This window comes from Schistocerca cancellata, chromosome 9, assembly GCF_023864275.1.
Source record: "Schistocerca cancellata isolate TAMUIC-IGC-003103 chromosome 9, iqSchCanc2.1, whole genome shotgun sequence".
NCBI classification, from domain to species: domain Eukaryota; kingdom Metazoa; phylum Arthropoda; class Insecta; order Orthoptera; family Acrididae; genus Schistocerca; species Schistocerca cancellata.
Genome location: NC_064634.1, coordinates 273,806,413 through 273,950,591, shown reverse-complemented (window position 1 = coordinate 273,950,591; position 144,179 = coordinate 273,806,413).

Genomic DNA, 144,179 nt, shown 5'->3' with positions numbered 1-144,179 from the left:
TAGCACAGCTTTTTAACAGCACTTGCAACAACATTTAAATAAAGTTATTGGCAAAATAGTAAACTGCTAGTTAGATAACTACACAAGTATGTCAAGATATGGGCTATTTACGCTGCATCACGTGCTGTGTAATTGTTGAAAATACAGGCAGTTGCATAATAAAAAAGATTTCTAAGACGTCATAAGTCAATAAATTAAATAGATACAGAGGAGTGCCTTTCATTGATGACAGCGGTCATGCAATGCTATCATCTGAAATGTCGTTTATTGAAATCGCACGAAGCGATTAAAAGTTGTTAATTCAGATGTTTATTGTGAAAATGTTCATTCACTGTGAAATGTTAGCTTCCGTGGTTTTCAAGATACTGGAAATCTGAGATCGCAAATTTAGTCATGTTTTCTTTAATAGTTGACTGTAGATTATTAGAGATTCTCAAAGAGATACAAGAAGCCATCTTTCAGCTTGTCTGACACTTTTCATTTTTCGTGCTTCTCCTGCACAAAGGCCATGCGAGCAACAGCCGTGGAAATTCTCAGCTCTAGGATTTATCCATTTCTGGCGACGCTGCTCGGTTTTGTACCTGGACTGTCACATATTTACATAACTGCACGCAGAATGGAAAATCAACTACGGTCGCTTAGTAGTGGGCAAATATCAGTACCCTGTGAGATACTTGTAGGATTTAACAAAGATTGTACGAAAGAACGTCGTTCCCTTCTAGTAGCAATTTATCACAGTTCGCTGGAGCAACGAAGGGCATCTAGCAACTAGAAATAAGCTCAGTTTGTTCCTGTTTTCAAGAAGTGTATTAGTACAGATGCACATAATTATAGTCCTGTTGCGCTGACGACAAGCTGTCGGGTCTGTCTTAAAATTATTGACTATGTTTTATGCTAAATAATTATGCCTTTTTTCGAGAAGGAAAAGCTCCTCAATAAAAATCATCATTAATTCCGCAAACAGAGATCTTGCGAGACTCAGTTCCCTCTGATCTTTCTTGATGTCAATAACTGTCTGGTGTTCTCTCTCTCCCTCTCTCTCTTTCGCTGTCTTCTTTGTCATACCGTGGTACGAAGTTATATAGCCGTAACGAACAAGGGACTGAATCAGATGTACAATAAGTCTTACAACCACAATATACACAGAGGTGGTATACTATAAAAACCTATTTGTAACACAACAAGAAATGATAAATCGCTGTTGGTACACATTAGGGATGTTCCTAATAAAACCTTTATTAATGACTATGTGTATAAACTAACAACAAAATGTTCTGTAGCGTGTCTGGTAAGATTTGCTTCAGAAGCTGCGGATAGACAACTGAATATTTTTGCACGTCTGTATGTACCATCTAGACAGAACATGACAACGACACACAAGAACCAGATTTGGGTACTATAGCCATATGCATAGATACACCAGTATTCAGACACATACATAGAGGAGGTACATAGCGACATAAATTTAGAGGCTGAGCGTTCCATATCCTGCTGAGTAGCATCTAGAAACATGGTCAGTTAACTGAGCGTCGGTCGTCCCCTAGCATTCCAGTTACCAAGAGCATTAGATTACCAGCGCAAGGAGCTATATCTTGATGTTAGCACTGTTGATGAACTGGATACAGTAGTTTATTTGTCGCTATATCGCTGGATGTTAAAAAGGTTTGAAGGTTGCTTGGGAATTAATGACGAAGAGCCAGAAGATTTGCAAGGATGTTCATAAGACACATATTCCGAGAACATTCTAGGAATTTATTGTTTTTTATCTTTTTCCTCTCCGCGAACGAATTGAGGACGATGCTAACGTTGATCTGATAGAGGTGTTTGTTGAACACCCAATAATTAAATTTTAGCAATGCTATAACTTTCGTGAAGCTCCTCGCTGTTCGCGCCTTATTATACCATGGTACTCTTGGAATCGTGGAATGAATTAGTGCATAGTGACTGCCTATAATTTTAGATGTCCTGGGCGGTTCTTCATGCCAGTTGGATAACAACCACTTTCTGATCGTGGGTATCATCTCTGTGAGAGAGGATTTACCATTTTTAAGAGCACCATTTGAGATGTTTGCTTTGCTGGGACATCTACTTGTTATTTCCAGCTATCTCACAGTGGTCTTTCATCCACACCAACACGTCGCCCTTAACGGAACAAAGTCGACAGATGTAAACGTAATTTCCGGAGCACCGAGAGGAAGTGCAATAGAACCGTTACTCCTTACTCTAAGTGTCGTCAGGCGTATATTATCTTGTGTTTCGCCAAATATTTGCAGTTTCGTTTTTGCAGTGTGTATCTAGAGTCAGCCCACCAATTACTGTCCGTCACGCCTTTCGTGCGAGACCCAGTGTCGACGTAAAGCTTCGGTTTGTTTTTCATAACAGACAACATTATTTTTAAAGCGGAACTTTACACCCCCATTCGATAGAGTGGTCCAAAACTGGTCCATCGTGATATCCGTTTTATCGATATGCATTAACAGGGAAACTAAAGAAAAATTTTCAGTAAGAATTGAGGCTCAGGGAGAAGAAACAAAGCAAAGGATTGGGAAGGGTGATTGAACGGAATGGACAGTCTTGAAAGGAGGTTATAAGATAAAAATCAACAAAAGCAGAACAAGTATAATGGAATGTAGTCGAAATGAATCACGTGACTCAGAGGGAATTAGATTATTTTATTACTTTTATTTACATGTCAAGTTCAGCAGGACTAAATTAAGGAGAAAATGTCCAAGGTCGTGGAACGTGTCAGTACGTGAAATTACAACATAAAAGTAGTAACAGATAAAAATAAAATGTTATGAATTCAAAAAAGTCAAGCCATAAATTTCAGTAAACGCAGTAAACAATATAGTACAAAAATCAGCTTCATTTTTCAAGGAACTCCTCAACAGAATATAAGGAATGACCCATGAGGAAACTCTTCAGTTTCGATATGAAAGCGCGTGGATCACTGCTAAGCTTTTTGAATTCTTGTGATAGCTTATTGAAAATGGATGCAGTAGTATACTGCACACCTTTCTGTACAAGAGTTAAGGAAGTCCGATCCAAATGCAGGTTGGATTTCTGCCGACTATTAACTGAGTTAAAGCTGCTTATTCTTGGGAATAAGCTGATATAGGTAACAAGAAACGACAGTAAAGAATGTATACAGGGTTTCACAAAAAGGTACTGCCAAACTTTCAGGAAACATTCCTCACACACAAAGAAAAAAAATATGTTATGTGGACATGTGTCCGGAAACGCTTACTTTCCATGTTAGAGCCCATTTTATTACTTCTCTTCAAATCATATTAATCATGGAATGGATACACACAGCAACAGAACGTACCAGCGTGGCTTCAAACACTTTGTTACAGGAAATGTTGAAAATGTCCTCCGTTAGCGAGGATACATGCATCCACCCTCCGTCGCATGGAATCCCTGATGCGCTGATGCAGCCCTGGAGAATGGCGTATTGTATCACAGTCGTCCACAATACGAGCACGAAGAGTCTCTACATTTGGTACCGGGGTTGCGTAGACAAGAGCTTTCAAATGCCCCCATAAATGAAAGTCAAGAGGGTTGAGGCCAGGAGAGCGTGGACTCCATGGAATTGGTCCGCCTCTACCAATCCATCGGTCACCGAATCTGTTGCTGAGAAGCGTACGAACATTTCGACTGAAATTTGCAGGAGCTCCATCGTGCATGAACCACATGTTGTGTCGTACTTGTAAAGGCACATGTTCTAGCAGCACAGGTAGAGTATCCCGTATGAAATCACGATAACGTGCCCCATTGAGCGTAGGTGGAAGAATATGGGGCCCAATCAAGACATCACCAACAATGCCTGCCCAAACGTTCACAGAAAATCTGTGTTGATGACGTGATTGCACAATTTCGCGCGGATTCTCGTCAGCCCACACATGTTGATTGTGAAAATTTAGAATTTGATCACGTTGGAATGAAGCCTCATCCGTAAAGAGAACATTTGCACTGAAATGAGGATTGACACATTGTTGGATGAACCATTCGCAGAAGTGCACCCGTGGAGGCCAATTAGCTGCTGATAGTGTCTGCACACGTTGTACGCGGTACGGAAACAACTGGTTCTCCTGTAGCACCCTCCATACAGTGACGTGGTCAACGTTATCTTGTATAGCAGCAACTTCCCTGACGCTGACATTAGGGTTATCGCCAACAGCACGAAGAATTGCCTCGTCCATTGCAGGTGTCCTCGTCGTTCTAGGTCTTCCCCAGTCGCGAGTCATAGGCTGGAATGTTCCGTGCTCCCTAAGACGCCTATCAATTGCTTCGAACGTCTTCCTGTGGGGACACCTTCGTTCTGGAAATCTCTCTCGATATAAACGTACCGCACCACGGCTATTGCCCCGTGCTAATCCATACATCAAATGGGCATCTGCCAATTCCGTATTTGTAAACATTGCACTGACTGCAAAACCACGTTCGTGATGAACAGTAACCTGTTGATACTACGTACTGATGTGCTTGATGCTAGTACTGTAGAGCAATGAGTCGCATGTCAACACAAGCACCTAAGTCAACATTACCTTCCTTCAATTGGGCCAACTGGCGGTGAATCGAGGAAGTTCAGTACATACTGACGAAACTAAAATGAGCTCTAACATGGAAATTAAGCGTTTCCGGACACATGTCCACATAACATCTTTTCTTTATTTGTGTGTGACGAATGTTTCCTGAAAGTTTGGCCGTACCTTTCTGTAACACCCTGTATATTGGGAGGCCAATGTCAAAATACCAGACTAGTGAACAGGGGTAGACAAGAGGTTCACTAACTTACACCACTTATTGCCCAAATCGCCCGTTTCTGAGCAAAAAGTATCCTTTTAGAATGGGAAGAGTTACCCCAAAGTATAATACCATACGACATGAGCCAATTAAAATCAGAAAAGTAGACTAATTTTCGTGTCGAACGACCACTTACCGTTCGAAAAAGTAGAAATGGCAGAATTAAGTCTTTGAAAAAGATCCCGAGTGTGGGCTTTCAACGACGGTTTACTATGTATCTAAACACCTGGAATTAGAACTGTTCAGTTTCACTAATCATATACACATTCTGTGAAATTGAAATGTCGAGTTTTGTTGAATTACGTCTTAGAAACAGTAAAAAACTGGGTCTTACTGTGATTTAGCGATAGTTCATTTTCTACAAGCCATTAACTTATGTCATGAACTGCACTGTTTAAAACCGAGCGGATGTTGCACACAATATCCTTTACTACCAAGCTAGTGTCACCAGAGTTACATGTAATACTAGAGGGAATATCGTTTATACAAATAAGGAGCAGTAGTGGCCCCAACACTGATCCCTGGGGTACCCCTCTATTTGACCATACCCCACTCAGACCCAGATCACAGACATTCTCAACACTGTGAATAATGACCTTTTGCTGTCTGTTGTTAAAGTAAGAGGTGAACCAATTGTGAGCTACTCACCGTACTCCGTAATGGTCCAACTTCTGGAGCAATATTTTATGATTAACACAATCAAACGCCTTAGTTAAATCAAAAAATATGCCTAGCGTTAGAAACCTTTTGTTTAACCCATCCAGTACCTCAGAGAGAAAAGAGAATGTAGCATTTTCATTTGTTAAAAGACTTCTAAAGCCGAACTGTACGTTTGATAGCAAATCATGTCATATACAATGATCAATTATCCTTAAATACACAGCTTTTTCAATAACTTTAGCGAACACTGGTGGCATAGAAATAGGTCTAAAATTGCCTAAATTATCCCTTTTTCACTTTTTATAAAGCTGCTTTACTACTGAGTACTTTAATCGTTCAGGAAACTGTTCATTCATAAAGGAAAAATCACAATTATGGATAAGTACACGGCTAACATGTGCAGCACAGTACTTTATTATTCTGCTAGGCAATTCAATATATCCATGAGAGTCCTTAGTCTTCATTGATCTAATTATTGACGGTATCTCCTCCTTGTCAGTATCACAAAGGCGTATTTCAGACATTAGTCTCCCTGAAAGGCATTTTCTAAGAGAGCTGTGTGATTCCCTGAAGAAACTAAATTTTTATTTAATTCGCTAGCAAAGCTCAGAAAATGATTATTAAACACTGCAAATATATCTAATTTATGAGTAACAGAAATATTTTTACTACGAACTGAATTTATATTGTCGACCCTTTGGTACCGACCAGACACTTCCCTCAAAAATGACGATATGGTTTTAATTTTATCCTATGAATTAAGTATTCTATTTGCACACCACATACTCTTTGCCTTCTTAATAACATTTTTAATCACCTTACAATACTCTTTGTAATAGGCAGCTGTAGCTTGATTGTGACTACTTCTAACATTTTGATATAATTCCCGCTTTGTTCTACATGATATCCTTATCCCACTAGTCAGCCAATCAGGCTGCCTTTTACTGCTTGTACCCCATTTACAACGTTCTAATGGAAGTGAACTCGCAAAGAGCATGAGAAATGTGTTAAGGAAAGCATTGTATTTATCATCTATGTCATCGGCACTAATAACTTCCTGCCACTCTTGCTGCTTGACAAATTTAAAAAAAAACTCTCAGTTGCCATTGGATTAACTGTCCTACATAGTTAGTAATTATATGTGACATTTGTTTGAGTACAAAAGCCTTTTAATGTTAAAATTTGTGCAACATGGTCTGATAGACCATTCACCCTTCTACTAACGGAATGCCTATCTAGTAATGAAGTATGTCTATGGCTGTGCTACTGTTCCACTGCACCCTACTTGGAATAAACACAGTCTGAATCAGATCATATGAATTTAGGAGAGCTACTAACATCCTTTTTCTTGCACAATCATATACAAAATTAATATTGAAGTCACCACATATAACTAATTTCTGTTACTTCCTATAAAGTGAATCAAGAACCCACTGTAGCTTGGGCAGAGATGCTCTGACGTCAGAGTTAGGGAATCTATGAACAACAACAATTAGAAGTTTAGTTTCATTAAATTCAGCTGCCACTGCACAACATTCAAATATGGGTTCAGTGCAGTGCAGTGATACGTCAATGGACTCAAACGGAATACTGTTTTCTAGGTACATGGCCACTCCCCCACTCTACAAGGAACTCCTTGAAAAACAAAAAATGTGTCTGAGCACCACGGGACTTAACATCTATGGTCATGAGTCCCCTAGAACTTAGAACTAATTAAACCTAACTAACCTAAGGACAGCACACAACACCCAGTCATCACGAGGCAGAGAAAATCCCTTGCAAAACAGCCAGATAATCTATATCCTGGGAAAGGAAGTCTCTAAATTGTCAAATTAATTAAGCATTGCTCTACCAATAATTTCAGAGTCAACATCTATAAGCAGTTCACTAACTTTATCTCTAATACCTCTTATAATTCGATAATATATGCTAATTCCTTCTCTACTTGGAAACATGACGTCCTCTGAAGGTGATTCCTTAGTTAGACTTCATTTAAGCAGATATATCTATCAGCTGACTTCAGACTAAGAAAGGTGCAGCTCTAACACCAACTAGTACAGGAATTTTTCCAAGAGTGATCCCACCACCCCGCACTACACTGTCACCTATAAACTTTGCCAGCCTCCCCACCCCATACCTACTGAGGTGCAGGCCACGCCTAGTGAAACCCGATCTAGTGATAGGCTCAACTGGCTCGTTAAGAAAGGAGACAAAGTAGTAGATGAGTTTTGTTATTTTGGCACCAAAATAACTGACGGTGGCCGAAGTAGAGGTGATATAAAATATAGACCAATGGCAAGAAAAGCATTTCTGAAGAGGAGAATTTTGTTAACGTTGAATAGAGTTTTAAGCGTTAGGAAGACTTTTCTGAAACTTTTTGTATTTCGTGTAGCTATGTATGGAAATGAAACATGGAAGATTAGCAAGAAGAGACGAGAAGCTTTTGAAATTCGGTGCTGTAGAAGAGCGCTCGAGATTGGATGGGTAAGGTACCTAACTAACGAGGAGGTACTGAATAGAATTTGGGAGAAAATAAATTTTTCGTGCAACCTGACTAAAAGAAGGCATCAGTTGATAGTAAATATTCTGAGATATCAAGAGATCACCAGTTTAGTATTGGAGAGAAGTTTGGCGGTGAACCATCGTAGGGGGAGACCAAGAGATGAATATAGAAACAAGATTCAGGTGGATGTAGGTTCAGTAGCTATTCAGAGATGAATCACTACTGAAAACCGTAACAACGACATTAACATGCCAAGTAAAACACGAAGAATAACCAGTACTCCAACAGTGACAGCACCTTCTTGGCCCCCATTGACTGCTACCGCCATCCAACGCTGCTGGACAGTCGTTCATGGAGTACTGGATATTCCTCCTGTTTTACACTAGCGCCCAAGAAACTGGTATAGGCGTACGTATATGTAATACAGAGATGTGTGAACAGGCAGAATGCGACGCCGCCGTCGGCAACGCCTATATGAGATTTCAATGCTGAGCCATCAACAAGTGTCAGCATGCGAACTATTCAGCGAAATATCACCGATATGGACTTTGAGAAGGCCCATTCGTATACTCTTGATGATTGAACGACACAAAGCTTTACGCCTCGCCTGGGTCCGTCAACACCAAGATTGGACTGTTGATGACTGGAAAGGTGCTTACTGGTCGGACGAGTCTCGTTCCAAACTGTATAGAGTGAATGAACGTGTACAGGTATGGAGACAACCTCATGAATCCAAGGACTCTGCATGTCAGCAGGGGACTGTTCAAGCTCATCGAGAGTGTGCAGTTGGAGTGATATGGGACCCCTGATGCGTCCAGATACGACTATGACAGGTGATACGTACGTAAGATTCTTGTCTGATTACCTGCATCCCTTCATGTCCACTATGCATTCTGACGGACTTGGGCAATTCCAGCTGGACAATGAGAAACCCAACATGTCCAGAAATGTTACAGAGTGGCTCCAGGAACATTCTTCTGAGTTTGAACATTTTCGCCGGCAACCAAACAGCCCAGACATGAACATTATGAAGCATATCTGGGATGCCTTGCAACGTGCTGTTCAGAAGAGATCTCCACCCCTCGTACTCTTACGGATTTATGGACAGCCCAACAGGATTCATGGTGTCTGTTCCCTCCAGCACTACTTCCGACATTGAGTCCATGCCACCTCGTGTTTCGGCACTTTTGCGTATCGCGGGGGCTGTACAAGATATTAGGCAGGTGTACTACTTTCTTCGGCTCTTCAGTGTATTATACCTATTGATAAATATCGATAAAATAAATGTAATATTAGACTAAGCTGGAAAAACTCTGTCGAATGGGTGCGTAAAATTTCGTTTTCAAAATAATTTAGTTTGTAAATTGAAACAAACTGACGCTTTACGTTGACACTGGACGCCTTATATAAGACGTGATGGTCTGTATTCGTTTAGACACTGAAACACGTATGTAACATAGCAGCGATGGCGAGGCATTGTAGCATCTGTGACCAGAGAGTATGCGCTTGACCGCGCGAGTGTTGCGAGCGGTTCTCAGTCTGTCAGTTAGTCGTTGCGAGTCTGTAGCTCTGTCTAGTTGAGGGCAGTACTCTGTGAGTAGTCGTTGAGAGCAGTTCAGTGGTAGTCGTCGTGGAGTACGCTAGTAGTCGTCATGCAGAGCAGTCTGTGGGCAACACTGGTCAAGATGCTGAATGAGGTATATTGTTAATTAAGGTAATCATCAGATAATGTAAATTTTATTTATTGTAATTAATTTCCAACAAGTGCCCCAATAATAATTTGATTTCAAACTAAGCATTTTTATTAAATAACTTTTTTTGCAATAATATTTCCCTTGCATTTCCTTAAAGAAAAGTTTTTACTTAAAGTCAAAGAATTTTTACGAAGCATTTCCTCCAAGCAATGGCCAACAATAAGAGCAGAACTTTGACATGCAGTTTCGAATGAGGTAAGAAATTAATTATGATCTTTTTTACACAGGGCCAAAGACCGATGTTTCGGTTTAATTGAAATTTCATTATCACTGAGATTTTATTATCACTGAATTGACTTTCATTTTGTTTTGTGAGGAATTTATACTTGGGTCAGATTGCTAATTTCAACATTTTGTGGGAAAGTTTTACTTGGCTCCATTTATATTAAATAATTGTCTTTAAAAAATTTTGTGGGAAGGTTACACTTGGCGACACCCAGTCCAGGATCGTATTTCGTTGAGAGTCTTTTGAACAACAGTCAGATATCTGCTCTTATTTGCTTAGACATAATTAGGATTTGGCGCTACGCTTTTACTAATCTTGTGACTTTCTTTCTACAGGTCAACGGCAATTCGTTGCTCTGTTGTATTTGTGTGTTGTTTTTGCATTGTGCTTATTTGTCTTGTGAATATTTGTGACTATTGTAAAAATGCCGCGAAAGACTGTGAATAGTGTATCGCGAGGTATTACGAACGAAATTACCGGCTCAAACGACTTTACCGATAGGACATGTGACACGCAGTGTAATGATGACAATCCTGCGTTCACTAACAATCAATGCATTACAACCACTAATGATGACTTTTATTTTAATGAGGAACAAACGAACTCAATTGTCTCGTCTGTTAATTTGACGACAATTGATGATGCGGAGCGGTCTATAGTAATGAGCGCTGCCCAGCTTAACACACCCGATTTGGAAAATTCAAGTAATGTACCGAGAAATTTTTCTAATGGAAATGGACAGTGTACTGAAAGTACGACTGATCTATTTAACTCCGAAATAGTGTCTGATAGTGTACATTCGACTGATAAACCTTTTTGTAAATCACAGAATCACCAAATGGTCACACAAAGCGAAACAATGCCAGTTCCACCATTAATTAGCACAGAGAATAGAGCTGGTAATATTGGCTTGGAGCAAATGATGGCACTATTGCTACAACAAAGTAAAGAAAATTTCAAAGAACTTAGTGAACAGGTCAGACAACAGAGCGAAGATAACAAACAATTTAAAGAGAAAATAGACAACAATTTCAAACAACAGAATGAAAAACAAAGTGAAGATTTCAGACAACTTAGAGAACAGAACAGACAGGATAATGAAAATCTCAAACAACACTTAAATGAAAAATTAGACGACAATTCCAGACAGCTTAGTGAACAAATTAGAGCCGTTGCCGCGCAGTGCCATGACACTAAGGAACAGTTGCGCGTGGAAATTGAGGCTTGTTCAAAAAAAAGTAGCGAAGAAATTAAGTCTGTTGCTCAGGAATTAAGGGAATTGCAAACAGCCGCAACAGAGACACTTAGAGCGGAAATTAGTACAGTCGCTGAACAATGCTCTGAAAAAGCTACACAATTACGGGACGAGTTTAAAGCAATGACGGTAGAACTTTCGCGCACAATGGATTCAAAGATAGACGCGAAATTCGAACAACAGAATACTCAGATTGACGAACGCTTTAATCACCACATAGAAAACGGTAATACACGTTTCCGCAAATTTATTCAAGATCAAAATAAAGTCAAACGTCAAGTCATGGAAACAATCACTGCACAAAGACAAGAAGACAAACGTAAAATGTTCGCGAAAGCAAAGACGTATGTAGACAATAATATTGCCTCAGTGTCCGACGAAATTAATTCCATCAAACAGTCGAACACAGAATTACGTGACGAAATTTCCAATCTTAAATCAAAAACAGATACACACACAGTAAATATTCAAACAGTGACAGACAGATTCGAACAATTAGAACTAACACAGGATTGCGATGTCATCAAAGCTGATGTTAAAAAACTGAGCGAAACTACGCGTAAGTTGCAAAAACAGATTAATGCGTCCGATTCTAAAACCGATGATCAGGCAAAAATACTGACTGAAAAATATGATGAATTAGCCAGTCGTATTGATGCTATTGAAAGTAGTAATGACAATAAATCAGACGATACTTCACCGGTTTCATTTAATCAAACACCTGAATTTCAAAATTTACAGCAGACAATTAATGAGATCGATTCGTCTAATAACACGTTGCGTAGGAAGTTGTCGAGTTTACAACAAGAAGTAACTGAAATGAAAAGTATTTCAGTTAATAACACATCACAGCAGACGCCACTTCGCGAACATCTGTCAGACTCGAGCAACGCGTATAATTTGAGTAATCTACAGAGAGTACGGGACTTAGATTCCGAACAACCACAGTTCAATAGATACTCTTATGATCCTGAACCTGTTGCATCATACAGAGATGACAATTTCGATTATAAACATTTTCTGTCAGTGAGAAAGTTTAAAGTTTTTAAAAACGATAGAACGCAGATTCACCCACTAGATTGGATTCAACAATTTAGCTTTGCTCTTCCACCGACTTGGCCTGTAACGCACAAACTTGAATTTATTTGTAGTTTTTTGGAAGGCGAGCCGGCAACTCGTATGAGACCGATCGCGAGGCAATGTTACTCGGTAGAAGAATTCCAGAATGCTTTTCTGTCAGCGTACTGGTCGAAGACGACACAGCGCGGAATTAAAGATCAGTTAATTAGTTTGCCGAATTACGAGAACTCAAATTTTCCCAGTGTGACGCAATTTTTTGAACACATGGTACAACAAAACCAATACCTGAGTGAACCGTACAGTGAATCCGCACTTATACAATTATGCATTTCCAAATTACCACGGTCATTACGAGTGTCGCTGCTAACGGGCCAGCAAAAAGAAAACATTTCAGCATTCAGGGATCTTTTGCAGCTTTTAGAAGTACAGCAATCTGATTATTCATTTGTGAATAAAAACTTTTCGTATAATAACCAAGGTCAACAAACTTACAGTAATTATGATCAGGGACGTAATTTCAATAGGAAAAATAACAGACGCTTTAGGAACGACAACTACCAGAACTTAAATCACAGACAAAATTCAGATTGTCAATATCGTCAAAATTTTCAGCAACAGGAACCACACTTTAGTAACAATAGAGGTATTTCACAACAACAACATCAAAACCAGCCGGTTAGCATACCTAACCAACAATGGAATGCACAAGGTCAACCAGACTTTAATGTTCCGCCGCGAGCACGTATAGTCCCTGATACAACAAATAGTAACGCACGACAGCAAGGAAACAACTACGTACAAAGAAGACAATATTTCAATTCCTATCGCAATGCACCGTATAGGAATGACTATCACGACAGACGTAAAGACGATGAGCACAATTATCAGCGTACATATAATAACAGTCGGTCTTACCAGCAACAAAGTAATCAACAAGAACATATTCTCATGAATGAACCCGACAGTAGGTACCATCCAGAGCGTAATACGTCTGGAAGAAGTAATAGGACAGTTCAAATCGTAGAAATGCCACAGAATCCTCCTAATAATAATAACACGTCAGACAGAATCTGACTAGATAATGTACAGATCGCATCTTCCAATAACACAAGCACTACGTTTGACACGCAAAATGTTGTTCACGAAAATGTAATTACTTTTGACGATATCAGAGACACTCTCTTGCAGGAAAGACCATTTGTTCAGAAAACTATTTCACATCCTGTCATCGAAATTAAAATTGGTTCATCAAAATTCTCAGCAGTAATCGATTCCGGATCACCTATATCAGTAATAAATGAGGAGACTTTTAACGAGTGCAACAAAGAGAATACTTATCCGACATTACCTTTAGGCAAAACAAAAGTGAAAGGAGCAGTATCGAGTAAAGGAGTAGACGTTAAATTACAGACGCATTTATCATTTTGTATTGGAGGTCATACTTTCCACTCTAATTTTTGGATTGTTCCTTTATTGACAACAGACGTAATTTTAGGTACGAATTTTCTGGTACAACACGACGCAGTTATTGATTTTCAAAATTCTTATTTAATGCTAAAGGATGAAGATGTACAATTGGCTTTAGAATTTCAGCACTCATTATCTGCGGAAGAACAAACAATTAACCGCACAGAGGTCATTTCCGTGTCACGTAGCATAGACAGTAATCCCACATTGTTCACGGATACGTACGTACACAACTATAATACTCCAGACGAAGTTGACTACGACGTAATGCAAATGATTTCCGATAAAGTTAGACAAAGCAGTGCAACTACAGACGACGAACGAACGCAACTACGCAAAATTCTTTTACAGCAAGCTCCAGTTTTTGACAATATTCCTGGTACTATGTCCGGTTTTATGTATGAATTTCAAGTGAAACAGCACGACACATTTAAAGCAAAGCATTATCCCATTCCATATATTCACAGAGAACAAGTTAAAAAAGAATTGCAGGATATGCTTGATCAAGGAATTATAGAACCAGCAGTTAGTCCGTACATAAACCCGCTACATATTGTTAAGAAAAAAGATGGCTCACTTCGCCTCGTACTTGATTCACGTCACATTAATGACATTATTATTAATGAAACAGATCGACCACAGACACTAGAGGAACTTTTACAGAAATTTCATGGTACAGCTATTTATTCTACATTAGATTTGAAATCGGGATTTTGGCAAATTCAACTTCATCCAAATTGCAGAAAATATACAGCTTTTCTCTGTTTCGGCGACTGTTATCAATTTTGTAAATTACCATTCGGCTTAACTATTTCTTCTGCAGCTTTTATTCGCGGTTTGAACACAATACTTCCGACAGAACTTAAGGACAGAATTACGACGTATGTAGACGACATTCTTATTGCAGAAGCTAACTGGTCTGATCACAATCTGATTCTTGAACAACTGTTACAAACTTTTCATGCACAAGGACTCACAGTTAATCTTAGTAAATCGCACTTTGGCAAAACTTCTATAAAATTTCTTGGACACGTAATTTCAGCGGAAGGCATTGCACCTGATCCGGAAAAACTTCAAGCTCTACGTGACATTACTGTTCCTACGACAAAAAAGCAACTACGCAGTTTTTTGGGCTTAATTAACTTTTTTCGAAAATTTATTCATCACTCTGCTTTAGACACACCTAGATTATGTCAACTGACAGGTAAAAACAGTATTTGGTCTTGGGATAAGCAAGCACACTCTGAATTTATGAACCTGAAACATGCTTTGTTGAATGCTCCACTTTTATCGCACCCAGATCTTACCAGAAATTTTTCCATTGCCACCGACAGTTCTAACACCGCTTTAGGCGTACACATTTTCCAGGAAATTGAAGAAAATGGTTCTACAATAATTAAAAACATTGCATTTGCAAGTCGCATTCTGTCACCTGCTGAACGAAATTACTCCGTTACAGAATTGGAAACATTATGTGTTGTATGGGCTTTTACGAGATTTAGACATTTTCTTTATGGCAGACATACCACCGTTTACACAGACCACAGAGCGATACAATTTTTACTTTCAGCCAAATTCACGCACGACAGATTAAGTAGATGGAAACTATATTTACAGGAATTTAATTTTACAATAGTTCACATTCCCGGTACGCAAAATGTTATAGCAGACGCACTATCGCGTTCTCTCGGCAACAATCAGCAAGACGTAGCAACCAACTTCTGCAAAACAAATTTCAGTGTCATGTACATTCAGCAAGTAGCATTTGAAAATTTTATTTCATCGTCATTACAGGACATAGCACAAGAACAAAATAAAGACAATGTGTGGAAAGAAATTAAACACCTTTGGCAAGATAGGAATAATGTTACGATTAGAAACCACTACACTGTACGCAATGACATTTTGTTTCGCCGCTCTCACCCTGACAGCAACAATTGGTTATTATGCATTCCTGACGAACTGGTTAACAAATTAATCTGGTACACTCATTTAAGTTACGCACATTACGGAGCACGAAAATGTTTTCTTATACTGAGACAGAACTGTTATTTTAACAACATGGAGAAACGTATACGACGAGTTTTAGCGTCTTGTAAAATTTGCCAGAAAGCTAAATCAGACACCACTTCACATATTCCTCCTTTATATCCCATTGTACCTTTTAAATTAAGACACATGGCCGCAGTAGATATTTTTGGTCCGATTCCGAGAACTAACAGAGGTTTTTGCTACATCTTTGTCGCTGTTGAACTAACTTCAAAATTTGTTACTTTCACTCCGTTACGCAAAGCTACTGCTAAAACTGTTTCAAAAGCATTTGTAAAGCATTTTCTATTTCATGTAGGGCATGTGATGAAAGTAATTTCTGACAATGGATCTCAATTTCGTAGTAGCGTATGGACACGCATGTTACGAGCCAGAAACATTTCTCCGATCTATATATCCAAGTACCACGCTTCTTCGAACCCCTGTGAACGGTTAATGAAAGAAATTGGTAAGCTGTGCCGAATATACTGCCACAAAAGACATATTGATTGGGATACACACATACTCTCATTCCAAGATGTAATTAATTCCATTCCAAATGAATCCACTATGCTATCTCCGTCTGTTATACTGAAAAATGTTGAACCACCAAACAAAATTAAAGAATTTGTAAATTTTCCCACATCTCGTCGCTTACGACACCACGAAATAATTGACATTGCGCTGAACAACATCAAACGTGCCGCAGAGCGCCGGAGAAGACAGCAAAAACAGGTTTGTACACGTCGAGACTTTCACGTTGGACAGAAGATATTAGTACGTACACACCATTTATCCAGCAGAATAAAAGGTAAGTGCAGTAAATTCGAACTTCTATACGCAGGTCCATATCGGATTCGCAGCATCCCTCACCCCAATGTTGTACACGTCGAAACTTTGAGAACCAGAAAATCGAAAGGCAACCACTATATCTCAAACATTAAACCGTTTATTGAATGAAATCACTTTATGATTTAACAAGCTATAATGCCATTTGCTAATTTTATGATCACGTATGCAATTATACTCTCATGAATACTTACTGATGATTATCGTATTTTTTCTTGGCAAGTGCCCGGCAAGGTAAGGTTAGCAGGTCGCTTTTCTTGTCGTTACACATCAGACCATGCACATTTTCCATTTTTTTATGTACGATTGTATTCCGGTCTTGTCTATATGCACTGTGAAATAGTTAAGGTATAACACACCCGTTGACTTTGACATTTTTTGCCCTATGATGTCTCAACATCGTGACTATTTTACGTTTTTCTTTTTTTGCTGCTGCATTGTGATATTCCGTGTACATTTTTTTTTTTGCCTTTGAACACTGTCTATGCTTTTGACATATTACGTTTTCTGTCATGTTAGGCTGTATGCTTAATTATATTACCGTTAATCAGTAATTACTTAGAGGGTATGTGATGTAAATGCAAGACATTAATCTTTGTTCATCATTTTCAGAAAGAAATAACGTGTAAAGGAAATAAATTAAACAGAAATGGGAATTTCAACTACGGAATAGACGAAAGAGGATACAAAAACCTTATGAGGAAGAGTAAATGGATCAGGATTAACAAGCATTAACAAGAATATACTATACTCATCGTAGAATAGCAGTCTTAACTAATTTTTTCTTTCAGAATACAAGGTGATTGATGCAGGCTGTCAGACAGAACTACACATCTTAGTTTTAGTGATGAAATATGCTAGAGATAAGGAATAATTGTGTAATGAATAACGAAGTGATTTTTGCAGATGATAATGAGTGATGATGAATAATGATGAAGAGTGTGCTACTATGGATAATGAAGTTTTTCTTTACAGGTGATGATAATGATGGAGTTATGAATAATGAAGTGATGAATAATGAAGTTTTTTCTTTGCAGATGAGGATAATGTTGAAGTTATGTATTTATGCTATGTAGTTATTTAAGTATTTGTTGCAGTTTGTTTTGACAGCAGGTGTTATATTGCATAGTAGGATGACGGAAAGTTTTGGAAAGGACAGCTATGGAAAACATGTTTATACACAGTTCACTACTTGTTAATTCGAAGTTCACTACTTTTCAGCATAGTGTGCGTTTCTTCTTTCAGGTCAATAATCCATTTTGTATTTTTTTCCAGCAGAAGCTTTTCAAGATACTTACAAAACCTGTTACTTATTATACCTGTACTAGCATTTATATTTTTTACCCATTTGTGTTTATCATTTATAAATGTGATCACATATACTGCCTTGTTACATAACCTTGCTACAGCTGACTCATGACGAATGACGTTACACATTTTTGATTTACAGGAACAACCCACTACCAATTTTTTTTCTTTTTTCTCTTCTTGCTTTCTCTTATAATTACCAAACGCAATGCATTGCTAACAAAAAAATGTATTACCAGTCCCAAATAGTGATACCAGTTTGAGAAAGTTCTGAATAATACTGATAAACTCTGAATAGTATGTCACTTCAGTAATGACTTCGTAATGATACAAAAAAAAATATATATATATATATATATAAAATAATGCCTTGTAACTGGCTAATAACTGCCACTGTTTATTGTAATGAGACTACTTATAATGCCCATGATTATTAATGCTATGACTGTAATTAGCTGATTTTTAATAATGACTTCATAATGATCTGAATGTGACTCAATGGATTGTTATTACTTCTTAATGATCTGAATAATACTGAATGATGAACAATGTTTTATTCTATTCAATACTTGATGGCCACTGAGTGCCAATAATTAATGACAATCAATGAATTAGGTTATTAATTATGCCATTAATTAGCTGTTTTCAATGTTGATACTTTGTAACTGGAAAAGAATATGATTGTTTCATAATGTTTTGTAATTAGGAAAAGGCTAATTATTCTTACTATATTGAAATGACAAATGATTAATTAACTATGCCATACTTTGTAACTGGAAAAGAATATGATTCTTACTATATTGAAATGACAAATGATTAACTATGCTTTATAATTGGGAAAGAATGTGATTGTTTAATAATGCTTTGTAATTAGGAAAAGGCTAATGATTATTACTATATTGGAATAACAAATAATTAATTAACGATGCCATACTTTGTAACTGGAAAAGAATGCGATTATTTAATAATGCTTTGTAACTAGAAAAAGAAGGATACTGATTCTATGTAAAACAATTAATGAACATTTTTCTGTAATACTACATACTTGGTACAGAAATGTTCAATCACTAGGCTATGAATGCCGCAAATGAAAACTGTAATTGTCAATATTATGTGACTTAATGTCCTTCACCTCATGAGCTAACTACCCTGAATTACTGCAATGTCCATTTGTCCTGTCTATCCTAGTGATCATGGAGCACTACCTTTGGGTTTGCACTACTTCTACGTTGGTGTGCCTTGTAAAAGCGTGGTGTTGACACGACATGCTGTCCACCACCATGAGCGATGAAGACGTTATTATGGTCCCACTGTTTGGTGTACCTAATGTACTGCCAAAATGAGAACATGAAATATTACTACGAGAGTTCAGTGTCTTGGCTACACTGATGAATTCTGATGGGAAAAGAACTGCAAATTGTGTCACTTGGTGTTGTACTTCTGTGGAAAGATATGGACTTTCAGAACAGCTGTGTGCAATCTAAAGTGCTACAACCATGATGCAATCCTTCCCTTTCCTATCCTAATTCTTGTCACATAGTGAAAATCATTTTTTTGCTAACATTATTTATGTTCATGAGTTATACATTTTCTTTTTGATTCGCTGAACTCCAGTGCGAGTACAGTTATGTCACTTGTCGATATGATTTTTGCCATTATGTTTATTTATTGCAAAAATACCTAAGACATTTTTTCGATTTGTTCTCAAGTACAGTGTGTGCACTCTTGTCTTTTATATTGTATATACATTTTTTTTAGTATTTTATTTTAATGATATGTTCTGAACTACAGTGCATGTGCACTTATGTTGTGTGTTAATATGTTTTCTACTGAACTCCAGTGCCTGTGCACTTTTCTCATTTTTCAATATGATTTGTACTATTCTGTATATTCAATACTTCAATGCGTATGCACTTATGTCATTTGTTACTAATTGTATATACATTTCATCATTTACTGACATGTTCTCAACTGCAGTGCATGTGCACTCACGTCACTTGTCAACATAATATTTTTTCCCAGTCTGTTTATTTGTTCTGAATATGCTAAAGAATTTTTTCAGTGCCTGTGCACTTTGTTATCTGTCAAATAATTTGTATATACATTTTTCTGATTGCTACTATGTTTTGTACTCACATTTTGTCTTTGTCTGATATATTTTGTACTTAGTGCGTGTGCACAACATTTAATTCATGTACTACATCTAAATATTCTGTAAGTTGTAGAAGTTTGTTAATTAAAGAAAAATTTTGCCGCGCTTGGCAAGTCCAAATGACTCACCATCGCTGCCAAATTTTTGCCCCCCCAGTGGAGGGTTATGAAACACGTATGTAACATAGCAGCGATGGCGAGGCATTGTAGCATCTGTGACCAGAGAGTATGCGCTTGACCGCGCGAGTGTTGCGAGCGGTTCTCAGTCTGTCAGTCAGTCGTTGCGAGTCTGTAGCTCTGTCTAGTTGAGGGCAGTACTCAGTCAGTAGTCGTTGAGAGCAGTTCAGTGGTAGTCGTCGTGGAGTACGCTAGTAGTCGTCATGCAGAGCAGTCTGTGGGCAACACTGGTCAAGATGCTGAATGAGGTATATTGTTAATTAAGGTAATCATCAGATAATGTAAATTTTATTTATTGTAATTAATTTCCAACAAGTGCCCCAATAATAATTTGATTTCAAACTAAGCATTTTTATTAAATAACTTTTTTTGCAATAATATTTCCCTTGCATTTCCTTAAAGAAAAGTTTTTACTTAAAGTCAAAGAATTTTTACGAAGCATTTCCTCCAAGCAATGGCCAACAATAAGAGCAGAACTTTGACATGCAGTTTCGAATGAGGTAAGAAATTAATTATGATCTTTTTTACACAGGGCCAAAGACCGATGTTTCGGTTTAATTGAAATTTCATTATCACTGAGATTTTATTATCACTGAATTGACTTTCATTTTGTTTTGTGAGGAATTTATACTTGGGTCAGATTGCTAATTTCAACATTTTGTGGGAAAGTTTTACTTGGCTCCATTTATATTAAATAATTGTCTTTAAAAAATTTTGTGGGAAGGTTACAACACTCCAAAGACATATTGCAAAAGCGAACTTGCATCTGCGGAAACGCTAGAGAAAATGTCCCTGACGGCTCTTACGGAAGACTTCCGGTATATTCATTTAGTAGTAAATAGCGTTGTAAGCCGTTTAACACTCATAACAGATGATCAGGTTGTCTACAACAAAGTAGCAACTCTAGAATACAGCATCGATTTGCAGAACGACCTTCACAGGATTGATGAATGGTGCAGGATCTGGCAGTTCACCTCGAACGTTAATAAATCCGTATGCATAGGAAAAGAAATGCACCATCCTACAATCAGACAGTTGATGATAAGTTTGCTAGATACAGTATATCTAGGAGTAACTACCCACAGCGACCTCAAGTGGCATGAGCACTTACCACAAATCGTAGGAAAAGCGGACGCTTCATGCGAAGAATCTTAAGGAAGTGTAACTCATCTATCAAGGAAGTGGCTTACAAGGCGCTTTTACGACCGATTACTGATTACTGTTCGCCACTGTGGGACTTTACCAGGCAGGACCGATACAAGAGTTGGGGAAGATCCAACGAAAAGCGACGCGTTTCGTCAAGGGATCTTTTCGTCAGCCCGAAAGCGGTACAGATATGCTCAACAAACGCCAGTGGCAGACGTTAAAAGAGAGGCGTTGTGCATCTCGTAGAGTTTTACTACTCAAATTTCGGGTCAGCACTTTCCGGGAAGAGTCGGACAAAATATTACTTCCCCCCACATACATTTCACGAAATGACCATGACGAGAAAATTCGAGAAATTGGTGTTAATTCAAGGACTTACCGACAATCTTTCTTCACGTGGACCATTTGCGAGTGGAACAGGGAAAGGATATCAGTTAGTAGTGTCTGAAATATGCTTCACCATACACCATTAGACGGTTTGCGGAGTATGTTGTAGATTTAGACTACCACTCAATAGTGAAACGTCATCTCGACCTGACGAGATACCTGTGAGATTCAACAGAGATTATGCGATACAACTTGCTCGCCTACTATCAGTATTCTATTTCAGGGCGCTGAAGCAACGAAAGGTATCTAGCAAGTACCAGAGAATGCTGGTCGTTTTCATTTTCCGGTGAGATCGCAAAAAAGATGCACATAATTGTAAGCCTATATCACTGACGTCAATATGTTGCAAATGGCTCTGAGCACTATAGGACTTTACAGCTATGGTCATCAGTCCCCTAGAACTTAGAACTACTTAAACCTAACTAACCTAAGGACATCACACAACACCCAGTCATCACGTCAATACGTTACAGAATTGTGGAATGTTTCTGGAGGACGGACATCTCCTCTTAAAAAATGATATTCGATTCCGCAGACAGAGACTTTGGGAAACATAGTTCGCTCTTTCGTCCATGAGAAGCAGAGCGCAATAGATATCGGGTTGTCACCACTTTCGTTGACTTTAGAAAGGCATTTGGCACATTTCCGTAGTGCTTTTTATTGATGAAATAGGTGCTTGTCGAGTATTAGACCACGTTCGTAACAGGATTCAGTTCTTCCTCGCAGACAGAACTCACCACATCGCTCTTAACTGAACCAAATCGACCTATGTAAAAGCTAATTTCTAGAGTACCCCAAGGGAAAGTGATAGGACCGTTACTGTGTACAATATTTATAAATGTTGTGGTAGAAAGCTCTGGAAGCACATATTAATTTTTATTTTTTTGTAAGAACTTTATTTGTTAATCTACAGCAATTTTATCCTCTTCAAAATATTCCCCATTATGTACTATACACCTATGCCAGTGCTTTTTCCTATTCCCGAAACACTTTAGAAACTGTTTCTTCGGGATAGTTTATAGGTCTCTTAACTATGCATTTTTAATCTCATCCATGCTTGTAAAACCGCTGTCCTTTAAGGCCTGCTTTGAAATGTTTATACCACTTGTATGCCCTTGGTTTACTCATAACATGCTCACCAAAAGCAATATTTAACAATTCTAAACCTTTCATTCACTTTATTTCATTTTTATAACAAAATTTAATACAGATTCTCTGATCTATATTTGTAAAAAACAAATAACCGTTGATGCTACCAGTCACATGTGTAGCCTTTCTGGCAGCTGACAACAGAGTAAATACCGGTACGCAATATGCATAACATTGTACACATAGTTTTGAGACATGTTTATGAAGACAGTGACAAAAAAGTAGTGCAAATCGGACTAATACAACACTCTAAATCATAAATTTCTGCTTACTTTTTAAACACTCTTAGTGTTGCAAGAATTGTTAAGTTTCAGTGCAGTCCTTCAAAGAAAAGTCTACCTTTTAGTAGAAACACAAAGTAAGAACAAGCCTTAAATTCTACAGATTGATTGCATTACATGGCGTTCGTTTTACGAATAGCAATAGAGGAACATACATTCACATGAACGGGCATTCGGTTCCATGTTTGTAGTAGAATCCTGACTTCCGTTCTTATGTTAATATTATCTACTCTACAATGTTGTGTTTCGGAAGAAGCTATCGTGTTTTGTATTCCTTATGGTCTTAATGCATTTGTCTAAAAATGAATGTAGCCAAGACATATCTGCATACGGCGTCGTCACAGACTTAAAGCGCGCGCCGCGGCAACGCCGGTACTACGTTGTGAAACAGCCTGTAGAAATGCCTTGTGACGTAGCGGGGTTGGCAGAGTGGGGACTTGCTCGCTCGCTCGCTCTGAATAGGTGATGTTTGTTCTTTCGAACATGTCCGAAATAACAGACACAATGCATTCATATAACTGATTCGCCTAGAAAGGCAATGGATCCTCTTTCTTCAGTGCGGGTGCACTAGTAAGTCCCATCTCTCGCGGGAATCTCAGAGTAGCGAGCGTCTAGGAAATGGACAGGGATTGAGGATAGGTGGCGCTCAATGGGAGTGTGGGTTGGCCGTAAGACGTACTGGGGATAGTCTGCGCATTGCGGTGACACTGTGTCTCGGATGGCGCAGTGGTTAACACACATGCCTAGTAAGCAGATCCTGGGTTCGAATCCGAGTGCAGCATACATTTTCACTCGTCGCCGCTGATTCGGCATAATGTCCCGATGAAGCTGACATTTGTCATTACCTTCGTTCCATCCCCCCCTCCCCTTATTTTTTAATTTTGTGTGCGATATATAACTAGAAATAAAAAGAATGCATTTTTTATTAGATACGTTTAATCAGCAAATATTTATAGAATTTTGGATTTAAATAATGTAGACATTCGGACTGAATAGGAGAAACGGAAAGAAGTAAGGACGGAAACGGAGCACGAATGAACGATTGTCAGTTTCGAGCGCTACTGACCTTTTCATGTACACGTATTTTGTGCTCCTCAGAAATTCAACGACCATGCATCTCTGCTCAAAAATTTGCATTAGCCAGGAAAAGACCACAGCATCCCCACAGTGCCAACAAGCATTCTACCACATAGCTGCACACGCTTGTGTGAATAATCGAACTTACTTAGGGTCATTAAAGACGGTCGGAGAAGTTCAATGTCGATTTTCACGAAAGTTTTGGAGAGTTGCATCTAACAGCTTTGGCAAAATGACATTTCCGTTCTGAATTTCACGTAACATAAATATAAAAAATACTGATTTTGTTCATTGTATTTATAATTAAACAAATGATCTAGCCATCGGATCATGTATATCAAGTATATATATCACTTGGAACATAAGTTATTGTCGCCCGCGGTGGCCGAGCTGTTCTAGGCGCTTCAGTCTTGAACCGCGTGACTGTTACAGACGCAGGTTCAAATCCTGCCTCGGGCATGGATGTGTGTGATGTCCTTAGGTTAGTTAGGTTTAAGTAGTTCTAAGTTATAGGGGATTCTAGGGGACTGATGATGTCAGATGTTAAGTCCCATAGTGCTCAGAGCCAAAAGTTATTTAGCAGCCATGAACCATACCTAAACGAAACTGAATTTTATAGGGGTTACGTAGATGACACACTTCTGTCAGTAAAAGAGAATTCCAAAAACATAACAGACATTCTAAATTGCTTCAGTAACCTACATGAGAAAATTACATTTGCAGTGGAACATAAACAAAATAAAATCATCAGTTACCTGGACCCAAATACTGCAACAAACAACAACACACGCCCATTCAAAATTTATGGAAAAAAAAATATAGTGACCAACACCACAATCACTGCAACCTCAACCGAGCGAGGTGGCGCAGTGGTTAAACACTGGACTCGCATTCGGGACGACGACGGTTCAATCCCGCGTCCAGCCATCCTGATTTAGGTTTTCCGTGATTTCCCTAAATCGCTCCAGGCAAATGCCGGGATGGTTCCTTTCAAAGGGCACGGCCGACTTCCTTCCCCGTCCTTCCCTAATCCGATGAGACTGATGACCTCGCTGTCTGGTCTCCTTCCCCAAAACAACCAACAACCAACTGCAACCTCATGTCACCCGGACGTACACAAACAGGCAGCACACAGATCAGTACCACATAGGCCAACTAAAATACCTTTGAACCAAGAAAACACAACAAGAAATAAATAAGGTAAAACAGATAGCAGTTGCTAATGATTATACTGCTTCCATGGTTGACACGGTCCTAGACAAAGTGAAAAAGACCCAAAGATAAAGACAAAAACAAACGTGTAGCTAGCAGTATATCACAGAAGACTGAAAATATTTTCAAAAATCACAAAGTAAAAGTTGGGTTTTCTACATAAACTAGACTCATACGTAATATAAAGTGTAATCACGACCCATACTCAGACTCCGGAATTAACAAAGTAACATCCCAGAAATGCTCCATGACCGAGCGAGGTGGCGCAGTGGCTAGACACTGAACTCGCATTCGGGAGGACGACGGCTCAATCCCGCGTCCGGCCATCCTGATTTAGGTTTTCCGTGATTTCCCTAAATCGCTCCAGGCAAATGCCGGGATGGTTCCTTTCAAAGGGCACGTCCGACTTCCTTCCCCGTCCTTCCCTAACCCGATGAGACTGATGATCTCGCCGTCTGGTCTCCCCCCCCCCTCCCCCCCATATTCTACCTGGGACACATAGGCCGAAATTTCAGCACCAGGTACACAGAGGACATTAAAGCCTACGCACGCAACAAACACACATCAGCAATAGCTACGGGCAAAATGTCAAAGTACTTCACGTACTAAAGAAAAGGCATAATACGGATTTTTGGAGAACTGGAGATATATTCATATTGCAGAAAATATAAAGACAAAATCTTAAACGATAAACTTGAAAGGGAAGCGGTGGATTCCTTCAGATGCTTCGACAATATTCTTTAATAAAAATGCTAACACATAGAAATAAGCTTTATTGTAAAATAGATGTAAGCAGCGAATTGTGATCCATATCGTTAACATAGACCAAAGTAACGTCTGTAGAAAAGCATATCATACTGTGTGGAAGGCCTGTAACATTATCTTTTCAATTATATCTTTATGTAAGTTATTCCCGATGTATGTTGTGCACTGAAAGTTATGTGTGATGTGCAACATATGTGAGACTCTGCGCAAATATACCATAACAAAAATATAAGTACAAGTTCGTCAAAATTTCGTCACTAACACCATATAAAAATCGAAAAATAACTGTATATTGCGCGTTTTTGTGTATATTGCAGTAAAACAAGGCAGAACATCATACAGCGAAAGTATTGCATATTGTATTGTATTGTATGTTAACCGGGGACCTAGAAACGACGGAGAGGCTCCGTCCCCGCCGCAGCCGCAATGGTCCACAACCCCACGACGACTACCGCAGTCCACTTCACCCCTCCGCCGCCCCACACCAAAACCAGGGTTATTGCGCGGTTCGGCCCCCGGTGGACCCCCCAGGGAACGTCTCACACCAGACGAGTGTAACCCCTATGTTTGCGTGGTAGAGTAATGGTGGTGTACGCGTACGTGGAGAACTTGTTTGCGCAGCAATCGCCGACATAGTGTAACTGAGACGGAATAAGGGGAACCAGCCCGCATTCGCCGAGGCAGATTGAAAAGCGCCTAAAAACCATTCGCAGACTGGCCGGTTCACCGGACCTCGACACAAATCCACCGTTCGGATTCGTGCCGGGGACTAGGCGCTCCTTTCCGCCCGGAAAGCCGTGCGTTAGACAGCACGGCCAACAGGGCGGGCTAAGTATTGCGTAACAATGGCATAGTACAAAGAGAAAACACATTTGAAAATTGGAATCACTTCCCGAAATGCTTCACCTAAAATGTGAATTTAAAAAAATCGTGACTGGCAGCAAAAAGTTTTTTTATAAACAAACCCATAAAAATTACATAGATCCAGTTGCCGTGTAGCCTCCTTGTAAGTGAATGCAGTTCTGAGGACGTGGAAGTTGTCAAAATTTGCAATTAATGTAGTTCTTAAGCAACTTGACCCGACATATGTATTTCTCAATTTTTCAAATGCTGTATTCCTCTGAATTGTAATGGCTTGGAAGATGTGCTAAAGCGATGTAATAACCACTAACGTAAATAACTTATTTTTATCTGAGTAGATCTTTTACTACATTATATCCTATTAACTAGATATTATATTTTATTATTTTTATATGCCATCTTTGTCATATTCTGCTCGGACCAGTGACTGTAGGAAGTGATCTGTGGGGTTCGTGTTTTATTTTACCCTAAGTTTCCTTTTATTATCAGCAGCCACTATTTCATGAACACTTCCTGTCTTCCATGAAATTCTTTCTCTTCGTGTGCGTGGGCTAAAACGAATTAATGGCCCTCTCCGAGTTTAGAGATGGAGGGCCGAACCATTGGCATGCACCGGACAACAGCATACAGTAGGATCGAAGAAGAAGAAGGGAAATTGGCACTATATTCCAGCCATCTCCCTCTTTGAGTGCTTAGGTGGAATGATCTTTCCATTCAAATACGTGGATGAGTGTTGCCACTGGTTGCTGGAAGTTCGCACTAGAAGCTTCGAAATACTGCTAGAAAACCTTCCAGTTAAAACCGGCAAACAAAGGATATATAGAGTGCGCTTTTGACGCGAGCACACTAACAAACTGTGAGGCGCTCGCAGCCCCTAACAGATCTGTGAATTCGCACCTTGTCTTTACGAAACTCTGAGTGGTTATTGTAACGTTTCCTTGCTATGTGGATGGCTATACCATTGATTTACAGTGTTGATCTATTCGAAGTCTAAGCAGACGTGAGCTACACGCAGTTCCTTGGGAGGATCGTCCGGCTGACAACTTCAAGAACTAACACTCAAATCGTGCTCGTAGGTGCCTGTAAGCGATTGTCGTCAACAAGAGATCTGTAGCAATTTGAGAGACGGCGACACAGTTCTAAACACAGTATTTACACGGAGTCTGCGCCGCGAATATACTCACTAGACGTAACAGCAGTAGCGCCATGGCACAGGCTGTGTATCGGTGACGATCTGTTGCCGCACAGGCCGTAATGTGCAAAACGAAATGCCTCGGCAGCGTCGCGCTGACAACGCGTGGACTGCCCAGGTGGTGGGCGGCGGACAGCCGTCGCGACGTCGACTTACGGCGCCAGAGTCAGCGGCGGCGGCGGCGGCGACAAGGGCGACGGGCGAGAGCAAAGTGGGGGCCGGCGATGGCGGACCAGATAGCGCCACATGTGGCCGAGGCCCGCCCACGCGCCGTTCGCCTCATTGTTATTATTGCCGTTAGAGGGCCGCGTGTGTATCGACGCCTCGGACGCTTGTTAACGGCGTGGGCGCGATGCCGCCGCGGATAGCGCCGCTGTGCAAAGTGGCGCGGCGGACCACTGGGCAGGGAGGCGTGGGCGGCGAGCCGAGGGCCCCGGCTGGAGTCTGAGGACTGGCCTACAGCTATTCAGTGTGCCCTTTACGGAACGTGTTATCACGCCGTACAGCGTCCTCTAGGGCTCGATGCACACGAGTGATTTACGAGGGCTATCCACAAAGTACACTACGTTTTGGAATTAAAAATAAATAAAGTACTGGAAATTTTTTTTATTATATACAGATGAAAGCCACACTTAAATACTACTTTTCTACATAGTTGCCATTTAAATTAAGGCGCTTATCGTAGCGATGGACGAGCTTGGAAATTCCTTCGTCGTAAAATTCGGCCGCCTGCGCCTTCAACCACGTGGTTACCTCTTTTGGGACAGAAAAGGTGTGATTTTTGTGGATTTCCTGGAAAGAGTCACTACAATAAACTCTCAAAGATATTGCCAAAGTCTGCACAACCTCAGAAGAGCAATACAAAACAAGCGCAGGGGAAAGTTGGGCTCAAAGATCTTGCTGATTCACGACAACGACCGGGCCCACACGGCAAATGCCACTCGTGAAGTTCTCGAATTTTTTAAGTGGGAGTTGTTTCCTCATCCGCCGTACAGTCCCGACCTGGGACCGAGCGCCTTCCACTTATTCCCAGCAATGAAGAAGTGGTTGGCTATGCAACGTTTTGATGACGACACACGGCTTCAAGAAGAGGTAACCAATTGGTTGAAGGCGCAGGCGGCCGAATTTTACGACGAAGGAATTTCCAAGGTCGTCCATCGCTACGATAAGTGCCTTAATTTAAATGGCAACTATGTAGAAAAGTAGTATTTAAGTGTGGCTTTCATCTATATATAATAAAAAAATTCCAATACTTTATTTATTTTTAATTCCAAAACGTAATGTATTTTGTGGATAGCCTTCGTACAATCGCGAGCCTCGCAGCATCAATTCCTCGTACCTTTCAGCAGTACATGAGAAATTAAGGCCCCACCAAGACGGACGGAGTAAACATTGTACAGGAGCAAATACTTTTCTGCACTTGACGTAAGAGGTTTTATATATTTTTTAATTTTATTTTTTAAGGGAGACTGAAGTCTTACCGCCATTAGAAGTCTCTGCATGTGGGGTGCAAAGTAAAAAGAAATCTTTTCCTTATTACAGAACTCTAAGGGGAGGCTCGGCACTCAAGGTTTCCTTTGAAACTTTGGATAAGTAAATGTGAATTAACCAAACACTGCTAAGTCCGCCACTCGTGGTCTCGCGGTAGCGTTCTCGCTTCCCGAGCACGGGGTCCCGGGTTCGATTCCCGGCGGGGTCAGGGATTTTCACCTGCCTCGAGATGACTGGGTGTTTGTGTTGTCCTCATCATTTCATCATCATCCAGGAAAGTGGCGAAATTGGACTGAGCAAAGATTGGGTAATTGTACGGGCGCTGATAACCACGCAGTTGAGCGCCCCACAAACCAAACATCATCATCAACCAAACGCTGACATTCCAAGAGATACATCATTACAGAAAAATAAGGTGAGCGGTGCCCCGGCCAAACGGCCCAGTTACGGCTGAGCAAACACCTGGAGAAGTAACGAGGTTCAGCACACTCTGAAGTTTTGCTGCGCAGCAGGTTTCCAACATCAGCAAGAGTAGACGTAATACTTCCCATAAAATTGGTAAAAGCGTCGGCAGACTGAGACCATTGCTGAAGTCCAGGGATCACTGCTTTTGCCTACGGCTGTCATCGACTCTGAAAGGTAATCTGTGGTAGCTACTGGTGTTCATGAGGTGTTGCTGGTTGTTTCGGAGGCTGTTCAGTTGAATGGAGTGGCTGAACGGACATCGGATATGTCTTGAGACGCCGGCTTGATGACATCTGAGCGCCGACGAGGCCGTGACCTGGCGACAACGCCGGCCGATGTGGCTGAGCGGTTCTAGGCGCTTCAGTCTGGAGCCGCGCGACCGCTACGGTCGCAGGTTCGAATACTGCCTCGGGCATGGATGTCTGTGATGTCCTTAGGTTAGTTAGGTTTAAGTAGTTCTAAGTTCTAGGGAACTGATGACCTCAGCTGTCAAGTCCCATAGTGTTCAGAGCAATTTGAACCATTTGAACCTGGCAATAACACTTAGTTGGTAGGCCTGAAAGAAGGAACACACTGGAAGTGTGGGGAAGGCTGACCAAAGAGTGTATTTTATTGGCAGGACACTTAGGAAATGCAACAGATCTACCGCCTATACTACGTTTGTCCGTCCTCTTGTAGAATACTGCTGTGCGCTGTGGGATCCTTACCAGATAGGACTGACGGAGTACATCGAAAAAATTCAAAGAACGGCAGCACGTTTTATATTATCGCGAGATAGGGGAGAGAGTGCCACTGAAATGATACAGGATTTGGAATGGACATCATTAAAACAAAGGCGTTTTTCGTTGCGAAGGAATGTTCTCACGATATTCCAATAACCAACTTTCTCCTCCGAATGCGAAAATAATTTGTTGACGCCAACCTACATAGGGAGAAACGATCACCATGATAAAATAAGGGAAATCAGATCTCGTACGGGAAGTTAGAGATGTTGGTTTTTCCGCGCGCTAAACGATATTGGAATAATAGAGAATTGTGAAGGTGGTTCGACGAACCGTCTGCCAGCCACTTCAAAGTGATTTACAGAGTATCAGTGTAGCTGTAGATGTAGAAGTTTTGATAGGTTTGACACCCTTTGTGTAAAGTGGGGTAGTCCTGTTTCACAGTTACGGCATTTCACCTTCTCCATTCTTGGCAGACTGCAGACCCTGAGAGTGATGGTAACCGACACACCTCACATATCGTGGGGAAGATGGGAGTAATTCGCTGTCAACGTTTACACTCAGGCGCCCCCGGCCCCCCCCCCCCCCCTTTGATGTATTATCTTGGAGCCCTAGTATTAAGTATATATTGTCGATTGCAGAATCGGTCATTGGTCTTCTCTGGCGCTAAGATAGTAACGTAAATACGGACATGTCGTAGGTCTTTAGACGGTCATCCTGTTTTTTTTTATATATATATTGGTACACAGTAGAGATAAACATTTCGCGTCCATTTTGGTGTTTTGAAGGCTGTGTGATTTAGTGAGTATAGTCTTCTTCCCTTACGAGAAGAACTCGAAAAGTGTCATCTGATCGATTTCTCAGAAACTTCGCTCAGCGGAAGAAGGTTTAAAATAAGGGAGCACGTGTCTCGACTTAACTGTAGATACTGGGCTAAATGGCTCTGAGCACTATGGGACTTAACAGCTGTGGTCATCAGTCCCCTAGAACTTAGAACTACTTAAACCTAACTAACCTAAGGACATCACACACATCCATGCCCGAGGCAGGATTCGAACCTGCGACCGTTGCAGTCGCACGGTTCCGGACTGCGTGCGTAGAACCGCGAGACCACCGCGGCCGGCTGTAGATACTCAACCGTTTCTAAAAAAACGACGTTCACAGTTCTCCAGGTATTTTCCAGCTACGTTACATTTGCCGCATGATATCCGCAGACGGAATGGTAACGCAGTGGTTAATTACTTTTGCGCCTCGTATTGGAAACACGATTACCATTTTTACTTCTTTTTTTAATTATATGCCCATGTCTGTAGGATATTACTATACGAATGTTTTCCGGTGTATATTGATACAGTCGTACTTATGCTTCTACTAATTTTATGTCATTTAAATGAATTTTTTTAAAAAGGAGAACATTTCTTGAAATTGTTTTCGGTAAAGTTCCTGTAGATTATCTTGATTTATAATCACTTGCAAGCGCCAGTTTTCAGAAAAGCGATCCACTGCGCTTGCTGTGCTCCTAAATTATTGCCAATGAGCGAAATATTCAACAATGTTAAAAGAGTTTCTTTCCCGAGTGAGATTCATATGAAGAAATATAACTGTGGCGAATGGTCATGGAGTTCAGAATACCAGTGTTTCGGGTGTTTCTACGATTGCTCTGATCAGAGAGAATGCACCAACTGCTCGTCAAGAATAAACATGTGAATGAAGTATATGAATTTATTTAAGAATCGATATTAAAAATGAAATATCAGAATACAGGAATTTACAAATATTGTAACCCCACAACGTACTATACACGTACATTTTATGTAACAGATGTATAACACTTACACACTTACTTGTAATTTTACAATTAATATAAAACCAATGTATTCCCTGATTTGATAAGAGACATTCGTGCAGTTACCTTCTACGGACATGAGTACTTAAAAGTAAACAGTAAAAATAAAATGAAATGGAAAAGATAAAAACCAATAATCGGGCTTTGAACACAAGCCGCCAAACTAAGAAGCGGCTATGCTAACCACTTTTTTTTCCGAGCCGTCTTTTTCTCCAGCGGGACCTTTCTGGTGCCGAAAGATAGGGGTGGGGGCAAAATGGGCAAGGATCACAACCCGAGGTCTGGCCACCATGCCCCGTTGCTTCCCCCCCAGGAACCAAGGAAAGCGTAGGGAACGTGTAGTATACGTACAAAGCACATCAATGCGACAGGTTTTCCCCGTGAGTATCTTATCTCAGCGAGCGTAGCAGGAAACCGACGTCGCGAGGAAAAGGGAGAAATTCGTCACACTTGGCCGGACTATCGACGCATAATTTTTCCTAGGAGAACATTCCTATGATCAGATCACTGAGCTATAACTTCGTCTGCGGTTACTGCGCGATAGAAGACACATACACTAGCCTCCATAAGTTTGGAAACACCTATTAGTTATAGGCAATAGAAAGGACATACGTATAAAATGCGTTTTGTTGTTTTCTAAATGTTTATTAAGCTCAAATAATACACAGAAAGATGCAACAATTAAATGTTCGGTTCCTCAAAATAGCCACCCTTTGCTTTCATCACTGCCTTACACACTCTCGGCATGTGCTGCGTCAGTTTTGCCAAGGTTTCAGTTGGAATTAATCTCCATTCTTGCTGCAGGATCTCCCACAATTGTGACCCACTTATGATTTCCCGTTTTCGGATCTTCCTGTCCAGTTCATTCCATAGCAGCACGATTCGGTTACAATCAGGGGATTTGGGCGGCCATTCCATGTTTTTCAATATTTTATGAACCTCTAGAGACTTCACATAGTTCTGAAACAAGCGAGACGTATGTTTCGGGTCGTAGTCTTGCTCCAAGACAAACCCTTTCTTAATCAGACACAAACCAGCATGTCGCTGGAGAATGGCATGATAATCCTTTTGGTTCATTTTTCCATCTATTTTCACCAAATCTCCGACTTTATTCCTTCCAAAGGATCCCCACACCATCACAGAACCCTCTCCATGCTTTACAGTTGGAATTACGCACTGAGGATTCAAGCGTTCATGGGGTAAACGGCGTACAAATTGACGGCGTTTACTTCCAAATATTTCGAACTTGGATTCATCATTGAATAAGACTCTTTGGTTGGTTGATTGGTTTGTGGGATTGAAGGGACCAGCCTACTAGGGCCATCGGTCCCAGTAAGACTCTTTCCCAACCCCCACTGTCTAATGTTGGTGTGTCTTACCCCACTGAAGCCTTTTCTTCTTGTTATCAGGGCGCAACAGTGGTTTCCTTGTTGCTACATAACCTCGGGGGTTGTTGTCCGCCAGGCGTTGTCTCACTGTTGACTCACTCACCGGCGTATCCCTCATTTCATTTAGTTCAGCAGTCAATGCACGGACAATTTTTAATCTGTTACTAATACTGGTCACTACCTAATACTTTTCCTGGCGTTCTGATATTTTCCTGGGTGCTCCTGAGCGAGGACAATCTCCATAGGAGCATGTTTCTCGATGCCAGTGTATGGTTTTGACAACTCCGCTGATGGAAATCATCAGTTTCTTTTCAATTTGTTGGTCACTGTTGCCTTCTTGGTGCAAAGTGATTATCATTGTCCGTGATTTATAAGGTATCTGGCACTTTGGGGCCATTTTCAATTACTTTCGCTGCGTGTTATACCTTTATGCAAACACAAATACAAGTTAACTGGTTCAAATGGCTCTGGGCACTATGGGACTTAACATCTATGGTCATCAGTCCCCTAGAACTTAGAACTACTTAAACCTAACTAACCTAAGGGCAGCACACAACACCCAGTCATCACGAGCAAATACAAGTGAACAGAAATGTAAACAACGTACCTCTACATACTGCTTGGACAGGTAACATCGGTTAACATAAAACGGAGCAATACTAGTATGTTCCAATATGTACATATATATACAATAATTAAGTGTTCAATGCTGGATTTGTCATTATTAACCGTTATTTGAGCTTGGTATTCCGTATTCTAACCAATAACTCACATAGATCACTTCCATCTTGCTCCGTTTTAATATGCAGCTTGATGTTTCCAAACTTATGGGGGGCAATGTATAGTATTTCTAAAAGACCTCTAAAACTTTAAACGTCTTTTTTTTTTTGAAAACGTCGAGCACTTACTAATAAGCCGAAACTCACGTTCCTTATTTTGATTCCTCTTCCAGTGAGCGAAGTTCCTGGAAAATCGGGTGATGTTTCTGAAGTGATAGTCAATATTCAGGGGTATGACAGGAATGACCATTTGCGACAAAAAAGTCAAGTAGACATTAGCAATTCTTGATCTTTGATACTGTGAAACAAATCTCTTCCACTGCAAGCTCTTTGCTTTCCATATTTTGGGAAATGTCAGTATGAACCAAAACAAGAAAAAATATCCAGTAAACATGTGCTCTAAATGCATACCTTAAAAGTTATGAGCATTTGTTCATTAGAAGAGTTATGTTTCAAAGTAGCGAAGACGAAAAAGTGCTCATACCACTTAACGTATGCATTTTAGAGAACATGTTTACTGGACATTTTTTCTTGTTTTGGTCCATACTGCCACTTTCCAAAATATGGAAAGCAAAGAGCTTGCAGGGGAAGAGACTGGTTTGACAGTATCAAAGGTCAAGTATTGCTAATAGCTCTTAAGGTATGTGTTTTAGAACCCATGTTTACTTGCCTTTATTGTTTCAAATGGTCATTTCTTCATGTCCCTGAATATTAATCATCGCTTTACACACCCTGCATTTATTGAAAAAGAAATCTTCAAAACATGAACCTATCTTGGTGATAGGCTTTTTTACGTTTCGTATACTAGTGCATAGAGATGATAATCGTATAGACTGAAGCCAGTAGTAAAGGAAAATTCGGGTAAGTGCAAGTAGCATTAACACACCGAGGGTTCCGTACAAACTTAGTGATGTATGTAGATAGTTCATCCATTCAGGAGGAGGGAGGAGGTTAGTGTTTAACGTCGAGTCAACAAAGTGCTTAGACTGTTAAATTAAAATTTTTAAACATGAAAAGGTGGTGAATAGGCATAAGCAATGCTTATTCCTCATAATGCATATGCTTTTTCACCACGATCTGATAATGGCTGCAGATAGCAACCGAAACTAGCTATAAAACCTTAATTGTGATATGAAAATTGCGGTCTACGTTTGAACCCCCCCCCCCCCTGACCATGTTAGGCTCCACTGAGTTAATTATAGACGGTGCACACGTTCGGATTGTGGGAGGGTGGAGAAAGTACGTGGTAGTGTCCTTTCAAAGGACCCATCCCGGTATTTGATTTTAGCGATATAGGGAAATAACGGAAAATCTAAATCAGGATGGCCGGACGCGTGTTTGAACCATCGATCTCCCGAATGCGAGTCCAGTGTCATCCATCCCAGGAATCGTGAACTTCGACGATTTTTGCCTGTTACCGATATCGATACTGGTAAGGCATCAAAATATGTGACATTAATGGCTTTATATTCTGACTGCATCGACGAAGAAGTTTGAATTTTTTTCCTATGCAGAGGGACAGTGGACCTTAGTACGGATAATTCGAGTGAGATGATTACAAATTAACAATTTCGGACATTTTCCCTTAGTTGTACCGTAAAACCTTACTTCTTGCCAAATTTCGTGATTCCAGGTCAATGGGAAAAACCCTACAGATTTTGATGTGTAAGTAGGCGCGTGTCAGAATGTATCACATCAATGGCCGAATCTTTTGTTTGCAAGGACTTAGAAGCTTTAATTTCTTACATCGCTAAGAATCCGTCTACCCATTCCTGAGGAAAAGGCTTTCTTAACAGTCGAACTGACAGAGTAACAACAGAATGATCATATAAGGGATCCGTTTTTGCCGATTACAGTACGAAACACTGAAAAACAAAAACATAAAAGATGGAAATCAACAAGTTTTAAACATGGGGTCACTAAGTTCTTCACTGTGATTACGTCGCAATCATCACCCTTATATACGGTAAACAGTTCCTATCACACTATTTGTCAAAATTGTAACAGATTTTAATACATAACCTAAAAGTGCAGATTAAGAATGAGATGAGCGTAATAAAAGACGAAATATTGATGGCCACTGAAAATGGACGAAATGCGTATGAAAAAAACACGATTCCATTTATTAGTTGCATACTGACGTGACCTCAGAATCAAAAGTGCAGTATTAACAGAATTAGCTTTAACAAAAATCAAATTAATGTTGTATCTAAGACAGTAGGTAAATATGCATAATTACAGGGATGTAGTGGGTAAAAGTGGCACTCTTTACTCGAAGAATGTCTTTTTGCGATTTTATTTCAAGCTTATGTGCCAACTTCGTAGAATCTGTGAAAGACCTAATGCACAAAACTTACGTATTGAAATATACTGAAAGCCTAAATCCATCACTCAGATCTGCGGCGGTCGTCAAAGCTATGCAAAAGCACAAAAAATAGAAACCTTGACTTCCTTGTTTTTGTTATCCCTGTCTTTCGTTATCAGGGTTATACGTGAAGTTACTATCATTTTAATATATTGAGGTAGGTCGCCAATAGCCTCCAACAATCTGTAAAATACGTGCGTAATTATTGATAGCATATTGTGCATTAAACTGAACGCTATGTATAAAGTAATATATGTCCACTAGTAACGATTGCTGTCGATTTCATAACTTTAACCGAGTTCATCCCCTACAAAACCCGCACGAAATGAGATAGGGTCCGAAAATAAACGAATACGAGAAAAATGGCGTTATGTTTCGTACGACATATTTTTACGGAAGAGTAGTGTGAAGTGACCAGTAAGTCACGAAAACCAAAATTACATGATGAGATGATGATACGAATAGTGCTGTTACCAAATATGTCAGATTGCCCACTAGCTCTAAAGACACACATCACTCGCAGCTGAATGTTTGTACGGTAACCCATAAATTGAAACGAGGCGTTTGCTCTCGTTGCGCAAAAACCCACGGTACGGGACTACAAGTAACCTATCACCTCGGACAAAAAAAAAAAAATGCTCTCGTTGATGAGAAGGAAGATGGTTGATTCACAGACAGCAGAAAATGCTGTTAGTGTGAGATGGTCGCATGAACGTCTGCCGCAGGGTGACATGAATCAAGGTGAAATGTAATAAGCATTTCCAATGGTGTACTTCGAAAAGGCGGGAATCATGGGATAGCGTTATGTAAGTGCATAGATGGCAGCGCGCGACGGGAATTAACTGGCTTTCAACGCGCAATAGCAGATCCATGGGACATTTCATTTCGGATATCGGTTGGGAATTCCATATTCCGAAATCCACAGTGCCAAGAGTGTGCCGAGAACACCATATTTCAGGCAGTACCTCTCACCACGAATAACGCAGAATCGAACGCCCTTCACTTAATGACGGAGAGCAGCGGCGTTTGTCTAAAGTTTTCAGCGCTAACATTCAAGCAACACTGAGTGAAATAACCTCAGGAATCAATGTGAGACGTACGAACATATTCGTTTGGACAGTGCTGCGAAATACGGCGTTAAAGGGCTATCGCAGCAGACGACCCACGCGAGTGCTTTTGCTGTCAGCGCGAGACAGATTGCAGTGCCTCTCCTGGGCTCGTGACCAATCGGTTGGACTCTAGACGACAGAAAAACTGTGTCCTGGTCAAATGAGTCCAGATTTATGTTGGTAGGAGCTGGTGGTAGGGATCTAATGTGGCACAGACCTCGCGAAGCCATGAAGCTAAATTATCAACACGGCACTGTGCAAGCTGTTGGCGAACTCATAATGGTGTGGGCTCTGTTCGCTTTGACTGGACTGGATCCTCTGGTCCGATTGAAGCGATCATTAACTGAAAATAGTTATGTTCGGCTATTTGGAGACCACTTGCAGCTATTCATGGACCTCATGTTCCCAATCATTAATGGAATTTTTATCGATGACAATACGCCATGTAACCTAGCTACAAGTGTTCGCGATTGGTTTGAAGAACATTCTGGAGAGTCCGAGAGTAGGTTTGGCCACCCAGATCTTTCTACATCAGTCCTCTCGAACATTTATGGGACCTAATCGGGAAGTCAAAGCCAGTTCGTGGACAAAATCCTACACCAGCAAAACTTCCGCAATTATGTACGTCTATTAAGGCAGCATGGCTCAATATATCTGCATGGGACTTCCAAACAGTCGATGCCGCGTCGAAAGGCTGCACTTGGCAAAAGGAGGTCCGACCAATACAAGGACGTATTCCACGACTTCGTCTCAATGATTAGTGGAAATAATGGCAGCGTCGAATTTATTAATGACGTGCCATTGGTGAGAGATTGAACCAGTAAATGTTTTTTTTCTTTTTTATTTACGATATATCTTTACAAAAGTACAATATTTTCGGTATTGGAAGAAGGGTTCATTGTTATTTGCCACACTGAACAGTGATTTAGTAACAGTGAAACAAAAAATCCTGACTTCTGAGTTAAGTAAGCCATAAAAAAAGAAAGAAGTGACAATAAGAGGAGCTCTCCAGGTACTGTCCGCCTCCGCAAGTGAGCGTCAGTCGAGCTGACTACTATGCTGGGAACCCTGGCTAGATACCCCGTACTACCAAGTATTTTTGGTTGATAGGAGGACTAGAACGGAATGCATTCGGCCACGTGACGATAACTGAGTAGCTACTTGACCGAAGAGTATTGGTTACAAGGCAAATGAAATGATCGTACACCATTGATGCTCACCGCGAGAAGTTCGGCCGCCGACTTGCAAGTCTTTTCAGTTGACGCCACAATGGGCCACTTGTGTCTCGATGATGACGAGGACAACACATCGTCCAGTCCCGAAGACAAAAAATCTCTGACACAGCCGAGAATTGAAGCTGTGTCTGTGGCAAGGCACTCAGCCGAGCTCAGCTAAGAGGGCGGACGATTGCAAAGCGAAGGCACCCAGGAGGTGCACTGACCACTTGGTCTTCCACACTGTATACAGTGAGGCCATAGGCACAGGATGACAATCTGTCGGTCGTGCCCGATTTGTCCTATCTAGGGCCAGATTTGGGAACTCTAACTTAAACTCATCGCTGATCACGTGATTTCTTGATGAAACCTAGTGGTCTTCCTCATGTTTCTGGAGAAAATCGTCGCCAGAGTAGCAATGTAGTACGAGGTGCAACAATAAAGTAACGAGACTGATTTTCTTTGCAAGATGTGGCAACACTGCAGGCTTGTGTAAGCACAATATCTCTGACCCTGGTCTACAAGCTGCTTCTAGTCCAAGCGGCACATCGATGCAACTTCTCAGTCGTTAGTTGTGCTGTAATAAGTTAACGCGTTATTGTGTCTCTCATCATTGAAATGTAACCCCATAATATTGCGCCTTGGTATGCCCTTTCTTTTTGCGCTAAATTTGGTGAAAATGCAACGACATCTTACGGTAAGTTTCAGAAGGCTTTTGGAGAGGAGGTAATGTCAAGAGCTCAAGTTTTTCGTTGGCATAAAATATTTAGTGAAGGCAGAACGAATGTTGAAGATGAAGACCGCAGTGGACGACCGTCAACCTCACGGACAGATGTCAACTTCGCCAGGGTGTGTGATCTCATATGATCTGAATGAAGATTATATGTGAGAATGATTGCATAAGAAATGAACATCAATCGAGGAACGGTTCGCTTAATGATAACTGAAAAACTTGATATGAGAAAGATTTGTGCAAAAATGGTGCCTAAAAATCTCACACCACAACAGCGAGATACGCGGAAAAATGTGGCAGCCGATCTGTTAGAGCAAACGGCAATCATTTCAGAATTGTTGAGCCGTGTTTTCTTTGGTGATGTAAGTTTGTTTTTTCAGTACCGTCCAGAGACAAAACTTCGAAGTTCGCAATGGTGCTCAAAGGGATCACCCAGACCAAAAAAAGCTCGCATGTCAAAGTCAAAAGGGAAATGCATGCTTCTGTGCTTCTTTGATTCCAAGGGAACTGTTTGTAAAGAGTGGGTGCCTCCTGGACAAACAGTTAACCAATTACTACAAAAAATTTTAGAAAGACTTCGTGAAAGAGTTCTTCGTGTCCGTGCCAACATTGCTGATAATTGGAGTCTGCATCACGATAAAGTGCCATTCCATACTGCTCTGACAGGACAGCAATTTTTAACCTCAAAACCGATTTCAGTACTAGCACAGCCACCTTACTCACCAAATATCGCTCCGTGCGACTTTTTTCTGTTTCCAAGAGACAAAATGGCTGTCAAGAGATACCATTTTCAAACAACACAAGGTGTCCAAAAAGCTGTGGCGAGGCTCTTGGAGGATATTATAGAAGATGAGTTCCAGAAATGTCACCATCAATGGCAGAAGCGCTGGAAAATGTGTGTGCAATCAGAAGCAATTACTTTGAAGGAGAAAACACTATACTTGACTAAAACGGTAAGCAACATTTTTTTTTCACATCAGTCTCATTACTTTATTTTCGCACCTCGTATTCGTGATAATTTGAGTCCCTGGGTGTTCAGTGTTATCGGGCGTGAGTGTAACGTGCAGAAACGTCATGATCTATTTGTCTCAACATTATCGACGAGAAACTGGACAATCTCATTCAGGTAAGCACGCTACATTGAGATCGAAAAAGAATGTAAGCATCACTCCACAAAATGTGTGGGTAGCTTTCATAAGAAGTCAGAGTACATGAAATACCGTACTACACGAAGGCTGAAGTTGAATGTCTGTAGAATCTCTTCAGTGTTTCACTTTCATCTATAAACTATACAGTAGAATATTTTTTCTGATAATCCCCCATTAAAGTTTTAACAGACTCGTAGAGTTACTAAACCGCAGTGTTCAACACTGGAGTGTGCACTGGCTCCTGCGTTACCGAGGAGTAATAATATGGTCTGATGATGGTCATAAAGAAGACCGAAACTGGTCATCAAACGAAATGTATACAAAATACTTGCGACCAAAACTGTTTTATTGAAATAATTTCAATACTTAACAATGAGAGTTGATAGATACCCAAATAATGAAGACCCGTTTTGTACGGTTCGCTTTGTAAGCATCAAAAAGTTATGAAGACACTAATAAGAGTTCAATGACAGACGGTACAAGAGATAGGTTACGTTTCACGGATGGAGTAACTAATATAATTCGGAGATAGGGCGTCCCAAGACCAACCAGGCCGCGTATTACCACTTCCCATATACATCACGCCAAATGACAATGGCGGAAAAATCTGGGAAACTTAAATTCAAATAAATATATATTGACATTCGTTCATCTTACTCACCATCGCATATGAAAAAGGAAAATGTTAGTCCTACAAGAAGTACCCTCCGCCAGACTCTAAAAATAGTGTAACTGTAGATCCACATATAGCTTTTTCTTTCAAACATCGAATGAGTGGACAGAGTTTAACGACAAATAGTAAGTTGACTGAATCTCAACTTAGATGGGAGTATACCGGGCACGTAACAAGAAGTAGGCATTTATTTACATTCCCAGCCACAGAGTAGTTTGAAATTAACGAAAGTCACCAAAACCCAGATTTCACGACGAGATGGAGACCTGGATAGTGCTGCTGTCATATATGTCTCATCGCCCATTTGCCACTCGCAGTTGAATGTCTGTTTAGTAAACAACAAATAGAGAGGACAGAAGTGCAGCATGTGAATGATGATGTACTTAGTACTCGAACATAGCGCTCTTGTTATAATTGCCATTCAATGTCGTTTGTGGTGGTATAAATAAGTCGTAGTCTTCTATTCGAACCAAGCTTAAACTGGAATGACATGTACGCCCTGAGTCCAAAGCTTTAACGCGGCGTGTGGTTGCAAGGATAATTCTCAGTATTCAATTCGAACATGATGTGTATACCCTAACCACAGTCTCAACGTGACATGAGGTAGTAAGGATAATGTATTATCTACTCTAATAACTCGAGGTGAGCAGAAGCATCCATAGTACTGAATGCATAATAACATCTTAGCAATGATCTGAGACTGAAACCGGTCGTGGAAAAATGATGCATCTACAGAAGGCTTGTTTTTCATGAATATTGTAATACAGGTATCACATTCGATCGTCTTTTGTTTCATAATTCCTCTCCCCAACAATCTAGACTGGAAATAGTTGAAAATTACCGACTCTCCGGTCTCAAACGGCTCGCGCTGCCTCTTTTTTCTTCTATATTTGCTGTAAATTCACTGAATCTGTGTGGAAGCAACAGTTGGTTTTCAAGACGTTTGAAGAATTCAATCTGTTTGCGGAATTCATTCTCGACGGGGAAGTGTAAAAGTATCATGGAGAAACGTCGTACGGGAATCATTATACAAAGGTTGCAGTACCGCTTGGTTTGTGCCTCTCTTATGTGCGGTGCGCTGAAACTGAATACAGATTTACACTTACTGGCAGGAATACCGGTCATTTCTACCAATGTTCAGAGAAAACGTATACTCGTGAGATTTAATAGCGACACATGTGGTCCTCGCATTTCGGGGTCTCATCGGTGTCATCTGCGAATATCAGTATATGGAAGGCAGCGGTTTCTTGAAGAAAGCACCACACAAGGTCCACACGAGCCGTAAAATCGGTTGGTCATTGGGCTATCGCTTTTGAAATCATCGACGTTAACCCTTATATATTTAGTATAATACACCACAGCACGCGTATTTGTTGAAAGTCCGTTACGAAAATCCTCTTTGTCACCGCACTAATGAAAGCTAATGCTACAAAATAAGGCGTTACATTCGTTGCGGATGATTTTGTGTGTCATGCAGTGGGACAACTAGTGTTACAAAGTAGATGCACGTTGACACCACAAGACTGTTACATTTTTTTCTTCCCACAGTGACCCATTACATTTGATAAGCTGAAGTAGTTTGTAGTCCATTCTGGATTCTCATGCAACCTGCAACTGATAACATGGACTGCAGTATTAGAAGTAGAACATCAGTTATCGAGTCGACTAGCATGCATTGTGTGTCACGGTAATGTGCCTGACTTATGTGTCTAGCTCAAAGGTTAACACTAATATTTAAAACATAGAGAAATTACTGAATGATTTGTGAAAATTGGTCGGTGTGGTCACTAAACACCGTGAAGACTTGATGCAACAATAAGAGAACAGAGTGAAACGTCCCCACTGGAAAATTAAGAATGACTGAGCTGGTAAACCTCTTACGTTATTTGATTTTCAAACAGCTGAGCAAAACTGAACGTATTAAGACTTTACTTATTCTGATCATCACTAAACTGACAGACAATATTATTAGCACAACGCAATGTGACTTTAAATAATCCCCACAAAAGAATGGCCCTGACTAAAAATAATCTATACCTTTCATGAATCAGTTACCTCACAAAAATCTTCGTTACTTGAACTAGTGCAATACAGTGAGCGCCAATACTGCCAGCTAAATAAAAAATTCTAACATAAGTACTGAAGGCACTAACTACAGAAAGGCGTAGTTAGCAAATGAAAGATTTTGGTAGAGAACAAACAATGTATTTACCTTAATAGTGTTCACCAGTCATTATTTATATATTCCTCTAGAGACTCTTACCCGAGTTCCTGAAGCATTTCCGTCACACTTGCATGATGATCAAACCTACCAGTAACAAATCTAGCAGCCCGCCTCTGAATTGCTTCTATGTCCTCCCTCAATCGGACCTGATAGGGATCCCAAACTCTCGAGCAATACTCAAGAATAGATTGTATTTGTGTTTTATAAGCGGTCCCCTTTACAGATGAACCACATCTTCCCAAAATTTTACCAATGAACCGAAGACGACTATCCGTCTTCCCCACAACTGCCATTACATGCTTGTCCAACTTCATATCACTCTGCAATGTTACGCCCAAATATTTAATCGACGTGACTGTGTCAAGCGCTACACTACTAATGGAGTATTCAAACTTTGCAGGATTCTTTTTCCAATTCATCGGCATTAATTTACATTTATCTATATTTAGAGTTAGCTGCCATTCTTTACACCAATCACAAATCCTGTCCAAGTCATCTTGTATCCTCATACAGTCACTCAACGACGACACCATCCCGTACACCACAGCATCATCAGCAAACAGCCGCACATTGCTATCCACCCTATCCAAAAGATCATTTACGTAGATAGAAAACAACAGCGGACCTACCACACTTCCCTGGGGCACTCTAGATGATACCCTCAACTCCAACGAACACTCACCATCGAGGACAACATACTGGGTTCTATTACTTAAGAAGTCTTCGAGCCACTCACATACTTGGGAACCAATCCCATATGCTCGTACCTTAGTTAGGAGTCTGCAGTGGGGCACCGAGTCAAACGCTTTTCGGAAGTCAAGGAATATGGCATCCGCCTGATACCCTTCATCCATGGTTCGCAAGATATCATGTGAAAAAAGGGCGAGTTGCGTTTCGCAGGAGCGATGCTTTCTAAAGCCGTTCTGATGCATGTATAGCAACTTCTCTGTCTCAAGGAAATTCATTATATTCCAACTGAGAATATGTTCGAGAATCCTGCAACAAACCGATATTAAGGATATTGGTCTGTAATTTTGAGGATCCGTCCTTCTACCATTCTTATATACAGTCGTCACCTGCGCTTTTTTCCAGTCGCTCGGGACTTTATGCTGGGCAAGAGATTCACGATAAATGCAAGCTAAGTAATGAGACAATGCAGTAGAGTACTCTCTGTAAAACCGAATTGGAATCCCATCAGGACCTGGCGACTGATTTATTTTCAACCCATTCAGCTGCTTCACAATCCCAGGGATGCCTGTCACTATGTCCTCCATGTGGGAATCTACTTTTGGTGAATTGTGGTATCGTGTTGAAGCTGCATGGGCAGCTGTAACTGTACACGTCATCCAAGCTCTGTTTGACTCAATGTCAAGGTGTATCAAGGACATTATTACGGCCAGAGGTGGTTGTTCTGGGTACTTATTAATCTATGCACGCAAATTGAGTAAATATGTAGTCACATAACAGTTCCAGTATAATATATTTGTCAAATGAATACCGGTTTATCATCTGCATTTCTTCTTAGTGTAGCAATTTTAATGGCCAGTAGTGTACTAAGTCATCTGTAATCTCTCAGAAAGTACTTTAAATCCAGAATGTATTTTCAAGTAAACCAAAATGTTGCATCAACATCTCATTAGCAGTACTGGTATATGTTCTAAGTATGTAGTCCTTATAGTCATTACGTAATCGTGCAATTAACAAGCAAGAATGTACACACATAATAACAATGTGTTGTCTGTTCACTATAACCATGCATTCGTAATTACTGTCTAAATATGTTCCCTAGCTTCTAGACTGGATAGTTAACTTTAAAACATTGTTGCATGTTAACAGTTTCTAAGTGTGATGTTGCATCAACATCTCATTAGCAGTACTGGTATATGTTCTAAGTATGTAGTCCTTATAGTCATTACGTAATCGTGCAATTAACAAGCAAGAATGTACACACATAATAACAATGTGTTGTCTGTTCACTATAACAATGCATTCGTAATTGCTGTCTAAATATGTTCCCTAGCTTCTAGACTGGATAGTTAACTTTAAAACATTGTTGCATGTTAACAGTTTCTAAGTGTGACAAAACGTACTAGTAATGTGAAGTTAAAAATTATATAACAAAGACTAAGCAGATTGTCTCTCTATAAACGGTTTACATGTGAAACGTGGTGCAATCCTTTACTCATCCTAGTATGCAGAGTTTCAACTTCAACGCAATTATCATGTGGTATACGTCGGATTCTCTAAGGCCCATTGTAAATCAGAAAGGATTTGTGACTCAAGTGTTTCATCTTATATGACAATGAATGAGCTTTAATGAGAACTTTCTGACCAATATATAGTTTCTTTGCATTAGCTTTACCGTGTAGTTTTCTCCTTTTCTCTGCTGCAGAATTTATATTTTTAATAGCCAAATCAATTATGTCTTTGTGTCGAAGTTTACGTGTAGTAATGAACAGCTTATAGTGAAAGTCATCATGTTGGCGAGTCGCATATCGGTCATTGTTACGTCGTGTCGGCGGTTCCATCTCAAAATTCGGTGCACCTTGCTAATTTCTTTCATAATTTCCGAAATTCCCTGTGTTATTATTTTGAGGCTTTTCCGAATTTCTAAGTCCCTCTTCACGTCTTGGAGCGCGACTGTCCTCTGAAATATGTAATTCTTGTATTACTTGTGCCAACTGATCTTTCTCTTTTGTGTTGCGTATTAATTTGATTTTGATTTTGTTTAAATTTCTTAGTTTGTTCATGCTCTTCTGTTTCAGTAAAGGCAACGGGTCTTGTGTCATTCGGATCATCATCTGCCTTCGTAGATAAGTTAGTGAACTGATCCGAAAGTTCGGCTACTTTCTCCGATAATGAACTAATTTCCTCAGGGTGTTTTGCTGAACCAAGTGTCAGAGCATTTACTGTGTCCTTTAAATTTTCCTGAGTTTTTGCAAGTTGCGTAACCGAATCTGTAGATGCAACTGCGTGAGTTTAAGCTTGCAAGGTTTCGCGAGTTTCATGAACAACAATTTGCAGTTCTTTTATGTCTGCTTCGTGATTCAGTAATGCATTTTCTAGACGCGAAAAAATAGGTTGGAAATGCTCACAAATTTGTGTTTTTACGTCATTTCAGACTTTTTGATATTTCGATTCGATTTTAAGTAACTCAGCAGTTAAACTTCACATGTTTGTTCAAGCGTTGTGTCTGAAGCTGTTGCTGTGTTTGTCTCTGGTGTTGTTCCATTGTGTCTAACTTTTGAAGCTGTTGCTGTATTTGTCTCTGATTCTGTTTGATTTATTGCATTAATTTCAATAATAATGTATTAGTGTATGGAATCCGTTCCTCTATGTTTTTCGGCAGTGAATTTTTACTGGCAACATTCGCATTTGGAAAAGCAGAAGGTGTTTCTTGACTTAATTGAGAAAAAGGTGAGGACACAAAACCTGAATCTACAGTATTTGCAAAAATTTGCACTGTCATTTCAGAATCCTGAGGCGAGCTGTTGCCGACTGACCGAACGATAATGCTTCCCTGTTCACTAATTGTCTCACTATCTACACCGTTATTTGCCGCCCGCTCCATTTCCCTATGCACAATTACCAAATTACTAATTTGAATGTCTGTTAATTCAGTACACGGTGGTGCTGATAAGCTACGCTCGTCGTCACTGTCATTTCTCAATTTACTTTGAAGCTTAGTGTTACGTTTCTCACACTCCATAATTATCACGTATTTCACAAGATAACAAGAAAATCACAATTTGAAGAGCAAAAACAAGAAAACACATTAACATAGCACTGAAAATAATATGTAGTTAATTGCAAGAGCAATTGGATGGGAATATTTTAATAAACCAATCTCAGAAATAACCTTAGAATGTGATCTTTAATTACCAGTATTCACTTTTCCACATAATCACCAGCCAGTTCGATACATTTCTGCTTATGATGAACAGGTTTCTGAAGCCGTCACTGAAGAAGTCGACACTCTGTTCCCGCAGTCACAGTCTCACAGTTCTCTCAACGTCTTCATCAGAGGCATAATGCTGATTGTGCTAGTAATTTCTCTCTGCGTGATACGACGATTGTCCTGAATCAGTCTGTCAACATTTTGTTGCCAAACTCGGTGGTAGTTGACGTAGGACGTCTAACTCTCTGTCTGTCACTCAGGTCAGATGTTACCACCTCAACATCTTTAAAATTACTTGCCCAACGACACACAGTACTCACATCAACACAGTCACCATAAACTGCTATCATTCTGTGATGAATCTCCTTCGAGGTGACACCTTCTGCTGTCGAAAATTCAATGACTGCACACTGCTTTAATCGTATTAACTGACCATCTGCATAGGTTTCCATACTTTACACTGTAGCAACACAACCGTTCAGTGCTAACGCATCCCACCAACTGGAACTGTACTGAAGAGGCTACAGAACAAGCCAGTATCTGCCGCATACCAATGCTGCCAACTGTTGAAGAGGTACGAAGGTGGAAGCATTACTTTTCAGTCAAACCCTCGTATAATAGTGTTTTCGCTTGACAAGATCGAAGCTACACAGTCATCGGTAAGGTTCTACCCGAAATAACAATCTCATGACCTTCTGAGGACTGCCAAAGGAATCGTAAAGCAGTGTACAGGGCTGGACCGAAATATGGAAACACCCAAATCACAGAAGATTACCATGTCAAATACGTTAGAGGAAACGAGTTGGCATATCCAGTAGCTTTCAATCGTCTCGGAATGCATTAATACAGGTCCACTATGGTACTCAAGGGAACGTTATACCTTTCTTCCTACAAAATAGTGGTACGTTCAGATAACGATGATGGAGGCGAATAGCGGTCGCTCACGATTCTCTCTCAAGTGGACCTCAAATGCACAATAATACTGTCATCTACTGACTGTGGTTGAGCAAGGGAGATGTGACAATCCGCCCGACAGAACCATCCTGGTCGATGCGAACTGTGTCAACGAAGGTTGTCATCTTGGAACACAGTGTAACTACTGGGAAACAAATATCATGGTTTGGACCTGATCAACCAAAACGGTCAAAGTAATGCGACCTTGAAGACTAATCATTGGGTCCATGGAATACTACGATATGGCCGTCGAAATCATGACTGAACATTCGTCGTGTTTCACTCTCGAGACATAAACTAGACCAGGAGTTGGAAACAGTGTGAAACAGTGTGAAACAAGACTTATCCAACAGCAATGGAAAGAAGGTTCCATACATGTAAGAAATCTGTCGACAATGTTTGGCTTCAGACAATGGCAAGATAGAGATTTCGGAACCAGATTTTAAACGGCAACACGTTTCATGGAACAGGCGGGTGTCTACTGTATCCCGTGCAATAGTGTCATGTCCAATATCGGGCAAATTATCAGGACTGATATCAATCGGCGTATTTATCATAAGCGTCACACACGCATACAACAGCCGAGAAGGTTTGAGACTGAAGGACATTGCTTTGGTTCCTATCATCCGATGACATGAACAACACAGAGATTCTGCGTGAACTCCCAGCTACTGGGGTAGCGTTATTAAGCGAGTATTTGAGATTAAATTATCATGTGACATCACAAATGAAGACGGAGGGTTTTGCTTCAGTTCTGTCTGGAACCCAGCTGTGTTCCCTAGTAAATAGAAAGACAGAGTGAGAACTACTTTCTCACCCGTTGTTAACACTTCTCAATTTATAACGTCTGAGATTGCTAACCTTTGGTTGTGTGGTGTGCTATTTGTATAGGGTGCCTGCTTTCTTTCTGCATTATCCGTATTTTGGTTTGTGATTGAATTAGCCTCTCCCGCCGAAGTTTTACGTTGCCGTGCACAGCGATCTCTGGTTTCATTTGTAGTTCGAAAATATTACTGGTTACCGACAACGTTACCCTGCTGAAATTCCGTACGTTATGTTTATATCAGCATTGTTCCCTTAATTGTCCATAGCTAGCGCTGGATCCTATTTATGTCCCAGTTCCAGATTTATGTCTCCTTCTCTGCAATGGTAGGCAACAGTTTGTTTGGTCGTGAGTATCTTTGTTTACCTAGCTGCAGCTCAAATTGTCTATCGTGCATGCACCGTGGACATGTAATAATGGAAAGAAACCAAAACACTGGAAATGAAGAGTCACAAATATGTTTTCTGGCAGCAAGTAATTAATGGGCACCGCAATGTTGCCGCACATGTCACTGAGTACAGTGGGAGAGAATTATTACTTTACTTTTAAAGTTATGAAGAATTATTTGGCTTTGCAGAACCATTCCCGTTTTAAGGCGTTAATGTTTCCCAATCCTCGTTACGTAGTTCGAGCAGCGCTGTTCCCTGGGGTCTCAGTTTGAACAGTGTTGGATCTTCACAGCTTGTCTTATTCTTGTGTTTCTTAAGTACTGGGTGACAATCCTCTGTGTAAGGCGTGTGAATGTCCTCGTTTACAGCTAGACTTCACATTGCACCTGAGGATGTGTGGTGGAGGGTATCTTGTGTATCATTGTCACTGTCCCTCTTACCAGCTCCCGTTGGGAATGGTTTATGGGGAGAACGACTGCTGGTAAGCCTCTATCTTCCCTGCTATTTTTTCTTGACCTTTATCACGTATTTTACGAGAGATTGGCATGTTAATTATTGGTCATGACAATGTTAGTTGTAATCATCACTTCCCGCTCTCTGCTCTCACTTCTCAGGACTGAATATGTGCACCCGATCTGTCTGGGTCTAGTGTTCAAATTTGACGACATTCTGAGCAGTGGATCTTTTTCTACAGCCGTTTCGAAGCCGGAACTTTAATTATGGGCACTCTATATACGCAGGCCATGTCTCCTTACAGACCAGGCGCATTTTCGCTGGAGTTTCGTCAGATATTTGCGATTTCGTTATGGCAATATGAAGCTGGAGTCAGCCCAAGCACCCGTTGCTGATGACGACTTTCACGCGATACCAACTGTCAGCGGAAAGCGTTGGTAGGAATTTTACGTGCCCATTCAATACAGCGACCCAGAGTAGTCTACCGAGATTAGTTTTACCGATATGTGTTAAGGGGGACACGTAGAATAACTGGTAATCGACTGGCGACAGCAACCCTCTGGTCATGAATGACAACAGCGCTGCTTGGTTGGTGTTGGAGTATCGGTATGAAATAAAAGACACTATTATAAATGTGTGTTTACATGAAAATACCTGTTGTTACTAATTGTACGATTATCGAGTAGTTAATCCAATCGCCGCCATTTTCGGTTGTAGCTTAGCACCTTAGCTCTCTGTCGGGTAAATCATCCGCGTTTCCAAACTCTAAATATCGTTTGACCCACATCGCAACGAATGTGTTTGACTTTCTAAGAAATATAGCAGCAGCTCCACATGCAAGCTTTGGTCCGCTTGGATGATTTACAAGGAACACTGCCTCGTAACGCTTCATATATTTTGCACTCATTCCAAACTGCAACAAAGAAAGACAAAACATTCATCTCTCACACTGTTTATCTAGCACTGTACAAAAGCTCATTCATTACAGATTCGAGAGCACTACCAGATATGTCGCTGAGGACGCTACATTTAAAATTATGGTGGTCACTTTCTTGTGGAACTGACTGTATGCTGGGATTCCTACATCAATCGCACAGACAATTTTGCACAGAATTGTGCCAAGACTAAACAGTAAAATTATTACTACGATAAGAAGCCACCAGCAAGAAAGGCCATTTACCGCTGGCACAACAAAATTCGTTACGACAGGTTCCTTGTGCCCGCCAAAGAGAAGCAGACGTCCCAGTGTGAGTGAAGTGAATGTGGAGCGCCTTCGAGAGACATTCATAAGGAGTCCAAAGGAATCGGTGCGTCATGCCCAAACCCAAAAGCTTCCATCTGATGCTCTTCCTATCGTCCTATATGTCTCACATCGGTGTTCAGCAAGCTCTTGGAATCCATTCTTATCCGGCGCATCCATCACCACCTCCTCCCCATCACCCAGTGTGGCTTTCGACCTTCCTTCTCTGCTGATGAATAACTCCTACGCCTCACTCATCTCCTCTCCCTCCAGCGTAACACCCGTCGCTCCGTCATTTTTGTCTCCCTCGACCTCGAAAAGGCTTACGACCGCGTCTGGCATCCCAGTCTCCTGTTTAAACTCCAAACCTACGCCCTTCCTGTCAAATGCATCCGTCTGATGGCCTCCTTCCTCTCCCGCCGCCCCTCCTACGTTACAATCCATAATCCCAATTCCCACAGCTTCTACCCCCCTGCCGGTGTGCCCCAGGGCTCTGTCCCCTCCCCTCTCCTCAACCTCCTGTACACGGCTGATTTGCTCCAAACCCCCCCCCCCCTATAGTACACTTCTTGCAGTATGCCGATGACACCGCTACCTTGCCCTCGCTTCTACCCTGTAACAGTCCCAACACCTTCTCCAGAATCACCTTGAACTTTTTGCCGCATGGTGTAGCCAGTGGCTGCTGAAAATCAATCCTTCCAAGACCCAAGCAATCATGATAGATCGTACCACTCGCTCCGTCCGGCTCCTAGATTTCTCCCTTACCATCTGCGCCCGTCCTGTCCGCCTCTCCCCCACCCTCACCTACCTTGGCCTCACCATTGACCGTCACCTCACCTGGATCCCTCATCTCCGCTCCATCCAATCCAAAGCCCACAACCACCTCTGATTCCTCAAACTCCTCTCTGGCCGGAATGGGGGTTGCACCCCTCTACCATCCTTCACACCTACAAATCCTTAATCCATCCCATCCTCTATTATGCCAGTCCTGCCTGAATATCCGCCCCACCCCCAAATTCTATAAGTCCCTCCGGATCCTCGAGCGCCATGCACTCCGCCTCGCCTTCCGTATATGCCTCCCATTCCCCACGTGGATCCTCTATGACGTCATTCATTTCTCCCATCTGTTCGTTCCACGAACGTATCCGCATACTCTACACCTCCCGCCGCCTTGATCCCCCTCACCCCCTGGTTGCTCCTCTCCTCTCCCATCCCCGCCCCCTGCCACGCCTTCACTGTTGTGTCCCCCCTACCCTCCATCTCTACACCCTACATCTCCTTTCCCAGGGTGGCTTCCGTCATATCCCCCTCCCGGATGACGGCCTTTCTCCCTCCATTTATCCCTCCTATCAGCTCTGATCCTAACCACCCCTCCTTTTTTCTGTTCATTCCCTGGGCTTCCTTTCCTCCCCCTTCCTTCCTGTGTTCTCCCGGCCTAACATCTCCCTGCCTCCCTTGTCTAACCCCCCCCCCCCCGAGTCCTTTTGTATTCCCATCCTCTGCCTTTCCCCACTCCCTGTTGCAACTGTCCAGCACCCCTCCTCCCTCTTATGGGTACTCGTCCTCCATCGGCTCCTTCCCCCCCTCCCCCCTTCATTTTTCCTCTCCTTCCCTGCTTTTTCTTTCCCATCATCTGTCCAGGTTCCCCCATCTGCCTTGGCTGTGGTACGTCATATTTGCCACCTTTTTAGTGCAGTGTTTAAGTGAATGTTCAGTGTTGTTCGTCTTTCCAAAGTGTTGTGAACAGAAATCATGCTGTCGCTGGGTGTAAATTTTATGTCTGTTGCGAACAGAAACCAGACTGTCGCCGTGTTTTTTAATTGGCTGTCTATTATTTTACCTGTCTGTTTCATATGTATTTTATTAGCATCATCATCTCTTTGTTCTATGTTTTACGTTCCACGATTTTCCGCCATGTTAACATTTAAGTCTACGATTTTTATCGCCTGTTTTTATTATTTATTATCTCCATCTTTTTAAAACAAATTCTGTAGGCTGAAGAGCGGCATACCTAGCTGCTACCAGCCCGCCCCTTTCAGGGGGAATCGAAACTCAATAAAGAAAAAAAAAAGAAAAGTGCGTCGTGAATACCGTGTACTCGAAATGGCTCCAATGACAGACAATGCAGAAAGTCCTGCGGCAGAAGCATCCTATGAAACCATTCAAATTGGAGCTAGTGCAGAAGCTCAATAACGACAACAAAGTTTTGTTTGCATTTGCAACAACTGAATGAGGATGGGGATGGCTTTGTTGATCGCTTAATTTTTAGCGACGAAGCCATTTTTCATACTAATGGGAAAGTGAACAGGCATAATTGTCGAATCTGGGGCAGAAAGCATCCAAACGAATGCATTGAATTTGAGTGTGACTCCTCAAAGGTAAATGTTTTTTGTGCCTTGTAACGTCGAAATCTGTACAGGAAATTCTTCTTCGCCGAGAGCACTGTCACTGTATATTCCTACTTGGACATGTTGCAGCAGTGGCTGATGCCTCAAATGCAATCGGACACTCCATTCATATTTCAGCAGGATGGGGCTCCACCCCATTTTCATCGTGAAGTTCTTGGGTACCTGAACAGGGAGCTGCCGCATCGATGGATCGGCCGTGCTACAGAAGGGGACAGCTTTTTCATGAAATGGCCTCCCCTGTCACCAGATCTCACTCCGTGTGACATTTTTCTGTGGAGACACATTAGAGACCTGGTGTATGTACCGCCTTTACCGTGTGATGTAACAGAGCTCCTGGAGAAAATAAGGAAGCGATTGTCACAGTTGACGATGCCTTGTTGGGACGGGTATGGCAAAACTTCGATTACCGTATTGACGGTATGGTTCACATATCGAATGTTTGTAAAGAAACTATCAGAACTTCTCTTCAAATTGCAATATGTATGACATTGCACAATGTTTAGTACTTGTGCAATAAATAATTGAAAGCGTTCTCGGACTTCATGTACACCGTGTACATTTTGTTACTTAGCCCATTCAGCATGATAACGCTTCTGATATTAACGATGTACAGCTCGTCTGCAATATATCTGATGACTGAAGACAGATGTCTGTTCTTAACCTTCTTACTCGCATTTAAACTTTCTTATTCATATTTAAAACTATCCTTTCATGCCAAGAAAAAGGGAAAACTAGAATTTTGGTTGGTCCTCAAATTAAGAAACTGATGAAGGATCATTAATTGGAGAATACAGTGACTGCCTTCAAGTCTGTTAATTTTGTATGGAAGAAGGAATCACCAAAATTGCAACACTGTTAAAACTATGTAGGAAAATTTCAAGCAATTGGGTTCTAATATAAGTTAAAAGTCCACTTCCTACGCTATGTCCCTTTCAATCTAGGACATTATAGTGAAGAACTAGGAGAGTATTACCATCAGGACATTAGGGAGATGGAGAAGACGTAAAGAAAATTTGCTAGTCCATTTTTGGCAGTCGTATAGTGAAGTTAAGGTGAAGGTTCCGCAAATAAATAAGTAAACAAAAAGTTCTAAAATTAAAAGTAACAGTGTACTCACAATATAGCTAAGAGAAATGTCACTAGTGATTTTAGTATATATACAAAAAAAATTAAATTTTCACTTCAATTTTATTTTAATATTACCGCTTGAATTAGTTAGATCTTTATAGTAGGAGACATTATTTTGTGAAAAATCCTGTCCCTATAGGACAAAATGAAGTCATTTTCGGTATCAGCATTAAAAATTGAGTCTGAAACACCTGATTTTGAGAAATCTGACAAAAACTGAAAAAAATGCAGGCGTTTACTATTCTGCATTCAGCAGGATTCAAACTGGCTCCCCGGTAGTGCACAGACACGAATTAACGATGTTATCTATGGAGCCGAGTAGAAATTTAGCAGTGCTTTACCAAATTACGAGCGTCGTGTCAGAGCGCTGTCCAATATCAAAAACCGATTTGTATTTTAAAGAACTTAATTATGTCACAGGGTGCTAAGTCGACAATTAAACAAATGTAATGTTACTTACAATCACTTTCAAGCTAATTAAGCTGTGTATCGAAAGTACTAATTTTACGATAGAGTATGCTAAATGAAACCGATTCATATTTGATTGTTATATGTCATTAATTGGGTACGGAGCAACGCCGTATCACTCTAGAAGTCTTAGGTCCAGAGATACACATAACATTTCTCGTGCGTTCATTGTATGTTGTGACGTACAGCTTTAAGCTTTGATAAATGTATCTTATTAGATAATGCCTAGTTCGCTTTCAACGGAAGATGAGATCCAAGCACAAAGAGAGACAGAGAGAGGGAGAGAAAGAGAGAGAGCAGCTCGAAGGAAAACTGATAGCAACTCTTAGGTGAGGGGAATGAGGAGAATAAAAAATGAGAGCGAGGTGCTTTCGGAATGCTGTTCGATGGTATCTGTGGAGCTGGGTGACGTAACGGAGAAGCAGGGCTCTGAAATATGACATTTGTCATCGGACTGATGCGAGTACGCCAGTCTCGCGGCCATAAGGGATACTTTACGTCGGCTGCCGCGGAGAGGCGCATTAGTCGTGGACAAGTGGCCGCTGACATACGATAAACTGGGTCCTGCAGTTCTCCGTTACGTCACGGCCGGACGTCGCCGCTGCGTCCGTTAAGAGCTCCGCTGGTTTCACGATAACATACTGAGGACATATTCGTCGCGGTTTACGATGACAGCTCCGACGAACTTGGGAAGTTTATACAGTCCCCAACTTATGTTCTCTGCCCGACCTAGTTTGCTTTAATAGTCCATCGTGGTGAGTCAGGGCAGAGAACGTATCATGGGCACGTTCTCTGCGTCGTTACTCCCTGGTGAATGCCGTTTGAATGGGGTACTTACAATTAATAACGTAACTTCTGCTGTATGAAACCGTTCTTAAACGTTTATAGCTTCATCATGAAGCCATCCTACAGCAACGTCTGTGAAATTTCCGACGTTGTATAAGCATTGTAGGGACTATCGTGAAACATTGTCGATATCAAAAGAGAGCCATGTGTCCCAGTTCCAGAGGTTGAACGGGGCAAGAGGTCCGTCTTGGTATCGCGAAATCGTAGCCATTTGGGAGTAATGCTGCTACATTGAAGGGTGTTTGAAAGACATAAAAACGAAATGAAGTGTACGAGTCGTAGGTCTCGCAGTACCCTGGAAAATGCAACAAATGTAGCTCTTTTTTAGTTGGCGTTGTGCAGCAGTGAACTAGCGACTGGTTTGTGGCACTTGGGCTCTTTTATACGCTGTTACAATCCGACACGGCCGATAACTACTTTGACAGCACAAGCACTACAATATCGTATTTATCCGCCAATACCGGGCAGCGACTTTCAATTAAAATGTCCTTCCCTGTGCGGGAACTGCCGCGCTCGGTACCCGCGTGGTCTTAGGTGTCTTGTCACGGTGCGTGCGGCACCCCCCGTCGGAGGTTCGAGTCCTCCATCGGGCGTGGGTGTGTGTGTCGTCCTTAGCGTAAGTTAAAGTAGTGTGTAAGCTTAGGGACCGATGACCTCACCAGTTGTAAGGCGAGAGTGCCGGGCTGGTTCCTTTCAAAGGGTGTGTGTGTCGTCCTTAGCGTAAGTTAGTTTAAGTAGTGTGTAAGCCTAGGGACCGATGACCTCACCAGTTGTAAGGCGAGAGTGTCGGGCTGGTTCCTTTCAAAGGGCTCGGCCGATTTCCTTCCCCATGCTTGACACAATCAGGGCTAGTGCTTCGTCTCCAATGACCTCGATGTCGGCGAGACGTTAAAGACAATCTTTCTTCCTTCTTTCGTGAAAATCCGTGTTCCAGTCCTGGTCCGCCAAAAATTCTCATTGTCATCATTCTCTCATACAGACGATGGATATTTGTATTTGCGAATACTTTTCATGCTTTACACTGAATTGATTTTTTTTTTATGGCTGTCAACACTCGCATCGTACATCTTAGTTATCAAATGGTTCAAATAAATGGTTCAAATGGCTCTGAGCACTATGGGACTTAATGGTCATCAGTCCCCTAGAACTAGGTTAGTTAGGTTTAAGTAGTTCTAAGGACATCACACAACACCCTATCATCGCGAGGCAGAGAAAAATCCCTGACCTCGCCGGGAATTGAACCCGCGAACCCGAGCGCGGGAAGCGAGAACGCTACCGCACGACCACGAGCTGCGGACTCTTAGTTATCAGTCAGATCAACTAAGGAAGAGACATAAATTAAATTTCAGGAGGACCATGGTTCACTAGTTATTAAATAATCTCCAAATATGTGTTGCCGTAAGCTACAGTTCAAGATGTCCGAACATGCAGATAGTATTTTTTAAAGAGCGCTGTTCCTTATTGACAGTTGAAGAATCTTCCTTCAGTATACGTATACGTGAAAGTGAGATGTCGAGCAATACAAATCCCCACAAAATAATAAAAACGGGCTAAAACGGTATGGAATTTCTTTCGTGTACGGAAGATTGACTCATAAGACTATATGATTTCGTCTTGATGAGAAGTGAGAGATGATTTATCAAAAAAATTATCTGTAACTGATAGTTAACTTGGAACAAAGTGATTTAAAGTCTGATTACGACATGTAATCATTGTCGGACTATAATATTTTGCTTGATAAAGGTTTTGAAAAGGAGATTCGACGTTTCATTACAGTGTTGTGTTAGTGATGAACATCAGAAGACAATACGTTGCCTCCTATTATTTCCTGAAACGAGTACCATCGTAGGACGACGCTTTGTTTTGGTAAATATTCGAGGTAACAGAGGAATTATTTTTTCAAACAAGCTAGGAGTATATTTTTAAAACTTCTTACTACTATGTTCGTTGATTGCACCATCACAGCATTACTACGGATTACTGATATACAATAATGGATCTGCACATACGAAAAGGTCACCTTAACCATGATTCCTACTTACTCCTTCAACCATTAGTGATAAGTCCGAGGGCTGGTTCCCAGTAGAGTTGCACTCTACTATTACTACGGTTTGGTAGTTTTAATACAATACACAAATGACGCAGGAAACGGTAGGATTAGCGGTAGTAAAAGTAACGTCGGTATAGAAAGAAATACATATAAATGAATGTGTGAGAGAGAAACTGGAAACCGATGACTTCATTTTATTTTTTGTTTGTTTGCTTTGGACGTAATTAGAACCATACATCGTTCAGTGTTAGTCCATTGTGTGTTTTATATTCTTACACAATATCAACTGGATTTTAGAAGTAATAAAAATTAGTTGATCGCGTAACTTCCACACTTTAATGCAACCAAAGAAATTACTTTTGGTGCCAGTACAGTTTATGCTCCCAAACATAAAAAACTATTTCATAATTATTGTTACTTTGTACTCAACAGGACGTTCCTCATCATGATCAAAGGCAAGAGTTTCCTGTTATTGGTGACGAGTGCGAAAGTTCTGTATGAATGACAGAAACATGTTTTACATAAGTTGGACGAAACATTGAAGCAACATTTGATGCCTTTTTGTTTTGCGTTTTTTTCTAAACTTCACCTTTTTTTGAAGAAACTGCGTTTTCTAACGCTATATGATAAATCTGTTTTTTTTAATATAATTTCTTTTTATTTTTACTACGTTGTCTCTCTGTTTCACGTTAAAAATCAACAGTTTCCGAATAAAAATCTGAACTATCCACAGATGATTTCATTATTCCTACAAAGAGTGTTTACTTTTAAGTGACAGACAAGAGGATAACTAAGTAGAACCAAAATGTTCCCCACGTTCGGTGGTCCCTTATATATCATTATATATCCTAGACGGTTCAGCACTTATGGTTTCTAGGGAAATTTAGTAACACACTGGTTGCATATGCAAACAAAGCTATTGAAATAAAGTCACGCCCAATGGGTAAGCAACATGCCTAACGTGCATGTAATGTAGTTACCATCTTGGGTCATCAAAGCCACCAGAAAAATTACCGCAATCTCTGTTTACTTACGACAGTCTACAGTAGCCTGCAGTAGTTTTACAACTCTAGTTGCCAGCAATCTGGTTCCCAGCAATCTCGTTCGTAGCTGTTCCCCACCCTTCACTTCTTTCTGCCGTCTTCTTCATTTCTATGAAAAAGTAACAGCCGACATCATTTATAACTTGATCTATGTATTTCAGTCATGTAACTAATATAGATGACCGATAATCTGAACTCTTCTTCTTTCTCAATAGTTTTCGAAAAAACATCTCTTTTCTGCAAGTTTTTTAACCACTTCGGCATTTATGATCTCTGATTAGTCCATTAGATTTTCCGAATGCGGCAGTAACATCACTTCTCAAAAGAATTCAGCCTTTATCTTTCCTCAGTCTCTAAGGTCCAGATCTCATAGCAATATAATGTCACACTCCAATCAAAAGCTTTCAGTTTCTTACATGAATCGAATGCGGTTGAAGGTGTAATGACACATTCCGACGCAGAGACATACAATACCTTAAAGGCTGCGCCAAAGATTAAATTGAGAAGCATGTAGATTACAATCTTTGTAATGTTCCCATTGGATTCTCTTTTATTTCATACTCCAAGAGGGAGCTAAGGGACACTTTCGATTGTTGCCTTGTGGAGGATGGACGTACTTTTTGGAGTGTGCGGAAAGGCAGCCATTTAGTTAGTTATTATGGTTTGTGCGACGAGCACAAGAAGTATTATTGTGTTGTGAATAAATAAATGTGAGAAGTATCTAAGTTTTACAAGAATTATTTATTATTATTATTTAAAGTAACGTAGCATTGTATTCCTTGGTTTCCACCGTCTTCGTAAAATGAACCGATGCCGACTCAGGAAGGTACACACGGTCAACAAAGAGAAGAACATCGATTAAAATTGTGGCAGAAGGACTAATTCTACGTCTAAGGTGAGAACTCTGATTAAATCAACAATGACGTAGAATTCAAAAATGTAGTTAATCGGAATGGTAAATTATATTACAAGCATATTTCACGCAGCACTGAATTTGTCCGCATTCCAGCCGGTCAATACAGTCCGTAAAAAAGCCTTTCAAAAATTCTAAAATTGCAGTTCCGTATCCATAATTTTTCTTTTTTCACAAAAAAAAATAAATTAATTTTATTTTATTTATTTCGCCACAAAGGTATTTGTCAGAGAGTGGAATAATGCGCAGCGTTTTCTTAAAGATTGGTTACTCACATATGAAAGTACGTACCGTCCATAGTTAACGAAGACTGTAGAAAGTCTCAGATTCGCAACTGAAGACTCCGTGTCAACAGCAGAATTCAGGACACTGAAAACAGAGGACAGAATCGAAGAAGGCTGTACATCACACCTTTGGCAAATCTGAGTTTTCCCTGGCCTAAAGTGGCTCATCACATGAGATATGTACCGAGCGAGGTGGCGCTGTGGTTAGCACACTGGACTCGCATTCGGGAGGACGACGGTTCAATCCCGTCTCCGGCCATCCTGATTTAGGTTTTCCGTGATTTCCCTAAATCGCTTCAGGCAAATGCCGATATGGTTCCTTTGAACGGGCACGGCCGATTTCCTTCCCCATCCTTCCCTCACCCGAGCTTGCGCTCCGTCTCTAATGCTCTCGTTAAACACTAATCTCCTCCTCCTTCTCCTCCATGAGATATGTTACCAAGCCAACAGACTTTTTTTCTGTTTACGAGCTGAGCTATTTGAAGTTGCTAAATTGGTCATCGTGGAAGATCGTTATATATCAGCAAAAGTAGCAGGCCTAGGTGATGTACGTTTCACTCCGAATGATATTGCATCGTTAAAGAAAAGGGTAGAAAGAAAAACATATCCATCAAATTTGAAGGAGAATGCCAAGAAAAGTAGAAGGAACTGTAGGAAATGTTTTATTTCCAAAGGTGGTAAAGACGTACCCGAAAAAAACTGCATCTAAGTGGTACGTATAAGAACGCTGGATATCGTTACAACTTAACAATTGCCCACTAGAATAATTTCCTTGGTCTTGTTGCTGGTTTGGGAAAAAATAATAATAACAAAAATAAAAATTGGACAATGATACTTTTGCCCAAATACGTTGTTTTGATTGGATATTTTAGAACAGTTGAGCATCATTTTGTTATTTCGGAGCATGGTTTTCTGCCTTGGGATCGTACTCTTTTGTTTAGCTTTTCCTTTGTTGATGTTTCTTGTCTTATTTTTCATCAGCTTTTTTTAGTTTGGTGGTTAATAAAATAAATACATTGCATAATTTCAATAGGTCCTGTTACTGATTTCCCTTATTTTTGCTGTTGTGAGAAAATATTTGTTTCATCTACAACGTTATTTGTCGATGTACTTGTACAGGATATGCAGTGTTTTTGTACAGAAAGCTACCTAAATGTTAAGAGAACTTTCTCAGTATTGTAAAATAAGCCAAATCAACTTTGCAAATCTATCACACATGCTGTATCATTTTATAATATACAATAAAATGTATAAATAAATAGTACCAAAGGGATCAACAGTTATTTTTACTTCCTGAAAAGTTATGAACTTGTGATATAGAACCTTCTTTGGGTGAGGTCTTCAATCGTAATTCAGACGGATTCATGCTCTGACATACTGCTGGTAAAAATCTGCGCATTCAATAACACCACAAATAAGTTGGTACGTCCAATTGTAGAGCAAGTGGTATAATTTGAGCTTAGCTCTAAGAATACCGTTATGAAACATTAAAATGTGCTTAACACGCCAGTATGAGGCGTGACACTACCGTGTAGCACAGAAGTTTCTCTTGACAGTGGTCTGCCTACCCTTCAGTCACAGAAAGCGAACACATCACTTTATCTGTTACGGTGGACTGAATAGCCCCTGCGAGATGAGGAGACCGTCCATCCCTCAGCGGCTGTCCTCTGTGAATGAAAGAAACAATTTGCTTATGATAGGGCCTAATAATATGTGAAAGACAGTTTCCTACTACAGAAAAATTTTGTTAACAACATATGATGAGTAATGGTCTTTTTAAGTCTCAATCATACATTGTGTGTGTGTGTGTGTGTGTGTGTGTGTGTGTGTGTGTGTGTGTGTCTGTGTGTGTGTGTCTGTGTGTGAAAGAGAGAGAGAGAGAGAGAGAGAGAGAGAGAGAGAGAGAGATTGAATTTGTGTTATATATTTGTCAGAGTCTCGCTAATTGGAAAACATAATATAAAAAAGATAAAACGATGATGACTTTCCTTTATAAAGCACATATCCGCTATCCTGTCCTGTTATTTCACTGAATTTTTCCGTTATTACTTCTGAGTATAAATCTTTTATCGACGAACTCTTCTCCCATAGGCCATGCAATTTTAAAACTTCATGAAAGTTTAAAATAATTTACTTGTAACATCCATACTAAGGTCCCCATGCATAAAATAAATATCTTACGCATAAATTACTGTTACATAAATGAAACCAGTCGACTTCAGTGATCGTAGTTTCCAGCATCAGTTCAGAGAAATCCTCGGTGTGACTTACATTTGGTCCTGGCCTATCCGACGAAGTTTTAGCATGCCCCACGTTACTCTTCAAATTTCATACTCAACGTGTAACGCAGCCGACAAGGGCCTGGTATTCAAAGCATCTGACGCCACGGCATTGAACGGGATCACAAGTTAAGTGAATTTTGATGCAGTGAAGAGCGAGCCAGGATGTGAACCGGACATTTAAAGAAGCTACGATCTCCCTTGGAAATGTCCTCCGCAGATGGGCACTGGCACGAAACGGTGGGTTTTGATGGAAGATCCATCCAGCCGGGGCATAACAGTCCGAAATATTTTATTAATTGTGACATTTCCGGCCGTGATGACTTACATTTTACGGATCACTAGCTACCATTCTATACGTCCACCCCCTTATCTGAGTTGTCAGGGCGTATGGGTTTGATTCCCGGCCGGCTAGGAGAATTTTCTCCGCTCGGGGACAGGGTGTTGGCTATCGTTATCTCATTGTCATCGACACGCATGTCTCCCATTATGGCGTCAACTGAAAATACTTGCAACTCGGTGGTTGAGGTTATGCCGTCAATCAGTGCCACAGGATAACTTCATTTTGTTTATTTCATTTCGTCCTAAAAGTGAAATACACCAGCGAAATAGATGAAGCACGAAATTGCATCAGTACCTTCATACATCACCCAGAGGGTCTCATAATTCTAGCGTAGCCTTTGGAGTTGGGAATGGCCCATTGCTATAGAAAGGTCAACTGCAGAGGTTTTGAACTATGATTGCCTTATTCACAGAACATCTGCTTTGTAGAGAAACCATGTAATACTTAAATCAGGAAGTCTGGGTCGGCATTTCAACATCGACTGCAGCGAATTAGTTTCTCTGTCTTGTATGATATGTCATTTCTCTTCGCCGCTGTAGCGATTGTACTATATACCATACTGAAATGAACAACGTACATGAGCTCTCTGCCCGATACTCTTGTCACGGCATACTGCATACTAGCGGATGTAAACCCTTCTGTATGTGGGGTGGAGGTGAGTGCCAGTGTACAAAGCGTTCCACTATGGCTTCTGGCGCGAAGCAACAGCCATGTATCACTTAACGACAACAAAGCACCCTCGCATCAAAGAAGCTAGTGAGCAAGGCTCAGACCATCTCGTTATCACGTTTAGCGGCAGTAAGCTCTTGTTGAAACAATAGTGTAACTTACCTTCTCTGATCTCCGCCCACAGACTTTAAACTCGAAAAATTTCCACGTTTGCAATCTTGCTAATTCTGCGGCTAGTAGCTCACCGGTGCACTTGCGCACTAAGTTCTTTGATGCAATAGAGCGTTTCCAAAGTGATCTTTGGTCTTCGCAGTTTTCGTATTTTCAGAAATGCGTTACATCAAACAATCTGGCATCATAGTAAACTAACTTGGGAATGATCGACATCCATCTTTGCATCCTGGGTTTAAGGACTGCCCTATTCCAGTCGCACAATTAATGACAAACTAAAAATGGCTCTAAGCACTGTCGGACTTAACATCTGAGGCCATCAGTCGCCTGCCAGACTAATGAAGTCTTTTCGAAAAGACAACATTTTTGCTTGTCGCTGTTTATTTTTTCTGGCTGATGCAGCACATGGTGTCAATTTCGGCTAAGCTTAGGTCAGCTACAGGTTTTGCAAGTCACATAATTCGCATTTGTGTCTTAATACTTCAGTCCGTCGTACATGCGATTCTTCTTACATTTTTGTGATTTTTGTAGCGCCCATTGTGTCTTGTGTTTTAACTCGAAACAGTATAAGAAATTGCTTACTTTAGTACCGGTAAGTCTGTTTTGCAGCTATACGATATGCTTCTAGGTTTTTCTAAATTATCTGCAGCGTATATAGTCATATTATAACGCAGCGCCCAAGCAAAGCACAGAGTCTCTTAAAGACATTATACGAAAAAAATAAAGCACCTCCAAGCACACGGGCAACTCTCAATGTAAACATTTTAGCTCGTAATGAACTACTGCATTTCCCAAACCGAAGGGCCATTCAGGAACACGCCAAATCCAGGAATTGCGGTACCATGCTTTGTAACTGCTGTTTGTGACATCATTGTTCGTATTATCTCCTACACTCCACAGACTACCATTTCACAGCAAAACTGTGAAAAGGGCTGGAGCGTGAGAACCGCTGAATGGTACCGACAGGCAGCGAGGAGAATACGAACAATGAGTCATTACAGGCGGAAGGTCGGGGCTAATTAATTTGGTGTTGCCAGTCACGACACGGAACAATGGCTGCCTTTTGACGTCTGCTGTCAGCACGCGGCGCAGTTGCTACCAGAGGCTGCCCCAGGACTTTCCGTCCGACAGTGCACCCGCGTAACTCATTGATGAGGATACATCCGCTATATATGGACGCCTGTCCAAGGGATCCTAGTGCCTTGAATATTACAAACGTGTGATAATAGCACTAACTTTTCAACATGAACGCGAGTGTAGTGAATATCAGCAGATATACACCTACTCCTGTAACCATTCAGTTTATTTAGAATACCAGGAAAATTTTCGATGTTAGAACTCGAGCAAAATAACATGGCGCTAAACGCAAAAACGCTTTGGCATTGTGAATGTATAACTTACCCCGTCTCCTTTGGGCTGAGTAAAAATGATCGTCATTGCATATGTCTATAAGAAAGCTATGCAATAGCTTCTGCCGGCAAGTGTGGCCGAGCGGTTCTGGGCGCTACAGACCGTAGCGGTCGCAGGTTCGAATCCTGCCTCGGGCATGGATGAGTGTGATGTCCTTAGGTTAGTTAGGTTTAAGTAGTTCTAAGTTCTAGGGCACTGACGACCTTAGAAGTTAAGTCCCATAGTGCTCAGAGCCATTTGAACCATTTTGCGATAGTTTTCGGAGTAATAGCTGATTAGTGGTGAAGAATGTACAGCAAGTCATGTTTACAAGTGACTTACTTCAGTCTCTCCTTAGGTAAATTTTGAAAGAAGTGCAAATTGCGACGACAAAGTCATAGAAAAGTACCACTACGTTTTTAGTAACCCATAGCAAATTACTGAATTTATTTCTAAATATGGTCCACCAGTCCAGTCGTATGAACGGTGTTTGTTGAGCAGTTGGATGTCAGAACAGAATGTGGTCACAACAAACATGTGCCTTAAGACATATATCTTTCAAATTTGAATATGTAATCACATTTATATTTGGAAAAACGAACAGTGTATCTGACAGAACACGAACAAATAAAGTTGTATAGAATTATTATGTTTTTTCGCTAACATTGCTTATGTAACAATGACTGCCACATAAATACCTTTACAGCGTAACAAAAGCTGTAAATAATGTGTCAGTTTCGTTGCATTTGTAGACAGAACCACAAACAAATACACGAAACAATTATACACATCCAACGCATGACAGAGATGTGTAGCAACCAGTAATATACGATAAAGAAACAAACTGTTGGTTGCAGGGATGTATTTATTATTTATTTACCAATACCGTGTTTCGTCGGATTCAGGCTACTTCAGATTTGCTAAGTATGTAATGGTGTAAAGTACATGGGGCAACGAGCATACAGAACGTTCCAGCAAATAATTGTCCTCCTCAAATATTTGGAAGTATTACGCGGTGTACTATGTGCATATCACGGATATGAGCAACTAAACCTCCGAGACGTTTGCATAGTGACATACCTTTGTAGCCCTGAGCCTGTTTTGCATTCACTGGACTATGTCGCACGCCTCAACAGGGACACTGCGTAATGTTTCTAAATATTTGATGAAGTAAGTTATTTGATCGGACGTACTGTATGCTAAGAATTCCATGTACCTTATACTATCTAATTTTCAGCCAGTCTGAAGACACCTGAATCAGGCGAAACGCGTCATTGGTAAATAAATGATAAATACATCCACGCAATGAAGAGTGATTATTTGTTTCTTCAATGATACATTTGTTCAGAAATGTGTTCCGTATTTTACGGCCTGTAAGATACTACGGACTATAAGACGCAACTTAATTTTTAACCATTTGATAAAAATAACGTTTTTATTATTTTTATTATCAGACTGCAAACCCACTCTAAAAACAACTTCTTAATTTATGAAACTAAACTGACCTTTAAAATTCCAGAAAATCGTCATCGAAACTTTCTTCTTCTTCTTCTTCTTCTTCTTCTTCGTCTTCTTCCTCTTTGTCGTCATCAGTGTCCCCTTCATATATAAGTCGGTGTTCACTGCCCTCGAGAGCGTTACTTATGCCGCGTCTCTTGAAAAATTTAACAATAATATCTTATCTCACTCTAGAGCACGATGTTTTATCCACTGACACACTTGTTTGATCTTACGCCGTTTTATACCTCCCTTTGGCGTGAATTCATTTTGGGTTCGTACATCATCATTTGTTCCATTTCTCTCTCATACACACTTTAAATTATATCTTTATCAAGACGTTGCAATTGTGAAGGAAGTCCTCCCGAAATAACAGCAAGCTCTGTATTTCCATGTCTCAACTTCGCTTCCACAGAATTTTTCAAATGACCACTAAACTGATGCTACACAAGAAGAGACTTCTTCTTCAATAAAACACCTTTTCTTCTCTTCCACAATCTGTTCAACCATAATTTCATGCCTCGTTCAACCAGCCGTCATGTACGTGAGCAACAAGACCTGGCGGTATTTCAGAAGGTTTTGGCACTGTTTTGCTCATGAAAATTATAACTGAATGAAGTTTGGCGCAGTCAGTACAACATGAAAGAACAGTAGTGCACTTCGTTTTCATGTTTTTATAGTTACAGTCTTAACAACTTTCATGGCAACAGTTCTGTTGTTCGGCAAATCAAATCTCAAAGTAGTTTCGTCCATAATCGCTATTTGATTTCCACACTGGTTTTCTTCCAATGTTGAATAATGTGGTTGTTGTGGTCTTCAGTCCAGAGACTGCTTTGATGCAGCTCTCCATGCTACTCTATCCTGTGCAAGCTTCTTCATCTCCAAGTAAATACTGCAACCTACATCCTTCTGAATCTGCTTAGTGTATTCATCTCTTGGTCTCCCTCTACGATTTTTACCCTCAACGCTTCCCTAAAAAACTAAATTGGTGCCCCCTTGAAGCCTCAGAACATGTCCTATTAACTTATCCCTTCTTCTAGTCAAGTTATGCCACAAATTGTTCTTCTCCCCAGTTCTGTTCAGTACCTTCCCATTCGTTACATGATCTACCCACATAAAGTTCAGAAGTCTTCTGTAACACTACATTTCGAAAGCTTCTATTACCTTCTTGTCAAAACTATTTATCGTCCATGTTTCACTCCCACACAGAGCTACACTCCATACAAATACTTTCAGAAAAGACTTCCTGACACTTAAATCTACACTCGATATTAACAAACTTCTCTTGTTCGGAAACACTTTCCTTGCCGTAGCCAGTCTACATTTTATATCCTCTCTACTTCGACCATAAACAGTTATTTGGCTCCCCAAATGACAAAACGCATCTACTACTTTAAGCGTCTTCTTTCCTAATCTAATTCCCACAGCATCACTTGGTTTAATTCGACTACATTCCATTATCCTCGTGTTGCTTTTGTTGATGTTCATCTTATATCCTCCTTTAAGGGCACTGTCCATTCCGTTCAACTGCTCTTCCCAGTCCTTTGCTGTCTCTTACATAATTTGTAAGTAGGCTGTTTATGTTTTCTTATTGGCAACGTTACGTAGCACTCTGTATGAAAATCACTGGCTGTGCTGTGTGCAGTCTGTGGCTAGTTTGCATTGTTGTCTGCCATTGTAGTGTTGGGCAGCGGCAGCTGGATGTGAACAGCGCGTAGCGTTGCGCAGTTGGCGGTGAGCCGCCAGCAGTGGTGGATGTAGGAAATGAGATGGCGGATTTTTGAGTACAGAATGGATATTATGAACTGCTATGTATATTATGCTTTTTCAACACTATTAAGGTAAATACATTGTTTGTTCTCTATTAAAATCTTTCATTAGCTAACTATGCCTACTAGTAGTTAGTGCCTTCCGTAGTTTGAATCTGTTATTTAGCTGGCAGTAGTGGCGCTCGCTGTATTGCAGTAGTTCGAGTAACGGGGATTTTTGGTGAGGAAGTGATTTGTGAAAGATATAGATTAATGTTAGTCAGGGCCATTCCTTTGCAGGGATTTCTGAAAGTCAGATTGCGTTGCGCTAAAAAATATTGTGTGTTAGTTTAAGCACAGTCGTATATAATTGTTCTAAAGGGACGTTTCATAAATTACAATGTCATCGGCAAACCTCAAAGTTTTTATTTGTCCTCCATGGATTTTAATTCCTACTCCAAAATTTGTTTTTGTTTCCTTTACTGCTTGCTCAATATACGGATTGAATATCATCGGGGATCGTCTACAGCCTGTCTCACTCCCTTCCCAACCACAGCCTCTCTTTCATGACCCTCGACTCCTATAACGGCCATCTAGTTTCTATACAAATTACAAATAGCCTTTCCATCCCTGTATTTCACCGCTGCCACCTTCCGAATTTGAAAGAGAATCTTCCAGTCAAAATTGTCAAAAGCTTTCTCTAAGTCTACAAATGCTAGAAATGTAGGTTCCCCTTTTCTATCTTCCAACATTTCTACGGAGTCCAAACTGATCTTCCCCGAGGACGGTTCCTACCTGGTTTTCCATTCGTCTGTACGGAATTCGTGTTAGTATTTTGCAGCCGTGACTTATTAAACTGACAGCTCGATAATTTTTACACCCGTCAACACGTTTTTCTTTTGGATTGGAGTTACTTTTTGAAGTGTGAAGGTATCTTCCACACCAGATGGAAGAATTTTGTCCTGGATGGCTCTCCCAAGGATATCAGGAGCTCTAATGGAATTTAGTCTACACCCTGGGCATTGTTTCTTCTTACGTCTTTCAGTGCTCTGTCAAAATCTTCACGCAATATCATATGTCACATTTCACCTACACTTACGTCCTCTTCCATTTCCGTAATACTGCCCTGAAGTACTTCGCCGTTGTGTAAACTCTCTATATACTCCTTCCACCTTTCTGCTTTCCCTTCTTTGCTTAGAACTGGTTTTCCATCTGAGCTCTTGATATTCATACAAGTGGTTCTCTTTTCTCCAAAGGTTCTTTAATTACCTGTAGGCACTATCTGTCTTACCCATAGTGATATATCCCTCTACATCCTTACATTTATCCTCTAGGCATTCTTGCTTAGCCATTTTGTACTCCCTGTCGATCTCATTTTTGAGATGTTTGTACTCCTTTTTGCCTGTTTCATTTACTGCATTTTTATATAATCTCCTTTTATTAATTAAATTCAATATCTCCTCTGTTGGCCTTCCTCCTTTTACCTACTTCATCATCTACTGACTTCACTATTTCATCTCTCAAAGCTACCCATTCTTCTTCCACTGTATTTCTTTCCCCCGTATTCGTCAGTTGTGCCCTAATGCTCACCCTGTAACTCTCTACAACCTCTGGTTCTTTGAGTTTATCCAGGCCCTATCTCCTTAAATTTCCACCTTTTTACAGTTTCTTCAATTTTAATCTACAGCTCATGACCAACGGATTGTGGCCAGAGTCCACATCTGCACCTGGAAATGTCTTACAGTTTAAAACCTGCTACCTAAATCTCTGGCTTACCATTATATTATTTATCTGAAACCTTCCAGGGTCTCCAGGCCTCTCCTACGTATATAACTTTCCTTCATGATTCTTAAACCAAATGTTAGCTACGACCAAGTTATGCTCTGTGCAAAATTCTACCAGGCGGCTTCCTCTATTATTTCTTACCCCCATTCCATATTTACCCACTACTTGCCCTTCTTTTCCTTTTGCTACTATCGAATTCCAGTCCCCCATAACTATTACATTTTCGACTCCCTTCACTATCTGAATAGTCTCTTTTATCACATCGTAAATTTCTTCAATCTCTTCGTCATCTGTGGAGCTAGTTGGTATACAGGGTGGTCCATTGATAGAGACCGGGCCAAATATCTCACGAAATAAGCGTCAAACGAAAAAACTACAAAGAACAAAACTTGTCTAGTTTGAAGGGGGAAACCAGATGGCGCTATGTTGGCTCGCTAGATGGCGCTGCCATAGGTCAAACGGATATAAAATGCGTTTTTTTTTAAACGGGAACCCGCATTTTTTATTACATATTCGTGTAGTACGTAAAGAAATATGAAAGTTTTAGTTGGACCAGTTTTTTCGCTTTGCGATAGATGGCACTGTAATAGTCACAAACGTATATGTACGTCGTATCACGTAACATTCCGTCAGTGCGGACGCTATTTGCTTCATGATAAATTACCTATGTTACAACGGACCGTTTATCAATTGCGGGAAAGGTCGATATCGTGTTGATGTATCGCTGTTGTGATCAAAATGCCCAACGGGCGAGCGATACGTATGCTGCTCGGTATCCTGGACGACATCATCCAAGTGTCCGGACTTTTCGCCGGATAGTTACGTTATTTGAGGAAACAGGAAGTGTTTGGTAAACGGTCCATTTTAACACCGGTAATGTGTCACGAAGCATATACCGTCCGCACTGTTGGAATGTTACGTGATACCACGTACTTATACGTTTGTGACTATTACAGCGCCATCTATCCCAAAGCAAAAGAAGTGGTCCAACTAAAACATTCATTTTTCTTTAAGTACTACACGAATATGAAATAAAAATGGGGCTTCCTATTTAAAAAACGCAGTTGATATCCGTTTGTCCTATGGCAGCGCCATCCAGTTGGCCACCCATAGCTCCATCTGGTTTCCCCCTTCTAGCTAGACGAGTTTCGTTCTTTGTAGTTATTTCGTTTGATACTTATTTTGTGAGGTATTTGGCCCGGTCACTATTAGTGGACCACCCTGTATAAACTTGAACTACTGTGGTAGGCTTGGGCTTCGTGTCTATCTTGGCTACAATAATGCGTTCCCTATTCTGCTCGTAGTAGCTTACCAGCGTTCCTATTTTTTCATTCATTAATAAACCTACTCTTGCCTTGCCCCTATTTAATTTTGTATTTATAGCCCTGTATTCACCTGACCAGACGTCTTGTTCCTCTTGCCACCGAACTTCAGTAATTCCCACTATATCTAACATTAACCTATTCATCTCTATTTTTCAGTTTTCTAACCTACTTGCCCGATTAAGATATTTAACATTTCATGCTCCGATCCGTAAAATGCCAGTTTTCTTTCTCATGATAACGATGCCGTCCCGAGTAGTCGTCGCCCGGAGATCCGAATGGTGGACTATTTTACCTACAGAATATTTTACCCAAGAGGACGCCATCATCATTTAACCACACATTAAAGCTGGATGCCCTTGGGAAAAATTAGGGCTGCAGTTTCCCCTTACTTTCAGCCGTTCACAGTACCAGCTCAGCAAGGCCGTTTTGGTTGATGTTACAAGGCCAGATCAGTCTGTCATCAAGACGGTTGCCCTTGCAACTACTGAAAAGGCTGCTGCCCCTATTCAGAAACCACACGTTTATCTGGCCTCTCAACAGATACCCCTCCGTTTCGGTTGCACCTGCGGTACGGCTACCTATATCGCTGAGGCACTCAAGCCTCTCCACCAACGGCAAGGTCAGTGGTTCATGGAGCGATGTTGAATAATAAAGAAGTAAAAAGATAATATTTTATCTTCATACGCTTGTGGTATTTTCTGAGCTATTTTGGTTGTCGTCCACATGCTAATGACGCTTCGAACACCTACAGCTCCAACCAGCTCCACCCTTAAAGTCTGTTAAGTTCCAGAGATTTGTATTAATTCCAGTGCCCTTTTCATGGTGTCCTTGAATCAATTTCAATGCATCATCTTCTAGTTTAGGCCAGTTTTTCATCGAGTCCTCTATTTGCACATTTAGTCTTCCTTATATTTTTCATTTCTTCTTTACTAGCCTACCACTCGCGAATGGTTTTTGTTGGTGGAGCATCGAAATGATGCTCATATGCCATGTTTCCATGTTCTTCCGCATGAACTATTTATTACTTTCAGTTTATAGCCTGCACCATGTTAATACTTTTTATTTTTTCATTACGAAAGCAGCTTCTATCTAAAATATTGTATTGTTACCGATAACACAAATCACTTTCAGTTTCAGTTCACTGGCAACGTAAACTGCAGTGACGCATCATGGGTTAGACAGTGTTCTGGGTTTGTGATGGCGGCAGGTAAGGAGACAGTGTCGCAAGCTTGATAATCCCCGCATCACATGGTCGTCGCATCGGTGCACTGATGCTACCAGTAAAAAACAATGTTGTCAGACAGTGATAGGTTTCCTGTGGGATCGAATATATGGTCATTTTTAAGACTGGCGGGAATTTTAAATCAGATACTGGACATTTTTATATTAATTTCGAGCATAAGACTTACCGTGACTTTTGGACGCAATTTATCGGAGAAAAAAATGCGTCTTGTTGTGGTACATAAGAAAAAACCCAACTTCATGTGAGATGATGTTACGGGACGTTTGGCACAGGAAACGGCAGTGTATATAGACACTGGCACATGAATGTATATTGGGAAAAAAGGTGACTCTCAGTTTCTGGGAAGCTGGCTGTGTTTGTCTATCATTGTTAGTTGCATGTATAGTTTTAGATAAGGTAATTGTCATGTCCTTTCACTGAGTTGGCCTAGTTTTCTTTTAGGAGTAGTAGCGTGGAAAAGTTCACTGTCGAAGTAGTTTGATGTGACATTAGCTGCTTCAGCTTAACATCTTCACGCTCTGTTTGCATCTTGTTGTAACTTGGAGAGATAGTATTGGCATTCCCTTGTCTCGACTCTGCATTTTGAGTCAGACCAGATATGAATTTGGCATGTCAGGGGTGTTTCTGAACTGAGTTGCCACCAGTGAGAAAAGTTAGGTCACTCCTTAAGCCAAAAGGGTAATGGTTTGTGGAGAAGCAGTACGAGGTGCGGTCTTACTTCAAAGCAATGGTGTTTATTTCGGTAGTGCTCGTCTAAATCCCTTAAGCACGATTGATGGCAGTGGAGTTCCTCAAAGACAGAAGAAATCTGCATGATGAGCTCTATTTGTGGCACAGTATTCCTTATGTATACGTTTGGCCAATGTAACTGTCTTGAGAAGAGGGATGCTATGATTCTGATTATGCACAGCAGAACTCTTCATTCTTAGCAGAGCTGCAAGTAAATGTCCTTTGCCTGTAGATTCAAATCAAGTGCACGACAGCTTTCGCGTCCGCGCTGTTCCTTGCCGAGTGTATACAGATGCTGGCATTACAGGGAAAGCCAAGCTGTTTGTTTTGCAACAACCAGTGCTGCTGTGGCTGGGGCACACCCCTCCTTTGAAGTAGAGCTGCTGGTTGCATCCAATGCCTTTCCTACAGCCTGCTTGTTGCTTAGATGGCTCTACCCTTCCGACTAAGCGTAGATGAAGTGAAAGGCCGCCATAAAGTGTTCTCACTGTCTCTACTCCATTCTGCCTTAGCTGCAGACCGCTGAGTTCCTGGAAAGACTGTGCTGCTGTGAGCTGATGACCGCCTTCCATGTCCGCTGCTAACATTCACACAGCCTCTGCACAGTCCTCAACGATCACAAACTACTAACTTATTCTAATATTGTGAGAAACACTTGATCCACATACCAAGGAATTGCTTTATTTGGTATGCATCTAGTGCCCCTTTCATTCTTAATTAAGCTGTCTCTTCAAATTTACTGTTTTTAAACCATACATTTAATTCCCAAACTCTACTTTATGTTTCAAAACTATCACTTCAAATAATTACTTTACAATGCTTTATGTAAATCCAGACTTCTTGATGACAAAAATTTGTCTTTGTATTATTACAGCAGTATGCGCTGACGTCAAACTTCACTTTCACACACACTTTTTTTTTTTGGACAAGTTTACTAGTACTTAGTGATTATTTACAGCGTAATCTTTTTCTCCAACCATGTTATCAGTTATTTTCTGTACGCGCTCCTGGTTACGGAAAATCTCACATCTGTCATGACTATACTCGACAAGTTTACTAGTACTTAGTGATTATTTACAGCGTAATCTTTTTCTCCAACCATGCTATCAGTTATTTTCTGTACGCGCTCCTGGTTACGGAAAATCTCACATCTGTCATGACTATACCCACTAATACTAATAACAAAAATGAGTAACAGAAACACAAAGTGTCACTGTCCTACGCCTGTCTTCTTCTTTTTCACCTTTTTTTCCTTTTGGTCATCCTTGTCTGTCGTCTCTTCTTGTTAACAACATACAAACGTTTTCATTGTTTTGGGTAATCGGCTTTGATACGTTATCTCTCTCTATTAAATGATGTACAATCTGTAGCATACACTACTACTTGAACATAACTAAAATATGCAAATGTAACGATATGCAAAAAAAGTAACTTGTGCTTCGACATACGGGACAACAAATCAATGAAATATTATAGTTTTTGTTTGATAAGGTTACTCACTCTTTTCTTATACGTATTCATGAGTGGTTAAGTTGCTAATTACATACTTGTTCACACTTTTCATATTTCTCAAATTCTTCACTTTATTTGCCCATACATTTTCCTATGTATGCGGAACATGCTTCTGTTTCTTCCTTCCTTTTGTTAGCTTGCTCTCTGTGTGATTAACCTTCACTTCATACTGCAACAAGAAAAATACACTCATTATATTCAGATGCCCTTCTCGTCAAGTTGTTGTTCTCTCATTATTATATGGTTCGTATATTGGAAGTTGATCGTCTAAATTCAAGTTTAGGATACTGCAAAAATCTTAGTTCGTAATGGTCCTTCCTAACCAAGTAGCGCAAAAACTCTTGCTTACACTAGATAATTTCAGTATGTCAGCTTACATGCTACCAAACGAAAAATATAAAATGAATGTCCCCAACAATCTTATACACATGCCGTAAAAACTCCTGATGTTGGACTAATTCTCTGTATCTCTATAAAACTACATCTTCATATCTCGGCCCTGACACATCATTCAGCGTGGACATTATTCACCTAACTCACATCTTATCACACAGTGCAGAGCCTTATCTAGTGTGGACGAAAAATAAAGATACCGATAACCATACCACAATTCTTTCCACCAGCTAAGGACAGCAAAAAATAAACAAATAAAAAGATATCCATATATAATTCACCACATTATACAGCAAGATTTCCTCACTCGGCCACAAAATTCTACTTAGATTGCATCGTTCTCCTCTACTCTTCAGTCACATGTGTGGATCCCCTCTTCGTTCGTGAGATCTCTCATATTCGTTTTAATCAATGGGCATGCATTTCGTAATATCCTCCCTGCAAATCTTTTGTTCATATTATACCTGCACTTATTAATTATCTTCTCCCAAATATCCACTGACATCAATTTCAACAGGTCCCATATTCTTATTTCCATTAAGTAATATTCTTATCTACAGGGAGAGACACAATTGCAACACACAGTTTAATACAGACAATAGTTCTAATTCTACTTTTATTGAATTTATGATTTACTATAACACATGATCACTTTAACACACCCTACTGTTGGTGAGCTTATGTATTTGTAAGTAAACAAAAACACCACATTGCATTACAAGTTAAAATTCCGTATGCTAAAATTAGTTATTGCATCCACTCGGAAATTAAAATTACGTTTGCCCGTCGTCATTTTATGATAATTTATTCGAGACAGGGCTTCATGTTGGTGATGTGATGCACCCCATACGATTTTCCCATGTTGATGCTTTCAACTTTGCCCCATACAAATTTCGCCATACACTACCTTCATTAATATCGAGATCCTCCCATTCTTCATCATCATCATTAATATAAACTACTTGTTCTTCATTTTCAAACGCAGTGACGTCCTCTTGTTCTCCTAACATTATTTCTAGGGCGTTCTCATGTCCCCTGAAATTCGCCTGGTAGGCTCTGATATGGTCCACAAGTTCTGCTGTCACTATTCCCGTGTCATTACGATGATGGAATGCCTGTGTTCCCATTGTTCCTGGGATTGGGCAGTCTTATCTCAGTCATTTCTGCCTGTGGCCTATTTCTCCCTGGCTAGTTCCAGTTCTGTCGAAATCTGCTTCCATTGTTGTATGTATTATGTTTTCAGCTTACTAGATTTGATGAATTTTACTGAAATTGTCTCGCTCCATGAGATCCGAATCTGTAGCAATTTCTTTCTTTAACAGTTCACTGTGGGCCACCAAACTGACTCTGCTGCTTGCATCTTCCGCTCTCTCCTCACCACATCATCCCTTTAGAACTAAATGAAGTGCGAAGTTTCATATAACAAAGCCTTATTACTTCCGATGGGCTGCTTGGTGAGTCGAGAAATGGATTTTTATTCAGCATAAACTCAAAGAATTTCACATAACTTTGGAATCTGGATGCTTCTGAGTTTCTGTACATGATAAGTTCTTGTTTTATTAATTATTGTGTTGCCTTCTACCAACAAAGCGAGAGAAATGTAGCTTTAATCTCTTCGTACGCCGCCGGCCGGGGTGGCCGAGCGGTTCTAGGCGCTACAGTCTGGAATCACGCGACCACTACGGTCGCAGGTTCGAATCCTGCTTCGGGAATCGATGTGTGTGATGTCCTTAGGTTAGTTAGGTTTAAGTAGTTCTAAGTTCTATGGGACTGCTGACCTCAGAAGTTAAGTCCCATAGTTCTCAGGGCCAATCTGAAATTCTTCGTACGTCACGCTGTTTACTGCAATTGATCTTATTCTTTCCACGATTTTGTCTTCGAGGTAACTGAAAAGAAATTTTAGTTTGAGTCACAAACTCAAGATGGCGGTGACGGTTGTTCAAATTGTGGAATCCAAGTCTTGGATGCAAGCTATTCCCATTGTCTCTACACATCTAGAATTTCCGAAATGCTTGGGAGTGTTTAAAATAAAGTTCTTGTTCCTCTCATGCTCTTCTTATTGATTCCACTGATGGGTTACTAGATCCATTTATGCTTCATGAATATATCACAAGTTCTGGTCCATGAGCTCTCTTCTCCTGAGTTACTATTACGTGCCTTATGAACGTGACTTCGACCAAGAGAGTAGGAATTGTGTGCATCATTCGCCTCTCCCTGCCAGCCAAGTAGTTACGCTACTGTCATCTTGAATCCGTGATACTCTTGCACTAAGGTTTCATTTCTCTTCTCTTAACGCCGGTATTATGGCTTTAAGTACCAATTAACGTTTTGAAGTCAGCAACGGCATATACTTTTCTGGTTAAATTGCATGTATGACGTGTGAAGTTGTCACACAGAAATTTTTCCATTATGAAGGTGGTCCGTGTTCAAAACCGGTAGTGAATAAGTATATTGTAAGACTGCGCAATGTGTATTACGCATTTCTCCAAGCTTAGAATGTCACCATGCCCTATACTAGCTAGTATACAGCTATTTAACCTGGAATCAATTTCGTAGGAATAAATATCTTCCACTTCTTTTATTAAATTGGAAGCAATGACCCAATTTTAGAGCGGCTTTACCACTTCTGTTAAGTGAATCCTATTGAAAGCCTTCTGTAAGTCAATAAAACAAATATATGCTGTTGTGTTGTATTGAGTAGACTAGACGACAACCTGTATAACAATGAATACTGCATCTGTGCATGACCTACAGGATCTATAACCATACAGGTCGTCTAGAAGGTTTATAGTGGGTTTTAATTTTATTCCGTGTTAAGTCGTGAGTTAAAAAGCTAAACTCAGTAGGTATGTCCCTCTGTAATTGATCAGGGGTTTCTTAATACTTTTCTTGCCCATGAGAAAAGTTATTCTAGATCGCCATTCATTTAGAATTTTATTGCGGTTTGAGGATTATAACTTGGTAAATTTTTCACTTAGTGGATATCCTCCATACTATCTTGCCCTGAAGATTTCCCATTTTAGCACACTTCCAACATGTGAGGCACTTTCACCAGCATTCACTTTTTTGCTGATCTCTGATATCTTTCGGTTATCTGGTAGGTTTTTAACTTTAAAGTCAACCTATTATTCCTCACTTACGTCATTCACTTTCCACATTTCATTTATATCATTCTCCAAACCCCAACCAAAGTCTACGTTATCCTCTGCATTAATGACATTCACTTTCATTTTTTCTGCCATTCGTTTCCCATCTAAATTTTTGCAGATACATTCCATGGTGACTCTATGATAATCTTTTACTTTTAACCCAGATTCCTTAACAATCTTGTTCTTTCCCACGTGCAATCTAATTTTTGGTTCAAGTAGGCCATGATCAGTCCCTATTTTGCCATTGTTTAGAATCTAAACATTTAATATTGGCTATGAATGGATATTGCTGTTCGTAACAATGTACGAGATTTTATTGTAGATTTGTGATCTATTTTCTCTGGGAAGAGCATTTATACAGCTCTTTATCTATATAGAAGGTATTATTTATTCTCATTTCGTTGCCTGTGTATACGTTGATAACAATCTCATCATTACCGTTTATGAAGTCTTCATTAAATCATTGTTTAACTGCAGGGAGAACACTACTTCCACACAAGTATTACAATCATCGTTTACCTCTGCACATTCGTTTGAAAGCATCAGAGTGCTAATTTCTGGTAGTTGCTTGTAGAAGTCCTCTCTTTTTCTACTTCGTTTATAGTTCTCTGGGCTGTACACAGAGAGTTATGGTGAGCCAGTTTTAGTTTCAGTTTTAACTCTGTTGTGTACTATTTCATACACAACGATAAGGAGTGGTGAGCTACAGAGCAGTGCAGCAGCTCTCATTGTAGGGAATCTGGCCAGGAGCAGAAATGATTAGCGGAAGGGTAAATACAGTAAACAGAAATTTAACTTGTAAATGGTTCTTGAGCACTATGGGACTTAACTGCTGAGGTCATCAGTCCCCTAGAACTTAGAACTACTTAAACCTAACCAACCTAAGGACATCACACACATCCATGCCCGAGGCGGGATTCGAACCTGCGACCGTAGCGGTCGCGCGGTTCCAGACTGTAGCGCCTAGAACAGCTTGGCCACTTCGGCCGGCTTTACTTGTAGTTTTCTTCAATTGTTGTAAAGAAATTCCAGTTACAACAAGAAGCAAAAGAGAATTGTGCAGAATGAGGCTTCCGCTACCAATGTGCAGGCGGACTATCGAAGGCTGTTTAAGTCTGAGAAGTGTAGAAGAGACTGGACCTCCTACACTGCAGCGACAGAGAGCACTCATAGTTGGAGCCTCAGAAGGTGTGGCAAATCGGGCATGCATCGTAGGATCTGTCAGGATCTGTCAGGTCACTGGACAACTAGTATCAGCGTATGTCGGAAACTTGCTTCCCGTTGCCAGTTACGAGACACAGCTGATTGTGGTATCGAACTATGATACTATATCCGCCCCCTCCCACCCCCACACCATCGCAGTGTAATGTGGACGACTGAATGACAACCAGGGGATGGCTGGATGCAGTTGGGAATGAGATGGGGGCTGAAATGAAGGGTAATGCTGAACTCCTGCCTGCTCACTGGTATACACCCTGAGCGTGCCTGGGAACACCAGCCTAAAAAAACAGACAATCAGCAAAGAAGATTGAGACATCTTAATGACTGCTGAGGGATCCGAGGTGGGATGTGCACAGCCATTAGGACGAGGCCTCCATCCCCAGGTACTGTTGGCTATGGGAATGATAATGACCATTAATACGTGTCGACATCCATCAACAAATCCAGGACCAGCGCTGAGTGCACTGCACCCCCCCCTCCCCCTCCACCCTTCCTTTCCACGGGAGCTGAATGTAGCGAGGCTCCCAAGTACAGGCAGGCACATAATCTGATTATCTGTGTGGCAGGCACAAAGTTTTTCCAACCGTAGCTTAGGTGTTTGTACAAAGCGTTCAGCTTTGTCATTGGATTGCTAGTGGGACAATGCACTCATGATATGGTTGATGCTGGAGGTGGTGCAAGACTGTTCAAACTCGGCTGCAAGAAATTGAGGTATTCTGTCAGTCCGAATAACTTCAGGCAATCCCTCAATGCATAAGATAAACGACAGGGCCTGGATTGTGGAACGAGCCGTTGCAGAGTGCATAGGAACCAGAAAGAGAAATTGCTGGAAGCATCAGTGGCAATGAGCCAACATGTATTCCAGTAAGCACCCGCAAAATCCAAGTGTAAATTTTGCTGAGTTGCTTGAATTTGCGCCACGCAAAAAATTGCTGATGTTAGGTCGACTGATGTTCACCACATGCTTGGCACTGGGAAGTCAACTGCTCAATTTGCACATCCAGATTGTGCGAAGTGCTGTGACATCATGCGAACTGTTTGGTGCAAGTGATGCCACAGAATGTTGTGTAGGAAACAAAGCACATCAGGCTGAGCAGTCTGATAACCACAACTCACGACTGGTCGTTATTGGTGTGAAGCAAAATGATACCTTGATAAAGTGCAAGGGCATGCTGACAATCCACAGATCAGGGGACAACAAAGACTGAAGAGGCTTATGGTCAGTCACAAAATAAAATTTTGTGCCAAATAGATACCAGTAAGAGTTACGTCATGTACAATGGCGAGAGCCTCCTTTTCAATTCGCTTTTCAATTCGCTGAACTTTGATCAACGTCTTTGATCCAAAGGAAATCGGCGTGTGAAGAGAACCAAATTTATGCGACAAAACTGCACCAGTGCCGTAAGAGGAAGCATACAGAGCCAAGACCTGGCTGGATCAAAATGAACAAGCCATCAGTCACTAAGCAAAGCATCTTTCGACTTCTGGAAAGCAGACTGACTGTTGTGAGCGAAGAAAAGGAACGTTCTTGCCGCACAAGTGAAGCAAGGGAGTCACGATCTGAGCAGTGTTAGGAATAAATAGGATGTAATATGTGAGCTTCCATAACATAGACTGCAATTCCCCCACGTTGCGTGAGGGGGAGGTAATGGATAGCAAGCAAACGTGATTGCAAGGGGTCAACGCCGTAGCTGTTAATGACATGGCCTAAGTACTCTAGTTCTGTCTGATAAAACACACAATTGACTCTGCTACACTTGACATTGGCTACAGATAACACTAGAAACACAATACAAAAACTGGTAATGTGTCCATCAGGAGACCTGAGAAGACTATATCATCGAAATAATTTGAGCAAAAAGAAATTTTCGCAGTGAGCTGCTTCAGAAAGCTCTGAAATATGGCGGGTGCGGAAGCACTGCCAAACGGAAATATTAAACATTTGAAGAGATCCAGATTTTAGAAAAGTTCGTCCGACATCCAATTTTTCCACCAATTTTTACAGGTGCACCAAGGGATAACTGTTCATGGTTGCTTGAGGATTCACAGATTTCTTAAAATCGGCATACAACCGGAGTCTGCCAGACAGCTTCTTTAGAATAACAAGTAGGGACGCCTACTGACTGACAGTAATGGGTGTTATGTCCCCATTGTCTTGCAAAGCAGTAATTTCCTTAGCCACCTGTTCTGAAACAGCATGAGAAACAAGACGAGCTCAAACAAAATGCAGCTGTGCCTGGTCCTTCATTCTGACACTATTAACAAAATTCTTACACTGGAAGTGCCTTCAGTCACAACTTTTCATGTTTTATTAAGTACACATGCATTTGGAACCCTATGGGTCCATCTTATTACAAAGACAAATTGCACCTGATGATGGACCCACCATGTTAGAAATGCATTGTGTATTTAATTAAACAGTAAAAGATGTGACTGTAGGTGGTTTTTAATTCACACTTCAAGGTACTGAATACATTCACGTTTGAAGCTGCAAAATATGGATAATATAAAACAAAAGTTATTGGCTTACCCAAATCGTCAGGAAACAACTTACGTAATTCTGCTCATAACTTAGCAACACTGCCCCGAGAACGAAACGAAGTAACAGAACGTACATTGTCCTGAACGCTTAATAAAAATAAATCAAAAGAGTCTAGACTAAAAATGCTAGCATTATCTCGGGAACAAAGCACTGTAAACGCCACTGTATTTGTCAGGTTTCGTGGAGTTGCAGAAAGGCTACAAGTGCCCAAGGCAGGAATGTCTCACCCATTATGTGCCGTCAGTGTATGGCACGATGTGCACAACTTAGGTTTTCAGAGCAATTCACTGTGCAATTTCACTGAAGCTCCAGCATCATGTTCCAAACGGTCTGATTGTCTAGCAGTGGGAAGAGACAAAAAAGTTTGTTGTCCCCATGTAGCAATGCAGATGAGTTGAGAGCTTATCTTGAAGGGCTGTTAACACACGTGTTTAATACTAACAACACTCTGGGACTTCGAAAACACACTAAACACTTTATGTGACCTAGATTTGCATGAAGGAGTAGCTGAAAGGATGCCTTACATTTCTGTAAGTAAGCAGACTGTGAATGTCCAGATTTGTCGCAAAAAACAGCGATTCACTTCACGTGAGGGGCATGATCGGCGATCATGCACCGTATTTCAGCGAGGGCGTGGCTTCATACCATGTGCCAGGCACTACATGAGTTTACGTAAACGCTACGGCTGTGGTCCATCAGGTCACTATTTGCGAGATAGCTGTGAGTAACAGGTGTTACCTCAAAACTGATGAGCTTTTGCAGGAATCTTGATAGTCGAGATCTGACACTCCATCCTTTTCACATTCGACATACATCAGCAAAAGCACCCTGTGTGTGCGTTAGCGTCATTAGAATAAATGTTTTTGTGTTTAGGAGTGGACCCTTATTCTATGACAGAGCACATCAGTGTTTATCTGTACATGATTTAATATCTGTATGGTTGTCAAAGAAGCACACGGGTTTACATAGATTGTGACATGACAATTTCAGGATAGTTGTCAAGATAACGTATTATGTCCTGATTAGCAGAAATAACACTGAACACAACAATATCAAATTTAAATTGAAGGTTCTCTACAAGATTTTTCTTACTTCTAGACAGTGAAACACTGAGTTGATCAATATTATGACAAATCATCCAATTCCGGTTCTAAGTTCGGTCCTATTTAGGATGACAATCCAGACTACGGAGGATGGTTAGCTTTTGTGACAAGATGAGCAAAAGAGTACTCAATGTCGCTCAGGTTCACAGAGTATGCAAGCTGACGATCTAACAATTGTACGCCTGTGCCAGTGGCATTTACCTTTAGGTGCGACGTTGTATCAGCTACATGGCTGCTGTCGCGCACTGAAAATCCTACAGAAAGCTAATCAATATCCTTACCAATTTTATCAGCTGAAACTGTCCTATGTTTCTTGTTAGGTGAGAAAACATACACTCATCCTTAGTCTGGGAAATACGGCGATAAACACTTGCATAGATGGAGCTGCATGTATACTTCAACGCCCTCTCAGTTCTTGCAAGAACAATTAACAATGTGGCTGTTTCGTTCCTCTGCTATCGGAGCTCAACGGCTCTTCAGCTAATATCTAGCGGAATGTCAGCCAAAGTGAACGTAGTGTTCACACAAAATTCCTCTTTTGGCCTCATACAGAACATGATGCGCCCTTTTCTTCACTTGATGCTAGTTCAGAGGAGAGTCGTCAAAGTTTTCGGTATTGTGTCTTTCGTAGCAAACTGTCCCCCACCAGTGTCCTTTTGTGCTTCATGTCACGGCTTTTTCAGACAAATGGGAGCGTTCCTTTCATCTTGTGGAAACTACCCCTGCCAGTCGCAAAGGACCTACCTTTCAACTGCATCGAAATATTGCCCCTTTTACTCCTTCCGAATTTATTTCAACCGATCGGACGTTTTCTGCCCGCTCCTGACGCCTAAAAGTTAAACATGCACATAACGAATGTACCACAGGACTTTCACGTGATCATCTGCGTCTTTGGCTTGTTTGTATCCATCTGGAAATTCCCCGACGCAATTTTCTGAAGACTCCCTCCATCCCAAGCAGCGCTGGACTGCTACCTGCTCCCCTCGATGTATCGCCTGGCACATTCGTTCTCCCTCTCGCCATGGGTCACCAACCTTCTGCTGTTTGTGGGCCGTGATGGTGCAACTTGTGTCTGCCCCCAAACTAAAACGTTTCTTCCAGCAGCTTTTCCTCACTTTGCCCACTGACATGTTGGGTTTGGGTTCGGTATGTTAATACTGTTGAATCGAGTGTCATCCCTTTTGGCATTACCTACTGTACAGTTAGACAAATCTGCTCACTATCAGTATACTTGTTACAACGTATAAAATCTAATGCAAGGTACGAAATTAACATTCATTCATGCTGCAACTTTACATAGAATCTGCAGAACCTGTTGCAGGTTGGGTATTTAAGAACCTGTTCCCGAATTGGAGAACCAGTTAGATCGTGTATATGGCATCACGAATCATTGCATCATTGCAGTATTTGTTACAGTCACATCTGAACCTACACTGTCTAGTAAGGCCCCCAAAATCAGTCACACAGTGATGATACATCTCCCCTTGTTGCTTGCACAACCAAAGAATTAGTAGCTAGCAGCTGCCACTTGTACCCTTTCCTCCTAATAACTCGTAAGCACCTGTAATAGTTGCTCATATTTTAAACGTTCTGTCTGTGAAGTGGGGAAGTTTGCACACAGTCGATAAAGACACACTACTACCATGGCCAAGAAATAGGAATGTCTGTGAGCACCTCGTTTGTATACCATTCTATGTGTGTGTCAAACTGAATGGGGTATTCATTCAAGTCTTTCTTCATCTTGTAGAAATGGTGGTACACATGCAGGTGGTGTGGTGGTGACACTTCCGTTGGTTCGAGTGCCGATTTTGAAGCCATCTGGGCTGTCAAGAAGTGATTCATCACTTCAAGCAGTTGCGCCATTTGTTGACTATTAGACTGAATGATCTGAGTTTTACCAACAGCTTGTGGTTGCAGCATGGTTGTAATTTTGAACTAAGCAATGCACAAGACACAGGAAGCAATAAAAATATCACAGAAAAGATGGAATGCAAAAGCAGCACTCTTGGAAACTAGAACATAAATAGCCAACAAAAGAAGACACATTTAAGGGACTCAAAATACAAGACCTTAGCAAACAAAAGCAGCAAAAAATGTGACACTAAAGTAAGAAATCAATGAGACTTGACTGTCTCACGTGGAAACTAAAACATGTCGTCGCCTGGTTTGTCGTGTACTACAGCATAAATACCGGTAAGGAGACGTTGGCTACAGGATAGTGTAGCAGCTATCGTTGGAGAAACTGGACAGGATCAAAATGATTAACAAAAACATGTGAACAATGTAAACAGAAGTTTTAATGACTTATAGCTTCGTCCAAGCATTGCGAAGTAACTTTACATAGGAACAAACAGCAATAAAAATCTAGGTATTACAAGAAGCAAAAGAGCACTTTGCAGAGTGAGGCCTATGCTGTAGTGCACGAGTGAATGGCCGAAGCCTGACTAAAGCTGTAAACTGTCGAAGACTGGGACAGACAGTTGGCTGTGTAGCTCCGCCAGCAGCTGATGGAGCTGCAGAAAGCGTGGCTCAGTGGGCGTGCATCATTGGATCCTCCAGATCCCCCCACTTCCGCTGTCACCGTCTCTCGGAAACCTGCGTTTCCATTGCCAATTGAGACACCGGTGATAGTGGTATTGATCTATGATACCACAAGTTTTCGTAAAATTACTGTTCTAGAGATATAATGGCACTCTTCGATAAGCTGTTTGAATTTCTTGTGGATAAGTACGCCCACTCCAGCTTTAGCTTTTGTTTCCCTTTAGACTCCACTGTAAATGAGTAGGTACTTCTCATATATCATTTTAGTGAGCAATGCATTTTGTCGTAACTAGTTTTGGGCCTGAATGCACCCTCAGAATGAAAAGAGGATTTCTTAGTGAAGTGTCACATTTTTGTCCTATAATAGAAATCATTGAAAAGTATCCACCTGTCTCTGCAAAACTGTTTTAGCGGCATAATAACAGTGAGCTTCCCAGAACTGTGTAAGATTAGCGCAGGCCACTTATCAAAGAAGGCTTTAAGAAGTTTTTGAACAAAGACTAAAATATGGAATGGCCATTTAAATGGACATTGGGTTTGAATCGATACCTAAGACTGATGAACTTAGAAAAATTCTTCATTGACACAAAATCATGTTTTTACTTTTATCATGAAAAACATATAGGGAGCTTTACTGTTGGGAGTATATGGCGAAGCGACCATGGAGTCCTGACCTAAGTTGCCGTTACTTCCACTTAGCATTGTCGAATTACTTCTCATTTCTCTCCTGTCGGTATCTGTTGGCTACCTCTTATGTTTTTCGACCACAAAAGTGCAGGTTTCAATGCCCGGTGGACTCTTTCATTTTTTGTCCTCAACCCAGACCTCCAAAGGTGCCATACTGGAGAACAGACTGTTAGATCACCGAAGGCTAAGGGAAGGAAATGCTAAAGAAAAAATCAGCGCTTTCTGCTACATTGCATTGTCTGAGGAGTAGGAGCAAATAAATGCTTGGACATGCCAGTACTCTAATAAAATGTCGATGGGGCAGATTTGGGCTCCTAAACTGTGCTGAAAGCAGCCAGACTAGGGAAAGGAAAATCGTAAAAAGTAACCCACCGATAGCCAGGCCAGCGATATACTAGACGAGTACGCTCGGAGTACCAGTACTGTGCCTCGGAAAGGACGGTTTAAAAACAGGACGACCAAGGCTAGAAACAGGAATATAACACGTAAAAATAAAAATATTCTGCAAATTGGAATATGGAAAATAAAATCCTTTAATAATAAGGTTCAAGAGCTTATACATAATTGAAACATCAGGAAATCGCGATTTGTAGTGTCCAAGAGACAAAAACGAAAGGCATAGGGTGAAAGGAGTATGAATAGTACCTGTTAATTTATAGTGGAGTCGAGAAGGAGACAAGAGGTAAAGCAGGAGTAAAAATACCTATCCATAGGAAATACACTGAAGGAAACACCGAAAAATAAGTAATGTAGAGTAATGAAATTTTGGTTCAAATGGTTCAAAAGACTCTGAGAACTATGGGACTTAGCATGTGAGGTCATGAGTTCCCTAGACTTAGGACTGGTTAAACCTAACTAACCTAAGGACATCACACACATCCATGCCCAAGGCAGGATTCGAACCTGCGACCGTAGCAGCAGCGCGGTTCCGCACTGAAGCACCTAGAACCGCTCGGCCACCCCGGCCGGCAATAAAATGTTAAGAAAATTTTCATTTCTAATATTTTCCATAAAGGGGCCCTTTCTACAATTCTCGTAATCTACAAACGTTAAATGCATGGCGAAGCCTAATTTCCGACATTTTTCAATAATTTTTCTTGTTATAAATTTATTCTCATTACAGAAACGTCCCTTTGTAAGGCATCGCTGTGCTTCTGAAATTGTTGCGTCGGCAGTAATTAGCAGTCTCTGATAAAGAATTTCCCCGTAAATTTTGTAAGCTGCATTTATTGAACTTATTCCTCTAATATTTCCCGTCACAGTTCTGTGTATTTGTGTTCCCTCCTGTGAAAATAACATCGTGCTAATAGTAATACATTTCGTTTTAAAGGTTTTTCTCTTTACTTTTTTTCCTTTAGATTGTTCCATACAATTTATTCACGTTTAAGGATGTAGTATAGTGATTGGTTGGAGCTTGTAAACGGATAGAAATGTTTCGGGATTTCTGGGACGTTCCAGTCTCATAGCAATAGCGTGATTTCTTTCTAATGCGTCACATCGGCAGTGAATCGGAGGAGTCGCCAGCAATAAATACGCTGAGAATGTCAATAGCAACAGGTTGTTTTAGAGCAGACTGCGCTGAATGGCTTCCCAATCCTCCGCCTCCGCTTCCTCCGTCCTCACCCCTTCTCTCTGACCTCTCCTTCCCCCCTGCGTCGTCCGTTTTGCTGCCACGGCTTCGTCCTTTTTCTCGAGTTCTGCTACCACCGAATCCCCGGAGCCCGGTGCTGCAGGACTCATTCTTCGCGTGTTTCCAGGCCAGTGAAGCGAAATGGTACGCTCTGCGTCCGCCGGTGAGCTGCGGCAAGACGGACGCCGAGTTGGACCACCGTCGCGAAATCTGTGGTTACACGGCCGACAGATTTCCTGATTACGTCCCTTCTTGGTCGGGCGCACGTCGATGGGGGCGAAAAAGGAGGAGTAGTCGTCCTGTCTCAGCAATGGGTTAAGTTTGTTTTAAAGCAAACTATTGTCAGGTGGTTTTGTCGCAATATACAGTCCAGTCTTTAAATTTAATGAAACGCATTCTTCACTATCTTAACAAATATGCATAGCACCTTTCATGTTTCTGGTCTTGGAGACGGTTGAATAAAAATGTTAACTCAGTTAATCCATTTGATGAAAGAGAAACTAAAAGAAATTTTAATAACGGACAACTAATTGTGATGTACACGTATCACTTGCTAACAAGAACTGAAGGGACAACCGGAAGGTCGAGGACTTCATATCACCCAAGAAATTGGGCTGAATACCCAGCAAACATTGCACTGCTGCTTCTGTTGCTACTACCTTTCACTCGTACATGAGTGGCTTATTGATGATAACAACACATCTTCAGACATCTGTCCATATTAACAGCATCAGACTCTCTACTAAATTATATTGTAATATAATCTGTCTTAATAGGTAAAATGAAGGCCCCGAGTGCAATACTAGACGCTTAATGAGCCTTACTGGTCTTCCTCAGAAGTGATTTTGGGCTATTCACGTTAATGGGACGACATGTAGCAGCATCAAATTTTGAAACAATCTGGAAATTATTTTTCTTTTATCCCGTGTAATACATACCTCAAAAAAAGGTTTGCATCACCCCGTTTCTCAGAACTCCTGAAAATAGACGTTAACTGTGGACATTCTATCACAGACACAGTCCCTTTGACTATTCAGAGATGTCACTAAACCTGTCCAAAGAAGAAAACAACCATGCATGAGCAGCGGCTATTAGACGGAGAGGGTCCGACAACACTTCCAGTCATTCCATCAGGAATCAAAAACACAGCTCGTGTTGCCTGTAGTTCAACCATGTCTAGAAGGTTAATACTGCGGTTCATCCGCGTCTGCATTGTTACTTTGTGCCAGGAAGGGCTCTAAACAAGGGAAGTGTCTAGGCGTCTCGGAGTGAAACAAACGGGTGTCGTTCGGACATGGAGGAGATACAGAGAGACAGGTACCGTCGATGACATGCCTCGCTTGGGCCGCCCAAGGGCTATTGCTGCAGTGGAAAAACTGTGCGCAATAGTCTGCATGATGCGAAACTTCACTCCCGACGTCCATGGCGAGGTCCATCTTTACAGCCACGACACCATTCAGCGCGCTACAGATGGGCCCCACTACATGCGGAATAGACCGCTCAAAATTTGTATCACTTTCTCTTCACCGAAAGGTGTCGCATATGCCTTCAACCAGACAATCGTCGGATACGTGTTTGGAGGCAACCCGGTCAGGCTGAACGCCTTAAACACACTGTCCAGCGAGTACAGCGAGGTTCCCTGATGTTTTGGGGTGGCATTATGTGGGGCCGACGTACGCCGATGGTGGTCATGGAAGGCGCCGTAACGGCTGTACGACACGTGAATGCCAGTTTCAAATTCCCGTCCGCAACTTCCAGATTTACGTTTCCCGTGATTTTCCTACATCGCTTAATGCAAGTGTCTGTACTGCTATAAAATTTACTGTGGATATCTTAAACGAGTGGTCTCGATTATTGTACATTTGCAGCTATTTATCTCTTGCGGCTGACGCTATCTCGAAAGGGGAATGTTGTTGTACGATTTAGTATTATTTTATCTTGTTTTCTTAGGGTAAACCTTGGTAGATTTTGAGGTAAATCACTAGCTGATTCAGGCGGCTGAATTATGTCACCATAAGCGGCTTTGTTTTCATATACAGGTGATATAATGTTATTGCTATTAAATATATCTACTATAGACGCCATTACTTGCAACGACGCACGTTTTCCTCCACCTGACCTGTTGACATATTACTGTGCCACTTTCATTTAATAGATTGTGGACTAGAAATAACGCCTCATATTTTCTGATCTTATATTGGCGTGATTATCTACTTAAATCTTAATGATCACCGCGTTATCAACAATCTAATACTTTGTGGCTGTAACCGATCCTGTTGTTACTTATACTGGATCACCTACTTTCTGAAACTTAAAACTGGCAGTTGGCCGTTATTGTGCATAAGGATTACGCGATTGAAAATTACTCCTCATTTCTCTCTGTTTGAGGGAACCAGCGTTGTCATCCTCGTCTAGCTGGTTCCTCCTATAATTAAAATTCTATACTGTTCCCCTTAACTAGTGTGCCTAGATATAGCTTACTGACTGATTGTTCACAGGTGTATACGTGTAAAGGGCCTTTAGGCCGTTGTTGAAATCGACTATTATGAACTGCTACCCGTCTATTGCAATGCCTGCTCGAAATGACTTGCGTCACGTTTAAATCTCAGTCCAATTGAGTTTTAGATTATGTAAGTAAACTGGAGATTTGTCTTAAAGATAGTTGTTTGCACTGGAAGTTGTTTCTTCCGGATTCCAAAAGAGCCGCTGGCGTTATAACAGTTAACCGTTACTTGCGAGACTTGTCTAGAATATGATTACGCACTAACTGAATTACTTAGAATTTTGTATTTGGCTATGGGATACATTTGATGTGACCGTAGTGCGGTGGCAGCAGTGTTGTAGCTGCGTTATACCGCCTTGTTTTTTTTTTTTCTAGCATGTGTCTGAATTTGACTGTCATGATGTTTCATTTAAAAATTTTTATAGGTTAGTCAATCTACAGACAGAGTTGTACCACCGCAAGTGTTGGGGAAACATTGTTTACTTGAATCTTTATCTTATTGTAATTAACCTTTTGCCTAATAAGTTACGTAATAATTGCTTCCCAGATTTCAATATTAAGACGGACTGTATAATATTCTAAATTTTCCATTTGGTTAATACTGTATTGTTGTGGTTCAAGTGTACTTTAATTAGTACTTTAATAAAGGGTGTTAAATTATTTTTTATTTAATGTCACCAGCACCTTACCAATCACATCACTCGCTTCCTACCAGATTTTTTTTTTTTAATCGTGGTCTTCTATCACTCAGGTCGCTGAGGTAACGGAGGAGCTGTGTATTATGTTTGACTGGTGAAACTTCCTGGCAGATTAAAGCTGTGTGCCCGACCAATACTCGAACTCGGGACCTTTGCCTTTCACGGGCAAGTGCTCTACCAAATGAGCTAAGGTAGGAGACGAGGTACTAGCGGAAATGAAGCTGTGAGGATGGGGCGTGAGACGTGCTTGGGTAGCTCAGTTGGTAGAGCACTTGCCCGCGAAAGGGAAAGTTCCCGAGTTCGAGGCTCGGTCCGGCACACAGTTTTAATCTTCCAGGAAGTTTCATATCAACGCACACTCCGCTGCAGAGTGAAATTCGTATTCTGGAAACATCCCCCAGGCTGTGGCTAAGCAATGTTTCCGCAATATCCTTTCTTTCAGGAGTGCTAGTCCTGCAAGTTTCGCAGGAAAGCTTCTCTAAAGTTGCAAGGTAGCAGACGAGTTACTGGTGGAAGTAAAGCTCTGAGGACGGGGCGTGAGTCCAGCTTGGGTAGCGCAGTTGGTAGAGCACTTGACCGCTAAAAGAAGAGGTCCCGAGTTCGAGTCTCGCTAAAGCACAGTTTTAATCTGCCAGGAAGTTTCATATCAGTGCATACTCCGCTGCAGACTGAAAAATCTCATTATGCTTGAATGGTGTTCATTTGTCCACAAACTCATGTCGTCGCTTTGATGAAGCCTCGAAAATTACGGGACGACCCGAAAAATTTTCGGCCATTTCTTTACTCTGCCATTCGTTCAAGCTAGTTGATCGAATTCTTCTACTCTGGCTCACACAACTCATAGAAGATTAGCTCTTTAGAGAACAAGCCAGCTTCCGATCTGAGCGGACTTGCACAGGGCAGGTACTGAATCTTACACGTCATATCGAGGACGGCTTCGAGAGAGGTCACTGGTGTAGCTTCTACTGACCTGCGTGAGACATACGACACGATAAACATCAGGAAACTTCTACCAAAGGTGTACAACACAACCAAAGATTACGGCTTTATGAAGATCACTGCAGAGCTGCTCAGCAACAGAAGATTCCATGATAGTTTCCAAAACATCAAAAGTCAGCGGCGCAAAACAAATTATGGCTTATCCTAGGAAGTGTTCTTTCTCCCCAGACTACGTAACTGGAACGCCAACGACCGACCACGTAACAAGGCTTACACCTTAGTTACTTACGCCGACGATCAGCGCTCTCTACTTAGCGTAAGACATTGGAAAGCGTGGAAAGACAACTTCTGTCTGCACTTGACGACATGGGAAAGTACTAAAAGGCCAATAACCAGAAGCCAAATCCATGCAAAACAGTAGTCAGCGCTCTCCATCTCCGCAAGAAATACGCTAACTGCAGATTAGTAGTCTCATGGCTGGGAACCTTTCTCAGTCATAGCTCTACTCCTGAATATCTCGGACGTCGGCTCTAGCCTTGAGTTAGTCGGCAGGAGAATATGGTTTCCCTTTGTGATACCAATACTGCCACTCGGTAAGGGTTGATACTGCTCTTCGCCAAACTTGCCGCCAAGTGCCGGCCGCGGTGGTCTCGCGGTTCTAGGCGCGCAGTCCGGAACCGCGCGGCTGCTACGGTCGCAGGTTCGATTCCTGCCTCGGGCGTGGATGTGTGTGATGTCCTTAGGTTAGTTATGTTTAAGTAGTTCTAAGTTCTAGGGGACTGATGACCACAGATGATAAGTCCCATAGTGCTCAGAGCCATTTTGCCGCCAAGTGGCAGGTTGCTTTACACCAACCCCATTCGAGAGGGTCCAGGTTGTGGTTGGAACAAAAAATAGCTCTGAGCACTATGGGACTTAACTTCTGAGGTCATCAGTCCCCTAGAACTTAGAACTACTTAAACCTAACTAACCTAAGGACATCACACACATCCATGCCCGAGGCAGGATTCGAACCTGTGACCGTAGCGGTCGCGCGGATCGAGACTGTAGCGCCTAGAACCGCTCGGCCACTCCGGCCGGCTGTGGCTGGAACAGCTCCACCTGATAGGCGGATAGTAACAGCGACAGACACCCACTTCATGGGCATAAATCTGTTCCTTGGTGTCTTCACGGCAGGAAAAGCTTCATCTCAAGTACCTTAAAGGCGGAAGAGAGGCTCCAACGATGGCAGGAGACAACTAAAAGTGAGCCACCCTCAGGAAACAGCGTACCATGGAGATCACTTACTCGTCTTTGCTAGAGTATTGGTCGAAGTAAAACTACCTTGTTAAAATGAGGACTTTCCGAAATCTAAGTTTTTTTTTGTGTGTGATGTTGAGCAGACGGTGATCCCTTTCCATCACTGCCCAGTTCACACTATCTCCTCCGGCATCGTGACGCGAGAGCATATGGCATCAGGAAGCCTAAATGCTGAGGCACTACACTTAATTTAAATGTTTGTCATCAACATGCCAAGAAGAAGGATATTTCTTCATATAGATTTACATTTTCCCAAATTAATTAAACTGATAGATCACAGACCATTTGAATTCCAGTACTCCAGACTAAGACCCAAGTGTCACAAAAATTACGTCATATTTCCATGTCGGTAATGGAAATCATCCAAATTTTCTTTAAACAAAAATGCCATCGAATAGTGGGTGCTTTACCGATACTGAATACATTCTGCCATCATTTTGCCCGTCTCGGTTGTTTCAATCAAGGCTCGTTTCTGCCTAGTCCAGGTGTCTCACCCCTCCACCTACATGACCCCAGGTTTTCCATTCCTGCTTGCGCTCGCACTTTTTCCCCCTTTTTGTTAGGAGCCAGTATAGCGCGTTGCTGTCAGCCGCGATATGATTCAGCCACCCCTGTTCCCCCCACCCCTCCCTGCCGCCCTTCCTGGGCCATTCACGCCGCCTGATAAATGAGCCCTCCCAAAAAGGCCGAGTGTTGCGTCCGTTATTCACCTTGTGCAGCGCACCGCGCCCTATCTCCACACAGCAAAAGTGTTCAAATTCTAGTTTGCTCCGCTGGTTTACTTGTTAACAACGCAGCTGAGTAACGCATAAAAGGCAGCCTAGTCTTTTTTTAGTCCATTCTTTTTTTAAAAAAAGGACAAAAAGAATGAAGACTGTAATGAGGGTGCAAGCGGTAAGCATTGTTCCCCTGCAGCTGCCACATCGGACGAGGGATGATGGAGTGGGGAGGGGTCGCAAGGGGAGGGGTGTTGGTACTCCGTCCTCTGTTAAGCTGCAAGCAGTTGCGGCAGGTCATCACTAGAAGGGAATTAGGCGGGTGGCATATCGAAACAATCAGCGGACGTATGTTGACGGAATGCAATCCCTGTACATTATGTGAAACAGTCTCATGTGATCCTTATGTTCTACGATTCTGCGTGCGAGAACGAACACTACAACGGGAAGCAAAATGGGTTAGTAATACGCATAACTCGTTTCCAAAACGTGTACGACGCAGTATATTAGTCCGTTTTCTTCTTATCCTTGGCGTTGGTTTGAGGGTCATCACCATTGTTATAAAACAGCTAAAAGGACGGACAGGTAAAACTAACACATCCTCAGGCATCAAGGAGTAGTCAGTTTGATAATGGATGTGGTAGGTAAAAAATGAAGAATAAGATTTGACTACAGGAATCAGGTTAAAGTGGTTGTAGGTTGATAAAGTTATATAACGATGAAGATGAATGCTCAGTATCGATTACCACGGAGTGTTGTATCGGTTTATTATCGGACTGAAGACAAGATGAACAACATCAACAACAACCACCTTCCATTTTCTTTTCTTTTTTTTCTTTCTTTGGGACAGCAGTCTTTTGACTAGTTTGAAGCATTCCGCCACGAATTCCTCTCCTCAGAATAGCACTTACCACCTAAGTCATCAATAATTTGCTGGATTTATTCCAATCTCTGCTTTCCTCTACAGTTGTTACATTTTACATTCTGCAGCTTGTTCTAATACCGTGGAAGTTATTCCATGATTCTTAACTGATACCCTATCATTCTGTTCCACCTTCTTGTCAGTGTTTTCTATACATTCCTTTGCTCGCCGATTCAGCCGAGAAACTCCTCATTCCTCACCGTAGCAGTCCACCTAATTTGTAGCACTCTTCTGTTGGACGGAATCTCAGATGCTTCGATTCTCTTCTGTTCCGGTTTTCTCACAGACTATGTTACACTGTCATACATACTGTGCTCCAAACGCACATTCTCAGAAGTATCTTCCTCAAATTAAATTACGTGTCTGATATTAGTAGACTTCTCTTGGCCAATAACGCTTTTTGTTTAGAGTGCTAGGCTTCTCTGAATTACTTTACTGCCTAGGTAGCAAAATTCCTTAACTTCATCTCCTTGTGCTATTTCTCATTCATTTCGTCTTCCTTCGATTTATTCAGAATCCATATTTTGTGCTCATTAGATTGTTCATTACATTCAGCAGATCCTGTAGTTCTTCACTTTCACCGAGGATAGCCATTTCATCGGCGAATTTATCATTGATATCCATTCACCTTGAATTCCAGTGCCAGCCTTGAAACTTTCTTTTGTTTCTTTCATCGATTTTTCGATGTATAGATTTAACAGTTAGGGTGAAGGCTACATCCATGTCTTATACTCTTTTTCATCTGCGTAAGGATTGATGACTTTGCAGTTTAGTCCTTTTCACTCCAAACAAACGAATCAAACCATCCGAGCACTTCATTCTTCGTTTTCCACTCCTGTTGTTCAATCTTCGCTATTGTATGTATTGAATATTACCCGTATTTCCCTATGGTTTACCCTTATTTTTCTCAGAATTCCGAACACCGCGTGCCATTAGACAATGTCGACTGCTTTTCTAGGTGGAGAAGTCCTGAGAATGTGTCTTGATTTTTATTTAATCTCGCTTCCATTATCAGGTGTAACTGCCTCCCTTGTTTCACCTTTCCTAAAGCCAAACTGATCGTCATCTAACATCCGCTAGAGCTTCCATTAAATAGAGCGTATCAGCGCCAAGCCTTCTTCACGTTGTTGTGTACAGCCGATAAATATTTGAAAAAATCATTTTTTGTGCCAACAGTTGTACAGTTTTATTTATTCTCTATCGGTTTTCATACTGATTATCATCTTCACAAGAGATAATAATGTAACATCAGGTATGACATGTGACGAATTATCACAATAATCGTTCAATTTAATATTCGCGGTAGATACTACAAGTGGATTTCCCTCATCGAAGGGTAATAACACATACACTCTTGATATTCAGATTAAGTGTGTGCATGTTACTACACTTTGATGGTGTGGATCTACTACAGTGGAAATACAATGAAAAAAGTTATCTAATAACTTTATACTTGATGCTGCCGTACTCAGAACTGTCGCATTTTTGAGCAATTAATGTACATTATTACCTCCTGTGAAGCTGGTAACCAGTACTGAAACCGGTAGAGAATGAATAAAATTGCATAACCTCTGGTACAAAAAGAAAAAAGATTTTTCCACGTATCAGCATAGTCATTAATTCAGGACTGAAAGAGAAATTAAACAATGAGCTTTCTCAACACCAAAGCCGGGTCTTAACACGCGTGGAAAACATTTTTAGATCCTACAAGTGGAGTAACAAAGAAGGAACGTAGTTAACGGAGCACATATGGTCCACTTCATCGTGCTGATGATATCGTAGAACTGGTCTCTGCTGCAGATAAAATGGAACAACGACAGGTAATTAATGTATTTAATGATATAATATTGAAAATAAGATTGAAAATTAATTATAACAAGACAAACATTAATTTCAGTGTTCCGGTATCGACATACATGCCCATCTTCAGTGTCATGGCTTGGTTCAAATGGCTCTGAGCACTATGGTACTCAACAGCTGTGGTCATAAGTCCCCTAGAACTGAGAACTACTTAAAACCTAACTAACCTAAGGACATCACACACATGCATGCCCGAGGCAGGATTCGAACCTGCGACCGTAGCGGTCGTGCGGTTCCAGACTGTAGCGCCTTTAACCGCTCGGCCACTCCGGCCGGCTTCAGTGTCATGCTCCACACAAAACGATTCATAATGTAAAAAATATAGTCACATACCTAAGTAACTTAGTCAACGGGTTTGAATGTTATATTAACAGGAAACATTCACGAAATACAAGGTTACGCTTTAATAAACAAGTTGTCTACTTTTATTCTTTTTTTATGCCGTCGCTAGCGTGTTTCACGTCTGATGCCTAACACAAGACATACACAATATAGTTGGAAGGACAAAAACATAAACTCTCTATATAAAAATAATGTCCATTAACAATGCTGAATTCCTAACATAAATAAATGGGGTAACTCACCTAAAGAAGGTCTCATAATCTGGAGTATCGCTCAAACTCCCGCACATGTAGGTTGACATTCCTGCCTTGGTTGTCCTCGGCGTGCCTACAGGTTCTTATACACTGAAGCGCCAAAGAAACTGGTGTAGGTATGCGTATTCAAATACAGAGATATGTAAACAGGCAGAATACGGCACGGCGGTCGTCAACGCCTATATAGCACAACAAGTGTCTGGTGCAGTTTTTAGATCGGTTACTGCTGCTACAATGGAAGGTATATCAAGATATATCTGAGTTTGAACGTGGTGTTGTAGTCGGCGCACGAACGATGGGACAAGGCATCTCCGAGACAGCGATGAAATGGGGATTTTCCCGTACCACCATTTCACGAGTGTACCGTGTATATCAGAAATCCTGTAAAATATCTAACCTCCGACATCGCTGCGACCGGAAAAAGATCATGCGTAAACGGTACCAACGACGACTGCAGAGAATCGTTCAACGTCACAGAAGTGCAACCCTTCCGCAAACTGCTACAGATTTCAATGATGGGCCACCAACAAACGTCATCGGGCGAACCATTCAACGAAACATCATCGATATGGGCCTTAGGAGCCGAAGGCCCACTGGTGCACCCTTGAGGACAGCACGACACAAAGCCTTACGCCTCTTACGCCTCTTCTGGACCAGTCAAAACCGACACTGGATTCCTGATGTCTGGAAACATGTTACCTGGTCGGACGTGTCTCGTTTCAAATTGTATCTAGTGTATGGACGTGTACGAGCATGGGGACGACCTCATGAATTCATGGACCCTGTTTGTCAGCGAGGGACTCTTCAAGTTGGTGGAGGCTCTTTAATGGTGTGGAGCGTGTGCAGTTGTAGTGATATAGGACCCCTGATACGTCTAGACACGACTCTGACAGGTGACACGTACGTAAGCATTCTGTATAATCACCTGCATCCATTCACGTCCATTGTGTGTTCCGAATGACTTGGGCAATTCCAGCAGGACAATGTGACATTCCACAATTCCAGAATTGCTACATAGTGGCCCCAGGAACACTATTCTGAGTTTAAACATTTCCGCTGGCCACCAAACTCCCCAGATATGAACATTATTCAGCATATCTGGGATAACTTGCAACGTGCTGTTCAGAAGAAATCTCCACCCTCTCATTCTCTTACGGATTTATGGGCAACCCTGCAGGATTCAAGGTGTCAGTTCCCTTCAGCACTACTTCAGACATTAGTGGTGTCCATGCCATGTCGTGCTGCTGCACTTACGCGTGCTCGCGGGGGCCCTACAAGATATCAGGAAGGTGCACCAGGTTCTTTGGCTCTACAGCGTATATACTTCCTCAGGGTTCCATAAAGATAGCAGTGGTCTCAGAAACATTAAAGATGAGAGATGGCAAACAGAAACCAAATTCCTAATTTTCATAACTAAGTTCATTGTGCTGAAGCTTCTTCCTCTGCCCGGCATGCTCAAAGGGGTTTATCAACACAAATAAAAACTGGTTTAAGGTTTTCAGGAATGTTCTTTTCAATATACCCTACGAGTATACATGGTTTCTCAAACCTTTTAGGTCAAACAGAAACAGGTAATAATGGGTCCACAACCGATTAAACTCGGAGAGGGAACCAATGGTAGGAAATGCATATTATTGTGTTATTGACGTACACCGCGAACACCACGTAACAACAAAGTAGCTAATAAATAATGATTGTTGAAAGCGACGACCGCCATTTTCAATGCTTGCTTGGCAAGGGCGCATGTTCTGTCGCACTGTCTCAAAGATCCCTGGTGTCTGTTACACCAGAAGATAGGGAGCTTGGACCCTAGCAAGTAGGTCTTCATCCGTTTCTGCTTGGGTGATGTAAGCCTACAAATCAGGATATACTGCATTGATGTGCATTAAATACATTTACTACGGTCAACCACTTGCACAAACATCATAAGAGAGAGAACATTTTTTAAAGAGCTATGTATCAATTTCCAATTAAGTCATCGGAGTGTCCCTAATACTGAAGATAAATTAGAGTAAAATATCAATTTTTAGACAAGTCGTATTTTCGAAATATTGGAAAGAGTGATTATTTGAAAACAGTTGTTAGTTTTTAAACAGGAACCTGTTATTACACTACTGGCTATGGGACTTAACGTCTAAGGTCATCAGTCCCCTAGAACATAGAACTACTTAAACCTAACTAACCTAAGGACATCACACACATCCATACCCGAGGCAGGATTCGACCCTGCGACCGTAGCGGTCGTGCGGCTCTAGACTGTAGCGCCTAGAACCGCTCGGCCACCAAGGCCGGCACACTACTGGCCATTAAAATTTCTACACCACGAAGATGACGTGCTACAGACGCGAAATTTAACCTACAAGTAGAAGATTATGTGATATGGAAATGATTAGCTTTTCAGAGCATTCACACAAGGAACGTGTTGATTGGTTCAAATGGCTCTGAGCACTATGGGACTCAACTGCTGTGGTCATAAGTCCCCTAGAACTTAGAACTACTTAAACCTAGAACGTGTTGACATGAGGAAAGTTTCCAACCGATTTCACATACACAAACATCAGTTGACCGGCGATGCCTGGCGAAAAGTTGTTGTGATGCCTTGTGTAAGGAGAAGAAATGCGTACCATCGCGTTTCCGACTTTGATGAAGGTCGGGTTGTAGCCTATCGCGATTGCGGTTTATTGTATTGCGACATTGCTGCTCGCGTTGGTCGAGATCCTATGACTGTTAGCAGAATATGGAATCGGTGGACTCAGGAGGGTAATACGGAACGGCGTGCTGGATCCCAACGGCCTCGTATTACTAGCAGCCGAGATTACAGGCATCTTATCCGAATGGCTGTAACGGATCGTGCAGCCACGTCTCGATCCCTAAGTCAACAGATGACACGTTTGCAAGACAACAACCATCTGCACGAACAGTTCGACGACGTTTTCTGCAGTATGGACTATCAGCTCGGAGACCATGGCTGCGGTTACCCTTGACGCTGCATCACAGACAGGAGCGCCTGCCATGGTGTACTCAACGACGAACCTGGGTGCACGAATGGAAAAACGTCATTTTTTCGGATGAATTCATGTTCTGTTTACATCATTATGATGGTCGCATCCGTGGTTGGCAACATCATTGTGAACACACATCGGAAGCGTGTATTCGTCATCGCCATACTGGCGTATCACTCGGCGTCATGGTATGGCGTGCCATTGGTTACACGTCTTGGTCACCTCTTGTTCGCATTGACGGCACTTTGAACAGTGGACGTTACATTTCAGATGCGTGACGACCCGTGGCTCTACCCTTCATTCGATCCCTGTGAAACTCTGAATTTCAGGAGGATAATGCACGACCGCAGGTTGCAGGTCCTGTACGGACCTTTCTGGATACAGAAAATGTTCGACTGTTGCCCTGGCCAGCACATTCTCCAGATATCTAATCAACTGAAAACGTCTGGTCAATGGTGGTCGAACAACTGGCTCGTCTCAATACGCCAGTCTCTACTCTTGATGAACTGTGGTATCGTGTTGAAGATGAATGGGCAGCTGTACCTGTACGCGGCATCCAAGCTCTGTTTGACTACTCAATGCCCAGGCGTATCAAGGCCGTTATTACATCCAGAGGTGGTTGTCCTGGGTACTGATTTCTCAGGATCTATGCACTCAAATTACGTGAAAATGTAATCACATGTTAGTTCTAGTATAATATATTTGTCCAATGAATACCCGTTTATCATCTGCATTTCTTCTTGGTGTAGCAATTTTAATGGCCAGTAGTGTAAAAGTAGGTTTGATAAAGGACTTGGTAGTTGATTTAACGATTTCTAAAGATAAAAACCTTAACATTTCCGTTGCTATTGAAATAAAGAAAATTGGCAGAGCTGGTTATTTACGCTAAGCAAATTAGATACTGAGAGAAGACAATTGATGAAAATAGCTAACATTTCTTAAGACTGTACTTAACATTTCACTTAAATGTTGGCTATGATTACTGATATTCAGTAGTGGTGTCAGTTGAAACACAAACAAAAGTAATTTGCTTAATAGGCTCATTCTAAAAGAAAACGAGGACATGCAATAGATCGCACATTATTAAAACAGAAAATTAATTATATACTCATTTTTAAAATTGAGAATAATATTTTCGCTTTATTTCTACAGACAGCCTATAATTCCCTATTGTATTAGGGAGGCTACCTCATTTTTGAGCATATATCGTGATTCACACTGACAAATGAAATGTGCTTACCTCAGTTACATCGGATGTACCCCAGTAAAAATAAACAATGATTCTGCTACACAGTGCATTTAATTCTTAGTGATGATATTGCAGGCTTCGTAGATTGTCTCAGAACCAATGGCATTTTTGTAATTTCTTCTTTGCGAATTCCTCTCATTTTTTGCTCTTATTGAAAATGGCCACAAGTACTTATCGAGAGTTTTACGAATTAAGAAACGTCTGTAGCTTTATTTAGTACGTGTTTTACAGTATTACGGTTCTTAAAACACATTAAAGATATTCGTTTTCTAAAGTTTACTTCAAAGAACATGGAAAAAGCAGTGATTAATTCGCATTAAAAGTACAGAGACTAATGTATAACTAAAGCGCGGTAGTGAAATATATATACATAGAAAAATAATGATGGCATAAAAACACACTTTAATTTGTAAGTGGTGACCAGTTTAGATGGGATGTGGACCATCCAGTAATGACATGTGGGGACGATGGCACGGAGCGGGAACCACCAACCGATTTCGACTGCTCATCAGTTAATTATATTTGCAAAACTGACCATAACTTCTTTGCCGTCTCAAGCCATTTGGCGACACGCTCTCGACGGCACCCAAGTTTCACAGAATTTTCGTCTCATGATTTTAGGGTTTCCCGGCGTATGGTAATTTTGGTTTGTTCTCTGACATTCAGTCGGGTGACGCCGCCTGAATGGTGCTATGTTTCGGTAAGAGGGTTGTTACCGACCCCAGGTGGTCCTGATGACTGTCTTCCGCTGGGCGCCATCTTTAACATCCCCTCCTTCCCGCTGAGATCTCCAGCCCGCAGTATCAGGGCGCGGTTCCGCGGGCAAGTTGGAAGTGAAAGTGCACGGTGGAGACGCGAACTGCAGTCCTCAGTAAGGATGGGTTGAACGGTGATTTTCCGATAACAGTAATTGATGTTAATGTTACTTTTTGATAACTGACATTTTTAGTTATGATTTGTCGCAGTTTAAAATAACATTTTACTAATTCAGAAACTGTTTCCTTCCACATTCCACGAACGTTCAAATGTTGCTTTTTTTAATTTATCCCAGCAGCTGTTACATTCTGATTAGCAAAAAGTAACCTCTAACAAGCACGGGGAAATATGTCTGCTAACTGGTTGTGGTCATCGCTTAAGGTTAGCGTTTTCAGTAACCCAAATTATATTAGACGGTATCGTTGATATTTTCAATTTTCTTATTGTTACATGACGGACTGGAGTGTGATTTGCCCCCCCCCCCCCCCCCCACGATATCTTTGTTGCTGTGAGAGATTGATCTGTAGCGTAGCCCGAGGTCTAGGTTAGATTGTGACGCAATAATCTGGTTCTGGTTGGTGAAACCGACTAATGACAATATCAAGAAAAGTTGTGAAAGAGACTGACGCGAATTGTAGCCTAATTTTTACGTTATCACCATATTTAAACGCACTTCACTGCACTTATCGTACTTTTCATCATTTAAACTAAAACTGCGCAATAAAGTCAGTAAACGTAACTTAGATAATAGACAAGACTGTGACGAATAGTTTTCAGCTCGTGGTCTAGTTCAAAAAAAAAAAAAAAAAAAGTTCACATGTATCTGAAATCTTATCGGACTTAACTGTTAAGGTCATCAGTCCCTAAGCTTACACACTAAATTATCCTAAGGACAAGCACACACACCGATGCCCGAGGGAGGACTCGAACCTCCGCCGGGACCAGCCGCACAGTCCATGACTGCAGCGCCTAGACCGGTCGGCTAATCCTGCGTGGTCTAGGGTTCTTCGGCCGATGTTCTTTTGACGATTTTTGTGACGGCTCGCGGCCGCTGATTATATGTACCTGTCGCGCCAAGGTCCTAGGGCTTTTCCGCGGTCATTTCTGTTGCAGCTCTCGTCTTGCTACCTGCAACAGTCGTTCGCTACAGCACGGGATCCACAATGCGTTCACCTTCAGGCTTTCTTCTTGTTGAAGTTATTCTCATGTTTGTGTATTTCCATAGCTTCTCTGAGCAAGCGAGTGTAACAGCTCTTCTCTACAGGCAGGACTTTCTGGACGGTGAATTTTACTGTACGGTCGGCGTCACACAGCGCATTATGTGCCACTGTCGATTTCTCCACCTGCCACAACCTGCAATGCCGTTTATGTTCTGTGATCCTTGTGTTGATTGATCGCCCAGTCATTCCAACATCGCATGTGTATTGTATGCGGTATATTCCCGACACTGAAAGTGGGTCCTTTCCCTCATTTGCCGATCTCAGACACTCTTCGCTCTTCTTTGTCGGTCAGAAAATAATCTTAACGCTGAATTTGCGCAATATACAGACGATTCTGTCTGTCGTTCTGGGAATGCATGGCAGAAAGGCTGTACCCGACATTTGTTTTTCCGATGTGTCACTTCGGCAAATATCTCATTGTGATACTCTTCTTATATAACTGGCGCGGAGTATCCACTGCTCCTCAGAACGCCCTTCAGGTGTTACATCTCGCGTCTGAGGAGCTTCGGCTCACATGTTCGTCTTGCTCGCGTTACTAGCGTATTAAACGTGTCTCTCTTCTGGCTCAGGTGGTGATTTGACAGATTCTGCAGGTATTTGCCTGTGTATGTTGGTTGTCCCAGATGTTCACCATCCTTGCGGCCATCACATCTAGAAAGGATAGCTGTTTGTCTTTTCCTACTTCTGTGGTAAATTGCATGTTGTGATGGAGGCTGTTCAGCTGCCTTAGGAAGTCACCGAGATGCTCCTCACCGTGTCTCCACACAACAAAGGACCCACATAAGGATCTGCATCGCACCTTTAGTTTAGAGGTGACAATTCACCTGGCCTTCTTTGACGCACAAGTCGACGCTGTGACGTCAAATAGAAAGACTTGTACCAGACGGCAGAACAATCCCACCAATAAAGCAGTAATGCCACACGATCATTTCATTTCTGACTAGTCCTGTAATGCATATTACATGTATATGCAGAGGGTCCAAACTTAAGTAACAGATTCAAAATGCAGTTCACAGAGAGCCATTGCTCAGAATGACGTCAGGTTTGAACAGCATGTTATTGACGCAAGAGAAAACGTCATGGAACCAAAAAAAAAAAAAAAAAATTTCACCAATAGGTGATGCTGTAAGCACCTTAATGTAAATAGGGTCGGCTATAAATATCATCATCATCATCATCATCATCATTTAAGACTGATTATGCCTTTCAGCTTTCAGTCTGGAGCATAGCCCCCCTTATACAGTTCCTCCATGATCCCCTATTCAGTGCTAACATTGGTGCCTCTTCTGATGTTTAACCTATTACTTCAAAATCATTCTTAACCGAATCCTGGTACCTTCTCCTCGGTCTGCCCCGACTCCTCCTACCCTCTACTGCTGAATCCATGAGTCTCTTGGGTAACCTTGCTTCTCCCATGCGTGTAACATGACCCCACCATCTAAGCCTGTTCGCCCTGACTGCTACATCTATAGAGTTCATTCCCAGTTTTTCTTTGATTTCCTCATTGTGGACACCCTCCTGCCATTGTTCCCATCTACTAGTACCTGCAATCACCCTAGCTACTTTCATATCCGTAACCTCAACCTTGTTCATAAGGTATATCAGATGAATCGTAATACGACGGATATGGTCTGAATTGCACGTTACACCAACCATCCTGTTCAATTTGCATGACTGTACAAGTTCAGCAGTAAGCAGTTATAGCACTGTTAGTTACGTAGACCTAAGCCCATTCACCAACGTAAATTCGTACCGCACCGGATGGTAAAAATCGGATTTTAAGTGTCCTGAGGTCAAAAACGGCAAGAAAAGGAAAACACTGTGAAGTATCTACGCTAGAAGAATAGAAATGCGAAAAACACAAGTCCGAAAACAATTTACTGGACTCACTAAAACGAAACAATAATACAGTCTGTAAGAGGTCCGAGCAGATGTAATTTCGATGTATTGCTCACGCGCTTCCTGCGATATGGAAGGTATAAGAGAATCGCTGACCAGAGAGCAGTGTTGACTGCAGTAGGAACTGTGTAGCTGTAGCAGCGTGAATCAGACAATGACCAAATGGTTGCCGGTACACAAAACGTGACATATGCAGGTACACCATCACACAGCACAGAGAATACAGCAGCTAATTTTGGCATGGATCGATTTATGGCATTATTGCTACAACTTAATGAAAATCTCAAACAGCAAATTAATGAAAAACACGACAACCTTAACGAATCGAACAAACAACTTAATGAAAAACTAGACAGCAATTCCAAACAACTTAATGAAAAACTAGACAACAATTCTAAACAGTTGAATGAAAAACAAGACAACAATTTCAAACAGCTTAGTGAACAGATTACAGCCGTTGCAGTGCAATGTCACGATACTAAAGAACAATTACGTCTGGAAATTAAGGCTTGTGCTAGGAACAGTAGTGAAGAAATTAGATCTGTGGCACAAGAATTAAGTAATACACATGCAGCCACAACTAAATTACTTAGAGATGAAATTAGGGCAGTCGCTAAACAATGTTCTGAAAACGCAACACAGTTACGCGACGAGTTTAAATTAATGTCAGCAGAACTTTCACGCACGCTGGATGCGAAAGTAGACGCGAAATTTGACCAGCAGAACAGCCAAATTGATGAACGTTTTAATCACTACCTACAAAACAGTGAAACGCGCTATCTTAAATTTATACAGGAACAGAATAAAGTAAAGCAACAAGTCATGGCAACAATTACTGCACAGAGACAGGAAGATAAGCGTAAATTGTTTACGAAAGCAAAAACATACCTAGACAACAATATTGCTACAGTATCAGACGAAATTGCCGGCCGCGGTGGTCTAGCGGTTCTGGCGCTGCAGTCCGGAACCGCGGGACTGCTACGGTCGCAGGTTCGAATCCTGCCTCGGGCATGTGTGTGTGTGATGTCCTTAGGTTAGTTAGGTTTAAGTAGTTCTAAGTTCTAGGGGACTTATGACCTAAGATGTTGAGTCCCATAGTGCTCAGAGCCATTTGAACCATTTTGAACCATCAGACGAAATCAAACAGTTGAACACCGAATTGCATAATGAAATCTCCGATCTTAAAACAAAAACTGACACACACACATTAGACTTGCAGACAAAGACCAACAGACTTGAAAAGTTGGAACTAATACAGGATCCCGATGCCATCAAAGCAGACGTTAAAAAACTGAGCAAAACCACACGTAAAATACAAAAACAAAATAATGCTTGTGATACTAAAAACGATGATCAGGTAAAAGCACTGACTGAAAAATATGATGAATTGACCAGTCGTATTGACGTTATCGAAAATAATAATGACACTAAATCAGACGATACGTCACCAGTTTCGCTTAATCAAACACCCGAATTCCAAAATTTACAGCAGACGATCAGTGAGATAGGTTCGTCCAATAATACATTACGTAGAAAATTGTCAACTTTACAGCAAGAAGTGACAGAGATGAAAAATATTTCAGCCTTTAACACATCACAGCATTCGCCACTTTCCGAACATTTGTCAGACTTACACAGTCAGTATAATTTAGGTAATTTACAGAGAGTGCGTGACTTAGATTCCGAGCATACAATCCTGAACCTGTTCAGACATTCAGAGACGAAAATTTTGATTACAAGCACTTTTCAACCGTGAGAAAATTTAAGGTACTTAATAATGACAGAACACGGAGTCATCCTTTGGACTGGATACGACAATTTGCTTTTGTATTTTCATCAGCTTGTCCTGTAATGCAGAAACCAGAATTGGACTGGATACAGCAATTCGGTTTTTAATTTTCGCCGGCATGGCCTGTAATGCAGAAATTAAATTTTATTTGCAGTGCGTAAAGTGACCTCAGGGGATTCATTACGCATCGATGAATATGTGCCGTAGCGTGCACAGGGCCCCGAGCCGTAGTAGTGCTATTTCATCCTTAGTTTTCTGCACTGCTGCCTTCTCTTTTACTATCCTTTATATCTATCAAAACAACTCTTCAACTATCGATCTATCTAGGATTAAGAAAGAGTAAAGAAAACCCGATATGACAAGTTTTACCGAAAGTGACAATTTTCATTAGACACTCCAGAACTACCAGCGTAATTTTAATGAAAGTCAAAAGTGTAATCATCAGTATGTACAAAATTTTCAGCTATCGCAGACGCATTTTGACAACAATGGAGGGTTTTTCCCCACAATAACAACAAAACCAAACGGTTAGCATACCCAACCAACAATGTAATGTATGAGGTCACCAAGCTTTAATGTTCCGCCGCCTACACGTATAGCGTCGGCCACACCTAATAGTAACGCACAGCAGCAAGGAAATCACTGCGTACAGAAAACACGTCATTTCAATTCCTATCGCAACGCGCCATGTAGCATTGACTATCATGACAGACGTAAAAGTAATGAGCACAATTTTCAGCGTACGTTTAATAATAGTCGGTCTTACCAGCAGCAAAATCAACCACAACAACAGATTATCATGAATGAACCAGACAGTCGGTATCATCCCGAACGTAATACGTCAGGAAGAAATAACAGAACAGTACAAATAGTTGAAATGTCACAGCATCCTCCCGAAAATAGCAGTACGTCAGAAAGAATTTGACTAGATACAGTGCAGAATGAATCTTCCAGCAACGCAAGCAATGCTTTTGACACAGAGAATCTTGTTGACGAAAATGTTATTACTTTTGACGACATCCGAGACACACTTTTGCAGGAAAAAACAGTTATTCAAAAACATTTCCCACCCTGTCATTGAAGTAAAGATTGGATCATCCAAATTTTCAGCAGTAATAGATTCTGGATCACCTATGTCAGTTATAAATGAGGAAACTTTCAACGAATGTAACAAAGAGAATACCTTTCCTACGTTACCATTAGGCAAAACTAAAGTAAAAGGTTCAGTATCTGGTAAAGGAGTAGATGTAAAATTACAGACACACTTATCATTTTGTATTGCAGGCATACGTTTCACTCAAATTTTTGGATTGTTCCCTTATTGACAACAGACGTTATTTTAGGTACGAATTTTCTGGTACAACACGACGCAATTATTGACTTTCGAAATTCGTATTTAATGTTAAAGGATGAAAATGAACAACTGGCATTAGAATTTCAGCACTCTTTATCTGCAGAAGAACAAACAATTAATAGTACAGAGGTCATTTCTGCATCACGTAACATTCCACATTGTTCACAGATACGTATGTTCACAACTACAATACACCAGACGAAGCCGACTATGACGTTATGCAAATAATTTCTGATAAAGTTAAACAGAGCAGTGCGAATACAGACGACGAACGTACAGAGCTACGCAAAATTCTTTTACAGCAAGCTCCAGTTTTTGACAACATCCCTGGTACTATGTGCTGTTTGATGTATGAATTTCAAGAAATAAAGCACGATACAATTAAAGCCAAACATTATCCCATTCCGTATATTCACAGAGAACAAGTTAATAAAGAATTGCAAGCTATGCTTGACCAAGGTATTTTGAACCGGCAGTTAGTCCATACATAAACCCGCTCCATATTGTTAAGAAAAAGGATGGATCACTTCGGCTCGTACTTGATTCGCGCCAAATCAATTACATTATTATTAATGAAACAGATCGCCCTCAAACACTAGAAGAACTTCTACAGAAATTTCATGGCACTGCTATTTATTCCACGTTAGATTTGAAATCGGGATTTTGGCAAATTCAGCTCTATCCGAACTGCAGAAAGTACACAGCTTTTCTCTGTTTTGGTGTCTATTATCAATTTTGTAAATTACCGTTCGGTTTAACAATTTCTTCAGCAGCGTTTATACGCGGTTTGAACACTATACTTCCGACAGAACTAAAAGACAGAATCACAACGTATGTAGACGACATTCTTATTGCAGAAGCTCACTGGTCTGAACGCAATCTGATTCTTGAACAACTGTTGCAAACTTTAGACACCCCTACATTATGTCAATTGACAGGTAAAAACACTATTTGGTCCTGGGATAGCCAAGCGCAGTCTGAGTTTGTTAATTTGAAACATGCGTTTTTGAATGCAGCTCTTTTATCACACCCAGATCTTACTAGAAATTTTTCCATGGCCACCAACAGCTCTAACACCGCTTTAGGCTTACATATTTTTCAGGAAATTGAAGAAGACTATACTACAGTAATTAAAAACATCGCCTTTGCGAGTCGCATTCTGTCACCTGCTGAGCGCAGTTATTCTGTTACAGAACTTGAAACATTATGTGTTGTATGACCATTTACGAGATTACACAGATCATAGAGCTATCCAGTTTTTACTTTCCGCTAAATTTTCACACGACAGGTTAAGGAGATGGAAACTTTATTTACAGGAATTTAATTTTACAATTGTCCATATTCCCGGTACGCAAAATATTGTAGCAGACGCACTGTCCCTTTCTCTCAGCAACAATCAGCAAGACATCGCAACCAACTTCTGCCAAGTAAATTTTAACGTCATGCATATTCAACAAGTTGCATTTGAAAATTTCATTTCGGCGCCATTACAAGACATAGCACAAGAACAGAGTAAAGACAACCTATGGAAAGAAATTAAACACCTTTGGCACGATAGGAATAATGTTACCATTACAAACCATTACACTGTCCGCAATAACATTCTGTTTCGCCTCTCTCACCCTGACGGCAACAACTGGTTACTATGCATTCCTGACGAACTTGTTAACAAATTAATTTGGTATACTCATTTAAGTTACGCACATTACGGAGCTAGAAAATGTTTTCTTATACTCAGACAGAACTGTTATTTTGCCAACATGGAGAAACGTATTCGACGAGTTTTAGCGTCATGTAAAATCTGCCAGAAAGCTAAGTCAGACACGACTTCACATATTCCTCCGTTACATCCCATTGTACCCGTTAAATTGAGACACATGGCCGCTGTAGACATTTTTGATCCGATTCCCAGATCTAATAGAGGTTTTTGCTACATATTTTTCGCTATTGAACTCACTTCGAAATTTGTTACCTTCACTCCGTTACGCAAAGCTACTGCTAAATCTGTTTCGAAAGCATTTGTAAAACATTTTCTATTTCATGTAGGACATGTATTGAAAGTAATTTCCGACAATGGACCACAGTTTCGGGCTTCTATGTGGACACGTATGTTACGAGCAAGAAACACTTCACCGATCTATATATCCGAGTATCACGCTTCTTCGAACCCTTGTGAACGTCTAATGAAAGAAATTGGTAAACTGTGTAGAATATACTGCCATAAAAGACATATTGATTGGGACACACACATACTCTCATTACAGGATGTAATTAATTCCATACCAAATGAATCTACTATGCTATCTCCGACTGTTATATTGAAAAATGTTGAACCACCTAACAAAATTAAAGAATTAGTATCCTTTCCTACATCTCGTCGACTACGCCAAAATGAAATAATTGACATTGCACTGGACAACATCAAACGTGCCGCAGAGCGCCGGAGAAGACAGCAAAAACAGGTTTGTACACGCCATGACTTTCACATTGGACAGAAGATATTAGTACGTACACACTATTCATCCAACAGAGGAAAGAGTAGATGCAGTAAATTTGAGCTTCTATACGCAGGTCCATATCAAATTCCCAACATTCCTCACCCCAATGTAGTAGTACACGTCGAAACTTTGAGAACCAGAAAAAGCAAAGGCATTCACCATGTCTCCTTTACTGAATGAACATACTTTATGATTTATCACACTGTAATGCGACTTCCTGATTGTTTGTATGACCACTTATGCAATTATATTTATATGAGCACTTACTGATGATTATCATATTTTTTCCTGGCAAGTTCCCGGCAAGGTAAGGTTAGCAGGTCGCCTTTCTTGTCGTTACACATCAGACCGTGCAAATTTTTCCAGATAAACTTACATATTTTATGACCAATTATGCAATTCTATCTATGTGATTACTTACTGATGATTATCATATTTTTTCCTGGCAAGTGCCCGGCAAGGTAAGGTTAGCAGGTCGCTTTTCTTGTCGTTGCACATCAGACCGTGCGCATTTTCCATTTTTCGTGTATGTGTGATTGGTTTCCTGTTTTGTTTGCATGCACTACGAAATCTTTAAGATATAACAAACACCAGTTGACTTTGACATTTTTCCTTATGATATCTCAACATCGTGGCTATTTTACATTTTTTTGCTACTACATTATGATACTCTGTGTACTTTTTTTTGCACTTGAAAACTGTCTATGTTTTTGACATAATACGTTTTCTGTCATGCTATGCTGTATGCTTAATTATATCACTAGAAACAAGTTTTTATTTAATGAGTATATAATTTAAATGCAAGATATTTATCCTTATTCATCATTTTCAGAAAGCAATAAAGTGTAAAAGAAATAACTTAAACAAACCACGGTGGATTACTATGAAATGGGAATTTCACCTTCGGAATGAACGAAAGAAAATGCAATATCTTGTCACGAAGAGTAAATGGATCAGAATTAACAAACATTAACAAGAATGATCTTTTCAGGGCCATGATGCAGCCCTGCTGACATCCAAAATTTACCAGGTTAAATTCACAGTCAATTATTGAAAAGTTATAAGTGAGCGACAATTTAATTGAGAGGTTTAGGAATTTTTCTGTTTTGAGGTTACACTAAAATGGTAACGAAATTTTGTGGGTAGGTAATAATGGTAACGAAATTTTGTAGGGAGGTTACAAATGAGAAGGAAAGAATTTTGTGGGGAGGTTACAAGTCTCCAAAAGAACAACAGACTCGATTCCAACTGCGGATCGTCAACAGTATACAACAACAAATAATGGTAGAAAAGACCCGACTCTTTACGGTGAGAGATCACAGTCAAACAACTCTACAATGTCAAGATGTTCGTCGGTTATACTAAGTCCACCTGCAAGAGAGCGTACAGCTAGAAGAGGGGTCTGGTCGTGGGTGCTGAGGTGGCAGCTCTTAGACGTCCAAGCGGTGCGTCGCATTGCCCTTTGCCGGCAGTGCGCCGTAGTATAAAGCTCGTTTGGCGGATGTATCTGCCGGAAATATTTGCGATGACGTGCATGGCCTAGCAAAGTAGTTCCTGGGCTAGCTGCGACCCCTGGAGAATCTGATCTGCAGGTTCCGCGAACGGGTAGCGGTCCCTGGTGGCCGTTGGTGGAGACCTTGAGTTGTGTTGTATTGTGGCCGCCGGTTAATATTTGTGTTGACTACACAGACGACGTAGGTTTTCCTGGTGAAAATACGCCCTGTAATCCAGGCACCCTGTGTTGGTTGGACGTGAAGTGGGATGCCGATGCAGTAGGCGCTAGGATGTCTGCTGCGGGTGGCCACAGCACATTGCACTATTTGGATCACGCACCCGGCTAAATTTTCCAGAAAGTTTCAAATCTCAAGTACTTTCCTTCTGTCTGAGCCATTGCGTCGTATACATGAACACATTATTGAAGGTTCCAATAATTTTAACACGGAAATTTGTCGATACAAAAAAAAAAAAAAAAATCTGTTTCACTAGACATAGCGCGAGGTGGACACAAAGTGCAGGAGGAAAACGGCTGGCAGGGAAGAAAGGAAAGCGATCGTCCTTGTTTCTAATAATGCCAGTGACGCCGGCCAGAGGAAACCCGCAGCCTTGCTGGTACGAATTGCCATGCCCGCTCCCTCTCACCCCTTCTGGTCACGTTCCTACGCCGGCGTCAGCGCGGCCAGAAGCTGCCAACTGCCAACAGGCGGCTAAGTGACGTCACGGCCCCGGGACGCTCCGCCCCAGGCTGGGGGAGCGGAGGGCGAGCACGGAAGAGACTAAAACTTCGCCCCGGCACGCCAGCTGCCGCTCAGAATGCGACAGGCGGAAGTGAACGGAAGCTCCAGCACGTGGCAGCGAAATAGTAATAGCTGTGCTCAAATCAGCTGCTCTGTAATCGCCTGAGACAGCCGTTTTAGGAAGAAACTTTGCGAAAGGCTTCCCTTCCGTCGTTTAATAATAACACATCCTCTAGTATAGAAGTGCAGAGAAATCTCTTTTACGACCCAGATATATGTTAAGAAGAGGCTAGAGGTATTCATGTCAGAATACATTAATATGGCCGTACGAAAAGTCCATCGTTGTCGATTTTGTGCAATTTACGCCGATGCATCATTTATGCGTAATATACCACGTCAAAGCGATTAATCAAACGGCAAGTGGTAGCACTAACTGTGAAGGGTATATGAAATGGCATTGTTGGCAGGGATGTCCCAGTCGGGTTCGGCCGGCAAATCGGCACCACATTGGGCGACTTGTGGCCGATGATGAGGCCGAAATGATGATGAGGACAACACAACACCCAGTCCCCGAACGGAGAAAATCTTCGATCCGGCTTGGAAGCGAACCGGGGCCCAGTGCATAGGGGGCAAGCACGGTACCACCCAGCTAAGTAGGCAGACCAGTGAAGTGTATAAAAAGCGTATCAGTGGGATGCGGAAAACAGTGCTGTTGTTGTCGTTATACGGGACTGGGACGATTTATCTCATGTCCAAAAGGACATGGGCAGAGTCTTTCGGACGAAACCTGGAAGCATGTCTGAAACGGCTAAATTTGTGAAACGTTCTCGTGCCGTCGTTGTTAAACTATACCGTCCACGGCAAAGTGACGCTATCCGGAATCGACACCGGGGCAAGTGTGATGCACCGCAGGACATAGGTGACAGAAGTGAACAACGACTGCGGAGATGTGAAAGGGCGAATAGACTTGCAACTGTTGAACAACAACCGTTCAATGAACCTTATGGCATCTGGGCCTCCGCATAAGGCGTCTGCTCATGCAACCATGCTAAGTGTTGCTCATCGGCACCGAAGGCTGGAGTTTACTCGTAGTTAAAGGAACTGGGCTTCAACTCAATGGCAACAGTTCGTCTTTTCATGAGGATCTCGATTTATGCTCCATCGGACGGATAGTCATTGGTGTATATGGCGTGAAGCGTCTGAATGCAAACACTGTGCATACGTTATGGTGTGTGGAATGTTTTTGTGGCATTCCATGGGTGACCTCGTGATTCCGGAAGAGACCGTCGACCAAGGTAAGTATGCATCTATCTCTGGGGATGTTGTCCATCCCCACATACAGCTGCATGGCACCTACCAGCAGGACAATACAACCAACTTACAGTGTACGTACGTGGTGCGAAGAGCACCAGGATAGATCTGCCGCACTGAGTATCTGTGAGATCACCTCAGTCTGGCTATTCACGCCATGGATTCTCACCTGAGGAATCTAGTGCCGCTGGACACGGCACTGGAGTCGGCATACCTCTGCACCTTCCAGAAGCCTGCTGACACTGGGCCTGCACATGTCGCTGCGGTCCGCCGTGGTTTTTCGGGCTTTTGAGAGGAGGTCACACTTCGACCATAGATACTAGTAGACTGGCCTTGTTGTGCAGAAGCTATAGGGCTGGTGTGGCTCCAACATAAACCACGTGACTGTTGGCAAAACGTGGCGGGATTTCAAATCAGCGGTCTGCCATCCTATGTTTGTATCGTATTTTACCCACATTTCTCAACTGACTGTCAAACGCTTCCTTTTTTATTTGCGAAAAATTATGGCAGAACTACATTTGACCTGGATTTGCCCACAGTATAATTTATAAAAACTAACAAATACATCGAACGCCCCTGGTGGGCAGCGGGACGAAATTATTATAAACTATTAATTAAAGTAAAATGTCGTAAAAATTCTTTTAAACACTAAGAGTGGGCTCGTGTCAAAATTTTAAATGTTGGATTAGCCACGTTTTGAGCTCTAGTCACTTTATAAAAGAAAATGGGATATGGGAATTATGTCAACTATAGGTGCCAAAATTGTCGACTTTAGGAGCAGGTCCATTTTAGAGTATCAATTTTAGGTGCACTTCGAAGGCTCAGTTCCTACTATTTTTACAAAAGTTTAAACTATCAGTTTAAAAAAAAATGATTTTTTAGATGAAAGGTGAGACTTTGAAGTTTGAAAAATAATTTTGGAGCCTACATTTATTTGATAGTATTAGAAGGTAGAAAAAAATTCTCTTCAGGTGTTGACTATAGGTGCTTTTACCTTATTATAATCTCACTTGTATATACAAAAAGGCGATGCGATGGCTTAAAGTTTTTCCGTTTCAGGGCCTGTATCCAAAGCTGCCTTCGGTTTTCATCCTTAGGGAACCTATGAGTAGGAACGAGAAACAGTTATATTTACTTCTGTAACCGAATTATCACAGATAGTTTCCAAAATTTAATATGAGTCTGACTTTAAAGGCATCACTTTCAACACTTTAATTTACGTGATACTCTATTTCAAGTGTAAAAAACATATAAAAGTCACTTCAGCAGATTTCAATAAACGCATCTGCACTGTCATAGAAACACACGTGAAATGTAATGCCATTTTCCCCGACAAAACGCTGAGTACAGCCATAAACACAACACGAAACAACCATGTTTTGCCAACATTCACGTGACTTTAGCCCAGAGATGTTGGAGCCACGAAAATGACGTCAGGGCCAGTCTATTATATTTATGGTCGAAGAGGTCACATTAACGTGACTGGACACTGTGTATTTAAGTCGCTCACCGCCTTTTCCTGTCTGATATATAGCCTTATCTCAGGGACTGCTGTAAGGATTTTGATAATGTCTTCCGTAATAGGTAGACTGACACACGATGACGGTTGGTGTATACAGTGTAGTCCATTGATAGTCACCGGGCCAAATATCTCACGAAATAAGCATCAAACGAAAAAAATACAAAGAACGAAACTCGTCTAGCTTGAAGGGGGAAACCAGATGGCGCTACGGTTGGCCAACTAGATGGCGCTGCCATAGGTCAAACGGATATCAACTGCGTATTTTTAAATAGGAACCCCCTTTTTTAATTATATATTCGTGTAGTACGTAAAGAAATATGAATGTTTTAGTTGGACCACTTTTTTCTCTTTTTGATAGATGGCAGTGCAATAGTCACAGACGAATAAGTACGTGGTATCACGTAGCATTCCGCCGGTGCGGCCGGTATTTGCTTCGTGATACATTAACCGCGTTAAAATGGACCGTTAACCAATTGCGGAAAAGGTCGATATTGTCTTGATGTATGGCTATTGTGATCAAAATGCCCAACGGGTGTGTGCTATGTATGCTGCTCGGTATCCTGGACGACATCATCCAAGTCTCCAGACCGTTCGCCGCATAGTTACGTTATTTCAGGAAACAGGAAGTATTCAGCCATATGCGAAACGTCAACCACGAACTGCAACAAATGATGATGCTCAGGTAGGTGTTTTAACTGCTGTCGCGGCTAATTCGCACATCTGTTGCACACAAATTGTGCGAGAATCGGGAATCTCAAAGATGTCGGTGTTGAGAATGCTACATCAACATCTATTGCATCCGTACAATATTTCTATGCACAAGGAATTGCATGGCGACGACTCTGAACGTCGTGTACAGTTCTGCCACTGGGCACACGAGAAAATTACGGGACGACGACAGATTTTTTGCACGCATTCTATTTAGCGACGAAGCGTCATTCACCAACAGCGGTAACATAAAGCGGCATAATATGCACTATTGGGCAACAGAAAATCCACGATGGCTTCGACAAGTGGAACATCACCGACCTTCGCGGGTTAATGTACGGTGGGGCATATATGGGAGGAAGAATTGGTTCAAATGGCTCTGAGCACTATGGGACTTAACTTCTAAGGTCATCAGTCCCCTAGAACTTAGAACTACTTAAACCTAACTAACCTAAGGACATCACACCCATCCATGCCCGAGGCAGGATTCGAACCTGCGACCGTAGCGGCCGCGCGGTTCGAGACTGTAGCGCCTTTAACCGCTTGGCCACCACGGCCGGCTGGGAGGAAGAATAATTGGCCCCCATTATAGCGATAGCAATCTAAATGATGCAATGTATGCTGATTTCCTACGTAATGTTCCACCGATGTTACTACTGTATGTAGACTGTTTATGTTTTCTTATTGGCAACATTACGTAGCGCTCTGTATGAAAATCACTGGCTGTGCTGTGTGCAGTCTGTGGCCAGTTTGCATTGTTGTCTGCCGTTGTAGTCTTGGGCAGCTGGATGTGAACAGCGCGTAGCGTTGCGCAGTTGGAGGTGAGCCGCCAGCAGTGGTGGAAGTGGGGAGAGATATGGCGGAGTTTTGAAATTTGTAAGACTGGATGTCATGAACTGCTATGTATAATATGATTTTTCAACACTATTAAGGTAAATACACTGTTTGTTCTCTATTAAAATCTTTCATTTGCTAACTATGCCTATCAGTAGTTAGTGCCTTCCGTAGTTTGAATCTTGTATTTAGCTGGCAGTAGTGGCGCTCGCTGTATTGCAGTAGTTCGAGTAACGAAGATTTTTGTGAGGTAAGTGATTTGTGAAAGGTATAGGTTAATGTTAGTCAGGGCCATTCTTTTGTAGGGATTTTTGAAAGTCAGATTGCGTTGCGCTAAAAATATTGTGTGTCAGTTCAAGCACAGTCTTGTATAATATTTCAAAGGGGACGTTTCGCTACAAGATGTTTCACTGCATGACAGAATGGCGATGTACTTCCATGTACATGATGGATGTCCGGCATATAGCTAGCGTGCGGTTGAAACGGTATTGAATAGCATATTTAATGACAGGTAGGTTGGTCGTCGAAGCACCATACCATGACCCGCACGTTCAACGGATCTGACGTCCCCGGATTTCTTTCTGTGGGGAAAGTTGAAGGATATTTGCCATAGTGATCCACCGACAACGCCCGACAGCATGCGTCAGCGCATTGTCAATGCATGTGCGAACATTACGGAAGGCGAACTACTCGCTGTTGACAGAAATGTCATTACACGTACTGCCAAATGCATTGAGATTGAAGGACATCATTTTGAGCATTTATTGCATTAAGGTGGTACTTACAGGTAATCACGCTGTAACAGCATGCGTTCCCAGAAATGATAAGTTCTCAAAGTTACATGTATCACACTGGTGCAACCGAAATAAAATGCTCAAACGTGACTATTACAGCGCCATCTATCACGAAGCGAAAAAAGTGGTCCAACTAAAACATTCATATTCCTTTACGTAGTACACGAATACGTAATAAAAAATAGGGGTCGCTATTTAAAAAAAAAGCAGTTGATATCCGTTTGACCTATGGCAGCGCCATCTAGCGAGCCAACATAGCGCCATCTGGTTTCCCCCTTCAAGCTATACAAGTTTTGTTTTTTGTAGTTTTTTCGTTTGACGCTTATTTCGTGAGATATTTGGCCCGGTCACGCTCAATGGATCACTATATATATATATATATCGACCAACAGATACCAGCCCTTCCTCATAGATACTGGCTATGGGGCCTCAAGAGGGATAGTAGACGCTACAACTGAGCCTGCGGCTCCAGACACAACAGTCTACTAAATGGTGCCGCGGCTCATACCTATTTAGGGAGGTATTTCACACAGCCGTCCTAGCATTATTTTAATAGGTGAGCCGCTACACTCGTCACTGTAGTGAGCTAGGATTTATTTTAAATATCCTCTAATCATGTCGTAAATCTTGACCGTACATTTCGCTACTCCAGTCTTTCAGAGAACTTGCTTTGCACTTATCTTTTGAGATGAGCCTAAACTGAAAAATCTAGAAGGTTGAAGACTGGTGATATGCTAGCCTAAAGCAGAGGCCCGCATGACCTACCTATCTTGCATCTTATTCCCGTGTTAGATGTCGTCCATCACCAGCAGACAAATGTGCCGGTGACACAGTACGTATCTCCTACATTTCCCAACCACGGGGAATTTTGAAGTATACTACGGGAATACTCGCCAGTTTTGAAACACGCTATTGCTATAAAATAATCTTTTACTCGATTCTGTCGAATAGCTGACATTTTGTGGCTCTTTGGCTCTTACAACGAACATTGTGCCAAACGAAGAAAATTTTACCTGCAAAAAGTAGAGGAAAACTTAAGGCATCAGTGAAACTGGTTGTTCATGAATGGTCAAACGTCGTGATATTTCAGTTTTCTATACTAAACTGTAGTTAGTTGTAATGCTTTCTTTGATTTACCCCATGAAAAACTACAGACTGAAAACAATCAGATGTCTCTTAGGCCCCAACAGCATCTACATCTACTTATATTCTTCCCAACATACTATACAGAGCAGGGCGGGGGGTACGACTCGTCTGCTTCTCTCTTTCTGAGTGACTCTTCCTAAAACTATAGACCAGGGGTAACGTCCTCATTCTCGGGTTCGAACAACGCCACCGCTTAAATTTTGAATACAATACATCAGCAACGGCGGCCGAAGACTTCCGGCATAAGGAGTCACCCCACACAGCCAACGGCTTTGTGAAAGAGTACAGAAGAACGTACAAAGATTGATGACCCTTCATGACGATGCAGAAGGCACTACGCACCGATTCTTTGGACTCCTTGTGAATGTCTCTCGTACGAACTCCTCATTCAGTTCACTAACACTGGGACGTCTGTTTCTCTACGCCGGGAACAGGCAACCCGTCGTGACAAATTTGTTGTGCCAGCGGTAAATGGCCTTCCTTGTTGGTGGCTTCTTAGCGAACTTGGTTCTAAACATTTGTTGAACAGCTGTATCACAATTGTTTTTGTCGAACTCCAACACACAGAAAGCTCGCTCCGCAACTGAACTCGCCATGTTTGCGACTAGCGCTGACTATCGGTAAATTACCAAACTACGCTCTGGCGGTATGCATGGAAAAAAAAGAAACCTGACAGGGTTTCTCTTCAAAATGACATATGTATGATATCTGTGCAATATTTGATTCTTGTGCAATAAGTAATTCAAAGTGTTCCAAGACTTTATATACACCCTGCATTTTGGATGTCCCAGACGCTAAGCGACAATTTGGCATTGCTTATTATTCTCCCGCAGTCTTTGGTCAGAGTAGCTGTGTCTCTGGAAGATGTGCTTGTTTCGTCGTCGCTGCTTGACAGCAAGGAGTGCGGGAGTTCTATCGTTAGAGGGTAGTGAGACAGACTCAGAGAAGAGCACCCATGGCAATGTAGACGTAACGTTAAGCGCATCTGAGGTTAAGTAAAATGTTTTGCGTTTGAATATTGTGAAACAGAGGAGAAAGATTCGACTAGTGATTTAGAATGAAATGAGATGTAACGAGATTAGAAACGAAGGTAATACACTACTGGCCATTAAAATTGCTACACCAAGAAGAAATGCAGATGATAAACGAGTATTCATTGGAAAAATATATTATACTAGAACTGGCATGTGATTACATTTTCACGCAATTTTGGTGCATAGATTCTGAGATATAAGTACCCAGAATAACTACCTCTGGCCGTAATAACGGCTTTGATACTCCTGGGCATTGAGTCAAACAAAGCTTGGATGGCGTGTACAGGTACAGCTGCACATGCAGTTTCAACACGACATCTCAGTTCATCAAGAGTAGTGACTGGCCTATTGTGACGAGCCAGTTGCTCGGCCACCATTGACCAGACGTTTTCAATTGGTGAGAGATCTGGAGAATGTCCTGGCCAGGGCAGCAGTCGAACATTTTCTGTATCCAGAAAGGCCAGTACAGGACCTGCAACATGCGGTCGTGCATTATCCTGCTGAAATGTAGGGTTTCGCAGCGATCGAATGAAGGGTAGAGCCACGGGTCGTAACACATCTGAAATGTAACGTCCACTGTTCAAAGTGCCGTCAATACGATCAAGAGGTGACCGAGACGTGTAACCAATGGCACCCCATACCAACACGCCGGGTGATACGCCAGTATGGCGATGACAAATACACGCTTCCAATGTGCGTTCACCGCGATGACCCCAAACACGGATGCGACCATCGTGATGCTGTAAAAAGAACCTGGACACATCCGAAAAAATGACGTTTTGCGAATCGTGCACCCAGGTTCGTCGTTGAGTACACCATCGCAGGCGCTCCTGTCTGTGATGCAGCTTCAAGGGTAACCACAGCCACGGTCTCCGAGCTGATAGTCCATGCTGCTGCAAACGACGTCGAACTGTTCGTGCAGATGGTTGTTGTCTTGCAAACGTCCCCATCTGTTGACTCAGGGATCGAGACGTGTCTGCACGATCCGTTACAGCCATGCGGATAGGATGCCTGTCATCTCGACTGCAAGTGATACGAGGCCGTTGGGATCCAGCACGGTGTTCCGTATTACCCTCCTGAATCCACCGATTCCATATTCTGCTATCAGTCATTGGATCTCGACCAACGCGAGCAGCAATGTCGCGATACAATAAACCGCAATCGCGATAGTCTACAATCCGACCCTTATCGAAGTCGGAAATTTGATGGTACGCATTTCTCCTCCTTACACGAGCATCACAACGGCATTTCACCAGGCAACGCCGGTCAACTGCTGTTTGTGTATGAGAAATCGGTTCGAAACTTTCCTCATGTCAGCACGTTGTATGTGCCGCCACCGGCGCCAACTTTGTGTGAATGCTCTGAAAAGCTAATCATTTGTATATCACAGCATCTTCTTCCTGTCGGTTAAATTTCGCGTCTGTAGCACGTCATCGTCGTGGTGTAGCAATTTTAATGGCCAGTAGTGTATTTTGGTTTTAGTTTCATTGCAGACATGCAAAGTTTGAAACCATTGTTGAATGAAACATCTATATCAGACAACTTCAGATTTGTCATTAAAGATTCGCAATTTTCGCTCTAAGGTTTTTTTTTTGTCTTACATCTGTGAGTAAGAGTTTGATATCAGTGTTGCTCTTTGTAAATGTTAATGAGTGCTGTAACATGTATTTCTCACAATTAATAATATGTCAGATACTTTAGAAACAGTTTGATAAAGGAATATTTCGCGTAAAAGCATTATCCTCATACTCAATCCAAGGTCTTTTTATTGATAGGGCCTCACTCATTTTACTTGTTTCGGAGCATTGCACTAAGCTGTCAGCAACTCTAGTTAGAAATTTGCAGCTGCTGCACAGAGAGCAGTGACTGCAATAGCGTCCTTTTCAAACTATTTATTTGTTATTTTTTACTTCAAAAGTATTCGGGGAGTGGCACATACAACCGAGTACAAAGATTTAGAAACTTTAGACAAAGCTGAGTTTCTTTATATATAGTACGTTAATATACTAAAATTTTAAAATTATTAACTGCGCGGTGTGTTAACATGACGTCAAAACACTGCACAGCGTGTCGTTTAAATATTTTTATTACCTAATTTAATTAAAGAATCAAGCAACAATTACAAACTTAAATTATCGCCGAAGATCCCTTTCATTAAGTACAATAAAATATAAATAAATTCATAGGTCTGATAGTTCAAGGAACTTAGAAGTAACATGAGTGAGAAGTAATGAACAGTTCTGAATTCTTCGTTCTGTATTTTTATCCTTTGCTTCTTATGAGTGTTTTCTCTTTTCGCCTACCAGACAACTTTTCCTCCAGCGGTATGTGGAGAGGTATCATATATATCGTTTATCCGCGTCATATAGTTGCACCATCTTAACACTTAAGGACAAAGCACGCATACTTTATTAACTCTACCATCGGATACAGATATTAAGTTGGTGATGCGCTAGTTTATTTTCCAGTGAAGCAGTCTATTTGTCACTGCCAGTTTTCACAAACTCTTGTATTGATACCACCTTGGTAAATGTACGCTCGTTTCAGTCACTTGTACGACACATTGGGCTTCTTCCTGGAAGTACTGAACGAAATTAATGCATTTCTCCTAAGGTTTACGCTCTGAATAAGGTCAGACGGTACGGACTTTATGACACAGTGTAGTTAAACTTCTAGTCCTCTGACACCAGGGGTCTTGATGTTCCTCAGCGTACATAAGTGTTATTGTCCGTGCAACGACGGGCGAACACTGTCTCTTTCATTTCTAATTAAATTCCACAAGAAATTATGCAGTTATGGTGAGTTACCACGGAGCGTAGGCACACTGTGCAGTTGCTTTGATAGATGCTGAAGACTGAACGCTTCCTCACTACGAGACAGTCTGCAGAATGGACTTGCGATTGCAGCAGACACTTAAAGTTATGTTTCCCGTCTTGCCTCTCATACTTTTACAATAAATGTCTCTTTGCAGTCATGTTAAAGAATGTATTACTTGCCAGTCATACACCGGTGAAGTTTCACAACAATATCAAGGAAATGGCAGAAGTTGAGTTTTACACCTTATTATGGCTACGTACATCCGCAGAGAGAACAATGTGATATACCAGACTTGTTCGCGGCACTAATGTACGCGCCTGGAATATATGTCTCATTGTTTAGCTACGTCTTTAGTATCTACATCTTCATCTACGTCTATTATCTGAGACCCAGAGTGCATCGTGTGGCAGAGTACATAAACCAGTTGTTTAATTTTCTATGTTCGGTTTCCATATGCATACGATGTCCGGGAAGAGATTCCTTATGCCTCATTATCAGCTGTAATGTCTCTCATTTCTCCTTTGGAGTCGTTATGTAAAATTTCAGTGATACGAATCTCTCAGAACTCAAACAGTAAGCCTTTCTGGGGAGCATGTATTCCAAGCGCAATGTCCCACTGACATTTGTTGGCCGTATCTTGAACACTCTCACTTCGGGTGAATAAATCTGTGTGTCTAATTGTGCCACTCGTCTGTCTGATCAGTAATACACCGAGCCAGGTGAGGCTCTGGTGAAAGCAATGGGCAGGAATGCGGGAGGGGCGGTATTCTAACCACGACCTGTTTCCATTGGTGCCCCAAAACCGATGCAGGGGAATGGTGGGGTGGATTACGGAATTAACATGACCGATTTCGCGTTCTATCAGATTTTGTTCTCCGTCCCTAAGGACAACGTTGCCGACGGAACATAAAACCACCACATTCCTTTCCTTACTTCTTGTATATTCTTCGTAGATGACTCCGCAGTTGCTACCATTTTTTGAATCCGCTCTAATGCTCCTGCCACTGTATGTAATCTTCTTAGTTTATTTTTCCATACAACAGAACAACTGAATGCCTGAATGCGTGAGGGAACTGTTCTAAGCCGATATAAACCTGAGATATTTAGAGCTTTGCGTTTGTCTACATTGCCTGAAACTGAGCACACCTTTATGGTTTATAAACAATTACTGATAGTCCAAAACACAGAAGATAATTAAAATCGTCTTCTGATACTCATTGTTTATCTGAAAAACGTCAGCTACAAATAAAATAACAGATAATCAAATTTAAAAATAGTTTTCTTTACAGCAGTATAATTTTCATCAATTACTTGTTTTAAAATACAATTAGTTTCACATGTAGTCCTTTATGAACTTCCTGTTACATCTAAGTTTTATTAATTATGTATGGGGTTCAACGCACACCGATTCTAACCGTCTATATGCAAACTTGTACCCACCGTAACCCCCCCCCCCCCCCCGCCATGAACCATGGACCTTGCCGTTGGTGGGGAGGCTTGCGTGCCTCAGCGATACAGATAGCCATACCGTGGGTACAACCACAACGGAGGGGTATCTGTTGAGAGGCCAGACAAACGTGTGGCTCCTGAAGAGGGGCAGCAGCCTTTTCAGTAGTTGCAAGGGCAACAGTCTGGATGATTGACTGATCTGGCCTTGTAGCAATAACCAAAACGGCCTTGCTGTGCTGGTACTGCGAACGGCTGAAAACAAGGGGAAACTACGGCCGTAATTTTTCCCGAGAGCATGCAGCTTTACTGTATGATTAAATGATGATGGCATCCTCTTGGGTAAAATATTCCGGAGGTAAAATAGTCCCCCATTCGGATCTCCGGGCTGGGACTACTCAAGAGGTTGTCGTTATCAGGAGAAAGAAAACTGGCGTTCTACGGATCGGAGCGTGGAATGTCAGATCCCTTAATTGGGCAGGTAGGTTAGAAAATTTAAAAAGGGAAATGGATAGGTTAAAGTTAGATATAGTGGGAATTAGTGAAGTTCGGTGGCAGGAGGAACAAGACTTCTGGTCAGGTGACTACAGGGTTATAAACACAAAGTCAAATAGGGGTAATGCAGGAGTAGCTTTAATAATGAATAGGAAAATAGGAATGCGGGTAAGCTACTACAAACAGCATAGTGAACGCATTATTGTGGCCAAGATAGATACGAAGCCCATACCTACTACAGTAGTACAAGTTTATATGCCAGCTAGCTTTGCAGATGACGAAGAAATTGAAGAAATGTATGATGAAATAAAAGAAATTACTCAGATAGTGAAGGGAGACGAATATTTAATAGTCATGGGTGACTAGAATTCGAGTGTAGGAAAAGGGAGAGAAGGAAACGTAGTAGGTGAATATGGATTGGGGCTAAGAAATGAAAGAGGAAGCCGCCTGGTAGAATTTTGCACAGAGCACAACTTAATCATAGCTAACACTTGGTTTAAGAATCATGATAGAAGGTTGTATACATGGAGGAACCCTGGAGATACTAAAAGGTATCAGATAGATTATATAATGCTAAGACAGAGATTTAGGAACCAGGTTTTAAATTGTAAGACATTTCCAGGGGCAGATGTGGACTCTGACCACAATCTATTGGTTATGAACTGTAGATTAAAACTGAAGAAACTGCAAAAAGGTGGGAATTTAAGGAGATGGGACCTGGATAAACTGAAAGAACCAGAGGTTGTACAGAGTTTCAGGGAGAGCATAAGGGAACAATTAACAGGAATGGGGGAAAGAGATACAGTAGAAGAAGAATGGGTAGCTTTGAGGGATGAAGTAGTGAAGGCAGCAGAGGATCAAGTAGGTAAAAAGACGAGGGCTAGTAGAAATCCATGGGTAACAGAAGAAATATTGAATTTAATTGATGAAAGGAGAAAATATAAAAATGCAGTAAATGAAGCAGGCAAAAAGGAATACAAACGTCTCAAAAATGAGATCGACAGGAAGTGCAAAATGGCTAAGCAGGGTGGCTAGAGGACAAATGTAAGGATGTAGAGGCTTATCCCACTAGTGGTAAGATAGATACTGCCTACAGGAAAATTAAAGAGACCTTTGGAGATAAGAGAACCACTTGTATGAACATCAAGAGCTCAGATAGAAACCCAGTTCTAAGCAAAGAAGAGAAAGCAGAAAGGTGGAAGGAGTATATAGAGGGTCTATACAAGAACGATGTACCTGAGGACAATATTATGGAAATGGAATAGGATATAGATGAAGATGAAATGGGAGATAAGATACTGCGTGAAGAGTTCGACAGAGCACTGAAAGACCTGAGTCGAAACAAGGCCCCCGGAGTAGACAACATTCCATTGGAACTACTGACGGCCTTGGGAAAGCCAGTCCTGACAAAACTCTACAATCTGGTGAGCAAGATATGAAACAGGCGAAATACCCTCAGACTTCAAGAAGAATATAATAATTCCAATCCCAAAGAAAGCAGGTGTTGACAGATGTGTAAATTACCGAACAATCAGTTTAATAAGCCACAGCTGCAAAATACTAACACGAATTCTTTACAGACGAATGGAAAAACTAGTAGAAGCCGACCTCGGGGAAGATCAGTTTGGATTCCGTAGAAATACTGGAACACGTGAGGCAATACTGACCTTAAGACTTATCTTAGAAGAAAGATTAAGGAAAGGCAAACCTACGTTTCTAGAATTGTAGACTTAGAGAAAGCTTTTGACAATGTTGACTGGAATACTCTCTTTCAAATTCTAAAGGTGGCAGGGGTAAAATACAGGGAGCGAAAGGCTATTTACAATTTGTACAGAAACCAGTTGGCAGTTATAAGAGTCGAGGGACATGAAAGGGAAGCAGTGACAGGGAAGGGAGTAGGACAGGGTTGTAACCTCTCCCCGATGTTATTCAATCTGTATATTGAGCAAGCAGTAAAGGAAACAAAAGAAAAATTCGGTGTAGGTATTAAAATCCATGGAGAAGAAATAAGAACTTTGAGGTTCGCCGATGACATTGTAATTCTGTCAGAGACAGCAAAGGACTTGGAAGAGCAGTTGAACGGAATGGATGGTGTCTTGAAGGGAGGATATAAGATAAACATCAACAAAAGCAAAACGAGGATAATGGAATGTAGTCGAATCAAATCGGGTGATGTTGAGGGTATTAGATTAGGAAATGAGACACTTAAAGTAGTAAAGGAGTTTTGCTATTTGGGGAGCAAAATAACTGATGATGGTCGAAGTAGAGAGGATATAAAATGTAGACTGGCAATGGCAAGGAAAGCGTTTCTGAAGAAGAGAAATTTGTTAACATCGAGTATAGATTTAAGTGTCAGGAAGTCATTTCTGAAATTATTTGTATGGAGTGTAGCCATGTATGGAAGTGAAATATTGACGGTAAATAGTTTGGACAAGAAGAGAATAGAAGCTTTCGAAATGTGGTGCTACAGAAGAATGCTGAAGATTAGATGGGTAGATCACATAACTAATGAGGAAGTATTGAATAGGATTGGTGAGAAGAGAAGTTTGTGGCACAACTTGACCAGAAGAAGGGATCGGCTGGTAGGACATGTTCTGAGGCATCAAGGGATCACCAACTTAGTATTGGAGGGCAGCGTGGAGGGTAAAAATCGTAGGGGGAGACCAAGAGATGAATATACTAAGCAGATTCAGAAGGATGTAGGTTGCAGTAGATACTGGGAGATGAAGAAGCTTGCACAGGATAGAGTAGCATGGAGAGCTGCATCAAACCAGTCTCGGACTGAAGACCACAACAACAACACCAACAACCCGCCATAAGCCATCTTGCTCTTTTTTCTTCTCCTCGCTGATTGTAATTTGAATGTCTGGTTGAAGAGCATGATATGACATGACGGTTTTAAAGGCTGTAAGAGAGCGGCAACAATAAGTTCTTGTGTTTTGCTGTAGCAACCTTACTGCCACCAGGATACAAGCACTCCGTATTTTGTTGGCTTGAATAAGCTGAGATTGAGTCGAAATCTGTAGATGTTCTATGTTTTCGAGGTCGTCCACTATTTTTGTTCAAAACTTCAACTTCTTCCCAAAAATCCAATGGAGAGCAGTTTTCTTTGAATTGTACAATGTTAGGCATCCTGGCTTCCATATTCATGACGCAAATTAGCCAAATTTTATCTTCTCCCAGATGTGACTCATGTTTCTTAGCCAGATTTGATGTTACTGCTTGTAAATAAAAATAATCTTCCTTCGTTATCCTCTGCACACGAAAAGGGTTCTTCTCCCTCCCCTTCTCCACCTGTCAGTAATAGTACTCTGGAGCACAATCATGTTCGGTATTCATATTCTCTTTCTCAATAACATAAAAGTTACTGTTAGAAGGCAAAAAGGTATGTCCAAGGTCCAAGAAATAAAGTTCTATAGAACAAAAAATTCCAGCAACAGGTCCCAGGTTCAGACTAGTCTATTCCCTATTTTTTAAACATTCTGCATGGTGTCTGTTTGTTCTATATCGTGTCTCCCTACCACTTTCGCGCAACGACGCTCTGAGCGTGTTTATTAGGAAATTGACTAGTTTGAACCTGGGACATGTTGCTGGTAAGGAGACGTCATACCACACATGATATGTAGAATTCAGAAGAGTTCAGTGAGACTGGCGACGATATAACCGAATACTTAATGATTTCAGCGTCAGCGCCACTGCACTCCCTATAAAGGAATCTGAATACTACCTAAATTTAGTGGAAGGCGTTCAAGGCTTTCCTATTTTTAGTTAGCTGGTAAAATAACGTCGAAAAAGCAGTTACGTTTACCACTGGAAATTTTATTCTACTCACAAAACATCGTTTATAAATTGCACTATTGATTAAAAGGAAATGTTTTAATACAGGATGGTAAAAACCAACTGCGTTCAACAAAAATTTGAATGAATATTCCCCGAATGGGTTTCCAAGTTCTACAATGTATGGAAGGATGACCTATGCCATATCACATCTATAATCTAGGTTTAAATTAAGTTTCACAAAAGAGAAAACTATCAAAATGGTCTACAGTGACCCTCAATTATCTTTAATTACTTTTCTAACTTGCATAAATTACAGTAGCTGATGTGGCTTCTCAATATCTATATAACAGAAAAATCATCGCATTTCAGATTTTTACTTCAAGTGGCAAATGTGAACACCATGAGCTTTAATTGACGATCGACACTAGTATTACACAAAGAAGGGATTGTAACAGATGAGACTTCTGCAGTTATGAATGAAGCCTTATGCGCTCAAAAATGCGGCATCGTGTGCGTTCATTACCTTGTCGGTGTTCGTCATGGGGTGGCGGCCGGCGCAGCTCCGTCCAGCTCGCCCTCTCGGAAGCAACTCTCCTCCTAACTTCTCCTTACTACAATTTACCGAAGTTGGTTTAAAAATAACTATCTGGCTGTGTGTTCTTCTGACCAGTCAGGGTCTCAATGTTAACCTTAAGCTCCACCTACAAAAATTCTGTCTATCCAATGAGAGACGTTATACTTTTCGTGGTGGGGCAATGTTTTTAAAGTTTGCAACATAACAGAGACGTGAAAAAGTCTCACGCTAAAACTTGCGGGTGGTGTAGCCCTTTTTGTGTTATCGTAAGATCTATACTGTTCTTCTGGAGCGCTCTAGCTTTTAACATGGGCTGGGGGGTGGTCTTGACATAACAGAGACGCGAAAAAGTCTCACGCTAAAGAACTTGCGAGTGGTTTGGTCCTAGCTGTTAGCTGGCGACGTGGGTGTCCGTTTGTCCCTTATGATAGGGCCTTCTCGCCTAACACGGTTCTGCTCTCGGCTTCTGTTCTCGTTCCTCCCCTCGGAACTGCGTCTGTCTCACGGTGGGAAGGTATGAAATGCATTTAGGCATTCTTGTATTAGTCTGTAGTATTCCATTTGCTCACTCGTTACTCGTATTACTTTGGTTAATCTAATGTCACAAGCTATGTGACATGCTACTGGATTTGCTTCTCATGTCAGGGTTTTCATGGAAGGTGTTGGATTTGCCTGACACCTTACAATATCACAAGCGTTGACATGATAGGTTAGCTAGAAAATCTGAATAGGGAAACACTATGCTCAGTCTAGATATAGTGGGGGCCAGAGAAGTGAAATGGGAAGAAGGCTAGTATTTTTTGTCCGACGATGCGTTACTGTGAATATTTCAATGGTAGCGTAGTTCTCCCCAGAATGGACAGCAAACTGTGGTGTCACCGCCAGACACCACACTTGCTAGGTGGTAGCTTTTAAATCGGCCGCGGTCCGCTAGTATACGACGGACCCGCGTGTCGCCACTGTCAGTGATGGCAGCCCGAGCGCCGCCACACGGCAGGTCTAGAGACACTGACTAGCACTCGTCCCAGTTGTACAGCCGACTTTGCAAGGAACGGTTCACTGACAACTACGCTCTCATTTGCCGAGACGATAGTTAGCATAGCCTTCAGCTACATTTGCTACGACCTAGCAAGGCGCCGTATTCAATTGATATTGAGATTCTGTTAATGTATCATCAAGAGCGATGTTTTACAAATGTGGATTCAAGTTAAGTATTACAGAAGCTACGTACTTTTCTTTATAGCGTTCATTTCGTATCCTGTTTCAGACCTCACGCCAGCCTGCGTGAGTTTAAGCGCGTGCCTTTCGGCTTCCTCTCATTGTGTCTAGGCTGTCTTGTCTAGACACAACACAAACCATGTCTGAGGTATACGTGCTGAGATCGCATCAGAAAATGAAGAGATAGATAAAGTATATGGATATTTTGAGCGGGTAATTCAGCAAATAAATGGAGATGAAAATCTGATAGTCATTGTGGATTCAATTACGGTTGTAAGGAAACGGAGTAGGAGGAAGCATTACGGAAGGCTATGGGATTGGTAGTGCGAATGAAAAAAGAGACTGACTAATTGAGTTCTGTCATAGATTTCAGCTAGTAATAGCGAAAACTCTGTTCAAGAATCACAAGAAGACAGGATATGCGTGGAAAAGGCCTGAAGACACGGGAGGATTCCAGCTGGATTACATCAGATGGGAGATTCCGAAATTAGATATTGGATTACAAAGCATACCCAGGGACGTATATTGACACAGATATCAGTTTCGTATTGATGAAGAGTATACTGAAGCTTAAGAGAATCGTACGGAAGAATCACTATGGATGGCTATGGAGGACTGAATCACTGCAGGAGGATGAGACGCGTTTTAAGAACGCTGAAGATACGGATGTTGCGATAAGGAATGACACAGTTGGCAGTTTAGTTTGAGAGAAGTAACTTTAAAGAAACCTTGGGTAACAAAAGAAATACTTCACTTAATCGACGAAAGGAAGAACTACAAAAAATTTCAGAGGACGATAGGAATCCCTACATACCGGTATTATAGAAATATATGTTATAAGTTTGCGTGTGTGCGTGCGTTACTGTCGGGCAACAGTCGCTATGGGATATGAAATACCTATCATTGTTCAGGAGATACGACGTCATTAACACTGAGGTGCTTGAAACAAATGTCTCATCATTCATGTAGTTACAGTATATTTATTTTTTACTACTAAGACACTCCTATAGTAGAGCCCACTTAAACAATTTCTGTCACCCGCAGCGCTTTTCACAGCTTTCAACTGCGAAGCGCAAACGGCTGTAGGCGAAAACAATAGCGTTCTACAGAACTATGAAGATGCGTTACCATAGACACCTTTAGAAAATCACACCCAGCGAACAGAAACTGTTTCGTAGTCTCAAATGTGTTTTCACGAGTACATGTAAATGAATTTTTTTCGATATTAGATTAAAAACACAGTTCATTTTTGTTTCGTTGCATTTGAGCTGAGGGGATACAGAAGAATGTTGAAAATCTGGCGGATTGATAAGGTAAGGAATTGAGAGATTGAGAATCGGCGAAGAAAGGAACACATGGAAAACACTGATAAGAGGAAGGAACAAAATGGTAGGATCAATGTTAAGGCACCAGGGTATATCTTCCAGGGTACTAAAGGGACATGTAGAGGGTAAAAAGGATGGACATAGATTGGAATACATCCAGTAGATAATTAAGGACGTAGGGTGCAAGAGCTAGTTTCAGATGAAGAGGTTGGTACGGGAGATGATTTCATGGCTGCGCGCATCAAACCTTCAAATCATTGAAAAGACTGATGTTTCAGGAAAATAAAATCTCTAAGTATATTCCATAATCCTAGCTGATATTTAAAAAAATTAATTAATGTCTCCAATTTTATTTGCATTATCTTTCAACATTACTATGGGGAAATGGTCCTTGCATTATTACTGTGTAAAGTCAGAGTGTGTTAAAACTATAGCATTTTCTGTAAGAAACCACAACATAAGAATACTTTCTATTGCAATTTGCAATGTGTTGTATTTTGACTGATTTCCTTCTATTTTTCAGTATTTGCAGCCACATGATTAATTTAAAATCCACAATTAAGTACATGGCGGAGGGTTCAACGAACCATCTTCATGCAGCTCTCGAACAGCGCGCTGGTAAAACTAACACTTTTATTCTTCTGTACGAGGTATGATTTCTCTTATTTTATTATGATGATAATTCTTTCCTAAGTGGGTAGGCACCAACAGAACATTTTTTGGATTCAAAAGAGAATGTTGCCGATTGAAATTTCACGAGGAAATTCTGTCCCATGGATAAACGCTTTTGTTTTAATGATTGCCACACTACTTCGTGTGTCATATCCGTGGCATTCTCTCCCCTATTTCACGATACTGAAAAATTAGCTGTCATCCTCTGAATTCCTTCGTGCTCGGTCAATCCTATGTGATTCGGATCCTAAACCGTGCTGCGATACTCTAGCACAGGACAGACAGGAGTGGTGAGGACACTCTCTTTGCAAGACCTGTTGCATTTTCTTAGTGTCCTGTCAACAAAATTACAGTCTTTGGTTCTCTTTCCCCGTGACATTATATACGTCATTCTTTCAGTATCAGTTATTCGTTATAGTAACCCTAACACGTAAAAAGAAAATGAACTGAAATGATCGCGTGGTATCGTCGATCGGGAAGCCCCATAGGTTCGGCCACCAGGTTGCAAGTTTTATTTCAGATGCCGCCACGGTGGGCGACTTGCGCGTCGATGATGATGACGAAATAATGATGAGCACAACACAACGCCCAGTCCACGAGAACTCCAAGCCGGCCGGGAATGGAACCTGGACCCGCTGAATGGTAATCAAACACATTATCGCCCAGTTAAACACGCGGACTCCCTAACACCTCGTTCACAGCCTTTAGATTTTATGTGTTTTCTCGTGTGACGGAAATTTAGTGAACTCCATTGAATACTCATGTGGATGGCTTCACACTTTTCATTATTTAAAGTCAATTGCCACTTCTCGTACCATGTTGTTGTTGTGGTCTTCAGTCCAGAGACTGGTTTGCTGCAGCTCTCCATGCTACCCTATCCTGTGCAAGCCTCTTCATTTCCAAGTAACTACATCCTTCTGAATAAGTTTAGTGTATTCATCTCTTGGTCTCCCTCTACGATTCTTACCCTCCACGCTTCCCCCTAATACAAAATTGGTGATCCGTTGATGCCTCAAAACGTGTTCTACCAACCGATCCCTTCTTTTAGTCAGTTAGTGACCCGGTCTCCTCCGCACTTCTGATCAGTACCCACCATTAGCTACGTGATCTATCCATCTAATCTTCAGCATTCTTTTGTAGCACCACATTTCAAAAGCTTCTAGTCTCTTCTTGTCTAAACTATTTATCGTCTATGTTTCCCTTCCATACATAGCTACACTCCATGCAAATACTTTCAGAAAAGACTTCATGACACCTAAATCCATTCTCGATGTCAACAAATTTCTCTTCTTCAGAAACACTTTCCTTGCCATAGCCAGTCCGCGTTTTGCATCCTCTCTGCTTCGACCATCATCAGTTATTTTGCTCCTCAAATAGGAGACCTCATCTACTACTTTAAGTGACTCATTGTCTAATCTAATCAGCATCACTTGATTTAATTCGATTATATTCCATTATTCTCGCTTTGCTTTTTTTATGTTCATTATATATTCTAATTTGAAGACACTGTCCATTCCGTTCAACTTCTCTTCCAGGTCCTTTGATGTCTCTGTCAGAATTACAATCTTTTCTGCAAACCTCAAAGTTTTTATTTCTTCTCCATTGATTTTAATTCCTACTCCAAATTTTTCTTTTGTTTTACACACTGCTTGCTCAATATACAGATTGAATAACATCCGGGATAGGTTACAGCTCTGTCTTACTCCCTTCTCAATTACTGCTTCTCTTTCACGCCCCTCGACTCTTACAACGGCAGTTTTTATCTGTACAAATCGTAAACAACCTTTCGTTTCCTATATTTTACCACTGCCACCTTCAGAATTTTGAAGACAGTATTGCAGTCAACATTGTCAGAAGCTTTCTGTAAGCCTACAAACGCTATCTTCCTATATAAGTCGTAGAATCAGTATTGCCTCGCTTGTCCACCATCCACTACTATGGTCGGCGTGGGCTTCGTGTCTATCTTGGCTCCAGTAATGCGTTCACTATGTTGTTCGTGGTAGCTTATCCGCGGTCCTCTTTTTTTATTCATTATTAAATCTACTCCTTCATTACCTCAATATGATTTTGTAATTTTAGCCGTGTATTCATGTGACCAGAAGTCTTGTTCCTCCTGCCACCGAACTTCGTTTATTCCTATTATATTTAACTTTAAACTATCCATTACCCTTTTTAAATTTTCTAACCTACTTGCCCGATTAAGGTATCTGACATTTCATGCTTCAATCCGTAGAACGCCAGTTTTCTTTCTCCTGATAACGACGTCCTCCTGAGTAGTCCCTGCCCAGAGATCCGAATGGGGGACTATTTTATGTCCTGAATATTTTACTCTCGAGGACGCCATCATCATTTAACCATACAGTAAAGCCGCATGCCCTCGGGAAAAATTACGGCTGTAGTTTCCCCTTGCTTTCAGCCGTTCGCATTACCAACACAGCCAGGCGGTTTTGTTTAATGTTACAAGGCCAGATCAGTCAATCATCTGTATCGCTGAGACATGCAAGCTTCCCCACCAAAGGCAACGTCCATGTCTGATGATGTCTAAATAATTTTTTCAATTGTTTTTGATCATCAGATGACTTTACAAGCTGTAAATGACAGTATCAACTGCAAACAATTTAAGACGGTTGCTCAAATTGTCTTTTAAATCTGTTATGTAGATCAGGAACAGCATAGCGCCTGTAACATTTCCTTTGGGAATGCCAGATATTACTTCTGTTACACTGGATGACATTCTGTCAGTTACTGCCAAATGTAATCTTTCTGGCAGAATATCACGAATCCAGCCGCACAACTCAGACTATACGCCTTAGGCAAGGAATTTGATAAGAATTCGGTTGTGGCGAATGATGTCAAAAGCCCTCTGGACTAAATGGACTACGCCTGTCCATGTGTCGACACATTAACACCTGCCCTGTTGCCCAGTGTAAAATAAGCGTTAATGGCTTGCGCTTGTCACATGTACCCGGGAGTGCTATCCAGCTTAGTGGCATACTACTCCTATTAACTGTAATGAAGCAAATACTGGTGAAATGTTGTTCAGTACAGTGTCAGCAGTCATCAGTAAAATTATCATCACTTACGCCCGTAATACCAGGTATATCCATAAATAAATTCTTAAGGGATTCCTCATCTAAAGCAAATAACAACCGACTAGCCGCAATGCCAAAAAGGATAACATAGTTTGCGAACGTTAAAGTAGGAAATTTTTATTTGTATATAACTGTAGATGTTGTTATGAGGACACACATTAAAGCAGGAAATTTTTTTATATGTGATTGTGGTTATGAGGACTCACACACACACACGGGCGCGCACGTACACACACATTTGAAACTGTATATAGTAGTGTGTCGTTTACAGTATTTTTTTAGGTATGCAAGTGCAATACAGCGTAGAATTTGAGCAGCCTGCCATAACTAGGAAGTCTACGTCACATACATCTCAATTAGACTGACTGACGTCAAGAGGGTATGAAACTAGTTTTTCATTTATAACGTTGAAATACGTTTTGCGGCGAATTTTTTTTGTGTAGTAGAGAATTACAAACAATGGATGGTTCTTACAAATGAACGTAGCATACTTAATATAAATAGGAGAAGATACCCATTGCTCTTGTTCTGTTACACTGTCGGTAAAAAAATCACTGGATATTTGGTATTCGCGTTGTGCATGCTTGTACTGCAGACCCCACTATCAGCGAAATTCTAGTGATTTATCAGTAGTATTGTCAATATGTGATCAATGTGTAGATTTTTCGTTTTTATTGTATCATTCTGCTTTGGACTGAATACAAACGTTTTACAATTCCAAATACATATTACACAAATACTGCATGTATTGGGAAAGAATAACACAGCATTCAGAATCTAAATAAGGAGTATGCAACAACTCATACTCCACTAATCTAACACCAATAATGAAATTACTCAAGGAAAGTGGACATATAACAACATTTCTCCTCTCGAAATAGTGCTGTTTGATATGAAAATACGTTGAACAACTTCTGTGTAGTTCCCGTGTCGTCTTTGTTAACGGTTTGACGCTAATTGATAGGTGTATGATACAAACTGTAGGCAGTTACCCTTGTAGACCAACTGCAGAACGATAGTAATGCCACATGCAGTACATGCTTTATACTCGAAATGTTTAATACGGAATAGCTGAATTATGCTTGGCACAATGGTTCCTTTTTAGGTATTGCGTGATACGCAAGTATGGCGATGACAATTACACGCTTCCAATGTGCGTTCACCGTGATGTCGCCAAACACGGATGCGACCATCATGATGCTGTAAACAGATCCTGGATTTATCCGAAAAAATGACATTTTGCCATTCGTGCATCCAGGTTCGTTGTTGAGTACACCTTCGCAGGCGCTCCTGTCTGTGATGCAGCGTCAAGGGTAACCGCAGCCATGGTCTCCGAGCTGTTAGTCCATGCTGCTGCAAAAGTCGTGGAACTGTTCGTGCAGATGGTTGTTGTCTTGCAAACGCCCCCATTTGTTGACTCAGGGATCGAGACGTGGCTGCACGATCCGTTACAGCCATGCGGATAAGATGCCTGTCATCTCGACTGCTAGTGTACGAGGCTGTTGGGATCCAGCACGGCGTTCCGTATTACCCTCCTGAACCCACCGATTCCATATTCTGATAACGGCCATTGGATCTCGACCAACGCAAGCGGCAATGTCGCGATACGATAAACTGCAATCGCGATAGGCTACAATCCGACCTTTATCGAAGTCGGAAACGTGATGGTACGCATTTCTCCTCCTTACACGAGGCATCACAACAAGGTTCCACCTGGCAACGCCGGTCAACTGCTGCTGTTTATGTATGAGAAATCGGTTGTAAACTTTCCTCCTGTCAGCACGTTGTAGGTGTCGCCACCGGCACCAACCTTGTGAGAATGCTCTGAAAAGCTAATCAATTGCATATCATAGGATCGACTTCTTGTCCGTTAAATTTTGCGTCTGTGGCACGTCATCTTCGTGGTGTAGCAATTTTAATGGTCAGTAGTGTATTATGCATTTTTTTTTGACATCCTGTATGTAATCCATATGTTGTTTATCTTATCAAAGATTGTTTACCCAGTCCTGTTAGCTCCCTTTTTTAGTATGTTATCCTACAACTTACCTTATGTAAGGTTCTCAGTCCCCCTTTCACGTAGAGTATTTCTATGTGATACCACCTCCCACCATTAACTAATTTTCCTTAATAACTACAGTCCTCTTTGCCATCCAGAATGAGATTTTCACTCTGCAGTGGAGCGTGCGCTGATATGAAACTCCCTGGCAGATTAAAACTATGCGCTGGACCGAGACTCGGACTGGGGACCTTTGCCTATGGCGGGCTAGTTCTCTGCCGTCTGAGCTACCCAATCGCGACTCACACCTCCTCCTTACAGCTTTAGTTCTGCCAGTACGTCGTCTCCTACCTTCCCAACTTCATAGAAGCTCTCCTGCAAACCTCGCAGAACTAGCACTTCTGGAATAAAGGATATTGCCGAGAGATGGCTTACCTACAGCCTGGGGGTGTTTCCAATTTTAATCTGCCAAGAAGTTTCATATCAGCGCACACTCCGCTGCAGGGTGAAAATCTCCTTCTGGAAACATCCCCCAGGCTGTGGCTAAGCCATGTCTCCACAACTCCTTTCTTCCAGGAGTGCTAGTTCTGCAAGATTTGCAGGAGAGCTCCTGTGAAATTTTGAAGACAGGAGACGAGCAACTGGCAGAGGAAAGGTCCCTAGTTCGAGTCTCGGTCTGGCATACAATTTTAATCTGCTAGGAAGTTTCTTTGATGCCTCCTCTTGATTTTGAAAAAATAACTTGCTTATGAGGAATTGCCACTACCGCCTATGAAGAATTGTCACTACCGCTTATGAAGAATTGTCACTACTCTAGAAGAGAATGGAGTAGAATGTGTAACATAAATTTGCAATAGGAGAGTCTATAAACATCGCCGGCAGTTACCCACTTATTTTTGGTAGAGTATTGCTATGTGCAATACTGTCTCCCACCATTAGTGCACTAAAGTCCGCCTCGATAGCTGAGTGGTCAGCGCGATGGAATGCCATGCAACTTTCATTCGTTCTTACTACCACAGCAGACACATCACAGATGACAGCAGTGCAACATACATATGTTTTATACTCAAAAGCAGCCAATCGCAGTTTGGTAATTATCCTAATATTTTCTGTATTGTTCCAGGCTGTCGATCCATTTTAAGATCAGCCTATTCCACTTCGTAGCAAGAGAGTATTTGTAGCACTGTGGTAGTTGTCAAACGATGGGACACTGACAGGTGCTCTATGGCTGGCCAGTAGCTGATTTTGTGCTCTGACGAGTCACCTGTGGAGGCAACTCTAACCTACCAGGCAGCGATGTGATTTGGACCGTATTCGTGCGGACCGCATTTTCGACAGCCCCGGAGGAAATGACTACACAATGTGGGAATGTGTATTCCTATGCAGTATACCCAAAACAACGACATACTACTTTCTATGTCGCCCATGTCAGACAGTATGATGTAAATTAACACGCATATAGTAAAACAACAACAAAAAACGGGAAAAATTATTTCTGAAATTCTGTGTCACATTCTTATGGAACCAAATACAGTAAGCGGTACTCAGCTAGGTGTAGGTTTACGTACAGTTATCGTCACATTCACACCCTAGAATTATATGCAAACTAAAATCTTATAGTCTACTGTTCCAACACAATTGCTATTCTTTCTTGGTACCAAAGACAGTCGTATAATACATCTTTTACGCGAGTAATAGGTTAATAATGTACTACTGGTCCAAACACTATCATTTTTTGGTAATAAATTGATCATGTGAATATGACTGGTAAAATTAGAACACATATTGACAATATTGATAAAATGACATTATAGGATTGGTTGGTTCATAACTTTTTGATGCGTATTAGGTGGTGATGCATTTACCTGTATGCCAGAATCCTTACTGCTACAGTGATACAGTCACGTAACTATATGCGTTCACTCCCCAGTAAGCTACACCCACATGTTGCCAAGGCTGTTTCAACTATACGGCGGATGTTTTGCTAGTAGACCCTTACATATCCTCCATACAGTACCCATCTCTCTCCAGGCAGTTTCCATGATTTGCTTCGGACCAGTGTTCACGCCTGTATGCTATCGTAGCTCCGTAGGCAATTGCTGACATTCTTCCATGAAGGTACTGATCGTCTTGTCTCACTGTTGGAATAATATATTAACAGCCAAGGCGATTACTTCTGAAATAATAAACAGTTTCCAGAATGAGATTTTCACTCTGCAGCGGAGTGTGCGCTGATATGAAACTTCCTGGCAGATTAAAACTGTATGCCCGACCGAGACTCGAATTCGGGACCTTTGCCTTTCGCGGGCAAGTGCTCTACCACCTTTTTTTTTTTTTTTTACCTTTGCCTTTCGCGGGCAAGTGCTCTACCAACTTTTTTTTTAGACGCTACCCTCATTTTTCTTATTTTATTTTATTTTTTTTAATTTCCAATGTCAGGCTTACCACCTTTGCTGACATACATTTTGTTGTACTACCGCATAAATAGTGTCTACAATGTCCATATGTTGACAAATAGTGCCTAATTAGGAAATTAAGTAATTAAGGAAATAAATAAAACTGAAAATGCCCAAATGAAAGACGTGAAGGCATTGCGGATAGTACAAATGTAAAAGAAACATGCTCCTGTAGCAATGAAATGAAATTCGTGTCGGGGGCGACACCTGCTCACGACCCGACGTTCGATAGAGCAAGAGAGCCATCTATCGACTCGTTCTCCAGACGTTGGTATAAGACTGGGTCGTCTTCTCGAAATTAACTAAGGGTCCGTAAGTGTGATCGATGTCTATCTCGACTTCTGCGTCTGTCTCATCTCTCACCCGTCACACCCCATCTGGCCGGAGGGTCGGTAAATGTAAGTCGCAAGTAATTAGCGAAGTCTTGCCCATATTTCTTATGCTGTTGCAGCTTCGTGTGTCCATCCGGGAGAAAATGCCAAAGATCAATTTTGTCCTTTTCCGATTCGTTATACACGTAGCCCGCCACCATTCCCCGTACCCATGGCACTGCATTGGTTTTTTGAACCGGAAAATAAGATTCTTGGGGGAACAAAAGTGTGTCTGATGAAATTGTGTGAGGGGCGGAGCGTAACAGGAACGCCAATATCTGTTGTGCCAAGTGCCACACTGGAGCCGTCCCACTACATGCTAAACGATGTTCATCAGTGTCCACTGTTGCGCAGCCTAAACATAGTGGCGTGTCTGCCAAATGAATCGCGTGCCGCCGTTGATTCGTTGCGAACTTCCTATTTACCACCACATATCATGTTGAGCGTACCGACCTTGGGAGGTAAACGTTCCGTATAACGCGCCATATGTGTCGCCAGTTCTTGTCTGGGTACTTCTTTTCCAGGGTATTCCTGGGACACCGGCGCAGTAAGAGTTGGTCGGTTGTTGGGAAGGAATCTCTGACATAGCTAAGCTCCAAAAAAAAAAAAAAAAGACTTGAAATGTGACAGCTTCGGTGAAATATGGCCTACATTGACTGGGGGCAGCATTGAAGTGGGCGCTAGTACATCGGCCAACGCACCCGAGATATTGCGAAATTGACCGCGCCACTGTCGGAAAATCGTACTGACGAATAACGCCCGTGCCTTTTCATATACGTTCACTAGACCAAGTCCACCCTCTCCAGGTGGTAGCGTAACATCTGAGCAACCGAAGCACGACTCACGCCCGGTACACACAGCTTTACTTCTGCCAGTACCTCGTCTCCTACCTTCCAAACTTTACAGAAGCTCTCCTGCGAACCTTGCAGAACTAGCACTCCTGAAAGAAAGGATATTGCGGAGACATGGCTTAGCCACAGCCTGCGGGATGTTTCCAGAATGAGATTTTCACTCTGGAGCGAAGTGTGCGCTGATAAGAAACTTCCTGGCAGATTAAAACAGTGTGCCCGACCGAGACTCGAAATCGGGACCTTTGCCTTTCGCGGGCAAATGCTCTACCATCTGAGCTACCGAAGCTCGACTCACGCCCGGTACTCACAGCTTTACTTCTGCCAGTACCTCGTCTCCTACCTTCCAAACTTTACAGAAGCTCTCCTGCGAACCTTGCAGAACCAGCACTCCTGAAAGAAAAGGCACTTGCCCGCGAAAGGCAAAGGTCCCGAGTTCGAGTCTCGGTCGGGCACACAGTTTTAATCTGCCAGGAAGTTTCAGTTAATTAACAGTTTATTTAATTATTTTACATCTGTCTCGTATTAATTTTGAGAGGCATCCACATGCCTTGCTCATACTGTGGCATCAAGCAGTCAGGCCTGCAAGATGAGTGGTCTGCCAAGCGAGTGGATTCATTCTTATTTATCGAGTAACATGAACTCTAGTACTCACAATTAAGTTACAAATTATTCTCCTGTATGAATATTACGCAACGGAAACGCACATCTGACTATTAGTAATTTACACAACTCTGACTGTTCACTACGCACTGGCAATACCACGTTTTCTTTTTTTTATTTAACGGCTTTGATCAACACGTGGCCATATGAATGGCGCACACATCATAAATTCTAGATATCATGGCAACATACAATTCAA